The sequence below is a fragment of the Pipra filicauda genome, unplaced genomic scaffold (assembly GCF_003945595.2).
Source record: "Pipra filicauda isolate LSUMZ 115617 unplaced genomic scaffold, ASM394559v2 scaffold74_size2892960_pilon, whole genome shotgun sequence".
Lineage (NCBI taxonomy): Eukaryota > Metazoa > Chordata > Aves > Passeriformes > Pipridae > Pipra > Pipra filicauda.
Window position 1 is genome coordinate 1,063,667 of NW_024104920.1, and position 128,209 is coordinate 1,191,875.

Consider the following 128,209-nt stretch of genomic DNA (forward strand, 5'->3'; position numbering starts at 1 on the left):
ATACCTGGGCCACAAAGAAGTCTGAAAAGTAGAAGCATACAAATCTTTCCTTCATTCTGAGCTCTGAAATACTGGACTTCAGAATTTGTCCCGCTAATCTCAAAGAAACAGGTACTGCCTTTTATGATTCCTGGGTTTTACATGCTGCTTGCTGTTAGATAGTTTATGATTCATAAATGTTATTACAAAACAGTAAAATGCCATTATAAAGCTGGCTTATCTGGTAAATTTTTCTTTGAGAGTAATCCTGTGAAATCTCCAGGTCATCTGAAGGCTATCCACATACCACAGGGTGACAAGGTTAGATCATTGTCATATATCACACAATCAAAAAGAAAACATAGAAGGATTTACAAATATAAGGTGTATAGCAAACTTCACTGGCCGAAGGATTGTGTTAAGCATTGAAGGATGTGTGAACTGATCTAAAATGAGAGCAAGAAACAGGAAGGCAGAAAATGTGGGCTGCAAGGGTCAGGAAGGTTCTTGCATGAACAGAAAGTAAACTAGTACCATCTGAGCGAAATCAAAACAAAGTTTGTGAGTAATGCAGAATGAGAATGAGTGACTGGAAAAGTAAATTGTCTCCATAAGCAGCTGGATTTACAGACCCTGGTGATCTGCAGTTCTGTCTTGCTTGGAATTCCTTACATCTAAAACTATTTTTGAGCCCTAACTCCAGCCTTCTCAGGGTATGAAATATTCCAGCCTCTCATTCACAAAAATATCCAGGAACTCTCTTTAAAACTTTCACTTTGCTCTCAAAATGTTGAAAAGATATTCTCAAAGATATTCAAAAGTGACTGGGAAAGAGGGACTAAAAGTACATTGCAAGACTTTGGTTTTTGTTAAGACATAGAATCAAAATAAATTGGAGCTTGAATTAGAGAAAGTCTGTTTCTCAAGTATTGCAACTGTTTCTGTATAGAAGATGATAGGTTGATTAAAACTGATGCAAATATAACGCAACTCTGAAGTATGGTTAAAATCAGTCCTAGTTGTAAAAAGTTTTCCCCCTTTTTTCATTATTTTTGGACAACAGCAGTATAAAGTGAAAGTATGAATGTGGTGGTGACTGTAAATAGCCACCCAGGAACAAGAAGAAGGAGAATCTGTATTTGTGTCTGCAGCAAAAGTCCTTGTGTCCACAGATAATCAGTGATCCTTTTGTTTCACCCTGTTCCCTCCCTCCAAAAATGCTCCTATGCATACTCCAGTAACATTGTTGCCATGGCACCTATTAAAACCCAGATAAGCTCTTGCTTTATGAAGCAACATGCAATTTTTTACAAACAGGAGAATTTATTTCAAAATAATTACCTATTTTGCTATAGGTAAGGGAGTCTATTCATGCCTCCAGACAGGGGCAATATTTGTCAAACACTCTTCATTCCTGAGTATGTGCCATAGTTTGTTCTTATTAGTTCAATCCACAAAGGGCACTTGCTAAATTTTCTGTATTTGTCCATTTGATTTTCATGGTACAGATTCTGCTGCACATAAGATGTCACTTGTACTTGACCACCCTTTAGAAAGGTGGGGAACTCCGTGGTAACTGTGGGGAAAGGGCACTACAGCAAACATACACTAACTGAGGCAGTGGCTCTACAACTTCAAAGGAGAAAACTTGAACTATTATGTAAGTCCAGCATTCTCCTTCTGCAGTGGGGAACAGCTGGTGAATTGGCCTCTGCACAGAGGCTGGTGGCAATGGTGAGGATTGTCACTGAAGTCTTGATTTGTGCTGACACAGATGGGGTGTGATTCACACAGTGATGTGCTGTGGAGGAGATTATATATTTGTATGTTTAGATGTTATTGCACACAATAGCTAGGGAGGGAGGAGAAACCAAGCATGGAGTTCACATCTGAAATATCATTCACATAATAAAAGACTTACTTAATCTTTTAAAATATACATATTGAAGACCAATAGTGGGTTATCACTTGCCCTTTGTAATGGCTCAGCAGTTAGATATCAGCTTTATCAGAGCAACAGACAGTTCCTTGACACACAGAATTCTCTGGAAAATACAAAAGCAACCTACACCCCTTGCACACCACAGTGTACAGGGCAAGAGGAATCCAGTAACTCTATATTTGAAGGGGAAAAAAGAGAACACCACTGAGGGTATCAAAGCCACGCGCTCTGAACAGAGATAAATTACGTGACACTAAGGTAGTAGTCAGAAACATGGGGGATCTTGAGTTTGGCTTCCTGCTTGCCATTGATTATCTGTCTGCCCACAGGAAAGTCACTCAGAAGGTCCCTGGGGCACACCCAGATTCCTGGTTCCACACCCATTTTGGTAGTGCATGACTCAAAGGAATGCCTTGTTTGGCAGTAGGGGCAGAGTTCCAGCACAGCCAGGTGTCTGTGTTCCCTGTCTATAAATGGGGACGCCCCCATGTTGAGTTGCTTGGATTTGCAAGCTCTCCCGGGCAGAACTGGCTGATTTTTCAGATCTGCTTCTCATACAAAGAGTAGGAACTGTTCAGACATTAGAGTGGAGGAAGCCTTGGCTGCCTTTGCTGAAGAACCCCACCTTGTGACCAATGCAAGCCATGTCAACAGCCTTACTGCAAACCTACCCAGCCCTATCTCAACAAGCACTTCAAAGTGCCGCTACCCAGTCCCTCCCTCAGATACTATTAGCAGCAATTATTTTTAATAAAATTAGGCACCAAAATACAAGCTGTTTCCACTGCATGTCACACCCATAGATATATATCACACTTCAAACCTGGCTTACAAGTTACATAGAATGGACTTGTTTGGCGCAGACAAGAACTGCTTTGAGATCTTTTGTCAGGTACTACTGGTTTCATTAATAATCTCTGAGATTCCTCAGGGCCATCATAAGCATTTTTAACAGATTCTCAGGGTGGTTGAGGGTTTTGTAGCATTACTCACCTTGCATGGACACACATAACTGCATGCATGCAAATAATGCTTGGTGCTTCACTAAACAGAAAGCTCAGTGTGTGTGTCATGTTTGATAGAACAGAGGACAAAGGTAAATATGAACATATTTTATAGTTGTAAAAGCTAATTACTTTATATACAGTGTATATTGTTTGAGTTTAAGGAATTGCACGCAAGCATATTCGTACCTAATCACAAAGTATTCTGGTGCTTGTAATAGAACTCATTAAAAATAATGTTGGTTATTCTAGGATACAGTGCAGTAAGCTTGTTTCTTAACCATTAACAACAATAAAGATTTATGTGCTGTCCTTTACAGTTCTGCTAGTAGTAATAAAATAATACTAATTTATTTACATACAAAGGTATTTATTTTATTTAAAAATACAAGCCAGGCTTTTAATGTTACATGACATCCTCTTTAAAAAGGCCTAATTAAAACAAACACTGCATTACTTTGACAGCTAAAGCTTTACAAGAAATTTTGTTTCTTCACAAAATCAAGGATTCTTGCCTAACTCTTGTCCACTCAGAACTTCAGTACAGGATCAAACACTTCTGAAAATCCTCTTCCCCCAGAGCAATACCTCTGAAATCTCAAGTTTCAATCATGTCATCAGAAGGTATTCTTATAAAGGGAAGTTTCCAAGACCGGAGAAGGTGAGTGAGAAAAAAATAACTGATTTTTCTGATAGTGGATTCAGGCACATTAAAATCTATGAGCAAATGGAGTCTTTCTGTTGATCAGATTACAAGGGCAATATTTTGCAGCTTGTATGTGTGGACTTTGGGTTCAGCAATTTACCGTTGCACCTGAAATATACTACTAATAGTTTTTAAAGTTAAATTGCACAATCCTTATGCAGACAAATTTCCCATAGGAACTGTGTTTACATAAGGAGCGTAGGATTTTGTGCATAACTCCTTGTAAATGTGATTACCATTAACTCCTAGAAAGGAACCAACAGTGTTTGTTACCTTTAATTACACGTGGTCAATATAATTTTGAATTCAGACTTTATGTTAAAGCTCAAGGTCCTTAGCAGTGATATTTTGCCATCTAAAGGATGAAGTAAAAGTAACTACTCAGGCCACCTGTTGTTTAGGAAAGACGATACAATAATAACGTTTTTCTTTCCTGGTTAAAGAAAATGATGACTGAGGAAGCTGCTCTGCCAGCCTAATTAAACCAATACAGATTTTGTCAGCTTGCTTCCGCCTGCTTCCATAAGGAACTGCTTGCTGGGTGGGTACTTGAAGCTCCTCTCTGATAACAAAGCTGTCTAAAAACTGCATCACAGGACTAGTGGAGAAAAGGCAGGCGTTATATCCTACACTGACACAACACACTTGTATTTACAGTTGTGCTCAAATATGTGAGAATGCATGTGTATAAATGCTGTAAAATCTATGGAAAAATCTTTGAAAGTATCTGTAAATGAAAATATCTTGAAATTACTAGATCATGTGCCAGTAGTTGAATTAGCTCCACTAAGCTGAAACTTATGTATCCTGTGTCACTTGATGATCTGCAGGACATTCAAGTTTGGCTTAATGAAACTAATTTTAGGGTTTGCTAGTAATGTCATTCTAATCTAGAGTATGTTAGCTGGAATTCTTTCTGGTTCATGATTATTTTTAAGTCCCAAATGTAAGGTTAATGGGGTGTTCGCAGAGTAGTCTCAGAAAGAGAGAGAAGAAAATCTCAGCAAGATGACTCTAGAACAAAATTGTTGTAACTCATAGTTTCCAGTATATTCTCATTTATGCTAGGATTGTTCCTGAAGCTAATGAGGCTTGAGAACAGTTAGCACTGTCAAATCACAATGGAGTCCAGAGACTTTCAGTAAAACCTTTCTCTAACAAAGCTGTGAAAGCTGAAGACTTGGCATACTAAGAGGAACAATGATTCCACACAACATATTGCTATATATATGTATGCTATAGCATTACAACCACATATTTAATCTTCTAGAATGAATTGGAATATTTTGAACATTGCTCAGAAAAAAAAAAATTTTTTTAGTACTCATAGAAAAGATAATACCTACAGAATATACTATCTATTCTGACAAGACAATGGGAAACAGAACTGTCAATTCATTGTGTGCTTCCTCCAAGTAAAGCTACAGTGATAACCAGAGGATATTTTAGTAAAATAGCTGAATCACCTATTGCTCTCTTCAGTGGAGCAGAAGACTAGGATTTAAGGCACACTAGTCTGCATGCTACTGTTTTGACCCTACTGAGTGATGATTCTGTTTCGGACACATACTGTGAGTTTTCTGCAGCAATGAGAGGAGATTTATCAGAAGATGATTTTCTCAGAATCAAAGTGATGGTTTAAAAAAATGTTAATCATGTTGAATTCCATTTAGTTCATTTAGGTTTTTAGTTCAGATGGAGTGAGTGTGGAATTTAGTTGTTAACTCAGAAAGCTTAACACAATGAATGGATGTTTGTGGAGAAATACGAGTGTGTACATTTTTTTTGGTCTTTGTCCTTGAAAGTTACATGCAGCTCAGTAGGAAATCTGGGTGTAGCAGCTACCAGGATCAAACTCACTGCTGTATGATAGTTGTTTAAAACACGTGGTATGCTTCAGTATGGAATATTTAAACAAACCAGTTCTAGCTTGTGGCTGTTGCTACACAAACTGTATGCAGATAAGTCACAAATAGCTGAGCATATGTGTGGTACAAGGTTAAAACAATAACAAGCAGGTCGAATCATTCAAACGCTGGAAATCACTTGACTCCAGGCCAAAAGCTTAGCTTGAGATTATATCAGTATGGGATAGAAAGAGGATAAACTAACAGGCTTAGCAGCCAGCTTGTTGGAGTCAGCATATAGTATCTATACTTCCAGCAGGAGAGCAGATGGTCATATATTTAAGGAAGCACCAGACAGGGAGTCAGGAGATCTGAATTCTATTCCTGGCTCTGCAGCAGTGTTCCTATGTCACCTTGGGAAGCCACTTTTCCCCTGTTTTTCTTAATCTTTTAAGTAGTGGAAATAATATTTGCTTCTCTAAGAGGGCAGTTAAGAGGCTAAACTGATGCTGAATAAAACGCTCTGAAGTTCTGAGAAGAATATTGGAAACAGTGCAAAGTAAACTTTTTTGGAAGAAAGGACACCACACAATTTCGTATGGCATGTTTGTGCCACATGTTTATGACCTTTCCTCCCCCCAGAAAGTCGCATGCCTTTTTGCACACAGTTTCCAAGGAGGGAATAAATGGATTAAGCTGCCTTCCACATTTGCTAGAAAGATAAGCAGCTGCCAGTAAGAACCTGACCAAAGAACAGACTTTACTACTGAGAGAGACATTATTTATGCTCAAGAGGGCAATAGGCTTGTTGAAGCTAACTGTTCACCCCAAAATACTATTTTGCATTGGTGGCAGAATAATGTCTCTAATGGCCTTTATTCTGAATCAGCAGTGCTGCTTGCAAGCTGAACATAAGTACAAAATTAAGTATTGTCTTTTATGAACAAATCTTCTGCTGAAATCCCAAAACAAGTCCATTTCTTAAATCAGAGAAATGTCCATGATTATTTGCACTGTACTTTAAATTCATTTAAAGGCTATTAAACTCAACTAGATTTTAAAGGAATCTGGATCAAAGACTTAGAGCAACTCTCATTTCTCCCGAGTTCTATTCCCATTAAGCGAAATGACCTTATCTATCTTCATAACTATTTGGCATCATAGGAGTAATGTTTTCACTACAGAATAAACAGCTTCTGCTTTTGATGTTGAAGGTGTAAGCTTTGGTCTGGAGTTCAATTTTAGTTCTTATCATGATTTGCTCCATTTCTCTTTATGCCTCCATTTCTCTTGTTACTGGGTTCTGAGCACCTGTCAAGGGACTGAACCCCATTTCAAAGCCAGGTCTGTTAAAAGGGCACAGACAACACTGTGAAGTCTTAAAAACATTAGTCCACCTCACAGCAGTGGACAAAGGAAACAAAACCAAAGATTATCTGAGCAGGTGTCCTGAGTGTCAATATGATCTTCCAACATGAGTTTGTTTTTCTGATTCCTCACAAATGAAGCTGTCTCTAATCCCATAAACTGGACTTCTTTCAGCTTTTCTATTAGTCATTGTGGGTTGGAAATCTACATGGAGGGAAATATTCAGCATTTTCAGGTTCAGGCTTTTGAGCAGGTTATAGTGTGTTGCAATAAAATGGGAAGGGTCTGGTGTGGTTTATGAAGAATATATTCTCTTGCCTGCAGCCTGGTTTTGTGAGAACACACTTTTGAGTGTGCCCCTCTTTTATACTGGGGCAGTTCTGCTGCCTGTTTCCTTGATAACAGCCTTATTAGAAATGTAAGAGGACTTCATTCTTTGATGAATCATATCCATTGCATGTGTACACAAACAAACAGACTTACTGGACTCTGTTCACCCAAAATCCATGTGGTTTTCTTCATTAAATCACCATGAGATAGCTTTAATCTAAGAGAGATGAGTGAAACAATTCCTTTCTGAAGAACTGGGCTGTATGTTTAACTGTAGTCTATAAATGTTTACTCTTGATATATGAACTTAACAAGAAATTAAATATTTCAGACAGTAACCAGCTCACTGTTTTAAGTATATAACACAGAGACACTCTTTACGACAGTGTAGAGTTGTTAGTCTCTGGCCAGAGACTGATCTGGTCCAAATGAAAGTGGTTTAGATGAGACTCTGATGTTCCCATCTTTCCCTTTTACAGGAGTGTTGGCTATTCTTTTATGTCCTCTTTTTAGTTAGGCAAGTGACAGAATTGCAGTTAAAAGGTCAAAGAATTGTTCCATAAAGACATAAACACAAGAAGAAAGAGAGTAAGGATGGAGCTTTTTTTACCACTGTTCTTTTGTTCTTGCCCATCCTCATGATTTTTATAAACTGATCTTCACTAGTTGACATGGACCTTGCACTACCAATTTTGTCACATAACATTTTCAAAGATGGAAAGCTGACACAAAGAAAAATCTTACTTCTTAGAAAAAGTGATTCAGTGAGAATGTTGCTAATTATGTTATGTGGTGTTATGTTATGGTATGGAAGAGAGCTTTAAGAATTGAGAAAAAGTAGAACTATTTACAAGTGAAGTTAATGATTCAACAAGGGCAGATTTCTTCCTGGATAAGTCTAGTTATATATTATAATTGTACAAATCAAGTGTTCAGTTCAGATCTATCCTCCTCCTCCTCTCTAGTCCTGCACTGTCGGTGCTTTGCACAAAGATGTGGCTTTCTCTTGGGATCGTCTTTTCTCTGGGGATGCTAATTCCTGGAAAACTCAGCTTGAAATTGCAGTATGACAGGTGAGTGTGAATGTGGTATCGTGAAGAATTGTGCATGCAGTGAAATTCCCAGGAACTGTGAAAGAATAATAACAATTATGAACTGAAAACCTGGAGACAGGGTTACTAAGCTGTAAGCTTTGTAAGATTTGCGAACAAAACATAAAGATGAGAAATGAAGAATGAGTGAATCAAATCCAAGCCAACGAAGATACAGCTGCAGCAGTAGGAGCCACAGAATGGCCCTCAAATGCACCTCGGGATGCTCTGCTTCCATTAGCTGAAATTCATTTGGCTTAGCCTCTTTCATAATGAACTCAGAAATAAGATGTTCTAGGACTAAAATGTCTTTTCTGAGTATAAAGCAAGGGAGATGACTGAGCAAAATTATATCTATTAATAAAAGACAGCTTAGGTTACCTGAAAAAGATAGTGAAGCCCTGTTGGAAACCTGTAACAATTGCCAAAAAATGCTAAGGAAGTTGTTCCAGACAATCTTTCGTCACTCAAAGAATGAGATTATCACATTTTTTATTACTGATTAATGTTTCTGAAAAGTATGAAATCTCTAGTTTTGCTGTATTTTCCATTCTTAGTTCCACTTCTTCGGAAAATGAGTGATGTAAAATCATGCTGTTTGCCTAAACTATTTTTGTTTCATTCATCTTCAGCTTCCAAGGAATGATAGGTCACTGCCATTGCGGCAGCTGGGATTTTCAGGAGGGACACGAGCACGGTGTGGAGACCACCATCCATGTATAAGTTTACACAGAGAATTTTCTAAAGTAAACAGAGAAAGTAGTCCAGTGCTGAATGGTTCTAGACTAATTATATCCCCAGAATATAGTCATAAAAAGGACAGAAAACCAAGCAATACCTCTGGCAAGTAAGTTAGTTCAACGTATAACCATTCAACAGCTCTCCTGGAAAATCTTCTAGCAGAACATAAAGAGTCACTATTTAAAATGTGTTATTTCCCCTGGATAATATTTAGCTTTAGATTTGTATTAGGGATGCAGTCAGAGCCTGTTGATTTCAGTGAATAGAATTCAGCAGATCCTTGGTAATGCAGTGTTCATTTTTGTTCCTAATTACTGTCCAGGACTGAACCTGTTGAGTACTTGCATGGAATTTAAAAATAACTATCGTGTGGTCATTGTGACTTTGGATGGGCAGCACTTGCATAAAGATGAAATTATTAGTAAAGCCCATTTTCATTGTTATTTGCTCTGTTCAACACCTTAAATGAAATATCTAATCTATGAGAATCCAAGGAAACACAGGTAGTCCTGAGAACAGCCCTTTAATTTGGTAAGAAAGCTTAAATAGCATTTTAAAAACTGTAGTTCCCATGTGGTCACATGGGCTGACTTTGCACTTCTCCACTGAGAAACTTAGTCCATAATCATAAACGAATGTGTGCTTTCTAATCTTAGTTTACTATTAAAAATGATTTGTCTCCACACTGGCTATTGTGAAAGGTTTATCAGTAAATAAGAGCTGGCCATCTGGCAGCAATCTGACTGTCTGGAATTTCTCTGATTTGGTGTAATTAAGACATAATGTCAATGAGGATAGAAAGATATTACAGGATATTGTTTCCCTTCCTGATAGACAAAGAGCAAAGCAAGCCCAGGCATTTAGAGAGAATAAACTCTGAACTGCAGCTGAGATGTTTATTCTGCTAGCAAAGATGTTTATCCTACATCTACAAGGTTTATTACAAAGATATCATGGCTGTTGTACCAATCACTAGCAATGGACATGTAATCATTTTGCCCCACAAACAAGGGATTAACAGCATCTCCCAAACCAGTAGTAAATGGCCCATTTTAACTACCAAGTTCTCTATGAACAAAGGTTATATTTTCAGGAAAAATGTAAAAAATCAAAAATCCCCCTATTTCTCTGGGGATGAAGTGAATGAATAGTGAATTCTATTTGCATATCTATTAAGCTGATAACTGTACATTTCTGTATGGAAGCACAAATGATGGCAGTTGCAGTTCAGGTGATGAGAGCATATTGAAGACTGTAATGACCATGGCTTTAATAAAAAGCCATGCAAGGCTTTTGCAACATGAACTTCTCTTACAAAGTCTTTATAATGTTCTTTTTTTTGGTACTTGTCCTGTAAAGGCCCCAAGGTCCATTAAAGCCATTACATGAGACTGTGAAGCAGTAGTTGTTGGTTGCTAACAAATAGGAAAATTTCTAGGATTCCCCATTCTATCACAACAGTAGTGAATAAGTGCTATCTCACCTTTGAGTAATGCAATGTAGTAATCAACATCCACTCCTCACTCTGAAACCCTTTCATTAGAAATGTCACACTTGCTATCAACCAGGAAAGCCAATCTGAACAAACACTGAGAAAAAAAGAATAGAAAAATAATTACAAGGACTTTTTAAATACAGCATACAGATTTATTATTTTCTGCATTTCCAACCATTTTGATTTGTTCCTCATAAACTTCCAATATTTTTGTCAGATTAAGCCTGTAGTAAATGAAAGGGTCATGGGGCTTCATGAAAATAGATACTAAGACACTGGATCTGTGTGTCTTTTCTAGAAATATAAAATTATGGATCCTGTACCAGAAATTTTTATTTCCTGTGAATTGAGTAAGAATATGCAGTTCTGGAGACTACAGTATTCACTATTTGTGGAATAAATTGGCTATTTTCATGACAAGCAGTTTGTGGACATGTCAGGTTCTAAGCAATGTTCATTTGTCTTGCCTATCTTTTGTTTTTGCATGCTGAAAGAGATCAGCCAAGCATCAAGTCAATCTGGCATAACTGAACAAATCCCAATGAGAGGAAATAGAGAAGTGACATCTAATCAAATAAATTATCATATATTACCAATGCTCTCATTTTGGCCCTGGTCCTGCAAAGGCAGAAACACACACCAGGGCTCATGTGAGCAGCTGGCTTCAGTGAAACTGGTACGGTGAATAAAGGATTGCCACCAGCAAGGAAGCAGAGTGGCTAATGCTCTAGCAACAGAAAACTCACATCACTTAGTCCTATTTGCAGCTAAAACACTCCAGGAATTCATCACTCAGACACATTTTTGTTGAAACAACACTCAGTTACATGCTCTATATTCCCTCTGAGTAACAAAATATCTCCTTTTGACTTATGAAAACATGGATGCTTCAACAGACATTAAAATTGATCTTGTTTCTTTGTTGAATTTCCAGGGATCAGGTTTTGCATATTGTGCCAGAAACATTTCAGCAAGTCCAGCATCTTCAGCTTCTTCACAGTACTTTACTGGTGAGTAAGAATAACCACATGTGCCTGAAAAGCAGAGTAGGGTCTTGGGCTGTAAAACAGGTGTGCATGTAGCTTTGGACATGAGTGAAGGTTACAGTAAACTTGAAAAAGCTTTACGTAACTTTGTTTTGGTCTTAGTGTAGGATAAAATTGGTCTTCTACTACACGAAGGAATTTATGTGAAGAAGTTAGTTTCCTTGTATGGCTCTGTGAAGGTGCTGCTCTCTATCAGTGGTGCCTGAGTCAACAGAAACACTAAGCCTGTGCTGCGTGCTCTATGAACGGATGACGGGAGAGTTACGGGGAGAAGGAAAACCTCTTTCATTTATTGATATGCAGCTACTCTATCTTAAATACATTTTCTTACTCTGAAAACAGAGCTTCACTTCTGCATTTCTTTCTTCTCTCTGCACAGCTGGATTTGTGGAAGCCCTTGATGCCTGAAGACATCACAGCTGGAGAAGACCTGCACATAAGGGTCCCAGCCCCTCTGGTGCAGGAGGTGAAAGACAGCTTAGATCAGCATATGATCTCTTACAGGTACAGCCTCTAATATCCTGATGGGAAAGGTGGGCTCTAACAATCTTCCTTGCCATCAAAAAAAGACCCAGCCTTTTCCAATAAACAGTCAGCAAGTACTGGCAATAGAACCCAAACTTTGTTCCAAATACCTGCAACTTACCTTGACCAGCCAAATGCACCAATGCTATATAAACCTTCGAGTTTTAAAAGCACATTTCCCTATGCCCTATTTATTCACCTTCCAACTAATCTGGACTGTGAATTTGGAGCTGGGACCTGAGATGGCCCAATTTGTCTTGTTTCCTGCTGTTGCCTTCTCAGTGGCAGAGATGGCACTTAGATGTATGACTCAGTTTTTTAGTCTAAAGTCAGGAAATCAAACTTGGTACAACCACTATTTATAGGAGCATGCTTTGCTCTTGAAAACATAGATATTTGAATGCTCTCCTATTTTGGAGACCCCAAAGATTTAATCAGTGTCACTGCAGAGAAGTTTCTAGCTCTCTTTTTCCCCTCCCTCTCTTTTGTTGCTCCTCTGGTTTGGAGAAGAGCCCTTTCAAAGTGAATAGTCATCCAGTTTCTTCAAGGCTGCAGTTTCCTACCCCTGTCTCCACCACTAGGCTGGTAAGAATTTCCTGGCACCATCCAGCCAAACAGAGACATCCCATTTTGGGACAAAGATCCCAGTGGCAGATGCCCACTGTGCACACAACTGGGAGCCATGACCTGCAAATGGCCCGTGATGCTTTATCACACCTACCCAGCCATGTGTTGCCCTGCTTCTACTTCCAACCAGAAGATCTAATCCAGATACAAAGAGTGTTTATAAAGCCAAATGGGATTAATTAAGATCTATTCCTCACACAGTCCTGTTCCCATTTAGAACTGACTCTTTCAGGTAACCAGTAGCTAATTTAATTTAGCTATATTTAATATAAACAATCCTGAAGTCATTCAGGGCTGATGACAAATGGCCTATAGACATACACTGGCATTTACCAATCAAAGATAAGTTTGAGGATTGGTGTCACTTCAAAGCTGTTTTGAGTTAAAGCTGATCTTGACATCTTGCATCTTGCCTGATGAGTTCTTTTAGTAAGTGTGATGTCCTGACGACCAGAGATGAAGATATATGAGGTTGGAGCCAGTGCAAATGATCTAGCATCAGGTTTAGGTATTCAGGACAATATTCCAGAAGATATTTAACATGTTATTTTGTGTCAAGACTCTTCATTTTCTAATGTTTTCAACTGATTCTAGTCAAAAATTAAAGAGTAAACTGGTTAGCAGCTTAACTTTTTTTTCCCTTGGATTGGGGCCAGAACTTTATCCACCTTACACAGGGCTCTAGAGAAAGAGATGAGATTAATAGTCAAGCTGAAATTGCAAAGGGGTTGAGATGAGTATGACAATGTTAAAGTTCCTATAATACATTCAAAGCAGCTGACATGCCTTTTAGAAGGCAGCTGACATGCAAAGAAGGTAACATGACAGTCAGGTATATAATGATAGAGACATAAATGGCAAATTATAATCAGGACATCAATATTCTGACTGTGTCAGACTCTGGGATTTCAATTCTCCAGAGCACTGATAAGGTATTTTGTGTGTGTGGGTTCAGTTCACGGGAATTTGCCCTCCCTGAATTTTAGTTTGAAGTTTAGATGTGAATAAACATCAAAGCTCAGAGTGAAAGTCAGCTGTAACTACTCTTAAAAATTTCTTACGTGCAGTTTACAGAAATGCCGATCACAGCTACTGTCAGCAGAAAAGCCCATTAGCACTTGCAGCATTTGAGATCAACAGTGTTTGAGCTACCCTTGCAATTGTCTTATCACAAGTATTTACAATGAGCACAGATTTACAGCAAGGGGCTGATTGCAGTGAGAAAGAACAGCCTGTGATCCAAAGTCCTCTGAAGCCAAGGAAACGATTTTATTGACTCCCTTGATCATGGAATCACACCTGTGTTATACTAATTACTGAGCAAATTTTGTAGTTAAAAAGCAAAAAGAGCTACTTGAAGGAAATAAGGGTTTTGTTCTGATTTTTGCCAATTGCAATGAACACATCTTGAAGTCTTTGCAAATTGAAAATGTCTTAATAAAATGCAACGAAACACTAATCTTAAATTTATCTTTCCCTTCTTTTTCCCAAAAGGTGGTATTTTCAGAGTTTTGCTCAGAAATAGAAGTGGTGAAGAAAACTATTGAACTTTTTACTTTTGGGGGGAGAAAATCAGCAAATTTTTAAAAAATCTTGTAAAAATTATTACATTATTGTTAAAACCCTGTGAAAAATCTCAATATTTTGAACTTTATCTTACGTGAAAGTTACCATAATGCTGATGGTGATGATTTTGCCAGGCAATCCACAACAGAACAGGCTAAATCCTTTCGTTTGCTGATGTAATGTACAGTGTAGCCACCATGATAGTTCTGCAGTAACTGTTAGGGATTGTTTTCTATCTTCCCCTTCCCCTCCCCTCAGGGTCCTAATACCTGATGTACAGGAACTTGCGGATCTGAGCATGCCAAGGGAGAGGAGCAGCCATAAACAGGTCCGAGAAGGTTACGTCTACACCCAGTATCATCCAATGGAAGAGGTAAAGAAGAACCCAAGTCTGCTTGTGTTCTTTGTTAAGTTTTGTAAATGCTACAGCAGACAACTCTGTGCTTGCAGAAAGCTCAGCTGAAGTCAGTGGACCTCTTTCTGGCTTTCTTCTTTGCAGAATCAGTCCTTACTCTTTGACTAGCATCTTGGTGTGGTTGAATTGAACATTATTTGCCATTGATTGTGATTAAATCCTCAGTTCCCCACTGACCAAAACCCAAATGCTCTGCATGAAGCAGCCACACTGTTTTGCAGATGCTATTCTGGGGTTCAGTTGATTGGTTTGCTGCCTTTCTACCCTGTTATGCTTTATCATTATCTCTAGCCTTTATTCATTTAAATCCCTGTTTGCTTGATGCTGAGACAAATGTGAAGTGCAACAACTATTGTGGTGTCTGGAATCCCAGAGAGGAAGAAGATGTGAACAATGGGAGACCTGTAGAAAGAAATAATTTAAAGGCAGGTTTTTGATAATTTGGGAGAGAATAATGTCATAAGAGCATGTGGTGAAGATTTTTTGGTATTATGTTTCACTGGCAAGTCGGTAAACCTGGACAAAAGCAGAGCATGGTGGTATTCTTCCTCCTAGCTGCATAATAAAAGTGAGAGAACAGAGTCAACCCTCTGGTATATTTTGTTTGAGCTACCTGTTTGGGGTGCGTGCTGCTGAACTTAGATGTGGAAAATCAGTACTGATAGGGAAGAGACTGTAATACTGTTTTGAAGATTTGATGGTGTGGCTTCACATTTGGTGAACTCAACAGGAAGATATCCAATAGGATGGGCATGTCAAATGACATCCAGAGTGGAGTATCCATGTTGTATTGCAGTGAGGTTATCTTTTAACACCCCGTGAGATATGACCACGCATGTGAAAGACCTTCCATGAGTATGAGTGACATCATGGATTGAAATAAGCTCTGAGGAAAACGTTGCCTGTCTAAACAAAAGCAAATGTTTTAATCTGGAAATGGAGGTGGGAAAGAGAAGGAAACTCCCACTTTGGACAAAGAATTCTCTGTGACTATTTCAGATTTATGAATGGATGACTCAGATCCAGGAGAACTACAGTGAGCTGGTCACTCAGAACTTCCTGGGGATGACATTTGAGAATCGACCAATGTATTATCTACAGGTAAAGGAGGAACTTTCTCTTAATTATAAAAGGAACCTTAACAAGAAAAAAAATACACAGAAGACAGGATTTGGATATTTCCCAAGATAGCACTAGATGGTTTTACTCCTTCACAGTACAATAAGATTTGCCAACTTCGATATACCCTATCACCATAAGCTTGCTATTGCTATTTTGTAGTGAAAACAACAAATATAACTAAAATCTTGTTTAGAAATAAAAATCAAGCTGAAACTAGCTTGGCAACAGCTGTGTGAGGATAAAGACTTTTGGTTTGTTATTTTTGTTACTTTTTACAGTATATAGCTTTTCTGCTAGGAGTATTCATTGACATTTTTTATTGGGCCCACTAGCAAAAACCATAGTCTTAATATTTGGGTTAGCTATTGTCTAATCTGTCCTTATCACTGCGTAAAATTAGATTCCCTGCCTTTTTTTGCTTTCCCTTCTAAAAAAAATATAATAAAAAAAAGGATCTCCAACTAAGAACAACCACTCCTGTGAATGACTAATACAAACGAAAAAGGGGAAAAAAGGAGAAACTATTCCATTAACTGTTCTATTGACGCTTCTGCTCAACAGACACTTTAAAGCTCATGCCTTGAGATACTACAGAGATGGGGTTATTAGGAAGGAAAGCTTGTCATAATGATGTCTGTAATAATAATAATCTCAGATGGCTCAATGGCATTTCAAGGCACATCCTTTACTTTCTCTATTACATTAGGCTATTTTATTGTAATGTAACAGTTTTTAAATTATTATTTTTACAATCTCTCAGATCAGTCAACCATCAAATAAACCCAAAAAGATAATTTGGATGGACTGTGGGATTCATGCCAGAGAATGGATCTCTCCAGCCTTCTGTCAGTGGTTTGTGAAAGAAGTGAGTTCTCACTTTTCCATTTAGATAATTAAAAAAAATATAACTTTGGATACTTCAGTTCTCTTCTCTATCATGGTACCAAGAATTATGTTTTTCTGTTCAAATATCATTTTCAAAATTAGTACATAGTACAGATATCTGTGGAGACCTAAGTCCAAATCACAGTTTGAGATATGGGGCAAAATTAATTAGCGCATCAATTCCTCCACCTGCACTGTTTCCAAATCCTTCCAAAAATCCTTCCCTCTTTTTTTCCCACAGTGGCTTTTGGATCAAGCCTTTCTGTACCACAAAGTGATAGCCCTCCTGAAATAAACCCTAAGCTATGGTCTAGCAGTGTTCCATGTGTACAGAAAGTATCTGGCACACAGGTACGCTATTATGCAGTTTTCATACCCACAAGATTGTACCTATATGAAGTACACTCTCACTGGATATCCTGTTACTTTGTTAGTGACAAAAGGTGTTTATCTCAACATATCAGGAGATCAAGTAGATGTTGGATACCATAATGATATCCAGGAGTGAGTGATTCCCTAATAATAGTTCTAAACTAGCTCTTTCCAGTGATCACCACCGCTCAGTGCTCTGTACTTTTTCTTTTCAGATTCTTCAAAATTACAAATCTGACCCAAAGATTAGAAGATTTCTGCAGCATTTGGATCTCTATGTCTTGCCAGTCCTCAATATTGACGGCTACATCTATTCCTGGAAAACAGTAAGTAGTGAAAATCCAGGAACTAGAATGATAGTGCACAACATGTTTTGTTACTTCTAGATGCTTCAATACTTTAAGTAATAGCAATTATATTTAAACAGAAAACAGTGACATTACCCACACAAATCCTTTCATGGCAGAGAGGTTTTGTTTCTTCTGGCAAATCAACAGCCACTTGAGATTGCAGAGCTAAAAATTCCTAGCAAATGTCATGAGCATTGGGAAGACAAAACCACAGGATCAATTGCTTTTGAATTTCTGGGTATCACAGAATCACAGAATGTGTCGAGATGGAAGGGAGTCACAAGGATCATTGAATCCAGGTCCTGGACCTGCACAGGGCCATCCCCAACAGTCACACCATGTGCCTGACAGTATCATCCAAACATTTCTGGAACTCTGCCAGGTTTGGTGCTGTGACCACTTCCTGGGGAGCCTGTTCCAGTGTCCAACTACCCTCTGGGGGAAGAACCTTTTTCTAATATACAACCTAAACCTTCCCTGACACAATTTCAGGCCATTCCCTTGGGTCCTGTCGCTGGTCATCACAGAGAAGAGATCAGTGCCTGCCCCTCCTCTTTCCCTCACAAGGAAGTTGTAACTGCAATGAGGTCTCCCCTCAATCTCCTCTTCTCCGGGCTGAACAGACCCAGTGACCTCAGCTGCTCCTCATATGGCTTCCCCTCAAGGCCCTTCCCCATCTTCACTGCCCCCCTTTGGACACTCTCTAACAACTTAATATCTTTCCTATATTGTGGTGCCCAAAACTGCCACAATATTCCAGGTGAGGCCGTCCCACTGCAGAGCAGAGTGGGATAATCCACTCCCTTGACCAGCTGGTGATGCTTTGCCTGATGCACCCCAGAACATGGTTGGCCCTCCTGGCTGCCAGGGCACTGCTGGCTTATATTAATACATGGATTTAACTTCCTTGATAACAGCTCAAGGCCTGGTTGATGAAGTTAAACATGCCTGGAAGAGTCATTCATTCTTCGCAAAAGATCTCAACTAGCAGATGGGTCTTAGCACCTTTGCATGGGACAGGAGGAAAATTGGTCAAATATTGAGCTATTTGGCTTTAAAATAGGTGTGCCCTGTGTCCTTTTCTGATATAGAGGATAATGCAAAATGTTGGTCTTCAGCCACTCACATCATGCTTCCAAGCTCTTGAGCCCAGTTGAAGCACCTTTTAATGCAGGACCTCAGCATGGCCCAATGTGGATCCTCAGCCTACCACCATGTGGATCCTGCTGTCTCCCAAGGTCTCCAGTAGGTTTGGGGCATACCACACACTGCACTTGGATGCACAGGTAATTCAGTTGGGAAGCTCACAAAGGCAGCGCAGTGAGGTCTGCACAGAACCAAGTATAGCAGTGAGTATAGTAGGGAAGCAAGGAGCAGCAGCAAGGTTAGCTGACAAAAAAGAATTAATCTTCATGAATCTGAAACAAACAGAAGTTCAGCTATTGTCTCTTATCCCTCACAATGTCAAGTCTTGCTTAGGACTGCAACACGGCATGGAAGCAGTTGAGTATTACAGAAAGAATAATTAAAAAAAAAAAAAAGCTCAGGAAGCTCATTTCAGGGTGCATGCAGGCTTGGGGCAGATGACAGCCTGGCTGTAGTATCACTAAGCCTTATCACCTTTGCACACAGAGTTGTACTTTTACAGTGCAAGAGTTACTTAGAATGCAGAGGTCTAAAATAAAGGAGTCTTTACACCCCATTATTACTGGGCCATGTGGATCATTAAGTTGTTATGATGTAACAGAAGTTACTTTTCTTTAGGATCGTTTGTGGAGGAAAAACCGTTCTCCATATATGAATGGCACCTGCTATGGGACAGATCTGAACCGAAACTTCAATTCATCCTGGGGCAGTAAGTTCGAAGTATTTCAGATCATGAACACAAATGTAAAGCAAGGGTAATAACTAGTTTTGGAAAAAAAAAATGAAGTCCTATAAGAAAGTTGTTATCAAGACATAGGTAAAAAAATTTCTGTTTTGTAACAGTGTTAACTCATTGACTTTCAACTGCCATTTACTTTTGTAAGTAGAAAATTGCTGCTTAAATAGCTATACCTCTAATTCACTGCAAGAGCAAGCATCAGCTCTAGATAGCAATGTTAGGAGTTAGTCACTTAACAGCCACTATTTATGTTTGTCATGAATTTCAAGGAGGCCCCAAAGCTTCCCTGGCAAGTGGTACACTGTGGTGGGTGTCACAGTGTTTTCGTTGCAGCCATCCTGTAAATGTGCATTAAATATTTCAGTCTTGTAGGAAATTTTAGTTGGTACCAACAGAGTATAATGCTAAAGTCCCACTGAGCTGTCTAGTCTCCCTGCCCACATAAACACATGCTTTAACACCCCAAGGTAAATTTCCCAGTTCCCTCTGAACTGGTGTTTTATGTCTCTCCTTTGATTCACTTTTTGTATTCCTCTCCAGGTATTGGTGTTTCTTTTGACTGCAGCAGTAATGTCTTCTGTGGCTCTGAACCAGAATCGGAACCTGAGACAAGAGCTGTGGCTGAGTTTATCAGAAGGAAGAAGAGTGACATTGCGTGCTTTTTAACGATCCACTCCTATGGACAGCTCATCCTCAGTCCATATGGGTCCACAACTAAACCTCCAAGTAACAATGAAGAACTGGTAGGGCAAAACATTCATCTTCTACACTAAGAGAGAACAAGTAGAGGCAGTAGCATGTGGCAAAACCCTACTTGCCCTCTTGCCTTTCCTTCAGAAGAATGGGGCTTATACAGGGCCTTGGCTCCCAGAGTTACTGATGCTCTGTGCAGTATCAGTAAGGTTTATTTGCCTCAGAAATTCCAATTTTTCAACTTAAATCAGGAAAATAGAATTATTACAGATAGGGCTAATGCAATGCAAGGTAAATGGAGAAGAGCAACAGTTTTTGCTGCATAAAAGAATGAGTTTGCACTTTAGGATGCCAGCACATTATACACATATGGCTGTCATGATTGTGTTCAGGAAGGGTATTCCAAATGTGCTCTCAGGAGAATGGAAGTAAAGTAAGCACCTACTTCTTGGTTACTTCTCCCCTCGGTTTCTGAGTGTTCTGATTTGAGTTCATTCACATGTGTATTTGTGAAGATTCCAGTAGCTGAAGCTCTAGTCAAGACCATGAGGGATTTGGCTTTGGACTTCATATGAGTCATTAGAGAAGTCATTTAGTTTGTCTATGGCTCAGTTTCTAAAGATGGTGGGATACAGAGCCTATGGCAATAAAACAAGAGTAAGAGGTCAGTCACTGCTGTAGTCAGTGCCAGTGTGCTATACAGCATGGACTCTTAATTCTCCAAAGTACAGCCCTCTAGCCTCACAACAAAGCAAATAGAATCCCTATCTTGCAGCAGAGTAATTTAAAAAATTTTAACATAATTTGCATTACAAAAATCAAGGAGAATTTGTCCAGATGTTTAGAACGGGTTCCTTTAAAGACCTGAAATAATAATATTAAAACTTAAAGCTGATCATATGTAAATGTAAAGCTGAAAGAGACAAAAATTTTGGTCCACTCAAAATAATTGCCAAAGATACTGCCACCAATGACAATGCTGTCCCTGTTTTGAATTTTCAGATGCAAGTTGGAAAGAAAGCAGCTGCTGCACTGACAGGAAAGTATGGCACCAGCTATAAAGTAGGACCACCCTCTTTAATTTTATGTAAGTTTCTTTACCTTTCCCTTTGATTGCTCTATTTTTCAAAGAACAGAGTCATTCTTGTGTCACAGGCATCAGCAAGTACTGTTTTGCTGAGTTTCCTCTTGAGTAATACTTAAAGGGCTGGTTTGGTGGAACATCTAAGCAGCAGTCATTTCAATACAAGGTAACTCTCTAAGTTATAAAGCTATCTGCAGGAAGGAAGGAAGCATTGATCAGAGAAGCAAGTTCCTGCATGGATTCCTTACAGATACATCACAGGGGACAGAAGGAGATTGGTTATAGATCATCCTGACCCTGCTGAAGTCAGCAGCAAAACTCCTATTTGTCTTCACTGAAATCAAGCAAAAATTAAAAGCCCAGTCAGGGCTGTAGTTACTCCACCAGACATTATCACATGGCAGCTGCTTGCAATTCTGTGTGAAATATATCAGTTTCAGCCTTGTTCCTAATAGACTGGATAGCCACATCACAAACACAACATCACAGCTGATACTAGTTGACAGCCTTTACAAAGAGGACTAGAGAACCCTAGAGGCTGCCTGGTAAATTCAATATTTTCCCAGCAAGCAAGAACAGTAAGTAGTTGGCTCCAGAATCCATATGGTTTGCATATTCCGGTGTCTGTCCCTCCCAGTCTTGGAGTGCCAGTCTCTGAGTCACCTACTGCATGAGCAATGCAATGTAAAGTAACTTGCCCCTGCCTAGGGCTGTATTTTGTCAGGGTTTTTACTTATACTGAATAGGTAAGAAAAAAGATCCGTGAGTAAGATGAACAGTGATACAGGAAGCAGCCAGAAATTTTTCAGATTTGACCAATATCATCCTTAAAAACAACTATAAATAGAAAATCCAATCAGTATCAATGTAAGAAATGAAGTACCAGAACAGACAAATGGCCAATCCACCTTGTACCCCATACACAGCAAAATGCTAAAAACACAGAGTCCCTGAAACTCATCTCCTGTTACTGAACAATACCATCTTATGAAGAACTGTGACTTAGGAAACTCCATGGAAGATTTTTAGTATAATTAAGAATTGCAGCACCTAGAAACTCTGTTTTCCATGCCACAGTGATATATGCTTACTGCTTAGTCCAGGAGTCCTGATATAAACTTACATTAACTGTAGCAAGAAGTATTTTTTAAAGAACCGTGCTTAATACAAATATCTCCCCTCTTTTTTTTTTTTTAAATTCACAGACAATAACTCAGGCTCCTCACGGGACTGGGCCCACATGATTGGCATTCCTCTCTCCTACACATTTGAACTGCGAGACAACGGTACTTATGGATTTCTTCTCCCCGCTGACCAGATCCAGCCCACATGTGAGGAGACTATGTTGGCTGTGACAACTATCATGGACTATGTATATCAGGAGTACTTGCCAGGTGGGGCTGTGGTTCTGACCTGCAGCAGCCTGGCCCTGAGCCTTTGCCTGAGTATTGTACTTACATGGACTGTTTATTAAAAATGGCTTAGAGAGCCCAGCAAGACACTCACATATACCCCAAAGTACAGTGTCCCTTTGAAAATACAAAATTACATGAGTGGAGGAACTACATGTCAAGTATTTCAATAAAGGCTCGTCCCACATAATAAAAGCATCCACTTGTGGTTTTGATAGCTATGTTTTAAGGAAGGAGGAAAGGATGAAGAGCTGTGGCAATTTCCAAATCTCCACTTGCTGGCTCTGCTTATTCTTTAAGGGACTTTAAATCAGACATTCATGGTAAGTACCCATGGGGACAGAGCATTTTACTCCCTGGTTCTGAGGGATGTTTTCAGGGGCTTACCTGGACCTATGTAGCCCTTCTGTCAGCCATAGTCCTGCTCTGTCCCAATTTTCCCACTGCCTGAACCCACTATCTTCTGGGTCTTGCTGACCTTAGCAGGATGCCTGTGAGAATTTAATAGAAGCTGCCCAAATCCTTCAAAAATTCAAAAGGGAAAGGGAAAAGAAAGATAAGAATAGGGTTCTATTTCTATAGAGCAGATCAGAGAGTGGTTTGTTTGCATCAACTTCCAAAACTGTGACTGGTGGTGTCAATTATCCTCCTTAAGTGAGACTCCTAAGGGTTTTCATTACAGACTGTACATAAAGAAAGTCTATTTACAGAAGGGTTTCTTTCTTGTAAACCATTTTTGGGGCTGACTCTGCAGAAGGACTGGGGCCCACTTTTGTGGCTCTCCATCACTTGAGAGAGCCTGCCATCTGCAGGGCTCTGCCTGGGTTCCTCATATGAAGCTGAAAGCTCAATGGAGTGCCAGAGGAAAGGAAACGTTTCAGCCCATCAGGCAAGGACTCTCCATCTGAGCCTCTCCAAAGGGAATGCCAAGGAAAGAGCTTCTGTGTTGTTACAGCTAACACCAGAGGGTGCAGGGCATTCACCGAAATAGAGAAGGCCTATTTTAACCTTTACTCTGCTTTTGAATCCAGGAGTCCCACATCCCAGAAATATGTCCACCAGGCTTAGCTATTACAGATAATAGATTACTTTTTTGTCCTGATAGAAAATGAAGAATCCAGGGGGAAAAAAAAGTATGAAATGTCTGGTTTTCTTAGCAAATGTCAAGATTGTGCTTGAAAGTAGAAAGTGTTCTAACCAGAGATTTTTTAACAAAATATTTCCAACTTTGTGGAAAGAATGCTTCCCTCCCCACCCCCGACTGCATGAAGGCTAGTGATGGAAAATGTAGACCATGAGCTTCTGCCAGAAAACTCACAGATAACAGACACTGATAGAACTGAAACATTACAGTCCTCAAGTCATAAAGTACAGCAAGACTCAGTAACTTAACTAAGATCTCATAGAGGGTCTGTGGCAGACTCTGGAAAATTCTTGTGCCCAATTCTCTTCCAATGCTGCCAAGAGAAGGATGTGTATCACTTCACCATGGTATTGCTAAAAAAAAAAAAAAAAAAAAAAGATACAACCTTGCAGTCATTTTTCCAAAGCACATCCTATTTTTTCTCTGTACTATTAGTTGACAAGTCTTAGCTCATGTGTTCATTGTCCACAGATTATTTCCAATTGGTGCAGCTAAATCTGCCTAACTCCTGCAGGTTCCCCAGAGCATTGTCTTTCCAGACCAACCACTCATTTACAATAAGACCCGTCTGTTGCTGGGCTCTGGAGCAGGTGTCACTAATTAGCACCTCCCCCCACAGGAGCATCAGTCCCCAAACTTACGTTTAGTTTAGGATGTGACTTGTAAGTCTTTATATTTGTATTTGTGTATTCTGTCTTTGGAACTGTAAGAAACAAGACAAATCCATCTGGCCCATGACTGTGAGATATCTTGACGCAAGTGGGGTTTGACCACAAGTGTTTTGTAGCCATTTGCTGGCAAACAGCAGTGAAGCTCCCCGGTGCCACCAGCAGCAGATGGCAGAGCCCTCTGGGAACCAATGCCCACACGCTCATCTTGCCAAAGCCAATCCAAGCTTGGGCTGCCATGAAGTGCTTTCCAAAACTAACCCATGACTACACTGGTTCAAAAATACTGCCAGTCAGGACTTCTTCTTTGGATTCAGAGGTACTGCACAGCCTCTATGCCTAGAGCCAGAGAGGAAGGGAGCTGGTTTTGCTGATTGTGGGTATCTTTTGATAAAAATATTTACCGCTACAAGATATGACCAGGTGTGCCCTTAAGTTAATTGCAGGCTTCTGTGGAATGGCTCAGTCTCTCACTAGCTCTTCTTATTGTAATAACATCCATCAGGCATGGGAAGATACCCCTGTCCATGGCACAGAAGCAAGAGAATGAGGGGGGAATTTGCCTCCAGTGTTCCCAGTATTCAGGAGTCATAGAAGTGGAGAGGAAGCCTTTTACAGAAAAAAAGTAGATATTTGGCAATAATAATTATCTAGAAGAATGTCTGCTGCTGTCAGCACACTGATTATGCCTGGGCTCACAGCTCCTTGGACCTGTTAGCAATGGCTCACCCACTTTGCACAGTGAAGCCATAAATGAAGGTGTGCGAAAGCAGCACCTTGCCCCATTGCCACTGCAGAATAGACATCCTGCAATTAGTGCTTACAACCCGTTTCAGGAACTAACATTGCACAAGCAAGCCACAACCACTAAAAGGCCAAGGCTGCAACAAAGTAATCTTTACAAACTTTACATGGGCTCTCTATTTCATACACCCTCCCAGTTTGCTGACTTCTCTCTGTATCTTTTGTGCTTGTAAAAGAGTGATATGTATGGCTGACAAAAATCACTGCAGAGAGGGTGTATATTACCAACCATGTTTTGCAAGGGAAAATTTCAAAGAAAAACACCGTAGGGATGTCTCTACTGAAACTCCCCCTACTTCATGAATCCTGGCTTTCCCTCTCCTGCATTTCTTTATTGCTTTCTCTGACCCTTGACAGGTTTTGCTTTATGATGAAGTATGGAAAGAGCCACATTCCGGTTTCTTGCATGTTAGCAGGAGCACAGCATTATCCTACTGAGATTCCTATAGTGTGACTTACAATTCACTCATGCAAACACAAGCAAAACTAAAAGTTATGAAAAACTAGTAGTCTGCTATTCATTGTTATTTCTTCCCAATAATTTTACCAAGACCTATGATCCTTTCCTCTCTTTCTCACAGTTAAACACCCACATTGTGGCTGCTGTATTATATAATCAGTACTAAGAAGGTTTAATTACTTTTAGTCATTCAGGTTACTGAAAAAAAAAAAGGACATCCCACTTCTGAGTAAGTGTTCTATATTATAATTGTTAACATTTTGTCTGTAATACAAAAATAAAGATCGACAAAAGGGCTGTCAGTGATTTCATTCCATGTCACACAAGAAGCTCCTCTGTTAATTTCTCCTCCACGCCATGTAATTTGATACAGTCCTCAGGCTCCTAACAAGTTAGCAACACTGCCCTCATTAAGGAAAGTGAAGATATCACAAGGGAACTACAGTATTAAATGAACGTGTGTAGCCTCATTTCTTAGAGTATCATATGACAGAAGAGCAGAAACCTACAGTTTTGAGGGGACTGTGGAAAACACCTCTGTCAGATGACATTTTGGGGAAGTACTTGCAATGCAAGTTGTTACTTCTTGATAATCTGCTTATGCTCCAAACATTATTCTTTTGTGCAGATTCTATTCCAAGTGGAAAACTCTCAGACTTGAACATCTTACACTGTGTATGAAAATTTTAAGGAGTCTGAATAAGAACAAACCCATTCAGAAACACAGAAGGATGTTCTCAGTGTGTTCCAGACAATTTTTCAGTTGTAGTCTGGGAACCTACTTCAGACAGAAGGGTCAGGCTCTGAATTAAATCAAAGTATCTTGATCTCATTTTGGGTTCCCTTTAGCCAACAAGCTGTAGGTATACATGGTCCTGATAAGCTGTATCTCATTCCTTGTGTCTTCTTCTGGCTTTATCTAGAGCTGGGTTTTCTTGACTAGATGGGATGTCCAGTTATATCATATACGAAACCCACAGTGGAACCCACGCTGTGCTAACAATTTCCTTCCACATGAATGGCTGGCCATGGCTACTTTGTTTTCATTATCACTCAGCTGAGGGGGGACAAATAATAAGAAAAAATTACCAGGGGTTATGACCAGGCATTAGGATTAGCAAGCTTGGGTATTCTTAATGAAGATCTTGTCTAAAATGTATTTTATATTTCATGTACCTCTCTTCCAAAAAATCTGGATGATCCTTATTGGTATAAAATATAAAGGAATCATTTGATGACAGCACGTCATCACTTGCTCCTGTCTGCCAAATCTCATGGAGTCTGTTTATGTGCATGTTAGGCATTCATAAAACCTGCTCCTTTTCTGCAAGCTGGCAAAAGATATGAGTGCACTACTCAGAAGGCAGCCAGTGGCGAGCAGAAAGAGCAAATGTAATGTCATCCTCACATCTTTTAATTCATCTCAGTACACTGACCCAAGGCGCATCCCATCACAGCTGCACTCTGTTGTGTGGGAGTGCCTCAAATGAAGGCAGTGTAATTTAGAGAGCAAATTAGGATTGCATAGTACCAACTGCAATAGAAAATCCCTAGAGGAGGGAGAGAATTTGCAAAGATGTTGGAAATTTGTTGTGCTGACAAAGATGGCTTTAGCAGTGGGAAAGAGGAAATGGATAGGTCATAGATGGACTAATAATGCCATTTTCCTAGCTTTAGCTTCTTCTGCATGAGTGTCTAAAGGAGACAGTCCTTGCTTTTATAATACAAACTTCCTGTTCTCAAACACCCATACAGCTTTACCTGGGAGAGTCCTGGGAAGAAAAAGGATTACTGATGAATGTTACTTAGCTCTGATTAGTGAGGCACAGGGCGGAAGAAGGATAATGAGGGAGATACTGAGCACAAGCCATAAGCAGGCATCAAGGAACACAGAGTAGGCAACACACTCTGTAATAATTAGGTGTAAAGGTCTATTTCCCAGAGGCACATAAGAGAAGTTCCCATCCTGAGATTGCAGTCCAGGCCTTTATGTCATTCACTACTAGTGCCAGGGTAGGTCAATCAAACTGTTGTAGCAAGTATCCCCCATCCACTGCCATCATCTAACACACAAATAGTACATTTGTGTTTCATGTCTGTGTTCCTAGTTCCTAAACACAAAACATGAATCTATGAAAAAGGTCACTTTATCCCAAATTCTCTCTTCTCACTTCAGTCACTCTTTCTGCAAAGTGTTTAGGTTTGCCTGTCGATAGTTCTTTCCCCCCCAAATTTCCTAGTTAGAAACAAATGAAGATCTTTTTTAAGGGGTCTTGGGGGGGCTTATGCTTTAGCTTCTACTTGGAAAATGAGTTTTTCTTGGGATTAACAATGTCCCTTGTGATCAACACTTGCAATACTGGAACTGTCTATGAATTTGTTGGAGTTTGCTTCACCAGTTACTAGTGACATTGGTCTGAACCAATTATGGTATAATTGTGAAAACACTTAAAGCAATCACTATCTAGATGTAGAAATCTGGGAAAGCTAGCCCAGTGTCAAACTGTTGACGAGAAAATACTATAAATACTCAGGGATAACAAACCATCCCACACCAGGAGAATGTATTTTTATTGGGGAAATGATTGCACAAGTCTGCACAGTCAAAATGCATTACTTGGTATTGCTCCCATCTCGGGGGCAGATATTGAGCTACTTGTACATGGAGAAATCTATCCAGCTGTATTTCATCTGCTACCCAGAAAGTCCCATTCATTTCAGAAACTTGTTAGTGCCTTAAATCCCTAAAAGACTATTCAAGGATATTCTTATCATCCAAGCAACTGGGAATCAATAACAGTCTTGGGAAGAGGCAAGAAGGGGAATAAGGGTTAATAGCAATTATTCATGGAAATGCAATCTAAACCATGGAAAGCAATCTAAACCATTTTTTCATATAATTTGGAGTGCCAGATTTAAAGGACTCCTGAATGCTAAGGCTATTTTCATCATTATGAGCCTATGTTTTATTGGGTAGGACCAGAGTATTACTCATTTTTTGTGACCCTGAGTTATCAAGGACATGCTGGGCAAACAGCCAAGGTAATACAAGCTCCTTAATAGTAATCTGTACTTAAAGCTAACATGATGGCTACTACATGATGGCTGTGCCAGTTGGAGGAAGATCTTCCAGCTCTGGTAACTGCTTGACTTAGCAGTTTTTTTAGTGCATGAGAAACATTATAAAATAAAGCATATATCTTACAAGTGGGAGAAAAGTCATGCAATGTAATCAGCAAAGAAATGGGAAGAAGTAGGAGAACAATGGGGTGGAGAAGCAGTGAATCCAAAAGAAGTTTTGACATGTTTTTTAGGGAAAAAAGTCAGTAAAACCCCTGTGGTGCCATCTGCACATAGGACTGCCATTATGTGTGCCAGAAGAACAGATCAAGAGGTTGATAGGAGCCCTGTTCTATTTAAAGGACATGGAAATGCGTGGAATCCAAGAAGTTAGAAATGGACAATGTAAGACTATCTATCTCCTTGGATTGATCTCTGGGGTACATTTCTGGGTATGGGTGCCTAGTTGAGTCATTGAAGTCTCAAGCTCTTCTCTTTTGTGTCCCCCTTCAAACTGTGGAGTTGCATGTTCATCTTCAGTTTTCAACCTTTTCCAATATTTATGACTCTGTTCAGCAGATGTATTTTTCATATATATACTTGTTTTGTCTTAATTACTTCTGTGGATCCCATGGACTTTCAAGGATCCAAAGACAGCCACTGGCTTCACCCATTGATTATCTTATGACACACAGTATGCCAGGGATTAAAAAAGAGTAAATTCCAGAAATTGTCACTTCCTTAGCGAGTGTATGGATAAGATGGTCATGAAGCTTTTTTCATCTGTAATGTATGGGCTTCGTCCAGGTTATTAGGAATCTGATATTGTATCTACTGTATGCTTTCTTTATATTATCAGCAGAAGACTGAGTTCTTCGACTATCTACCAAGGAAAATCAGGAACTCTAGCTGAGTTCTTTAGCCCAAGACAGCTGCTGAGACAACACTTGTTCTAACCCTACACCTGCTGTGTAGAATCACTCAAATTAGGCAGTGTGGTCAGTCCCACTGATCAAGCTATGCTATTCTTTAGTCCAGATGAAGGTCCTCTTGGAGGTTCTATGTTGATGCAAAAGTGACCAGAAAAGAACTTTCCCATATTGTAACCTTTCAGGGATAGACACCATTTATTTCACCTTCCTGTACATCAAATACAACAACACCTACTGCAGAACAAGTTTTGAACTCGAACAGTAAAAATATTTTTTTATGTGACTACAGTACCTCCAGTGAGGCCAACACAGTGAAGCCCACATGGCTACTGAAAGTCTTACTCTTAGTAGGAAGTGAAACTACCCAACAAAGCACGTGAACTGAAGAGAAAGAGAACCAGCTTGCATAAGGGTACCTAGCAAGGTGGACTACAGAGCACAGAATGGGCCCTACTCACAATCCTGTAGCATTCAAACTGAGACACAGAGCTTTAAAATGAGAAATGGTTTCAAAGGAAAACAAACTTTCTAACCACAGGGCTACTCTAAAAACACATAGCATCCTAGATCTAATCAATATTTTTTGCTTTTCACGTTTTTCACACATAGTATTTTAGCAATGTAGTGCAAATTTCCCATTCTGCTTTTCCAAAGAAAAACCATGAAAAGCATTTGATAGTATGTTTAACAGGTATTCTAGTGAAAAACATCCTGCTTAAAGGTCACATTTTTTTGAGAGAGTCCTTAGATTTCTATATGAAGTGCAGCAGGTTTTACTTAGAGGACTAAACCCAAATGTTGACATGGTGCCATAGTACTTGGTGAAATTACTGGCTCCACCTCTTTCTCAGCTTCAAAACACACAGATGCTTTTGAGAAACCCACCAGGAACATTAATATGATGCTGTGTCAGGAGGAGGTTAAAGTGAGCGGGTGGCAAGTTCTGACCTCACAGAAATCCAGCATTTCAGAGGGCTCTTCACTAAAGAACAACAGCATTTTCCAAACCCAAGAGTAGAAACAGAAGCTGCTTAAAGAGAAATCATCCTCTTTGTTGAGCAGCCCTTTTTTCTAGATGAAAGGAAAGAGAATTGGTAAAACCACAATGTACCTCCAAGATGTAAATATTGTAAATAAGTATTATCTAATATGTTTAAGGAGAAAAGATAGGTGGCTATAATTTAAATGGCAGTGTTAAACTGCCTGTACAGACTATTCTAAATTTAAGCTTGAAATTAGTCCAGCACACCAGCAGTGTCTCAGAAATTTCTAAAGTTTCTGTCACCATGGTAGCTAAGTGGCAATGGGCTTAATCCTGCACCCACTGAGTCCATTATCAGACTTCTCCTGGCCTTAGCAATGCTGGATGTGACCCTGTAAATCCTAACATGCTTGAGACCACAGCTTGATTTCTAAAACCTTTTTACCCACTTTCCCACGGCAACTTGGGTTGGGAATTTTGTGGAAACCATTCACTTGAAAGATGTCTGGGGGAGATTTCTTTCATTCGGCAACAAATCCCTGACTGATTAAAAGAACTATGTTGACAGCCTGACAGGAAGCCATGCCATCCACTCCTTGGGCAGCAGGCACTTTTGGCAACATGTGCCAATTTACAAGACAGGGAACACTAAGGGAGGGGAATCAGGAGTCAGACAAAGTCCCTGGAAACTTCTAAGCTTTTTAAAAAAGAAGGGAATTGTTGCCTTGGTTAAATACAATTCCCAGTCTCTCACAGCCAACTAGACAAATCAACTATTATACTAAAACATTTATATTGTCCTCAGTGGATGATGATAAAATGTAATGATTAGATAATATGCAGGAGTATACATAATAACTCCTCAACAAAATCACCAGCTCTCTGGGATAAAGACGGCTGAAAAACCCAGGTCCATAGACATAAACGTTTGGGCTCTAATCACCTTCTGGTTTTATCCTCTTTTCCTGAAGAAATAAGGTCTGAGAGATCACACTGTCCATCTCTCAGCCTCTCCTTAATAACTCATGAACCAGCTGGCTGTTTCGGCCAAACTGGCAATGTGAAAGAGGTCACAAAAGTGAGAAGTTCTGCAAGCTCCATAAGAAAAGGTGACTGTGTGGAGTACAGACCCCACGTTAGTGCCTTTAAGAGGGAAAGGGGTGTATGTTGAGGTCAGCAATTAGGACTTGTTTGAAAAGAGCAAGGGGGGGCCTCTCCAAGAGAAGAGCAGAGGAAATTGCGGGTGGTTTTTGGCACACTTATGATGGAAATTGTGCAGAAGTGGGTTACAGACTGTGTGTGGGCAGGGACACAATTTCAGAGGAAACTAGACTTCATTAATTCTGTTGCTTGGTTGTATTATTGTTTTCTATAAAAATGATGAGGATTATTAGAAATAGCTGCTAATTGCATTACCAACATAAAAAGGCCTGAACAAAACCACAAGGGGATGATGAAAAAAGAAACTCTAATACTGAGAAGCCATGTAATAAGTAATACACAAGAAGAGCTAAGATCAACATACAACTTACACTGCATGTTGATTAAAGTAATGTATGTGCTGAAAGGCCGCAAAAATAGGAAAGAACCTGCAGGACATTTAGAGTAAGGGTGGCTCATTCAAAAATTGGTATGTGTTTTTGAACATACCTGAGTTCAGCCAAAGGTTGTTCTGAGAGTTCCTTGATCCTTTGGAAAGTTGGACAAACTGAAACACCTTATTACTGCACTGTGGCTTCCTGTGGAAGTGTTGACTCAGAGCTGACCACTGCATGCTCTAGAAACACAGTTGAACAATCTTCTGTTTTGTAGGAATATGCTTAAGGCATCAGCATAAATGCTTAGAGATAAAGCAAGCATCAGCCCTAAGAAACCACATCCTTCAGAGAGAAGAGATCTGAGATGAGGCCTGTGTAGAGAAATGAGGAAACTACACGCTATGCAAGAGCTGCCCTTATGGAGTTGACTGAAGAGTCAGATTCTGCTCCCATTTGTAGCTTGAAAAGCAAGAGCAAGCCTGTAGAAATGCCAGATTTTTTTCCCATTTAGAGCCAATCTGGGAACAAAATCTGGTCTCTACGAATTTAGCTCCTGCTGAAAAGAGGGCTGTCTCGCTCTTCAATTGTTAAAATGCTGCTTTTTAAAAGCAAGCAGGAGGCAAGGCAAGGAGAGATTTTTGCTCTAAAATTAGGAAGACCTGTTAAGCACATATCCCACATCTTCATCAGGTGACAGGATGATAAACTTGAACAATTTTTCTATTGAATAAGTGTCTCAAGGCTCAAGGGGACTGCTAATTCCCTTTTCTACAATGACTCAGGCAGGGATTTCCCTTAGCTTTGTTATTAGCCTAGTTGCTATTTTTCTTTCTACCATTTTGTTGCTTAGGAGACTGCTAGTCATGATAAGAACTCCACAAATAAACCAAACCAAAAAACAGAAAAAACCCCCCAAAACCAAAACAAAACAACAACCAAAAAACCTCAAGGCCAGTCTTGCCACTGTGATCCCAAGTTATGGAATGCTAAATGCTTTTGCCTCCTGGGATCTGCTCGCACAGAAGGAACATGCTTTGTTAGTATAAATAGTTGCCAAGGAAGTAATTTTCCAGGCACAGCCACAATTTGCTCTCCGAAAGCCAGGTAGAATATACATATTTTTCATATTTTTGGAGCAGTAACAGAAATTTCTCCAGCAGAACAATGTAACTGGGCAATGATTTCTGGGGCAGAGGGCTGGTTATAAGACAGAGTCACAGAGCAGAGCAGCAATTTCCCTGTCATTACATCAGGACTGTGCAGTCCTATAACAATTATACCTACATCTCTGTATAAATATAAGAGCAAGTTCTCCTTTTCCTGGGGAGGCTATCTGCACACATTCTAGTCCAGTATGATTGTGGTGCCCCACAATAACTGCTGACTCTTCTGTCTCGTTTTCTTCAGGAGATCTCAATCTGCTTCCTAAATCTAGTCATCATAATTTCCTCTCTTCCCCTTAGATTTTTACCCTCCCTCCCCACCTTTGATTTTATAGAAGGTGAAAGTGCAGCCAAGAGATCTGATCAAATGTAAGAGGTGCTGAAAATTCCTGGACCCTGGTCCAGTTCTCTAATGGATGGCTATAACTCTAAAAAGAAACCAGCGTAAAATGCAGTACACTTTACACATGGTAGAAAATGAGTCCTGCATTACAAACCCCATCTATTTTATCTTCTGGCTTTTCAAAAGGACCAAATACATAATTTCTTGAGAATGGGTTGAAGCTCTTTAGATTTCATCCCTCTTGAAAAATCTGGTGCTTATTTTAGGATCCCAGCTACAGGTTTAAGAAATTAACGTCAAGCTCCCATTCTTGACATGCTGAAAGTGTGGGTTTCTGGCACATGCATTTAAAAAGGGATGTGTTATAAATTGGCTTCCTAGGGCCTGAGGACTTTGGAAAAAGACTTATTAAAAGATATGCAGCATTAAAAAGAAGAACACCTTCAAAAACTGCTGCTGTACAGGATGACTCATAGGGTTATGCCACTGATTTTGCTAGTAACACCAGAAGAAAATTACGTCCTAGATCAAAAACACTCAGATGATGTGAACTTGTTCCTGGGGAAGACATATGGCACATTTTACCAGGCTTATTTCCTTTGCTGAATAAAGTAACTGAGAAGGTAGATAATATCAGCATATTCAATGCAAGCAATAGGCAGTGAGGGGATAAGTTTTTATGTCTCGATCTTGCTCTTATTTGTAGATGCTGATACATCTCCCTTGGATTTTAGGAAAGTAGGACTGACACCAATATAGCTGTCCTTAATTTCCTGCTTTCTCTTCGAATGCATTCTTCCTATCTGTAGCTCCCTGTTGCTGGTCTTTTTAGATTCCCTCTCCAGGAAGCTTGTCCATGTCTTCTTATCTGTTTGCCTAAGCCATTGAAGCATAATATGTAGCTCTTTGCCTTTATGTAACATTTGCTTACTACCCAGTGGTATCTTTGGAAGAGTTGGCACTTTCGATGATCTATCTAAAGCATGTACAAAATGATAAGACCGTTAATGCCCTTTCAGAATTACTGTCCTCCCACCGGCAGGGGCAAGGACACAGATGGGTTGTATGTGAACCAAAATATATGATCAAGAAAGAACAAAAAGACAGAAGCACTTGCCCACAAGGAGAAAGCAGGTGAGGTTACATTCAAAATATGTGTTCCATCATGGAGTGACAACTTATGGTTGAAGACCCCTAGGGAGTCTTCACATGCATTATGGGGTCACAACCAGCCCACCCTTCCTTTATTGCTAGGTTGGGAGAATTTATGTATTAATTTCTATTTCTGTAGCTCTTAAAATCAATACCAAGAGGTCAGGGCCATGCTGGGCAAAGTATAGTGACATTTAAAACAAAGCCAGTGCTCTTCCCCATAGATAGCACACACCTTGCAACCTGGACAGTATGGAGCACAAGGAGAGTGACACATTACAAATGGGAGACAAATGGGGGACAAAGCAAGAGCCAAGCCAGGAACACTAAAGAAGGCTTGCTGCTCAGTCACAGGCAAGGCAAACATCCTGATAGATGTCTGCTGCAAGATAACTGGGTCATGCTGGCTGAGGGTGTGAAGTAGATTTCATTTTCATTGCCATCCTGCTTTGCTACAGACAGCAGGAATAGCACAATTCAGTTTATGTGAGTTCAGAAGCCCACAGATAACTGCCTGGAGCCCCCAGTAAAATCCCCTTGCCTCCATCAAGGGGAAAGCATTTTTCATCAAGTACGGGTGCTTTAATTCCCTCCCTCATTTTCACATGAGCAAAAACAGCCGAGTCAGGTTGGAAAGTCAGGTCTTCTGGCTCCAACTGCTAGACTTTGAGCTCTCCTTTGTCTGACACCTCCCTCAGCTGGGAACTGCTTGACTCAGCTGGGAACACTTTGCATTCATTTTCTCCACTGATTTCCTTTGTAAACCTGTTGTGCATCATCTCTTTAGATAATAAGTTCTTCAGTATCCTCACTGTAGTCTGTATGTACAGTGCCAAGCATGATGTGGCATCAGATCCCTGCTCAGAGTGTCCATAATTTACTAAAATCCAAACAGAGCCATAGGAATGGCAGAACAAAGAGAAACAACTCCAAGAGGTTATGGGCAGCATAAGAAGGAACAAATTTATCAGTGTCCCTTTAGCTTCTGCCATAAGGAAAGAGGCAACAGCATCTGTAGTAGCAGCTACCAGAAATGTCCTCAGTGACAGAGGGGGAGATGGTAGTTGTGGTTAGTGGTAAACAACAGGGACCCATGTATCTCACAGAAACACTCTTGTCCTATTCACTTTACCATCTCTTTTGACATCTTCTAGCTTTTTTCCTTTTATTTTAGTCAAATAGAAGCAGCTGGAAGCGGGGCCACTTCTGACTGCCCAGTGCTTTGTTTTGGGAAGCTAGGAAAATAGTGTCACCTCCATCTTGTCTGAAAGGGATGAAAGACATCACAGACCTTTCATAGGCTACTTCTTTCTTGTGGGTTGTTATCACAGGGTTAAGCCCTGTTTTAAAAATGGAGGAAAACTTGTATGAAAAGTGCCTGGGGGCATTTGAACTGCTTTATAAAAATAGCTGCCTGAAGAAGGAAAAGAAGAGAAAAAGTGAAAAACCAACTCAACATCAAATAGTTTCTAGTTTATCCGTCTATTGCAACCAGTGTGATATTAATAGAACACACAACAGCAGGGAGTGGGAAAATAAACATATTTTCACTCATATAAAGGGACTGCCTAAATGACTCATATATGCAAAAATAAATAAATGTCCCCCATGATAATCTGAAACTATATTTTATCCACATAAACAATTCAGCTTCTTAACTGTAACCTAACATGTTAAATTCACTCAGTTTTATTTGAGGGCATGGACAGATTGAGTGATCAATCTCTATTACCCTGAGCTTTTTTTTTTATCCCATCCTTACAGTGCCATTTTTCTTCTCACTAGACATTTTAGTTCATTTCCTTGAGCCTTCTTCAGCTTAATAGCTGCATTTCAGACTTACATTAAAAAAAAAAAAGCTATCAAACTTCCAGAGGGAACTGAGTAAGTAAGTGAGTGTTGTGCATGGGAGGGAGAAATACAGAAAAAAAATGGATAAAGAGGGCAACTGTTAGCATTGCATGTGCTGCACCTAGTGGATAACAGTTATGTATTCTAGTTTCATAACGGAGATGTTTAGGGTCAAACAGGTGCTGGCTTCATATGCTGTAAAATCAAGAGGCAGGGTTTTTTGTCTCGTAGAATTGGCAAACAGGTATTCCCCTAGAGAAATGGAATGAGGACATAGCAATTAACTCTCCCGTTCCTGCAATTCGAGTGCTAATCACATCCTTAGCAACTGCGTGGTCACTATGGTACCGACAACATCTTTTGCTAAAATCCTTTCTGATTCATTCTCCTGGTAACTTTGGTGATGGTCAGAGCAGAGGTGATGTGCACTTGCTGACACTGTGCTGAATGGTTCCATCAATCTCCATTCTGCAATATTGGACTCTATTGCAAATGAAAATCAGCTCCCAGGATAGAAAGGAAGCCAGGAAGTGTCCAGAGTAACTGTGCTGTTTGCTTTTCAGAAACACTGTGCAAATGACAAACACAATGCTTCACTACAGCCTCTCTGCTCTAATAGTCTTAAATGTGAGGCTAATGAACTTTAGCTTTCAACAACACTGAACTCATTATACTGTAAATACCCTTTGTGTAACACCTTCTTGTGACTCAGATGCCAAAAACAATAATGAAGCTATCAGAAAAGAAGGAAAGGAAAAGGCTACAGTCTTAAATACAAGATAATCAGACTCATCTTTCCACAGCAAATATTTGTCCTGGGAGAAGCACTGGCAAATTACAGAGGGTGTAATGGAAAAATGCTGGATATTGAGACATTTGTGAATGCTAATGGAATAATAAAATAGCATACGTGAATCAGACTAACAATTTGTCCTTGATGGAGTTGCTTAGAGTGGTTGCTGAATCTCTCCTGTAAGAAGTTCTGTGCCATGCGCTGCAGACACAGAGAACTGGAACCAGCTTTCATTCACTGACTGTGTGGGGTTCACATCACTAATCTGTAGCTGCTTGGAGTGCTCCAGGGACATAGAAGAGCTGGAACTCCCGTCCTCACTGTGTGAAGAGGACTGCTGCCTCCCTTGCCTCACCAGCAGTATAAAGTGGTGAAGGAGAACTTAAGCAAGACTCCAGCCTTTTATTTTCAAATCTCAGTGATTTGGTACACAGGAAGGCAAATCTTAGCATCAGTCAAGCAAAGAGAAGGAAACAAGAGTTTGCAGGAAGAAGACAGATGTCATGTAATCAAAGTATATGAAGTCTGTATCAGGACACTATGCAGTTCATAGGAATAGGAGAAAACATTCCCTGGCAGCATATTTTCAATATCTCCCAAGCTGCAGGATTATATCCTCTGATAAAGCTGGTACTGATTGTTTTTGGAGGCAGAACTGGTGAATGCTGTGTGGACCTAGGGTGACAAGCATCTGTTTTCACATGTGGAATATAATGTTAAAATAGAAGGTATGGATACTGAGAGGTGGTCAGCTGAAGCAGGAGTTTCAAGTGGTACTGACTAAGAATCAAATAAATGCATAACTTAAGAAAGATTCACAGGGTGGACATCTTCAGTGTCAGCATTTATTATATACTTCTAATTGGAAGACCTCAGTTCTCCATTTTCTTAGTTGATTATTGCAGCAAAGACATACTGAGCACTGTATACCACTCACTGATTGCTGGGCGAACATTACTGGAGTGGCAATATTTGCTTTTTCCTAGAGCTATCATTGCTGGAGAGGGTATAAGTCATTTTGGATAATGCTCTACTAGTGCTGTATTAAACACACATGAAAATTATCTTGTATGCCTACTCTGTGTTTTTTTCAGTTTATGTTTTACTTTGCAGTGAAAACAAATGCTAATCCAGAACTTGAGCAATAATCCGTGACAGTAATGGTGGAGATAAAAACCATAATAGCAATTTTGGTCAGCTTTCCCAAAGCCTTCACCACAAACTTTACGAAAAACGCTGCTCACTGTGCAAAAGTTTCAGCACCCAGAGTATGATAATTTGACAAGGTGGCTGAGCTGTACAGCTGTGCAGTAATATTTCAGATTATCCTATTGCTCCATTGGTCATTCAATATACAGGTACGTACTTCACGTAACAGTCTTCAAAGGTAGACAGAAGATCCCTGCAATTTCTGGTAATAATAAGCCTGGGGAGTCTCCTTCTATGCTGGAAAGAAGACAGAAGAAAAGTGGATTGCAAAATCCAAATGCTATGGTCTTGGCTCCCTGACATAGGTCAAGAATATGTTGTTCAGAAGTTGAACACGTATTTCAGATCTAGAGATCCACATCACAGAACCAGAAGTTTTGAAAGGACAGCTTTGTTACCCATTATTGTTTTGCTCACTTCAATGGTTTTCCTCCACCCTGCTCTCTATAAACCTATATAGACCTCCTATATAAAAAAGTGTGCCTTTCAGTGGGTGTTTAAAGTAACGATTATTCTTACGCGAGTCAGTTGGGAAGGTGTCTAAATCCACTACACGTCCTTTTTTATGTGTGCAGAAATTTGGGTTCATGAACAGGAACTCCAGACATCTGAGGTAGACAAAAAATCTATGGTAAGGATCTGAGAAGAAACTTTTGTTCTGTGCTAGAACTTAGGTTTATGTGAAACATTACCAAGATTCTGCTGAATAGGAGTTTGTCTTATCATTAAACTTACTATTTGGTAACTGCTGGTCAGTGTAAGTTATGTCTTTCTTCATGCATAGTCTGAAGAGAGCAAGAGCCTCTCACAGCTCCAGTTGCAGAGGGTAACTTCAAATATAAAAGCTCCTGCTTTTAGCTCTCCATACATTCTTGGGACACTCCCCAAAGGATCAGCTATTTCAGTAACACCACAAAGCTCCTTGCTTCCTCATTTTTCACTTTTGATGAAATTTCCTGTTTCAGTTCAAAGAGCTGAGCTAATAGTCCAGATTTAATCAACAAAAGTATTTACATTTCAAAATAATGAGACCCACTCAGCTGGTAACTTGTTAATTAGTTCTCAAGCATTCTCCTTTTATCCTCTAGTGCTGCAGCAGCTGCAGCCGACAATCGCTCCAATAATAAGGCAGGTAACTTGAGCAAATGTTATCTCAGTCTTATCTTGTTCCAGGATCAACTTACACCAATCCGTTGATTGCAGGAGGACTACTCATGATTTACCTAAGGGTAAATGTCTTTATGTATCACAGTGTCTTACTCTTCCTAGCAAGCCTTTGCCTGCTATTTTTGCGTGCTGAATGTCTGCAAAGCAATTAGGTACCCGAATTTAAGCCTCTCTGCCCCTTATTTTTTAACAATGTTATTCTTTCGTTCTGGAGCTCCTAAAACTTGAGGTCAGATTCACATTTACAGAAAAGTTATTTATACTACTGTATAACTCAGTGTCATTTTTTTGTTTATTCTCACATGAAGGCCTTTTTACTATACAGCTATACAAAGGTACCAGAATGTAAATAAAAATCTATTCATTAATTATTATTTTTTTCACTCAGATACTTGCAAGTAAGGATGGATGTAACAAATGAGGATCTGTTCCCAATTTCTGTCCCAGTACTAATAAAATCAGAAATACAAGTGCTGGGTTCATAGTCTTCTCCAGCAGGCCCCTTAACAACTGGAAAACTCCACTAATTAGCCCCAAGCTCAGGATATGCTCCAGCTGACCTGCCAGTAATCAGTTGCTCCAGAGCCTAGATCGATTTTGTCCTGTGATTATCAATTCTCCAGTCAGACAGAACGGACAAGATTTTAAAGACAAGATGTTGTTTTAAGAAACAAAGTCAGGATGTGCTACTCAGCACACAGTTTCCTCCTATACCCAATTTTGCAAGGCACATAAGTGTGTGCTTAACTTCAAGTACATGATTAATGACCTATTTAGGAACAGGAAGTTTTTCCAGAACTAGAGGCTATCTCTTCTCTTCTGTAGTCCTATGGTTGTGTGCCTTATTTTCTTCTTTTTTCTTTTCCTTTTTTTTTTTTTTTAATTTCCCCTTTTCTTTTTTCCTCGTCATATATAATGCAACTGTGCAAAGTTCTTTTCTTTCCTAAACATGGTGGATGGGTGAGGACACAATTACTTAAATAATGAGATGTGAGAATAGGTTATAAAAATAGCATCATATTCCCAACTTTTTAACAGGAATTTGTACTTCTGAACCATTTAAATTTCTCTGAAAGCCTGAGGGCTAAGTACACATAGGACTGAATCTGTCTTTTTAATCGATTGTTTATCTTCTATAAAGTAACTACATAAATATGCTTTTGAAAACCACAAATTAGCACCAAGAAGCTGCACAAATAGCAAGTAAAACAAAACAAAATGAAAGAAAAAATAAAACTGACATGCAAAACTTAATCCTTCCCACGTCTCCAGGACATGTTTTGAATACCTGTCTAATTCTAAGGGTTTGTGACCATGACAAAAGAACTTTCCTACATGTTGCAAATGTGGAAAAATGTTGCCAATCCTTTGAAAACGTTTTAATAGAAAAGTTTCATCTTTAAATCATCATTATGAGCCTGCATGTGTTGCCTGTAAAGCCAATGCAATTATTCTGATTTTCACAGAAATGTGATCCAGCCCTAGGGCTGGTAGAAGTTGTAATTTTGGATCTGAGTTCCAGGGGAACAAAATTCTAGAAATGTAATTCATTAACTGGAGGACCTCAGGTTGAGTGTATTTCACTTGCAGTACTTGAAAGGAATCTAATCACTTCCTTAAAGATAATCTCATGTTTTTATAAGGGTTGCTCATGAAGATTCATTTTATCACAAGGTTTCCAGCTTGTTAGTCCATAGGAGGAATAAATCTTGAAGAGTATCACTTGATAGCCAAACTTGTGACAAGCAGTGAACTAATTGCCTGTATATGCAAAAACCACTCTGACGAAAACTCCCTGAGTAAATAGATGGTTTGCTAGAACAAAAAGAAGTAAGAACTTGGGAAGGGGGGTTAATTAATTAAATATTTTTAAAGCTACTACTATTTTTTTTCTTCCTGACTCCTTTTCCTGTACTTTTAAAAAATGTTCATCCTCCTAGGATACTCTATCAATACCATAAGCATTCACAGATTAGCCCAGAGTGGAACCTGATCCACTTTCACTGTTAAGACAAAGCTTCCACTGATACCAATGAGTTTGACTCTGAAATGTGGATTTGTAGTTACTTGCTGGAGCTTGGCTTTGCTGTCCAGTTCATATGATGCACACCATGCACCTACTTACTTAGGACCCAGAACAAGAAGTTAGAGTTACAGAAAATCTGTTCTGAATTCTTTTAATTTAATTTTGATATTTGTGGGATTCAGTAGAGAGCCAGTAAGACTAACCTAATTATGAAATATTAGCCATTGTGCATCAGGCTCTGGCCACATCATTTTTCAAATATTTTACAAATAATCTTTGTTGTGACTGTGAATATAGAGGGGTTTTGGGTTTGGGTTTTTGGGGTTTTTTCAAACTTTCGCATGGCATCCTTCCCTACAAAGAACTCTGTGCATATGTTTGACCTTAACCTCTGTGGAGTATCCTCCTAGCCCTCATAACTTTAACTCCTTGATTTCAGCGTGTGCAAGATATGAGTTTAAGCAGCTCAAGGACGCTTTGAGACATTCTGGTCTATCATCTGTACAGTGGTGTGGGGGTCTTCTGCACATATCAACAGCAGCAAGAAAACAGCTGGACTGTTGTTATAATTGTTTTGTGGAAGATATGAAGGGGAAGAGCAGAAAGAAGAATATCTTAGAAAATACTTCAGCATAAAGTAAGGGTGTGAAGTGGGAAGCTAGAGAAGCAGTCATTAGACAACCTAGACTTTAAAATCTACTGTATGTTGTTTGTGACCACTATAAGTTACTCAGAAAAAAACTCCTTGCTCAGCCTAACACTCTGAATACCTTTACTCGCAGTTCTACAGCTTGTTCACTAGCTTCTCTGTTTCAGCTTGTATTTTTTATTTTTTATTAGAAAATTCTTCCTCTATAAATTGAATATTAGCAAGCTACTCTTAGGCATGCTTCTTACCCGGAGGAGGTTTCTCAGAGTTACACTGTGGTCCCTTTTATTTACTCCTAACTTACAATTGCTTTTATCAGCCATTAATAGATAAATATTTTACTATCTGGTTTTCTTCACCTACTGAATTCTTGTCTATATAGAATGGTCTTGCAGCTGCAGAGTCCCCTTCCTCCCCTTCACTCTGTAACCTAACCCACCCTTGCTCTAGAGATTATAGTACGTATTACAATATCCCATTGAATTTGACGCTCCCTCACTCTTCAGGAATATCTATTGTGTCAGATTCTCTTTCCACAGTCATACACTCTGCTTTCACCTGTAATTATTTTTAAGCTTGTGGTATGCAGACATGGATATTTTTTATTTTTAATTTTAATATTTTTATTTGTTATATTTATTTTAGTAGGCCATCTACCTATTTTTAAACAACTCCTCTGCCTAGCTCCCTACTTCAGAATAGACCACTGTGATTTCAGTTTAATTATCCTCAAGGTCATCCATTATCTTTGTTCCCATGTTTTATAACTGGATACACAGTTAACATACTGATGGGAGAAAAAGCAGGTATGTGGAAATGCAGACACACTCTTTTACCCAAAGACTTGACTACCCCCATCCTACCCAGTGCAGACCCTGCCTGATCCTGCATGGTGTGATGAGGTCAGAGCTGTGTGGCTGCGAACTCCTTTCCATAATTAGATCAGGGCTGCATTTTCCCTTGAAAATGCTCCCTTTTTATCATCAAGACATTTCAAAGCCCAATTCTATTTTTTTTCTTTTTTTTTTTGTTTTCTTTTTTTAAAGCAGTGGGACAGCTGATTTTTTTCTAGCAGTTTTTTTCCTGTCAGGAGAATGATAATGAAAAACAATTTCTACTTAGAATTTTTTTCAGCTATTCCATTACTGAACCTTCCATTGGTTCACTGGAAACTGTGAGAGGGGGTTTGATTCTTCTCTGTGGAAAGAACATGGAAAACCTTATTAGGCTTTTTGTAGCAAAAGAACAATTTTTCTTTTATTGAGGATTTTGCTTCTATTTTGTATAACATTTCTTTGAAAATACGTGTCCCAGTCTCCTTTTAAATTTCTTTATTCTGCTCTGCTACTGAAAAGGCTGCAGATGGAAGGGGAGAACAAGGAACTCCCCATGTCAATCAGCTCTATTCATTCAATGGCTGTATTTCTTAGTTTGATTAAAAACATATTGAGCAGCCCTGGTTCCTCAGTTCTGCACGCCTACACAATCCCGACTGCCTTGCCATCCCCCTGTCAGTAAATGCTTTATCCTGAGGCCTTACTCAGATTGAGATTCCACATTAAACATGAATCCAAGAGGATATCACATGTTTTTAGGTCTTGGAATCTCTTAGATTCCACACAGCTTACGAGTGCTGAGGGGGTTGGTGATGGTTAGATGAGGAGAAAAAAGTGCTTGAAGTGGACTGATAATTACACTTTTTTTTTAAAAGAGAAATGGAAAGAAAAAGTTTGTGTAAAGCTTGGAAAATATCTCCATTGTTACTGCCATCACTGGCATGAATGTACATGTAACATCTGACCAGCATATTAGTCATAAACTCTGGTTTTGTAGGAAATACAGCACACTGAGCTGCCATCATACAAAGGAGCAGTTCTTGGAGAGGACTGTTAATTTACTACATTTTTAATACTGAGGCATGTACTGGTCCCCTTCAGAAAATGTTCTGTTCTCTATATACCTCCTGTTCTTATTAAAATCAGAACTATGTGGAAGAGCAGAACCATGGAGTCTGCTCCTTATGGGGCCAAAAGAATGGCTGCTAACAGAAGTGTTGCAACTAGATTGGCTGTCTTTTAGCACTTTTGTTGGTGTCTTTTTAAAAAAAATCTATTTTATTTTATGACAAAATTTAAAAAGTTTGGTATTAATAAAAAAACTCCATACTCCATACAGAATTAAAGTTGCAGTTTAAACTGTACTCAAGTTGAAAAGCTGCCTAGCAGTTTTAATGGTCTTTAGCTCAGACACCAGACTAGGGTCAACTTCTCAGAAAAATAATTTCTTCCTGTATTCAGCCCTGAAGAGTGGTCCATAAAAATCTATCTGCTCAGACACGTTGGAACTTAACATCTTCCCCTCTTTGGAAATGATCGCTCTTTCCAAAAACATCAGATTGAATAACTGCTACCTAAATACCCTAATTTCTCTTTGCCTTTCCCATATATTATACAGATCATGAACTTTAAGAACTGCGCCCTACAATTCTTCAAGAAAGGAAGAGACTGGATTATCCCCTTAAGCACTTCCAAGGATATATCGTGTACAACCTATTCCATACATATCTTCCTTTTTTTCTTAAGTAGCTTGTGGTGTACTAGCACATACTGTATTACAGAACCATGCTACTTTTTTGTCTTTTATGGCAATAGACTTTGAGGGATACAGCAAAAAAAAAAGTCTGCTTTCTATCAAACAAAAAATGTTCTTAATATTACTCTTCCCTGCCTTCAAAATGTTTGATCTTTGCAGTCACCCTTGACAGAGAATTCTTAGCACTGCTTCCTTTCCAGATGAGAGAGCAGAGGTGCACTGGCATCACAAAATACATACCGGAATCACACTGCATACATCAGCATGGCCTCAACCAAGACTGAAATACATATGCACCTTAAATTTACATGTCTTTGTGTGAAAAGAAATAAGTCCTACTGAGACAGAGAGTTCATCCAGTTCACAAGCACATGCTTGGTCCTTTCCAGATTACACACAGCCACTGTGTGATGCATCACACAAATCCAACAAAGAATACAATGGAGAGGACAATGCCGTAGTTTCAGCTACCGTATTTGTAACTCACCTACATGGTGCTGCCACTGAAGCTATCACTTTGGCAGGCTGGCAGCCAACTAAGGAGAAGCTGGTGTTCAACAGGATATAACTTGATTGAAGATTATATAAATCAAGAATGACATGGTGTTATAAACAGATTAGCAGACAGGTGAGACCAAGGAAATCAGTCTGGGGCCTCTGTGTCTTTGGAATCTGATAATTTCATTAATGCAGGTACCCCTGTCTGGTAGTAGAATGCTATCATCCTTGATTTAGGAAGTTGTAGGGAGGCTAAAGACTCCCAGTATCAATAAAGATATTTAGGTATTGAATTCTACTGTGAGTTTGGGCCAAAGTGACAGGTTTACAGTGTCGCAGGAGTATCTGGCTTGGCAGACAAGATTTATTAACACCATACTAGTATTACACTCAGAAGAGCTTTGTTCCTCTCCTCTCTCACATTGCTTAAGTATAGGGGTGGAGGTAGGAGAACATTCTTAAGGATTGTGTTATGGTACCACCAGAAATGTAGGGAGGGAACATAAGAACTTGCATCTCTAAATACATGTGTGTATACACACATATAAATATACATGCATGAGTGTGTGTCCACACATAAAGCAGTAATGATGGTGATGGGGATTACCTGTTCACTCTGACAGTTGCCAACACACAAAATAGATATTTGTCTGATTCTTAATAGGTGTGTAATCACCCCCACAGCTGGAGATGCTCAACACAGCTAAGAGCAGCTAGAATGCCTTAAAGTGGTGTAGAAACTGTTTTAGTTCTCTGTTTCAAACAGTTCTTCTTGGTCAGTTGTGAGGCACATGGCATGTGAAGGAAGAATCATAAACATCCTTGATTTATCTAGTATTTTCACCAGCCATAATTTTTCACCAAACAAAGCAAAACAAAAAATATCATGAGCATAAAGTGATTTTGGCATCAGACTCTTCTTGTTTTCAGTCCCATCACACTGTAAGACAACTGGCACCATAATCAAACAAATAAAAACCATAGCACTGTTGGAGGGTCACATTCTTCTGCTGGAACTGTGGATTTTTCTGAAACTATTTACAAATTCTTTTAAGAAAAATCAACACATGGAGTAATGAAATTACTCTCTACCTTACTGAGAAAAATTAGCTGATGCACTTATAACAAAGGGTACTGTAACCAGTGGCTACAGTTACATGGATTTGGTTTTGATCAAGGAGAGATGTTGTTCCTGATTTGGTGTCAAAGTCAACTCAAGTCCCCTGCAGACTAGCTTGTAAATTCCTGGATTTAGCACAGAATCCAGTTATAACAAATGATAGTTCAAACCGTCCTCCTTGAGCCTGGCTATTGTCCGTAAAACCTCTCTCCCCACTGCTTATTCCTAATGTTTGAACTTCTGTTAAGTGGACCATCTCTACTCCCCCCATGGAAAGAGGAAACCAGCACTAGCCTTTCACAGCAGAATCGCCCAGACAAAATGTCTACACAGATATTAACACCTTGCTGTGTTTCTGCTAGAGCCACGGAGCAAGTGAATTCCATGGGCATGCTACACTTGTGCTATTTATATTTACCTAAAATGTGTGCGGTGGTATAGGAACAATCTGGCATTTCTACTTACTGGTACAGTTCCTCACCATACAGCTTCTCATAACATCTTGCTCTATTTAAAATCAAACTTGACTTGAGATTTTCTTTGCATGTTTTGTCTTCAATGTCCTCTTCCTCCCTTTCTCTTCTGCAAATAAATTGAGAAGGCATTTAAATCTGAGCATGCATTTCTCTATTAAATTGAGACAAACATACATGCAATATCCTCAGTGATGTTGACTATGTTCAAGTAGCTTTCAAGTAAATCCTTCCTGATGTTGAAATGGGGTGTTTCTGAAAAGTGAAGGATAAGTGGCCAAAATCCTTTTAACACTGTGACTCACTGACAGTGATTTCTGATTAATTAGAGGCACATTCTCCCCTTGATATGTATACAATGTAATTTCCACTAACATCAAAGAGAAAACTGCCCTCCTTAAGTTTGCCAGGCAGCAGATACCCAGGGGCTGGTCTTTTCGGCTGAACAAAACTACTCAGCCTGTGGATGTTTTTTTCACCTGTCCACTGTAGCTGGTCAGATTCCTTCTGGAGCGTGCACTTACCTCTCACTGCCAGTAACACTGAGTGCAGGCAGCAGCAGGAGAAGGAGGAGGCCTGCCCAGCCTGGCAGCCATCCTAGCTCCTACTGGCAGAGCCGACATCTGGAAGCTTCTGCACCATGTGGACAACTGTGGCACCAAGCCAAAGTGGCCCAGCTGTCAGGGGCCGTGTTCAGAAAGTAGCACAGCTACCTTCTCACAGCACAGATATTTTTGGTCAACACCTGATCACAGTGACACAGCTCCCGTGAGCCTGTGGTGCTCCCCTCGCAGACAGCTGTGGTCATCGGGAGAGGCCAAGAGCAGCTGCTGGAGGGAATGGCACTGTGTGGGAGTGCTGGTGGTGCTTGTACAGACATGGAAACACACCTGGGGCCTCCTGAGGCTGCCTGGCTCAGCTCAATTTATGTCTCACACCAGTGAAACCTCTTACCCTTCCCCACACAATCTCCCAAAACATGTCTGTGCCTTTGGGCACCTGCCAACTGTGAGCCCTACACAGGCAGCACTGCAGGGGGTGTCCGATGGGGCCAATTTAGCAATATGGACAACTGGACCATGGACCTTGGTTGAGTTTACTAATGAAAATATGATCTGTGGATGCCTAGGTGGCTGGTTTAGTCCACACTGTGGCTTGGGGGAGCAGGCACCCAGCACCAGGAATGCTGAGAGAAAAGAAGACAAGGGGTTAATAGCAATGCCCACCATGAAGAACCGTGGCAATTTATAATTCTTTGTTTATCAGCACTGTGAAAACAAAAACCCTCATGGCTCTGCAGAAAGCCAGGACAGCTTTGCCATGGGGGGACCCCAAAACAATGAGGTATGGGGTGGGGGAAGAAGGGTGACAGAATCACTGTACAGGGAGAGGGTAACATGACTTCCACGTACCAGGAAAAGGACCCATCCGATGGGAAGAGAACATGCCATCCTCAGCTTCCCTTCAACCTTAATTCTCCTGCTGCTGCTGGCACCATTTCCAAGCACGCAAGCACTGCTCAAGCACTGAATAGGGCTGGTGCTTGCAGTCGATGCCAAAAGGTGCCTGAAGGGACAGGCCGGCTCCTGCTGGGAGACATGAGGGGAGACAGGCGCCATTTTGAGGGGCCCCGTGCCTCTCCCCAGGGCCTCGGCCGTGTGGCGCCAGAGGGGCCCCTGCCGTGGTCCCTGCTCTTCACAGGGCAGGGAGCACATCCTGCTCCCTCTCATCCCAGCCCTGTCACCTTACTGGGCCTGTGCTGTGCACCAGCACAGCACTTAAGGTGTGACTTAGAAAGCAGGTCTCTGTGTAGGGGAGCAGCAGGTGTCCCTTGAGTGTCACACCACTGCCTCATCAGCATGTGGTCGAACTGCCTGACGCACTTTATCTCCCTCTAACTCATCCTACGCAATGAAGAAAATTTATCAATTAATGGATAATAATTATAGATTTGAATAGCCATAGAATCATTAAATACCAACGAATCAGTTAAATGTAAAGGGGTGATCATGTTCTTGGGATAAGAAGGGAAACTGCCATCTGGCAGGATAAAAATATGGAAAAGGGGGAGATGAGGAGTGGGCTGAGAGAATTTGGGGAAATGCTTGCAAGCATCAGAAGACAAAAGTGGAATGGAAACAGTTAAGGTTTATTAATCATTACTTGGGATTTCAGGGTAGTTTGAGGTGATGCCTTGGTGCTCCTCATGTGACTTTACATGGAGACAAAGATCTGTAGCTCAGTCCCTCATTCTGTGCCAAAATTCATGAACCTCATGAACTGGCAACTCTCACTGTTCCCCAGAGCATTAGGTGTTACTCTTTGATTATGAGGGCTGTGCCCTCTTTCTTATTCCAAATTATCATCTTTGTAGCAGTTCTTTCTGCACCATCAGCTAGCTGCAGTATTTCAGGGTCACAGGAAAGAGATGGAAAGAAACTTCTATTTCAGGGACCAAAATATTTATGTCAGAAGGCCAAGGCCAATAGCTGAATTTTAGGTACTTATGTTTATTTTGCAGCTTTCTGTCAAAAGGGTAAGAAGCTTTTGTTGAAGGGCAGTAAAGTTCCCATTTCTCAAAAGATCCTTCCTGAATATTCCAAAATGGTTTTAAATGGTATCATTTGACCATACTTTTCTTTACTCATGGGATTAGTACTGGTCCTAATCTTGATGACACCAGCTAGACTGAATCCTGGAGGGGACACTGCCTTCTGACTAACTCAGTAAATTAGAAACACTAGATAGGAGCCTCAAACTAGGAGGCAAATATTTGCCTGGAATGGGATTCTGCTTTCTAGATCCCACACTCCGTATTATTTGGGGATTTCAAGTTGAATTTGAAGTACACCTATCCTTTTCCACTTGTTTGCACTCCCAAAAAATTCAGCAGAAATTCAGCAAATAGAGGTAAATTTGACTGAGTTTGGAAGAGTCTCCAAAATCCTGAAGAATTTTAAACTCCTGACTAACTAGCTACAGCACATCTTTGTTTTGTTCAGTTTTATTGCCTCTCCATCAGCGAACATTAAACTGGCAAAACAGAAGCAGACAATGAATCTGGAACTGCGTAGGGGTACATAACGACAGGTCTCTGTAAATAGGCTATTATGGTTTCAGACAAAAGATCTCCAGAAAGCTGCAGTCCATGGACAAGCCACAGACACAGAAGGCCCCTAAATGCAATCATTTCAATAACCCTCATTATCTCTCAGCACCACAGAGGTACACGATGAGGTACACGAGCTTTCAGGCAAGAGATATGGCTTGTTACTGGCCCTTTGGAAAGACTTCCAGCCAGATGACCAGAAATTGTTCATGAAAAACTGTTTATTTCATATCAAAACTGACTGACTTCTTAAAAAAATAATTAAACCTGGAAGTATTACAAATATTTGTAAAAAAAAGTAGTAAAATAACATAATTCTGGTGGCCAACCTTTGCTTTCATTCACTTTTAATGCTGTTCTCATTATTTACCCTTTTATTAGAAATAGGTGAGTAAAGCCAGGAAGAGAATCCTATCCTTTGTCTGTCTGACAAAAACAGTCCTAGCAGGTTTCCCAACAGGGCAAGTGAGACATGTTGTCCCAGAAATAAAACCTAGCCAGCTGGCATCAGATAGAATAGTTCTGCTGCAATGCCCACTGAAGTTGCTGCAGTGAGCACAAGGCAGCAAAAACCTAAAGGGATACTGGCCTGACTTGAAAAAGTAATTTCATTTTATGCCATGACACTGCAAAGTAATTGTGCTCAAAATAACTGTTTTTACTGCCTAAATACATTTTTAGTACTTGAGTATCCAGGTGGATTCAATTGTGTTGCAATTTTGCAGACATTAAAGAGGGAGACTAAATGACTGAGGCAGGGGAAAGAGAACAACGCTGCACTCTGGTGAGACCCAGACTAGAGCATAGCACTAGCCTTCAGGAGCCTTAAAGTCTAGTCCTGTTTTGACCACTGACTGACCAATGTTTAAAGCTGAGCATGGAAAATGAAATGCAAGTGTTCTCTGTATCTGTTACAAAAATAATACTGGCTGAAAGCTTCAACGAGTGTAAATTGTCAAATAAGAGAAATCACTGACTCCAAAAGAAGCAGGATTACAACCAAATCCGGTCAGCTTTAAGAATAAGAACTTCCTTCTTGGGCATCTTTTGCAAAAGCAACATGTGACACGGCACGAAAACAAGCAACACTTGAACTGTTATAAAACACAGTAAAATAAATTTTTTAAATCCAAAAATGTGATTCTGATAAGCGAAAGCATGCTAAGAAGTTACACTTTTTATGTCAGTAACAGTTTATAGAACCATAACCTTAACTGATACTCAAAAGTCATTTCACTCTTCACAGAAGTTTTCACAAAGAAATAATATACAAGGCACACTAAACACTGTCAGGCCAAACACATTCTACTGTTTATTACACATATTACATTCTTAAATAAAAATGCGTCACATAACATTTTTGCATAGATATCTTACAATATACCAATTTAAAAAAGAATTATGAAACAGACCAGTAACAAAAATAAATTTTTTCTTCATTAATAATTTTGTAACATTAACATACCACCATCATATAATACAAATAATATTTTTAAATCTTAAGACTTTTTGTACAGCAAAAAAACTGACAAAGTAATATATATATATATATATATATATAAAAAGCTTAAAAAAAATAAAATGTCAAAAAAAGGCAGAACTGAGGGCTACAAGATTGGGTACTTCTGTGATATATTAGAAATACCAGAGTAGGCCTGAGAGAACGTGACCGAGGGCATCTCCAAAATGCACTTGTCAGACACATCTGGTAAAAGAAAAATTATAGTGCAAAATGAAAGTCCTTCAAGCAATATTGTTTGTTTTTTTGTTTTTGTTTTTTTTTCTTTTTTTTTAATAGGGAGCATTCATACTTTTTTTTTTGTTGTTGTTGCTAAAAAAAATCCCCCAAACAAAAATCTAATGTGTAGTAGAGAGCAAGAAAAGTTTCAAAGAACAAGAAGGAAAACAGGCCACTTTGCAAAGCAAGAAAAAAAATCTCAGCCTGCATTATTATTTTTTTCAACTAGATGTGCAGACATGCCAAACTGAGGCCTTGTTTCTAAGAGAAAAGCTGTCATAGTCTATATGCAGTGATTTCAAAATCAGGTACTTAAATTGGTGCAAGAACCTTCCTGTAGAGGTATGTTAATTAGTTGAAGCATTTCTTACACTTCAGCTTAACTGCATAGGATGCCAATGCAAATTCAATCCAGGCAATCAAGTAATAGGTGCAGCTACAAAGTGATTTTAACTAGACTGATATTTTAACATAGGGCAGCTTCCCTGGTAGAGACACGGCCTTGGTAACAAAGTAGTGTTTAAACCAGTGTTTTGATCTACTTCTGGAATCTGACAGGTCTGGGGTTTAAAATAGAGTGATGGGTAAAATGTATGTTGCAAAATATAAAGACCAGCCCTTTAGCCAACAGGCCTTCCAGGGACTGCAGGTTAGTTTTTCCTTTCCCCGAGAGCCCAACAATAAAGGCTAAAATTGCCATGTTTCTTTCCATTCTAGTTCCCTTTTAGTGTGTACATGCTAAGCCCTCATCCCCCTCCCTTCCCACCTCCCCTCCCAGTCCCCAAATTTGCAGCCTACTCATTCACAGTACACAGCAACATGTATTTCCCAGCACTGCTGAAAACTTTCCTACAGAAGCTGACATGATTCCTAAAATGCAGTGGCAACAGCAAGTGCCCTCCCTAAATCAAAGCAATAGGCACGGTTGGCTACTACAAACTGTAAGTCAGTAGCTCAGTTTCCTCTTCCATGTAGGTATATACAGTATAATGTTGTACATCCACACCCACACAGAGACAGGGTGGAGAACCTGTTTTCTGGCAGTATACAGAAGTTAGGACCAAAGCACTTAAAAAAATCATCAAAGCTTCCATTTTTAAAATCGCAGAATTCCAACTTCAATTATTACACCAAAAAATGCCATCAACAAGCATTAAGGAAAACTATAAAACCCTGTTTGAAAAATGACGCCTGCATTTGAAAGTTATCAGGTAGGGAAACTCATTTTTGAGGTGATAAAGGCAGTCTACTCCTGATCTCCACATTTTTATGTATATAATTTATATATACAACCATATCATTATATACGTAACTTATATAGCACAAGTAGCCTTAGATTTCTTCCTCTAAGGGAGGACGAAATTCTCAGCTTTATGAAACAGATCTTAGTACCTGGTAGGTCAGATCCAACAATCCTTACAATGCTAAATCTTGCCATTGAAGCCCATGCACGCTGTGGAGGAGAAACACTGCAGTAGTCATCCCTAAACTATTAATAAAAAGAGACACAGATGTGACAAAAGGAAGAACATCCAAGTTTGATCTGGAAATGATCATTCACGAAGGTGTAGTTTTAATGCTCATGAAAGACTTTTCACTGAATAGTTGTAGTATCTTGAGAGAAAATTATTTCCATTTTTCATGACAGAGTTAAATAGAGTTATAGTCAAGCATTGTTTTTGTTCTTGGTATGTAGGGATCTTTACAAGTGCAATTCTATCTGAAATCAGCAAAATGTAATTTAAGAGTTTTAGGTTAGAGCATCACCCAAGATATGAAAGCTTAAAAACAGTCTTACTGGATGGAATGACAGAATGTGCCAAGTTCTGAATGAAATCAAGAATAAAAGCCCTTGATCCACCGGGTGCTGGCCTAGTAACATTGAATTATTTACAAAATTTTCCTCTTTTTTATTTTTTAAATTTAAAGATTTTGACATACATTAAGGGAAGAGGCAGAGAAAGGGAAACACTTGAAAAAGTTGGATTTCACCAGTTTTGTCAAAAGTACCAATCATGACCTTTTCGTACACAGAAAAATAAAGTATGTTAAATGTTTATGTTAGAGACAGTTAAAAAAACCCAGTTGTCTAGGGTCAGATAAAAATGAGGGAGAAAGCCTGGTTCTGTAGATATCAGAAAGGTCACAGCTAAGATATACTCAATCACTGCAACAATCATATTGATCAACTCCATTTTAGTTACACACCCTAGTGATTAGTTATATTTTTATGCCTGAAGTTAAAACAGTTCAAAAGCAAGGACCTGGGAGCTCCTCTTGCATTCAGGTCCTCCTTCCGCATTGGTGTTTGGTCAGTTCTCGCCATGTATTAAGTGAAAATGTGCTAGCCTAAAAAACAAGTAAACCCAATTCCAAAATGTCTGAGGAAAATAAGAATAAATAAAAAACCAAACCCAATGTTCACCTTTGTAGAAATATGTTGGCTTAAATTTCAGGTCCTGGAAACCATTTTTGAGATATCACATGGGTCCTCCAGGCTAGCAAACTTGTTTCTGTATTATCTGGCTGGTCCCTGCAGCTGTGATGCATCTCAAAGTATGATATTCCTTCAAACTGGTTTGCTAAAGGTTTGAGTTTTTTGAAGATTCCCTCCTCTCTAAGTCTCCCTCATGAAGAAACCTTACAAAGTTTAATAAGGGTGAAACTATCAGAATTCGAGAGAAAACCTACAGACCTGCACTACAGTCTGTTCCATCAGCACAAGACTGGGAACAACTAGAACCAGCACACATTTCATCAGAGAGAGCTCTGAAATGAATCACAGAAACACAGAAAAAGTAATATTATAAGGTACTTCTGGAGGTCACCTAATTTAACCCTCTGTTTAAAGAAAGATTAGTTAGATCAGACTGCTCAGGGCCTTGTGCAAGATATTGAAAGAATCTAGAATTTCAGTTTGTCCTTTCTCTTCTTTATTTGCCAGTTTGGCCAGGTAATATAATTGTCTAGCCTGAGTAGCTACTGAAAAAGAACAGCTCTGGGATAATGAAGAATACTCTGGACTCTGGAATCTCCTCGGCTGTCAGACCAGTCTTTATAAAATGCATGTGATATTTTATGTTGCTCTTTATCTCCTAAGGGGAAAACCAAACATAGCGAAGATGCACCAAAGTGTTGTTTCAATCTAAAAAACTACTAAAATACAGCATCATGTGGCTTCATATTTGATACAGTATGAACGAAACAATAAATTTTTCAGTTCAAGGTAAACCAGCAACGATCACGTTGAAAAAACAGAATTTTGCTTGCCAGGCCTCAAGCTGGAAGTATAGAAAGCATATTTCTATAAGCATATTTTTATGCAGAGATTCAGCAAATCTGATTATAAAACTATTTATACTGTGGCTTCCTAAATGATTTTTTCATTAGTCAGTTTTCAAAATAGAATCTTGTCTTAAAATATAGGTTGTCTCAGTTAGATAATGGAAAAATCCAGAATAAATAAATTATATCACCACTGAAACATATGAAGATCTGGAATATTCTGTCTGGTTTTAGTGTCCCAATTACAAGAAAATGACTGACATATTGGAGCAAGTCTAGCAGAGAGCCACCATGGAGATCAGGTTCTGGAACATTTCATGGATAAAGAGGGGCTGAGAGATATGGTTCAGCCTTAGGAAGAGAAGAGTAAGGGCAGATCTTATTGCTATCTCCAAATACCTAACCAAGATTGTAGAGAAGATGCCAGACTTTTCTTGGAGGTGCACAGTGGAAAGGGCAATGAAAACATGTTGGAATGTGGAAAATTCCTACTTGACACATGGATTTTTGAATTTATTTTTTTTTAACCATAAAAGTGGTTAAATATTGGACCAGCTTGCACAGAGCGGTCACAGAATTTCCATTCTTGGGGATTGTTAACACTCAGCTGGATATGGCCCTGAGCAACCAGCTTTAGTTGGAGGTTGGCCAAGATGGCCTCTGGAGGACCCTTCTCATCTGCATGATTCTATGATTGACTGCTCTGCTCCAAAATGTTATTTAGGTAATCACAAAAACTCACATTTGTTTTAGTTGCTTCTTCTGTGTCCACTATCTTGTGAGACTTTTTTCTCCATTTGTTCTCACCCTATAGTTCCATGGCCTTGGAAACCACAGTCTGACTTTCTTACAATGGCTTCTCTTTTGCAAGCAGACGTAAATCTAGCATTGAAGGAAACAAGGTTAAGCTTCTCCTTTCTAAAGCTGGATAACTCAGTCTTCAACTGTCACCAAATCATCTATTTATGGGTTTGCTTCCAAGAAGCCTTACACAGATCCTTTCCTCTACAGCCTGATTCTACTCACAGTTTACAAAGAGAGGACAATTGTACAACTTTAGCAAGAAGACACGGGCCCAAAAGGGAACCAGCTGTAACAGACTACACAAGTTTGATGTGCACAGCTTAAAATATCTGCAAAGAAACAAAACTTATCATTGTAAAAAAAAGAAACCTGGAATGTGTCACACTGATTATGCCTTTCCAAAATGGAGACTCCTTCTAAAAAATGCCAGTTATTGTTCAAAATTTTAGTAATGACTAAGACACTTGCATATGAGCACCCAAAACCCCAATCAACAGATTGACTGAGTACACCATATATACAGGTGAAAAATATCTTCCTTTACAAACATAAGAGATGGTTCCAAAGCTCAAATTTTGGCTTTAGAGCTCAAGACCTGCTACAGAGAGAGCCTGAGAAATTTGAAATCTGCTTAGGTCTCTTATCCCCCTTTTTCCATGTTTTTTAGGTTATTTGGATCTGTGATGTAGATATAGGCCTGCCTTTACAACAAATTTCAGCTTTTTTTTTACCATGGGGCTCTTGTTCTGCCATATCTAAATAAGATGCCAACAAGACCATAAATGACAACTGGAAGTAAATAAACAGTCTTGATTGGCTTTTCCCAATTTAAATAGTGTGGTGCTTCAACTGTCACTTAAAAATTAAGGTTTGTAGACTACCAATAGTGTGTCTAAAGCCAGGTGTGTCCACAGGCCAAAGGAGGACATTTATGCAGGTTCACAGCCAATGAATATCATAGTGGTGGGTTTGAGAGCATACACTTTGGGACACTACAGTAATGAAATTCTAGGATTCTCTTACCCTTTTTTCAATTTAACGCATTGACTGGATGCTCTAGTTTCACAGACCTGAGGTTTCAGTTCCCATCAGACATCCTCCTGAGGGACAGCAGGGGGGCAGCACCAATCTCTGCTCTCTGGTGACCTGTGACAGGATCCGAGGGAATGGCATGGAGCTGTGTCAGGGGAGGTTTACGCTAGATATTAGGAAAAGGTTCTTCCCCCAGAGGGTGGTTGGGCACTGGAACAGGCTCCCTAGGGAAGTGGTCACAGCCCCAAGCCTGCCAGAGTTCAAGGAGCATTTGGACAACACTCTCAGGCACATGGTGGGATTCTTGGGGTGTCCTGTGCAGGGCCAGGAGCTGGACTTGACGATCCCTGTGGGTCCCTTCCAACTCGGGATTTTTTGTGAGTCTGTGATCTGGCAGATCTGTATGTTCCATCACAAATTCGATCCTAGGGCCCTCAGTCCCAGTGGAACAGCTGAGTGAAACAGCCATAAAAAGTATGCAAATACAGAAGTAGAGAAATACGAGATTGTCAGCAAGCAGTGCTCTGCAATTTTTAAATGTATACATATATATATGTAAGCATATATATATACACATATAGAGTATAGTTAGTTTTAAATCTTTGGAATAAACTCAATTTTTGTTCTCTCTCTCTTTCTTTCTGACTTTCTTTTCTTTCACTCTCTCTCTCAAGCTCTTATCATGAATATTACATCATTGTCCCTAAAAGATGGTTACATTTTGGTCCATATTTCATGCCATATGGGCCAGACATCGTATTTCCCCCCTGTCCCCAAAGTGTTCAGTTGACAGTCACAGTGTTTTGTGAAAACTGTGAGGAAAACCAGCATCTTTCGAGTAAACTCAATCTCTCACTGGAACCAGAGGTTGCAAAATGCTGAGAATTCAAGTGCCAAGGATCCTGGTGACAGCTCTTAAACATCTATTCAGTTTCTTGTTTGCTCTTTTTTCCCTTTAGAGTATAGTTTTACCTCCCAAACATAAATTAAGGGAAATATATAACAGTCAATGAGTCAAAACAGTCAAAGGGCAGTTGGCTAATACAGTATAAAAGAGCAGCAACCATTTGTGGACCACGTGCTATTCTGATTCATTTCTAGACACCTTGTAGGGATGGTCCCAGAATATACAAAATATACAACTTAATGACCACCTGCCTGCTTGCATAGGCCGTTTTTATGGTCCTAAATGCAGTCTTTGGAGTCAGGGCCAGTGTCAAATAGTTTCAAATACAATTTATGGCAATACATTTTTTGTGGGTTTTTTTCCTTTTGTAATGAAGACTTTAATCCACTTTGAGCCAACGAAATCAAATTATCAATAGGACGGAAGGGTGAGCATGAGACCTCCACTTCTCCTTGATGGTTCACACAGTAGGCCAAAATGGACCTCTAGGTTAGTAATACTTTAGACCAATCATTTGGAAAAGGCTCACTGCTGTATGTAAAATCCCTTCCTTCCTTCACCGTTCACATGGTTACACTTTTTCATATAGGAGTGGCCTACAGTATCAACTTGATGAATGGAGAAGGAGGACTTTGATAATTTCTTTAAAAGGCTAATGATGAATGAAGCCATTGTACTTGGAAGAGGTTCTCGATTTCCCAGTCAAAGACTGGAGCAGGAGTTTTGGCTTGGGGTTTTTTTGTGTGTATAAGATGCTCAACAAACATTAGCTTTAAATTAAAACATTCTGCAGGTGCTCTTTACACAAACAAAAGTCTAATGTTTTAAATTGGTTAGTAGAACAGCAAGAAAAAGCAACATAATTCACCACTAAATCACCGTGGGCTGTGGCTAACATCCTCATATGATGTGGAAGGAATCCCGTAGTCATGCCTGTGTGGCCAGTCCCAGACTGATATCCAGGTGAAGACAAGGAGTTCTGAAGATCACTTGTTTGTGGAGAAAAGAGAAAAAATGTTTAAGCTTCCAAACAAGTTTTAAAGTTTTTTGTTCAAAAAATAAACAAGAAGTCCTAGCTATGGCAATAAGGTGAGGCTTACAGAGATATTAGGTGCTGTTTTTTTAGGGGTTTATCCCTTGGCTACTTAGCCATCATGGCAGCAGCTTCCAGAGTCCCTAGTGCATATGTTGTGCAATAGCCAAAACAAAAATTAAAATAAAAACAACCAACAAAAATATAATCCTCCATGAAGTCTACATAAACTCAGGCCAAGAAGAGGATATTTGTGTCACAAGTGTCACTCCACAGTCTACTGCCATTAAGGCCACTGGTATTGACTTAAAAGGATCTCAATAGCTCAGTTCTAGGAAGAAGAACCAAAACCAAGACAGATCAAAGTGTCTGTGAGAAGTCTGATGCACTGAACATTAGGAATTCTCAGACAAAGAACAAAAAAAACCAAGAGGTTCATTTTGGCTACCAAACTGGGATTTGGTTTTCTAGGTCATTGGTTTCCCCCCATCTATTTAAAAAGGAAGTTAGTGCTACAAATATGCAACTTCAAGACAACATATTCTTCTACTGAGTTGCACTGAGAAGCAAGTTAGATAAGCCCCTCCTCCTGCCGTCCACTGCAGGGAAGCCTCCTGTGTTTTCTTTGATTTCCGTTGGCAAAAACAGGAAACAAATCCAAGAGGGATGAAGTACTGTAAGCAATTGTTCTTTTCCACTGACTTCACCACTACACCATTTCCTCGCCTGCATCTTCTCCCATCCAGCTGGGGCAAGGCATAAAAGAACCGATGTACGTATTGAAGTATCACTGGGTGCAAGACAGTGTGAGCATGTGGCCCCTGTACAGAGGATTACACGGGATCAAGTTCTCTTCTCCTGTAAGGTAGCACGTTGTAACTTGAGTTCCACTTTCATCTCACAACACTTAGCCCAGATGACATCTATGCCAAGCTGACTGATATTTAGATGTGTCTCTTCATGTGGAGGGCAAGGTGATCCGACCTGGAAAAACACCTGCAACATAAAGCAATCGGGAAATGAAATAAATATAGGATTTCAGAAAACAGGGTTTCTGCTCCTTCCTTGTTAAGTACAAGAGAAAATATATATCCAAGTTTAGAGACATTCCTCGAGTTATCCATGGATCGCCACCAAACTGTGTGATTGACCTCTGTGACCACAGAGGGCCAACTATCTTGTCTCTTTGGCAGCTAAAGAGACTACTTTTCTCCATTCTCTGTTCCTATCCCTCCCTCTTCTTTCCTCGAGTCAAACATCAGGGAAGAGTGCTCATCTATGCACCTATATTATAAAATCAAGTATTTAGTGTGTGTGTTTGCATATAAAAAATTAAATAAACCAAATTAGTTTTATTCAAGTACTCAGCAACATCATTTTAAAAAACTCCAGCTTTCTCAAGTGCCCAGTACCTGCAACAAGCACCAAAGTATGATGCTAGTTTTGAAAGCTGAATTCTCGTTTCTAACTACAAATGGGAAGGAAAGCTGGTTCAGAGTTTGGAGGCTGACAATCCATCAGGCTACTTATCTCTCTCTTTCTCTCTACTGGGAATCTGGGTGCTAATATGTGGATGCTGATGAAAGCTATCTCCCTGAAGGATGTTGACAGAAGATAAAGTATTATGCTTATTTCGTAAGAGTGACAATTGAGAGACAGAGAAGGCAAGGAAATTGTAAATCACACAAGAAGAGTGGTAAACCCAGAAAAAGAAGAAGCCAGGACTTGAGCTTTCAACTTCTATTCTTTATCCACAAAGTCATTTTTTATAATCTCATAAGAAAACATAATGTTTTGACATTCTGAACATGTAGTTGGATCCTGATGAGATGGACTTAGAGCGGCAACTCTAGAGAGCTAGTTGAGTTTTGGGGCTGGTCTAAACATGCAGTTAATGGAGAATAAGGTAAAGCATGAATTTGAAATGAAGCATCTCTCCTTTATTAACTCCCTTGCTAAAGGCTTATGACTGCCTTCTTCTGAAGTTACTTAATCCACTTGTGAAGTGAGTTAAGAAACTCAGAATAAAACACACTTACTCCAGGAGAAGAGCAACCCCACAAAGAGTTAATCAGGAATTCGTATTCTAGAACAGCTACCTTTTTTTTAGTAGGCAAACTGCAGGGCACTCACAGCAGCAGGAACAGTAGCCCAATTTCAGGCACTTCACAGCACCAAGACGTCAGAGTGATCAGGGGAATAAGTTCTCAGGAGTTCAAAGGCTTTTCTTACTTGCCATTCAATATATGCCTTACTCTATCAAGACTGCCAGTAAGCAAAAGTTCTTTGTTGACTTTGTTCCCATTAGCTATGGGATTGAAAGCACCAACCCATTTCACACCCACCATCACAGTGTCATTTAAGATATGTATGGCATGAGAAAACAAACCGCGGGACAAGCAGGCAGTGGTTCTGGCTGTCTACCCCACAACCCAAAAATGGAGCCTGTCTGTCACAGTGGCAGGACTCAAGACACTTTCAGAAATTAAACTTCTTCTAGGTAATTCAAGTTGAGCACTAAAAACCAGGAGATTTCCAAGTTCCCTGCAAATCTTGGCTTGTCTCCTTTCCACCCTAAGCCACAAGACACTGCCTTATTTTTTTTAAAAAACATCTACTACAAATATCACATAAAACCCCACATGCCTATGGCTTTTGAATAAACTGGTTTTGTAGGCTCCAAGGGCACCATGAAAAGTTACTTCCAGAACAGACTTGCCTGACATGTCTTTTCACTGCTCCGCAGATTTAGAGTATAAAACACCCACCAATAATGGACAGAATAATATCCAAATGGCTTATTGTGAGCATCAGGATAGCTCATAGTCAGGCACTGAGTTATTTCAAAAAAAGCAGTAGTTGAGTATTTTGTATTTTTCAGGAAGAAGAAGGTAAAAAACAAACTGAACTACCCAGGAAAAAAAGCCAATACCAAAAGATAAAAAAAGAACACTCAGTCTAAAGGCAAATACCCAGAGGATAAACACCCTAAGAAAGCCTGAAAAAGAGGAGAACTATAAAAATGAAGATATTTCAAATAGTTAGGGGGTGTTTTCTGTTCTGCTGGAAGTATTCCCCTGCACATATTACCTATCTGCTTCTACAAGCAGAGATGAGTGATCAAGAAGTGCATTTCAAAGACAAAGAAACATTTCAATAAGGCAACTTTCACAAGAAAAGTCATATACTCATTTTCTATGAATGAGCATAGCTCTTCTCATGTCAGCTCTTCTCTACTTGCAGCTTACATTACCTTCAGAATGGCAAAAACTAAAGACTCCTAAAGAGGATGGAGGCTGCATTCCTCCAAGGTCCTACATGAACCTCAGCAAGACAGACGTGAATCTCACAATGGACTTTGGGCTTTCAACACAGCAGGCTCCATACAGCCAAAATGCACCCTTGGACCATCACCTCTCTCACCAGTCTAACTGAGAAAGCAGCGTGCTCTGGCTACAAGGGCTGCCAAAACAAAACAACAGCTTGAGCGGCTGCCAAAAAGGCATGCACCAGCTGGCACTTCAGTCTAGGACTAGTCATAAGACCACTACCCAAACAGCATGGCTTTTCCTCTCCAATTGCCTCTATTACAGATGCAACACCGGAAAGTGTACGCTGAGTCACACCCCAGCGAGAGCTGTTAAAAATACAGATTCAATACATTGTTTCACATCAGTAACCACCATATTAGCATCTAGTATATTTTTCAGTCCTATAATATTTTATAGCTAATAAAATGGTACCATAATTGCTAGTTTATAGCTAATAAAAGGTACAATTCTAACTTTTCACGTTCTTCCACTAATTTGGTTAGTTCTATCTCTTAGTAAGGCTGGTGGATGTGGACAATTATTTTCAACAGTAAAACAGTCCCTACAAAATTTTTGCAGCTAAATCATGCTGTCAAAAAGCCTATTGATTAGTGGGCACATTTTTTCTTTCCTTCTGGGACTAAAGGCAGCAGCAGAAGAGGTTCCACAGGATAAGCTGTCAAGGGAAACTCTTCTCTTCAAAAATTAAGAAACAGGAGCTTGCTGGTCTGTAGTCCTGCCCATGAGACAAGACCTTGCTCTGTACCTCTGGCTCTACAACATTTTCAGTTCCAGACCAGCTCTGCACATCGTATGTGGGGACATCACAGTCTTTTCCATCATCCATTCCTGAGTCCAGCTCCTCCTGGAAAGGACAGCTTACGCTAGAATTAGACATCCTAATTATAAAATTCATACAGTGATGTGTGACACATAAATTCCTTCCTTTCTCTTTCTGTTCTATCTCCTTAGCAACACAATACTGCTTGGCACTGAGGCCTCTGAAGGAGAAAGAGGAAAGGTAAGTACAATGAGAAGAGAATATATTGCTCAGCCATCTTTCTTACCAGCTGTGGATTTTCCACTGTGAGACGTGTTCATTCGAGTTAAGTGTGCTCTTAGCTTGCTGTCAACAAGGAAACCACATGCGCGTGTGCACGCACGAGCAGAGAGGAACATACACCCCAACAGTCTGGCACTAAGCTGCTATCTCCTAAACACATATTTATGCGGAAAAACTGAGTGTCACTACCCTGTCAAACTCTTCCCCTTGAAGTGCTGAGGGCTTGCACTGTGTGAGGAACAACCCTAGCTTGTGTTTCTGAAGAGCAAAATTCTTGGGGAATGCTAATGACCAGCATAACCCTGGTGTTTGGAAGGCACTAAGGACCTGTACACTGCTTTCCATATCACTTTAGTTGATTCTCCTTTATCCCCTGCTGCCACCAATCCACACAGCATTTGCAGCACATACGATATTAATCAAACCAGTGGTAGTTTGCCAGCTATAACTAACCATGTAATCTGTAGGTTGCATAGTGTTGTGTTAGGGCTGGAGCAGCAGGAGAAGAGAATCACGTCTTATCTCTTTTGTTATAAAATTGACCTGTACACAGAGGACATTCATCCCCCTTTGACATCAGCCAGAAGGTCAGACAGACAAGCACATCTGAAGACAGCCTTGGAAGGGAACTGCAGCCAGACTGTGTGAACAACATTCCCCTTTGCTATTTGAATCACCCCCTTCATGCTCTGATTGCCAAGATACAGCCTTCAAATCTGAACAACAACAGGCATAGGTTTTGTGCTACATCGTTGTTAAAAGAGCTCAAATAGGCTCCTTAAAATGTAACAAGCTGGCCACATCTACTGTCAATAATGGTGTGTGCAATAAAGGGTAGCAGTTCAAATACAGAGAAATTGTTCCCCAGCTGGAACCCTAGCTCAGGAAGAGGCACCTTTAACATTGAAAGTCTGCCTAAACAGCTAAGGACAGTTTTAGGCTCATGTTTCAGTGCTTGCTTGAGGTGACATCTGCAATAGGTGGTAGTAGAGAGATCTGGGAATGAGAAAAGAAGGAAAAATAGTAGTATGGCAGAGTGGAGCAAAAGAAGAACAGGCACTGCCACTCTACAAGCTTGCATCAACTAAGTGAGAGAGTAAGGACAAATCTGTCTCCTATCACCACACACGGATGGTATGGGCATGTAGTTTAACAGTGCACAATCCCCATGTAGTTTAACAGTGCACAATCCCCAGTACTCTTAACTTTATTAATAGTACTTTTCCTTCATCTACAGATTCAGCAGAAGAGCAGAAAATGCATTAGATGATTACAGGAATATATCTCTTGACTGCAGTGACTGAGTTTGCTGCCAAAGAGGAAAGCTAGATAGGAAGGGATAAATATGCGGAGGGAGAATAATGAACACTTAACAAAGGGCTGAAAGAGATCGAGGAGTTGAAAATACTGACTGTATTTCTTTAGCTTTCTGCTAAAACTATTGTTTGTCCTGACACAGAAACCCTGGGGCTTTGTGTGTACATGTGTGTGGGTATTTGTGGGGCCACGATGGTTTCTTCTTCAGAGGAATGAAAAGAGAAGGGTAATGCCTTACATCTAAAACAGAACATAACTGTTTTTCACAGAGGTGCTTAAACAAAAGCAGAACTGCAGAGGTCCCTACTTGGTTTATCCTGTCCCTCATTCTGAGCAAACAAAAGATAATCCAGGGATAAAACAAAAGATAATCCAAGAGGAAGCCCTCCGTGGGGGAAGGGGAACGGGAAGAGGGGAGACAAGGGCAGAAGAGCACTTAAGGAGATGAAGCTCTTGGAAAGGCAGGATGTGAAAATGATCAAATTTCCTTCCCATAAAAGGATGGGGTCTCTTGTTTATGTCCCACACATCCTCTCTCCACGCATATTCTCTGTTGGTCTGGTGTACCCAGAGGCTTCCTAGAGCCTTTATTGTATTACAAAACATTTCCTTATCACAGCCGAGAACCTTAGTGCTGCATTAAAAAGATGGGTAATTTTCTTAAGCCTCTTTTAAAAATATATATAAATAGGATTAGCTGGATAACATGTTCAGATGCAAGCACATTATTTGATTACTCAATAGTGGATCTAGGTTTCACCCAGGGCACTGCCAATCTTCAGCTGGGGGGTTGCGAGGGGGAGAAGTGCTCATTGTTCGATCCTGTCAGTGCTGTCAAAAGTCATTACAGGGCTAATTGCCTTTGCTCCACCCTGATTTCTTATCATTTGGGATTGGGGATGTGGAGGAGGGTGTCCTTTTGGTTTTGTTTCTAAATTCAAAGAACCCAGCTTTCAAAAGCACTCAGCACCAAGCAAGGATGACCAGATTTTTCAGACGAGCTCGGTGTTCATTGAAGTGGTAAAAAACTGTAAAAAGGAATTGGCAGTGAGTGGTCCTAACCGTGGCTCTCACTGGGAGCTGCTGGGTGCTCAGCTCACACCTCATTTCTGAGTGCCCAGAGGAGGACTGTTGCATGTCAGGCTCTTCAGGAACCTTGGCTCTGGGCACCTGTCAGGATTTTAAATCTGGGCCCACACAGAATGAAGGTGCAGAGTATTTCCCACTTCAAACAGATGTCAAGGGTGAGATTTAAAACTGTAAGAAAAGATTCACTAATTAGCAGGAATGCATAGAGATCACTGATATTACACAAAACAACCTTATGAACTTGAACTCTAAGATATGTCTAAATCACTCTTGTGCTTTTCAAAGTGGTGCCCTTTGTCATCTGTTATTGACTCTCCCCTGCTACATCCAGAGGGTTGAAACAGGTTGGACTCTGTGGTAAGAGAAGACAATGATCATACAATGAAATTAAGTGCTTTTTTCCTACAGGTTTCCTATAAATTTGGGGCACAAGAGCCACACACACTCTCCATCCCTCCTGCCATACACTCATGTTTTTGTGAGGCCCATCAGTTTTGCGAGGCTCACCCTGCCAAAATGTGGGCAGCCAGCAGTGGTGCTCAGGTTAGTTCTGGAAGCAGAGCAAATAGAGGGAGCTCTACCTTTGTGAGGGCACCAGGCTCACAGGACCAGGAGACAGAAAGCTTTGGAGATGCTTTGTAGAGAGGTCCATCACTGAAATAGTCTAAGGCCCTTTGGATGTCCTTTCTACTTTAAAGGTATTAATAAGAGCTGCTCTATGGACTGAATCCTGTGCCCACAACAGACACCAGCAGGGTTCAATCAGACCTACACCTAGTTCCACCCACATTTTTCTCTGTGCTGTGGGATGGAAACAGCTTAGACTGCTTAGGAAGTATTCCCCATCTGCCAGCCTGCCTGGCCACCGAGGCAGAGAAGACAGGGGAAAAGTGGAGGGCCTCTCCTTGGTTCAGGGATCGAGGCAGTGGGACAGGAGGACAGAAGGGGCCTCTCTCTGCTGGGAGACAGGTCTCTTGTCTTGGGGAGCTGGCAACTCCATACCAGTTACAAAACTCCCCGTTTCTTGAACACCGTATTAGGAAGCTGCATTACCTGTCACAATGGTTGCATTTAAAGGGCTTTGCACCCGTGTGCTTTCTGTAATGCCTTGTGAGCTCATCACTCCGTGCAAAACGCCACTCGCACCCTTCCCACGAGCACTTGTAAGGCTTCTCACCTGCAGAGGGGAGGAGAGAACAGTCAGTGTGGCAGCAGGATTACTGAATACTCAATTTGCAAGCCCTCTGTTATCCCACCTTGCCTCTGACCATCACACAATTCATGGCCAGTGTGGGATGGAAACAACTTAGGGCTGATGATGTATTGTACTGAGGATAGTTCCAGTCCAAATTTTATCACTGCTAAAATTCTCGCACAATCTTATTTCCCATTTCTAACAAAACCAGGCAATTACCCTTCAAAGAAACCCTGAGAATGTTCCCAAATGTCTACGCAGCTGTGTGGCTGAAGCTTGAGTCTCAAACAGCTTTTCAGTTTTCTCTATCCTTGCCAGATGAATTACTGTGGTACTTGAGTGACTGTATTAACATCTGAACATTCTGCAGATGTGCACCACTCCAGAGTGACAACCACTACTGCATCGCATGCTTTACCCTGAGTCTATTTACCCCTTGCATGTTCCCCCCAAGCATTCATGCCTGCTGCCCCCAAGGACTGCACCTTCTTTGGTCGCTTCTGACAACAAAAACTGTTCCTTGGTTCAAGAAATCATGTGTCAGGCAGCAACTGTGAGAGGATACATTTTTTCCTCTTTAAATCAGCTGGTCCTTCAGGCTTTTTGCACAACACCTTTATCAGATGTTTCTGCCTCAAAATATTAATGGTGCCACTGAAGGAAGTGGAACAGTGCAGTTGTAAGACAGGAGAGATTCTAGTCTGCTGGTAGGATTTGGACTCAATGATCCTTGTGGATCCCTACCAACTCAGGAACTCTATGATTCTGTGTTCACATCTACCTATCTTCTAATGCAAATCAGTCTCCACGAATCAAAGACTGCCATGGTGTAACATCTGTGGAGTCATAACACCTTCTGATGAAGAATTCCAAGGTCTCATGACTCCCTTTTTCTTATTCAGTGTACATGTATTGGTGTGCATTCAAATTTAATATATTCCCCCCCAGGACAAACGCTCCAGTCCATCTCCTCCTATATAAACTCCACGTCACTCTTCCCTATGCAATCAGGACCGTATGGATGCATTAGGAGAGAGCTGAGATAAAATGCAAACAAGAAATCACTTTCACTACCAAGCTTCTAAGATAGGAATTATAAACAGAGAAGGGATTATTACGTAATTTCTTAAAATTGCTAAGAAAGCGATCTTAAAAAACCCACCATGGACCACACTGAGGCTGCAGTCTGTATGACCCCCTAGGCCAGTCACACGAAACAATCACTTGACCACAGCAGACAGTGCAGAGACACAGATTTCTATATTTAGTGTGTCTATTCAGCAAGAAAAGGAGTGAGATTTGATTATGGGAGACCAATGTATTTCATGGTGACAAATTGGAGAGGCCAAAAGAGCAAGAAAAGTGACAAGGGCAAGAGAAGTGCATCAAAGTACATGAAAAAAAATGCCATTCTCACTCATGAGTGAGATTCTGTGGACTTCTTTTGCACAGGCAGCTCTGCTGCCCAGTGGTCATCCCCCCCCAGAGAGAACAGCAGAGTGGGCTGAGACCTTAATTGCAATTGAGCCATTTTACTGGCCTCTGACAAGCTTCTTTGGCTCAGTAGTTCAACTGGGGTGAAGCACTGAAGAGGGGGTAGCAGCTGGCAAGACTACACCAAAATATCCATTTGTCCCACAGTCCCTGAATGCAGAAAGGCCAGCCTGGATGTCTCTGTTGTGTGTCACAGTCCCCCATGGGAAAATGTCCAACAGGACAACGGACTGAGCCAACAATAACACTACCCCACTTAGAACGTGCCTGCCTGGTCATCTCTGCAGACTCGCTTCTTGTTCTTTTACTCTTTGAATAGGATTTCTTCAGGAAAATAAAAAGTGAGAAACTTCTTGTTAGTGAGCCAAGTGCTAGTGTCTTATTTCTGGGCTGGCTACTCAACTGTAACTGAAACACTGTCACCAGTGCTGGCCCCAAACACTAGAGCTGCAGTTGCAGTGCTGTCCTCATTAGCCCTTGACACACTACCTGGCATCCTGCATCTGCTCTCCTCAGAGAAGAGGGATTTCCCCAGCCCAGGTTCTTTGCCTGTGATGGTGCACCGGTTTTGTCTGAACAGTTCACGCATTATTTTTAAAAGCTGTCAGTAAATAAGCCTCAATGATAACTCAGCTTCCTTGGTTCTCTGACGCTCTCTAGTGCCTACATTAGAGTGGAGACAGCAAGGCAGACAAAGTGCCTTGCAGCACATTTGCTGCACATGCTGCAAAGCAAAAGCAGAAGATGACTGCTCAGCCAAATCTGGCAGGTACAGCGAGTCTGAAGGATACAGTCACCTACAGAGTAGAAAGGTGAAGGAAAAACATCCCGGGCTTTCTGTGAAATTATTACGCTATTGGGACCGAGGTGGAGTTTGGCTTGTTAACATTTGTCGGGAGCTTTGAAAATGTACAGTGCTATACATAGGTTACGAGAGACAGAAATGCCAGGCACGATTACTGGTAAACCCACAGGATGCCACACATCTCTGTTACTTGCTGCAGGGACTCCTCTCTCAAATGTTCTAGCTCTGGCCTTGCACAGCCCTGAGCTGAGTTTTGTTTTCAGATGCTTTTCCTCTGTAACCCAAGCCCTGTTCCGCAAAATGTCAGGCAGTACTTCTTTGTGCTCCCTACAGCCTGCTGGCATACTGTGCTCCAAGTGGCACAAGATAAATGCAAAGGAACACAGTGACCTTTAAAGACACGTCAGACAGCTCCTTGACCCAGAGACCTCAAAGAGGTTAGATTTCCTGCCCTCCTGCAGCTACTCAAAAGCACATAAGGGAAGGGAGAGACCTGCCTATCTCCGCATGTGAAGACTAAGAAAAAACCGCTCCTTTAATGGCTGCTTTCACCTTACGTGATGATGAAACAGAAGTGTATCTTGCCAAAGTGAACATATGTTGATGAGAATGAAGGAGGGTCCTCCTGCCTCACTATTGGCAATAGCAGGGAGAAAAAATGGGAAGGATCCTTTCCATGTGCTAGGCTGTTGTCGCAGAGCATTAGTGAGAATAAAAGAATAGATGATGAATTCCCTTCTGCTGAAGGCAATGGCAAAACTCCCACTCAATTCTACAGGACCAGCATCTCACCCTTTTTAAGAAATTAATTACGAACTTCAAAATCCACTGAAAAATAGCAATATCATAGAGCTGTGCCACACTGACTTTTTTCTAATTCCTCAAATTAATAACCACACTTAAAACTCATGCCTGCAAGCCACTCCCAGGAAGGAGGTTCTACTCCTTAGGTTACCTTTATTCAACACAAAGATCTGTGCAGTCCTTAAACAACTACATAAATCCGCATTTATATAAATGCATTCAATGGAGGAGGCAATGGTCATCCAAAAAGAAGCTGATACCCGGGTATGCAGCTGTTAAATACTCGGCTCTTTCAGTTCAGAACATGCTCCACACCATGGGGCCGGTTCAGATTTCACACATCCACAAATGCACCTGGGAAGGGCAGGCAGCCAGAATGCAGACATATGTTCAAGAAGTGAATTATGCAATTTTCCGAGATGAGCACTAGTGTTAAAACAATGAGCCATTTTCTTATGGAAAATCTAGGACTGACAGTGGCTATCAGCTTTCTCTAAGTTTTTCTCCTGGGAGGTGGAGATGCTACCTAGTGATTTCAAGCGTCCTGACCACATTCTAGTTTAATGTGCATCAGAGAGCAGCACAGCGCAGTGAAGGTGAGCTGCAGAGTGAAACAGTGGGTATGCAGGACCCAACACCCACATCATGTGCGTTTGAAAGGTGTTATTCCTGCCTAGCCACAGCCTGGTCCTGCGGTCTGTCCGTAGATGAAGCGTACCACGTGTGCATTTGCAGAGCACCTCCTGGGATACGCCATCCAAAACCACATCTATGCTTTGGCCACGTTGAACCAAAGCAATGAATGGGGGCAACCAAAGACTCATCTCAAAAGAGGTCACTTGATCATCAGGGAACACACACGTAAGACACATCCTGAGCTGCCTGATGAGGATCCCCGAGGAGCAGCCTGTGCACGCCTGCTAGAGCAGAGAGCAGTGTGCTGAAACCTACTGGTCTAGAAGGACCGTATCACCAAAAAAGCGAGTGGTACAGAAACACTATTAGCTCTTCAGATATACTGTAGGGTCTCAGTCCATCGTGACGGCATACTTCTGCAAAACAGACTCTCTTCATTGTGGCTGTGTCCTGTGGTCCATAGCATATTTAATCTTTTCATGTTCCTGGAGCACATTTTATGCCCTGAGACTGGGATGCTCCAGGAGTAGGCTCTCTATTCCATTTCTGTTTATGGCACCTCCCACAACCTAGTTCTTCTTCTAAAAGTACCCCTAAAGCACACTTCAGTACAGTCAGGCACTCCATCCAGGCAAAGACCTTTGAAAATTTATGGGAAACATGCAATAGTGAAGCTGGAATTATGAGTCATAACAAAAAATTCATCAGGCTTTGGCAGCCCTGAAATCAGGTCACTATTCCTTTTGTGACTAAGATAAATGCAAGACTAAATATTAGGCATCTAGTTACAAAAATATACAAATGATTGGTACAGCTTTCTCTTGAAAGCCAAAAATTTATCATTTTTAAGTATGAAAAAGCCAAGCACACAATCCCATTTACACTACTGTGGTAAACACATGCTAGGTTTTCAGCAAAATATGACTGATAGAGCTGGGCTGGTTCTGTGAACACCACACTTGTCCTTGGGACTTCTCCCTCCATTTTCCAGCCTCAGGCAGTCTTGGTAAGCTTCATCTCATACAACTTTATATATTGAAATTGCCATCTATGGTTCTTTTTCAAGTTAATGGAGAGGCAAAGGCATGTGTGGACTCTGACATATCAGTCAGACTGGGATGGGAGGTGAATTTCTCTCCTTTGATGGTGCAGAGGGCTAGGAAAGCAGCTCAGCTGCAGGCACCTGTTATCTTTGCTCTCCAGGCATAAACCAGCGAACATCAGGTTTTCTCTCCGACATATACTTAGCTTGTAAACCCTGTACGAGCCTTTGCAATAAATATTTCCTCACAAAACACAGCAATGGGGATGTTGTCTCTTCTCAACATCCAGAGACCCCCTGTCCTTGCCACCTACATCCCACAGGCACCCCCTAGGTCCCGGGGACATTTCTTTTGTATAAGGAGCACAGCAGCATTTGCTACAGACATCTCACAGAGGCTGTTTCAAAAGAGGCATCAGTTGAAACATTAGGTTACAGGATGAAGAGGCAGGTACATAATCAAGATCAGCTGAGGACATGATCACAAAACTACAGCATACAATGAGAATATTATAATTCTTATATCTGCATTATTTATTGCCAGCCCCAAGGGTTAAAAAGTCACGAGTCTACTCTTCCATAGAAATAATGAGATTTTAAAGAAGAAAACAATACTATTTAGAGATCATTTGCCTTCTGCTTTCTAGATAACCTAGGGTCATGATTTTAAACTTCTCTTTGCAGCCTTGCAGGTTAGAAGATTTATTATGAAATACAGAGGAAGAAGTTTGCTCTCTATTCCCTGAATTTCAACAGCAGGGACTTTAAGAGTTCCAATGCTGTGGGGTGAAATCCTGGCTCCATCCAAGTCATTGGAAAAACATCCATTAAGGCTCGAGTTTCACCCTATATCTTTACAGAATTAAAAGTAAACAAAGATATTATAATTATACATCCATATCTATTTCTTTATGCCTCCCCTGCACCCCACTTTAAATACCACACCACAAACATATGTTGATAACAGGCACTTAGTAAAACCATCAGGTAGCTTAAGCTTGGAGTCCTGCAGTGAACTTCAGAGGAGAATCACAGTCAAAATCCTTGCTGATACTTCTCCGTGCTAAAATTTGGTAGTGTCATGGGACTCCTTGTGTCAGTATGATGAATTTAGTAAAAGATGCTTAAAGAAACTGAGGGGAAAACTCCACATTCTGTCTGTATGCACATTTTGAAGGCCATTCAAATAAGACATTTGTTGCACTATGTTTGAAGAGCTCCTTAATATGATGTTACGTAGCTACACAAAGCTGGCATGCAAAAGTGTGTTTAAGAAAACAACAGAAAAAAATCAGCATATGTTCTAATTGACTGCGAATTGTTTACATATAGTTTCAGGATCCAAAAAAAAGTCATCTGAAAGAAACACAAATATTTCCTTCCTCTTTAAAATCTGTGATTTAAAGGCTATTTAAAATGAAATTCTAAAAGTCTCAGTGTCTAAAAATATATATCGAAAGACAGCTTCAGCTACACCTGTTTCAAGACTGGCGTTCCTGAAGAACCAGACAAACTGCAAAATTATAACTGAAAAAAGGAATTAAATGCAAGATTTCTTGCCTGGGTTTTTCATATAAGGAAGCTCTAGGGCCTGAGCTGTGCAAAGAAATGTGTGAAGAATCAAGTAGTGCCACGGACTTTGTTAATAGAGCGTTTTGATAACTTTCCTTGCTACCCTTCCTGAGAAATCCTTTTGGGACCTGCTGTTCCTGGGCTGGTGAGTGGGACCATGCCACTGCAGCAAGCATCGGTGTCACTGCAAGATGACCCAAGGCACCCTTCAAAGGCCCGTGCCCATGGCGATGTTGCCAGTGCAGACACAAGTCACTCAGAAATGCCAGAAGCTGGTGTGGTTTCAGGAGAAGCAGCCCCCCAGATTGCCTCACAGAGAAATGCCAGGCAGGCATTCCTATTTGCCTTGCAGTTTATTATGAAAGCCTGCCTCAGCACAACGGGACGCCTAATGTGGAACATCACATTAACAATATTTTATATTTATGTAGCACTCTTCATCTCCAAGGGTCCCTGAGAGCTTTACAAGCTACATACATGGCATACCAATGAAGCCAAGCCATAATTCTTCTAATTAGCTGAACATCAGCACACAGCACATGGCACAACAGAAAATGTTACCGGTCACTCCTCTCTTCCTGTGTAAAGAGCTACATGTCATTTAATAGAAACATGTTGCAGAAGGACTCCTGAAAAATGAAATATAACCAGATAGGTCTCCTTAACACCAGTACCTGTCCTCCCTCATTACAGACATACTCTTTGTCAAATATGAGACACAGAAGAGGAGTTGCCCCAGACCTGCTGCTTGTTAAATATCTCAACTTCCACACCAGGTTCAGCACGTTACCATCACACGGCTCAGGCAGCTGCTCTGAGAAAAGCCAGTGAGCAGCTGCAGTTCAGCGCACAACAACATCACTCTCTTTTTAAGATTAATAAGTTCATTTCTTTAGCAAAAAGGAAGAGCAGGCTATTTAATACATACATCCTCCGGAGATCAATGCTACATCTAAGCGTATGTGCGTGCAACCCATCAACCAGTAAAACTAATTACAAAAATCAATTTCAGATACTTTTCTGAGCCTTTCATTCCTCAATATACTCCTAATTGATTTTTGTTGGAGAATAGGAAGCCTAATTATTATTTTTATTATAAAAAGGAATGCCGGGGGGGGGTGGGGGTGCAATGGTCAGTGCTTAACTGGCTCACCAATGTTTTCTACTTGAAAAAAAGAGAAAAAATAAAAATAATTTTAAAAAGGCATTTTATTCACAGTTTTGCCACCTGCTGGAAAGATGGAAAAGCCTTTGAAAGGGTGACAAAGCACAAGAGAAAAGCTGGCAGAAGACAGTATGGGGCAGAAGAGGAATGTGACTGGATTGTGAAACACACAATGTGAGAAGGTTGTGCCTATTTTTAGATGGGCAGAGATGATCAAGTGTAAAAGCAGTACATTTCCATGAATGATGTACAGCTCCTTTGATCCTAAAAGGTCAGCAGTGCCCTTACAGAGAGATGGTTCTGATCATATCTATATTAGAGATGGGGGAAAAGAGGTTAAGAAGCAAATCCAATGTCCAATCAGTCTTCCTACAAACTTCAAAGCTTCGGATTAGTCCCTACGGGCCTTGCCAAAGCTTGTCTACTGAGCCAGCAGCAGTCTTTAGCATGTAACCATTCAGGACACAAAAAGAAACGAGTTTTTGCAGCATTATGTCTTACACACACATAAGCACCTAGCACACATCCACAAAGCCCACTTGTCTAGTTGAAAAGCAGAGAAAAGCAAAGCATGTAGTAACATCCAAAGAAATGGAAATATTCCATTTTCTTCTCAACTTAAGAGGATTCATTTAACAAGTGCCCACTGACATCCATGCTGAGCCCTAAAGGCGGGGAGGAATGTCACGCTTTATCTCCCTGGGTCTATGCAAGACTCCCATCGTCAGTGATAAAGCCTTCGAAATTTGATCTCCGCTCAAACCCCTTCTCTGCAGCTCTTCTCTGGAGGAAGCTCCTGGATGGTGGGGAGCAGGGCTGGGGGACAGATGCCGGCGCCAGCCCAAGCATACAACCCACACTTCTACCCCATTAATTGCCTGCACATCCTCCCCCAGTCGGGCCCTAGGGACAGCAGCAGAGCGACAGGCCCAGGCGGGCACCCGGCAGCAACACCAGCAGCAAAACTACCCAATTAAGGCTCCAGAATGAGTGGGGGGTCGGGGGAGGAAAATGAGAAAAGAAAAACCAAAAAAAATAAAAGGAAAAAGAAAATAAAAAAAGAAAAAGAAAAGTAAAAAAGAAAAAGAAAAAATAAGGATGGAGTTGCTTGGCAACAGGAGGGCAGAAGCAGCTGTGCAGCAGGTCGGGCTGGTACCCAGGCGGGCTGGCCCATTAGCACCCCGCATCTCATGCATTTTGTGCCGGGGTCTCCTAGTAACAGCCTGTGCACGCCAGGCTGTTGCGCCTCCCCTCCTCTCCTCCTGTTTCTCCCCATCATGCGAGGCATCACTGTTTGCCCTAATTACACGTTCTCTGCTGCTTCAAGCTGCCATTACTTCGGTCCCCAGAGAAGCAGCAAGAACTTTAAAAAAAATGTCCTCTAATAAGGGCTTCCAGTTTCAGATTCTGTGGAGCTCTGTGAGCTCAAAGATGCAAGGTAGCAGCAGCAGAAGGAACACATGAAAAAGGAAAAAGATTCAGCAGTTCAGTGGGTCAGATTTTTCCAGGACCCTGAGACATGTTTTTCCCCTTTGTTTTTTGTAAGGTATCTCAGAGGGTGGACAATGAGACAGCCCTTTAAGGAACATGGCACAAATTTACATCATCTGGAACAGTGTATCGAAGACATCTGCATTTTAGGTCAATAGCTTCTGAGAAATTCCAGACTATATATAAAGGCAAATAGGCCAGGAAAAATATGAGACATATAGGGCCTAGAACTGATGAAAAAAATAAAGAGGAACAGACTCCCCCTATACAGATACTAACAGTTTAAATGATTTTGCTCCATATTTTTGCTAAAGGATGTGGGGTTTGCTTATTCAAACTAACTATTGCAGTGTTGATGTTTTTAAGCATTTATCATCTTCTCCCTTTTGCCACTAAAAAATCAGAGAAAGATGACCAAAAAACAATGCAGACTGGCAGAGACAGCACAGGAATAAAACACAAGAGGAAAAGAACATAAATTCCTTTCTCTTTCCCCGTTTTGTCAACAACAAAAATGGAAAAAGAACCAAGATTTCAATCATTCAGATACTGGATTTGATTTGGGGGTGGATGCAAAAGGGAAATAATGTGCTTGGGCTTGAAGAATACACTAACAAGTTCTCCTTGTGAAGGCTGCCCTGGTGTCAAGGCAGAGCTACCTACATGGTGGTAGGCATGTGATGTCTGAAGGAAATCCCATCCTTCCTGGTGCTTTCTCCCTGTTCTTGGGCCGAGGTGGCAGGCTGTACTCGGCAGCGCAGGAGCTCCTTGCTGCTTTACACTGAGCAGGGCTCAGTAAAAAAGTCTTGGCAACACTGCTGGGCAACCCTTGGTGAATGAAGCACACTAGTCTCAAGAGCACAAGGCAGTCAGTAAAGATAATTAATTTTACCAGTTAGGAAGGCACAAATGATTATTTATCCTTAGCTCTAAGGTTGGAACCTGCCCAGGTCATTCATGCTGCCAGGTGAATGTAACTGAAGGAGAACACAAATGTATTATGACATTCTATTGCTGGGTGACTCTGCATCGTCAGGGAGAAAATTTAAAAAATAAATAGGTTTTCTGTATGAAACATATTTGCTAACGCACATTCATAGCCAAACAAAGCCCAGGAAAAGAATCACCTTTGGGATTCATGGGTTTTGCAAAGGATTAATGATAAAATTTTATCACATATCACTCATACGGGAGTTTACAAGAGATCATAGCTTAATCCACTCAAGTTAATTTTTACCCAGATATTCACAAATAGAAATCTTCTACTCAAAGACTGTTTTCCACTACATAGGCCAAGTTTTTAGCTAAACTTGTTACACTGCAGATAGCTCTTTTCTCCCTGCCTCTCCCCAACACACATACCACATTCTCCTACAAAACAAATATTTTTCCTCCAATATCTAAAATAACAAACAACCACCACACTGGAAAAACACCGAATGTGGAAAATTTCACTCTGAGGAAGGAAAGGTTTTGCAAAGATACAGGTGGCCAACAAGACTATGTACAAATTAAAGTTTATAATAACTAATCTATTAAGATCTCTCTGTGTGTGGTAAGAGTCCAGTGGTACAGAAGGAAGGAATAAATCCCCGCTAAGTCTCTGAACGTGCACTGCCATACAGTGAGTACACCTTTTATTTCAGAATTCAGCTGGCCATCAGCTTTTATCTTGAAGCTCACACTTGCCATGATTAGCTTAGCCAGTATACCTGCAAATGTTTTTTCAGCATTCAGTTTTTGTAGCCCCAGTTTTCAGTCCTGGGTTTTGAAGGCCAGACACCTTCAGGAACAAATCTGCCCAACGCAACATCTGGACACCTATCTGCAAATGGGGACTGCCAAGATTGCAAACTGGCTTGCAGTGTTTTAAAGGCTTTGATTCTTACCAAGCCTTCTTCTCATGTATAGAGCTAACCAGTGGGAAGATTTTGGTTCTGCAGTTGTTGTCCTGAAACAGGTTCTTTCACCCCGTGTGCAAGAAGTTGATCCACACACAGAGTTGAGGTGTTTATTTACAGTTCTATACAGAAAGGGGTGCTGGGTGACAAATTCACAAAGCTAGGTGTAGATTACCTACTGCTTTAGTGAGAATCTGAATCACCACACATATTAGGAAGGGAGTAAGCCCCTTTGAAATTTTATATGGCAGACAGTATCCAATTGATATAGTGTTGATGAAAGGTGATCAAATGTGAAAGGTAATGGCATGTTAAGAAATTATCTGTTATCTCTCTCAGGTCAGTTTGTCCAAGCCTCTGCTCAGGTACGGTTAAGATTTTTGTCAAAATGCTTGAATTTCTGGATTTCCTCTTAACATGTGTTGCCACTTTGCCCTCAAGAGAATTTTGCACAGAAATGTGTCATGGCTGCCCAGCTGGGACACAGCACTGAATGCAGTTGGGACGGAGTCCAGGCACAGTGGGACAGTCTCGCTTTGCTGCTGGGCTCGGTGTCTGCCTGCAGGCACAGCAGTGGGAGCAGCAGGCTTCAAAATCCACCTGCCCATGTCCTCCCAGCTCAGCTTCAGTTTTCATCGCCTGCCGGCCAGGCAGAAAACACCTTTGTGACACCACAGGGCCTTGTGTGACAGCGGCACATGAAGTCACAGTGCCAATAGTACAAACACATACAAGCAGGTCCTCCCAGCTCTGCCTCAGCCTTCACCACCTGCCAGATGAGCAGAAAATGCCTTTGTGACACCACAGAGCCTTGTGTGACAGCAGCCCACGATGTCACATCGCCAACATGTGCAAGCACCTATGGACTGGGAAACCACTCAGTTCAAGTGGTCAAGTGGTCACTGCCTGAACTCTGATCAAGGTGACAGGCCAAGGCAGCTGCATGTCAAGATTTTATCCTTGGGAGAGACCACGATGAGGCTCATCCTGGTGGTCTTCCTGACCATGGTGCTCTACAGGCTGTCTCTGTCACCCACTATCGTCAAGTGCATGGCTGAAGAATGGATCAGTAGCATCAACCCTTGCAATCCCCAGGACTGGGTTAGGGTCAGGATGGACACCGTTCCCAAGGGCCCAAAGAAACCACCTATTGTCACCAAGACCATGTCTGCTGAATGCTCCAGCACCATTGCCCTTTGTAATCCCCAGGACTGGGTCAGGGTCAGGACAGATATCGCTCCTGAGGGACTGAAGCAATCACCCGTTGTCCCAGAGAGTGCAGCCTCTGACCTGCTCTACCCTCTGTGCCAGATTTGGTACTACCTTGCCCGCTGACATGGCCAGGATGCTCTGTACAACCCAGCAATCTGTGGGGCTGCTCAGCATGGCTTGTATTGCCTTCTGCATCTGGAGAAATATGAAGAAACCTCAGGGACAGGGAAGGGGATGGATGTCCTCATCTTCAGTAGGGACTGAAGATGCTGGGAAAAGAGCACCTCCAGGTGATCCAAACTATTCTACAGGATGGAGGCCGAAACTGGCCTGCTCCTCAGGGCCATGAGGCTTTTCTACCACCTTCACCTCAAAGAGCTCTGCTGAACCTACAAACGAAGGATACTTGACAAAACAAACAAGATAAGGCCAGATTATGAGGAAAAAACAATCCCAACTCATCAAACTAGGGAAAGTGTAATTCCAGCAGAGAGAGATCACGACCATCAACTCACAGCGCATCGATTCAAGAAACCCATCAATTCAAAAAAGACTGAGCATGCAGACTAATTAGCAGAAGAAGCAAATAATTTAACCAATGGAATATTAATTAATGAACTATAACTTGTAGCCAAGGAATATTAATGCTTTTGTTTCTGTTGAATGTTGTGTGGGAGCGGCTAGACCGATGGAGAAAGACCAATTGGCAGTGCAGAGGTAACCCCATTTGGGCTGCTTAATTGTGGCAAGACATCGCTGCCTGGGCAGAGAAGTTGACTGTGAAAGTTCATCACGTACATGTACCCAAGAGTCGGGCTACTGAAAAACATTGCAACAACGGACAGGTGGATCGGGCTGCCAAGATTAAAGTGTCTCAACTGGATCTGGACTGGTAAAATAAGGGTGAATTATTTCTGGCTTAGTAGGCCCAAGACACCTAAGGTCATCAGGGAAGAAAAAAATACTGATGGGCTCATGATCAAGGGGTGGACTTATCCACGGACACTATCTCCCCGGTTATCTGTAACTGTGAAACATGTGCTGCGATCAAGCAGGCCAAGTGGATAAAGCCCCTGTGGTATGGGGGTTGGTGGTTGAAATATAAATATGGGGAGGCCTAGCAGACCGAATACATCTCTCTCCTGCAAACCTGCCAAGGCAAGCACTACATGCTGACAATGGTGGAAACAACCACTGGATGGCTGGAGACATATCCTGTGCCTCACGCCACTGCCCGGAACACCATCTCGGCCCTTGAAAAGCAGGTGCTGTGGCAACATGGCACCCCGGGAAGAAATGAAGTAGAACAATGGGACTCATTTCAAAAACAGCCTCATAGACACCTGGGCCAGAGAGCACAGTATCATATTCCCTATCATGCATCAGTAGCTGCTGAGAAAATTGAACAGTACAATGGACTGTTAAAAACCACATTGAAAGGCTTTATCAATCGAGCGGGCCCTGCCCAGTTAAAGCCTCCACGCACTACAGATGGGGATAAAGTCCCCATGGTGCATATGAGGAATAAATTATTAGGGAAGACAATTTGGCTTAGTCCTGTCTCAAGCAAACCTACCTGTGGGATTGTTTTTGCTCAAGGACCTGGGTGCACTTGGTGGGTAATGCAGAGGGATGGGGAAACGCAATGTGTACCTCGAGGGGATTTGATTTTTGGATGATAACAGTCTGTAATGTTGAACTGTATGATATTGGTTGCTGAATGCCACTGCCACTGTATGCCATAACTACCATGGACAGTGAGTATGGACTGATCCAGATACACCAGTCGTGAGCTCCCGATGCAGCTTGCAACCACCCAACTACACACCAGCCCTCTGTGCACAGAAGCGGAAATAAATCAAATACCTCAACTTTGTCTATGTACTGGCCTCTTGCACACCAGGTGAAAGAAACTGTTTCAAGACAACACAGGGACACAAAGATTTTGGTCACTCTCAGAGACCTGTGGATAAAGCAGGTCCCATGCAGTAGTTTGTCACCCGCTTTCTGAAATGGCTGCATTATTCTTTGAAACTGCCCTCATTTGACATCCTTGTCTCTCCTTCATTTTGATCTAGTGCTGCACATTACCATTCACTGCTTACCATGTGGTATTCAATTGACTTTTGAGAATGGTGTAGGACAGAAGTTTTCTGAAGACACAAATACACACACTTTCTCCAAAACTGCAGCAAAAGAGAGACAGAAATTTTTATTCACGAAATCCACTCTGCATTCTTTGCATCAGAAGTTTCCCTTTGGCTATCTTTAAGTACACTTTTTCAGCCATGCTAATGCAGGCCTGGCTGATCTCCCTACTTGCAGTTGATCTGTGCTATACACTGGGCACCACCTATGCCATGGTACCCATGGTTTTATTTGGGACCCCACCACCTCTGGCAAAAGTGTGGGCGCCTTAGCTATATTTAAGTTAGCTTCCATGAAGCCTTGTAGTTCATCTGCTCCCGCTTGCAAGTTGCTGCTGCTGGTATGTAGGTATGTGGACTGTGTCCACATGGGGTGTGAAAGACAGGCTCTGGATTAGGAGAGGTCCATCGAGGCTGGCTACTTGCCCAGATGTGACCCAGACTCAAAAGCCCACACTGTGCTTAGGCAAAACCTGATTTTGAGACAAGAGGTAATGTGCTTGGCTTTTCCTGCCTAGAGCACTTCAGCTCTCCCAGTCTGCTTAGGCCCTGCTCATCCAGCATGCCCACCTTAGCCTAAAACAGCATTTCTGAGCACACATCTCCAATTCATGCCTGGTGTGACCTCAAATACTTCAGAAGTGATGGTGCTTTGGACAAATGGACAAGAAAATCATAGCTTCTCATCGTTAATTTGCCAATCATATCATCCAGTGTGGGACAGCAGCAACACAAAGGGAAATTGGCAAAAGACAAATTGGTGGTTTTTTCTTTGAATATTTCTCTGTGATGTCTATCATTCATCCACTGGATGGGTGCTTCACGAGGGCTCAGGAGTGGATGGATGAGCATAGAGAAAACACTAAATTACAAGCTAGAGAAGGCTCCTCTCCACTTTACCAAGGCAGACTGCCATAACACTTGGTGCACCTGCACTTTCTCTCCTGTAGCTGCTGAACAGATAAGCAAACATCCCTTTCTAGGTCTATCTTGAGCCAGAAATCTTCTCACATGGTAAGCAAACAAACAAATAATACCTATTTACATTTTCAAACCAAAACAATAAGACTGTATTGTGCTGTTGGTTTGGCAAATGATGGAGTAGAAACACGAGACTGAGAACTCAGGTACTGACAATCCAGCAGTGGATGAACATCACTGGTGTCTTAAATGGCAAGGGCTGCTTTTGGCAGGGGCCATCCTCCTGCCGCCTGAGAGGTTCTCAGAGATCATTTCCTAAGCCTAAGCTCTTGCTGCATTGAAATGAGGCTCTGACCTTCCACAGTGAAATCACAACACTCCCTTCCAAACTTGCCAAACAGTTAAAAGGCTTCAAAACCAGAAAGTTTTAATGAGTTCATAATCAGGTTGACCTTATTTTAACCAGCTTTGATGAACACTTCTTATGTTTTTACACAAAAAACTTTAAAAAATCCAACACCGCAACAAAATACATCTTTCCATTTGGGAAAAGCAACTGTACCCCCCAAAAAAATCCAGCCCTGAAAGGTCTCCTCATACACTCTTCCCCCCTCAATTCCCTTGCTTTCATTTCCAGTGGCAAATTCACCTGTTGCTTCAGGTGCTGTCATGGGAGCTTGAGCATCCTCCACGTCCGTCCATGTCCCCTTGGCAGACTTTAGCCCTGCACACAGGTGTGGACTCGCCCCAAAGCTATAGGTCTCTGTACAACAAAAAATCTTGGGCTTTGAATTTAATTTCTCCTATGCTACCTATACTGTTCTCCCAAATGCTTTTCCTTAAGTCATTATTCAAAGTCTTGCATCCTGCAGAACTGATGCTGTACTTCACTATTTCCTTTTTCTTTCTCCTCACTGGCTCTCTGCTCATGGGTGCTACCACATAACACAGTGCAGCAATGCAGCTTCCCATTTATGTGGTATCACTGACACAGAGAGTCTTTATTTTTCCTATTATTCCTTTATTTTATATAAATCTTCTTTATCTATCATCCAGCCTAGTCTCCTCTATTTTGTCTCTTTCAATAAGTTCCAAATTCTGGATATTTCCTCTTCTATCTCCAACACTTGGAGAAAGTTCTTCCCTATTGTTTTAAACCCCATCTCAAAAACCTTCTTGTTGGTTAATGCTCTTTCTAATCTCTTGCTTCTCTCATCTTTTTCTTTGCAAAACAAATAGTAATTTGTTTTCCTGCAGGGTGGATTTGTTTGTTTCAGTTACTCTCACCCAGCACTTTGGATCAAAGAACTATATAATTTAAAATAAGATGTCCTGACAATGTGAAACAAACCCCCCTTGAATAAGTGCTATCTAAGATTGCATATAGGCTCGTAGCATCCATTTATGTGGGTATTTCCCACCAGTTTAGGTCTTAGAAACCTAAATATAGATGTGAGGTGCCCAACTGCTATTTCTCAGACTTGAGCTTAGGTTGTATCAAAGCCTGATTTTAGATGGATAAATAATAAAAAAAAAAAACCCTGAACCTTCTGATACTCATAAAATGCAAATCCTAGCAGAACCCCGTAAGGGTAATATTTTTATCCTTGTCCCAATCTTAAGGATTTCCTGGTCAGTTTATATGTGATGCTTTATCTCTGGTCAGAAAGCATCCGCGCCATCTTATACCTTCCCCTGGCCATTACTTCAAGGAAGGCCGATGGGAATGATTTTGTTAGGAGACAGAAATCTCCTCCAACAGTCTTTGATGTGGGAGACACAGCCACATCCCATGACTAATCTTTCCATAGGTCACAGGCCAGCTCACCCTGAGACTTATTTGCATTCAGACACTCTCCAGCAATATCCTGTTTTCTAATTTAGGAAGTACTGATGATTATACATGGGTTTTGGCTCATTCGAATTCCTTCCCTCTCCACTCTCCATTACATTGACAATTCATCTCCATGCATGTGTGAAGGCAGGATGAAAATTTCTGTCTCTCAAAAGAGACAAAATGCCATTGTTTGCTCTGATGTCTGCTCCCTGCAAGAGAATGTGCTAGGGTTGCATTACCATGCCAGTCCTTCTTTAGATGTTTTTACCTCATCCTCACACTGGCAGTGTGGTTTTTCCAAACCTACATCTCACCTTTTCCTCCTGTTTGCAGGCCCAGCTGCTATTTCTTCCCTGACGGGCTTCTTTGTTGCAATCTGACAGTCAGTCCCACTGCTGCTCTTAGCTCCTTTACACACCCTTAACTTTAGATGCCTCAGCTTGCTTTGAGTTCAGTCAAATATTTTCATTTCCCTTTCCATACAGACAATGTTTTTCCCTTTCCCTTCCAGATTAAATTCTCTCCCACACAGACGATTGTTTATCCCTCTCCAAAGGTCATCCAGAAGGTGGTTTCATAACCAGTTCGACCATTGATGGGTCTTACAGTGCTGTCCTGATTCTCTTGCAGGTGAGATGTGGGAGATGCACCATGTGTCACGTGTGGGTCTGATTGGGCTTGCCAGCAAAGTAAAACCCTAAGCAAAGATTGTTCCCAATCTAGCAAGCTGCTATCAGTCTATTGCCTCCAGCCCAGCCTGGCTCATCACACAGCAGTGAGGAACAGCAGCCAGCGCCTGTCTGGTCAGCCTTACATATGAACGAAAGGAATGCAACCTCCTTCCGCTGCCTTCCCACCCCCCGCTCCTCAGCCCATGGTTTTCTTATTTTCATGTACTGCAGTAAATCCCTTTGATCCAGCAAGTGGACTTTGCACGTGCAAGTTGGGTGATGAGCCCCAATCTGCCTCACTGCCTGTTGAACCCCACACTGAGAGCTCTTTGTCTGCCGGGGCACTCGCACCCTTTTGCACAGAGCCCACACTGGCAGATTGCTCTCGCATGACACACTAACAAACCAAAGGAAAATATCTCGCAATCATTTCAGACCCTCTGGCTCAGCCACTGACTAAGCCAAGTGGCTACTAGCAATTGGCACTGCTGGGTTGCATTCGCAACCCACACCACAAAACTCAGCTCAGGCATGAAAAAAACAAAGTACTGATGGAAAAAAGGGCTCCTTGTCCCTAGCCCTGAAGGCTGCAGGGGAAAGGAGGCAGCCTTGCCATTTATAATTCAGTCCCAAATTTCCACACCTATTCCTCTCTCTGACCCTTTCTTTGCAGGGGCAGGAGCTCCCTGTGGGGAGCCTAAAGAGGTTAGTGTGAACAAATTTAATGTCTGGATTGTACCAGGTCTGAATTAAGGCATCCAATGGTCAGTGTTTTTTAAGGGAACAGAGCACCTAAGCAGTATGAAGGGGTCTGAATGACTTTGTGCTTTGGACTCAAATAAGTGATAAGCCCATCACCTCCCTCCCCCCAGTTCACTCCAGTTATGCCCCAGATGTAAATGTTCAAAGATATTTAGACAACCTGTTTTCCACAGACAAAAATGAGAGACAGGTTCCTACCTGCTCCCAGGTTCTCCATCAAAGATGTGTTTTAACAACAAGGCTGCATTCAGCCCTCATCAAAAAGGGAAACCATGCTTTCTAGACAGCTGTGCACAGCTAGGATATGGGCAGGGGCAAGGTGGTTATACAGATCCTAAGACAGGAGAGCTCCTCATTCAGGTTTGTATTCCCTCTTGTCTTTTGCCTTCCTGCTTTCCACTTTCCTGACAACCTATGCCATCTGCTTAGGACACAGTAAATGGAAACAGAAACACTCCCATGAAGTACTAAATGGTTTAGGGGCTGGTTAAACCACTGATGGTTTAACTGGCAAAATGAGAAAGGTAGCTGAATCCTCTAGGTAAGGTGCTGGGAGTGGGAGCTGTGGGCACCACACCCGGACAGCTGCAGTCCCATCATCTGATAAACATCTTCCCCATCTGCCAGCAAAGGTGGACTTGCCTTTCTCACCATGTTGAGTGCTGCTGTGGATGGGCAGACTCAACACATCGTGGTCTAAGGCTACTCAACAGAAGCATCACAGGGCCAGTGAGAAATGTTTCTCATGGCCGAAATGTAAAACATGAGATTTCACATGCTGATGTTAGAGGGGAAAAGGTTTTGACCTCAGATACTAAATTCAAGCAGACCTAAAGCTGGGTTCAAAAGCATGCAAAATCTTACAAGGTTTTGACACCAAAGGGTAAAGGTGTTAAGAGATTAGTAGTTTTTGCAAGTGCCCTCCAGGAATCCATTACCCATATCCCCACCTACTGGGTGAAACTCCACAAGTTCACCCTTTCCGGGCTATTGTGTCACATCCCTGACTAACTTCAGGAAAAGCTAGGTAAGACTCATCACTTTCAGCTCAAGGGGGAACATGGGGGTCACATCTGAAGAAACAAGACCACTGGGTTAACTGCTCTCATACTCTTCATTTGTGCCTTCATGGAAGCTATGCTGTCTGCTGGGAGGCTTTGGCTGGGATGTCCCACCAGACAGCTCCGTAGGGGTCCAGCCTCACAGCAGCACTGGCGCTACAAGGAACCAACCTTCTGACCATGTTGATGCAGATTTTAAAATGATTGTATTACTTTCACTGGCTTTCAAATCACTGGATCAGAGGTGAGGTCACTCCTGGCAAGGTGGCTATCCCCAGTAAAAGCACTAGAAAGTCCATATAAAAGATCAAAACCAATGCCTTTTATGTCTTAGTATGATTTATACTTCAGACCATGTAACTTTTACAGGGCTGCCTAGTATTTGATGGATGCAGCTCTCTTAACAACTCACATATTTGTCTGATTTACTGCATTGGCCCAACGCGTTATTTTCTACCTTGCAAGAACAACCTTGCTTCTAGGAATCTGCCTGCATGATAAGATTGTGAATTAAATGTGCAGTTATCGTAAAAGACCACACATTTTACAGTAAAATTGAGAAAACTGATTACAGCAATCCCTCTGGAAACAAGAATAATCACATGATAAGACAGTGCTAATGGGAATTTATCATCTCTCATCACGTGTGAAGCTTAGAACAAAGCAGCAACCTGTGTGAACTGCATAGCTGTTAATGCCTATGAACACCAGCCGAAAAGCTACTGGAGAGTATGAAGAAACGAGAGGAGAGTGGGGAATTTGAACTATCAAACCTAACCAATTCAGTGTGCTTCAACCAGCTTACACAGTGAAGCTCATATACAACATTTGTAAATGCTATCCAAAATAACAGCCTCACATCTATCCATACATCCTATTCCCTCTCTACCTACACTATTTCATTCAAACTCCATGTCACTCTTTTACTTGTTCTCACTATATTTTAGCACCAGAGAAGTCCAAGATCACGAGTATCTGAAGGGTATGTGCATCTGCGTGCCTACATGTCTGCATCTACACACACGCTGTCTCATGCACATTATTCCTAAACCATGTATCTAAGATCCGAAACACATTTTCTCTTTCCCCCATACAAAAGGCAACCAGAACCTACCCACGCTATTTTCTATTTGAAGCAAGTAACACTTGACTAAAATTAACATTTTTAAAGTTGTCTTGGAGAAGTGAGTGCCAAAAACCCAAAGTGGAATGCACACAGTTTTAACGTGAATGATATATCTACATCCCTTAGGTAGCCTAAAATTACTCTGCATCAAGCCCCAAAAGACATATGAAACCCCAACAGGTTAATGGTAGGTGGTGAACTCCTCTGTTCTATTGAATAATGAGTACATTTGCTGGCCTCCCATATTTTTCCACTGCCCTGTTTCGTAGACAGAAGCCTGGACATTCATTAGATTTTTTTTCTTTTTTAAATGAGAATAAAAGGAGATGGTTATGGTTACGTGGCAGGAGGACAAGATGAGAGAAGCATCCTACATAAGTACCTGTATGAGTCCTCTGGTGAGCCTTTAAGTGGGAGCTCTTTGTATAAACTTTCCGGCACCCATTAAACTGACAGCGATGAACCCTCTTCTTGTTTTCTGGAGATGCTTCTGTCCCCATACCTCCTTGTTCACTGTCACTTTGCCCGCTTTTTATCGTCCCCGCAGTCGCTGTTGCTACACCCACTTTTACAGAGCTGAGTGAAGTTTTCTTGGCCACCAATTTCAATGTCACTGTGCCATCCACCGCTGAGAGAGTCTGTGAGGTTTTTACAAGGTGGCGGCTGAGCTCTGGCGAGGAAGGAGGAGTTAATGAGGTTACTGCATTGAGTTGGGCCTGGTTGACGGCTGTGTAGCCTTCTGTGGAAGAGCTGGTGGACTGCGAGCTGAGGCACGTCTCAGACAGCAGCTTGTCACGTGAGAGGATAATGTCCATGTTGGCGCTTTTGTCACATGTACTCGTCTCCACTGGTAAAAGGATGGGGTCCAGCTGTTGGATATTGTCCTCTGCATCTGGGGCTGAGGAGGCATGAAGGAAGCAGTCCAAATCCTCACCAAAGGTCTCAGAGATCTTGCGCGGTTCAGTCTGAAGGTATCGTTCTAACTCCAGGCATGTCTGCAGAAGGGAGAGAAACTACTGTTAGACAGAGATTACAGCATAGCTCTCACCTAGGGCAGGAGAACAATAAGGCCCAGTGCCATTCAAAGACATCTCTCATGCACACCAACTCCTTCTCGTGAGATGGTTACACATTGGGAGACATGAAGATTTGGCACTTGTTTGATGCTGCTGCAAGATGAGTCTGGCAATACCCATGTATGGTAGCAGGTATTATAACAAAAGTGAAGATATGACAACCAGAAAGCATCCACTTTTCATTAAAGTCTATACATTGTTCATGGGTACCAAGGTTTTCCCAATTTTAAGTGTAATCTGTTCAACAGTCACTTCCATACGAAACAATCCTAATGGACCCATTGCCTGGCCACATGCAAACAAAAAGTCACTTCTCCAAATAACTGCTTTCTCTTCCTTCACAAACATTAACTTTCACTCCAAATTTAACTCTGCGTAGCTGGCTGGGGCCCAATCTGTTCCTAAAACAGGACAATTCTGAAGTGTAGCATTTTAAGATAGAAGACAGAGAAAAACTTCCAGTGACACCACAGCTTGTTTAAAGGGCCGAGAGAAGGAAAGGAGACAGAAAAAAATGGTCTACTGTCAGTTTTAGAGGGATTTTTGGCACATCTGGTCAAATGGGGCTTCCTGTGTACAGGACACCGGACTTGCACACAAACACACACGCATACCTTATTAAAAAGTAAGTGAAGTTGCAATCAAAGAAGCTGCCACATAAAACGTGTTTCTGCATCTCCACAGCAGTGATCACCAGTACGAGCATGGGGGGAGCCTTCTACGTGAATGTGCCCTATTATGAGGTGCCCTGAGCTTGCCCAAATAAAGCCTCCAAGCACCATCACACTGTCCAATGTTCTTCATAGCCAACAGTATAAACTTTTATTGTTTATAGAAAACCGTCTGCTCTAGTTTCATGAGCTTTTAATGGAGTTTATTAGCACTGTTTCTCATTTCTCACTGCCTGAAAGAATAGCTGGTTAATACCACCACTGTGATTTCACAGGACTTGGATCTAACTAATACTTTTTAGAAACCTCTGAAAACTACTCCTCAGAGAACACTTCTAGAGATATTAAGAAAGGGATTTTGGCAAAAATTTTGAGTCTATGGGAGCTGGCGACCCAACTATATCTCAATCTGGAGAGTCCATCATCTGATCAAGAAATAAAAGCTTTGTATGACTAGAGGAGAGACAGAGACTTCTGCCTTCTGCGTACAAAGGTCCCATCAACAGGAGTGTAAAGAGGCCCCACTCAGCTCTCTAGGAGCTGCCAGGTAATTCAGGCTTATTACTTTCAAAGCTCCTATGAAGCAGCACTGCTGGTTGTAGATACAATGTGGTGGGATGACTTTCAGAGTTCTCAGTGAAATCTGCCACACTATTATCTGTTGTTTCCTCTTAAAACAATAGCTGATTATAGATCTGAGTTGTAGAGATGGACTTGGACAAAAAGCAACAGAACAGCAATATATGCAAGCGAGATGCCATACTTCATCACGTAGGTTATTTTCAGAGGTATGAGACTGCACAGTCCTGGGGGTGGGACATTTATCAATTGTACTTGCCTTTAGCAAACTTTCCATTTTCTTTATAAGGTGCATTTCTGGGACCATAAGAAACAACTTTAGCTAGAAATCTGGTCTCTCCCCAGGTAAGTCCTAATGGGTTTTGGGAGAAGCTTTCCAACGTGCCCCACAGTCTTTCAGGAATAAACCCCATCACCAGAAGAGGCAATGCTTTTCAGTTCACCACATCATGTAATTTGGGCTTTCTGGTCCACTTAGCCTTCATCTAGTGGGGCAGAAACAGGTTTAGGGGCCTAATAAATAAAAGGCTTCCAGAGGAAAGAGCAAGCATAATCACGAATTAGGGGTGGAAAGGGGGGCAGCAGGGGGGATGAGAGAGAAGGACTCAAGGCCATTAAATCTGATGACAGTGACATGAAATTTCAATTGCTGTGGGATCAGAAAGCTGCATGCCAGCTCTGGGCTGCCCGTGGAGGGGAGGCAAGCAGGAGGTGCTGCTCCTTTAAGGCATCACTACCCCATGACAACAATAGTGGGTCTGACAGTTTTTTCCAGCTTCACCATTAATTTTCCATAAAGAGCAGTTTCTCGATGAGCCCCTTTCAGGCAAAGCCTGATGCTTCAGAAACCTGTAATTATTCCTGGCTCCCCCCTCCCGCAGCCACTGCACCTGTGCCATTTCAAGACACCAGCTGGTCATGTCTTGCCTTCTGCCTCTGAAATCCAAAACCAGTGGATCAAGCCCATCTCCCCATAGAGGGGGGAGAAAAACAACTCCAAGAAACAATATAATGAGGTCCCTCCCTCCCAACCCCCTCAGCCTCTTCACCAAGTCAATAGCGGGGAAGAGCCTAGCAACACTGAGCCAGAAAAGCCCTGCACCTAATCTGCATGGCAGACAAAGCCTGGCGAGGGGCTACAGCCACAGCCCTTCCTTTACCTCCTGCCAGGGCCCTACCTGCTGCTGCATTTGCCAGAGCAGGCTATTGCCCACAGAAACAAAGCATCTTTCCCCATATGCACTTCCCAGCTTCTGCCAAGTACCTTATGCGACTTTCTCTCCTTGCGGTCCAAATCACCCAGGGAGTGGTGGGGAAGGGTTTAGAAACCAGCCTGCTTTCTTCATTCCTGCCCTGGCATGACAGTTTTTAGCTCAACTAAGCCCACCCTTTGCCTTGAGCTCTGAACTGGAGAAACCAGTCAGGCTGAGACCACCAAGGTTCCCCACTCCAGCCTGGTGGACCATCACGAGAGGCAGGAGAGCTCTCCATTTCCACAAAGCCATTTGCCAGCAAGCGCATCAGAAACTATCAATTTTTTTTTGTGGAGGCAGCAGGACATTGACCACTACCCACAGAGATATGTACCCAAACAGCTGAATTCAAATGATGGTGAACCCCTGTAGATTTCCTACTTCCACTACAAGTCTGGTAGGAAAACGGTTCAAGAATATCAAAGATAGCAGTGAGATGCTCTTGCCATAGTGCTGCTTGGATGTCCAGCTTCTCCTTAACCACTCATGCAAGAGAGAGGGAGCTTTGTGTAACACACATGACATTAAGTCTGATGATCCTTTGGTTGCTACGTTGCAGGCAACTTGGTGGGTATCAAAATTTCTTACCCAGTGCCTGTAGGATTTACAGCAGTAAAGACTTTAAGAATTGCAATGGGAAGAAGAAGATGGTTCCCTTCAGGAACACAAAAAGAAGATCAGTAAGACTGCTGTTTGCTGTCAAGCCAGTTTCACAGGCTAGGGATAAAAAGTGACCTACTACTTCAACCCATCTGCCCTGATTAATGAGGGTCATTCTCCTTGCACCTTGCTCCTCAATTTAACCAGTTAAAAAAAATGATGATTCATGGCTGACAAATAATAGGATGTGACTTTGCAAGACCCCACGCACTTGCAGAAAGCCAGACAGAAAAGGATGGTAGTCTGGCAGTGGACAATGCTGTCAAGGCCTCAGTCTGATTTTTCAATTTTGGATACAATTGAAAAAAGGCTCATTTCCCCAGCAAAGGAACATTTCCATCACCTCCAAGAAACACTGTGTTTTCTACCTGTAACTCTGAACAGCTCTTCTCTCCCCGTATCATAATATCATCCCAGTTCTCTGGGGTACATATAGCAGCAGAATACATGTAAACTGCACACCCTGACACTTCCATGTGCAGTACCAGATCCTTCAGACAGTACAAGACAGCTACAGTTACAGCTACAGTAGTGCTGTCCTATGCCTGGTAAGGACCTACTTCTTGTTAGTCCTTTCAGAGTTTGTAGTAGCACTGATAGAGGAAAACTCAGTGTTCAGTAATGTATGACCTCAATTCAGACTCAATTCAGAAAGGTATGACCTCTAATCTAGCTTTATTCTTACCCCTAGAGCCCATCTAAAGTTCATATACTGAAAGTAAAGATTATTTACCAAATACACCCACCACTAGGAAATACAATGCAAGAGAAACCCCGCCCGTGTGTACCTCTGATAGCAGAGATGTGATACGCATGTACCATTTTCAGCACAGCTTAGCAGCTACCTAATTCTGAAGCCAGCAGAAATCAAGTTTCGCTACTAACTGCAACAATAACATGACAAACCCCAGACTTAGCAATTCCTCCCAGACTTGCAAATACTCAGTTTGGCTCAGAGAGCCTAAGTTTTAGGGAGTCTGTCAGCTGCGCAGGTTAAAGCACAACCCAGAACATTCAAAACCGAGATACGAAGGAGCTGGAGTCACCACTCATGATGTTCATGTTTGACTTCATCCCTCTCCCCCAGAGCAGAGTCAGGAGGAAGGATCTAGCTGGGACAACCACCATCATCAGTGTGCCAAACCTCAAGGCATTATAAGGTTATTATTATTATAAGGCCTCTGTCTCCCCTTTGGAGACCGATGGGGTAAAGACATGGCTGTAGACCAGGAGCCTTCGCAGGGACACAAGTTTGGCATTTGGGTTCAGGTCCAGACAGCTCTGGAAAACCTAATTCCAACTGATGACCCAAGATAAACTCACAGTTCCCAGGGTATAAATCTAAACTTGCTCCAATGAACTCCAAAAAACCAGCCTTGGTTGACAGCCATGTTGTGCATTGGACTTTGACCCATACATATAGGCTTTTGAAAAATCACAGGTCACTTCAGAAGCATCTGCCTGTGCTGTGAAGTCTTTAACTCAAACTCCTGGGCATTTTGCACAGTTAAGACAGGACAATATGGCAACAGTAAGTTCTGCCAAGGGTAAAAGAAAGCCCAAACATTTATAATAATTTGAGGACAGAAAGTCAGGGAAGACACCTTATTAGCAGGTTCACTGAGTTCCTCTGTTTTATTGATGCTCAAGTATTTTATAACATCTTGATTCTGAATTTTTCTAGTAGATCATGAGAAGTTCTTATCTGGAAGTGCTAGTTCCTTCTAAGTGCCATTTTACTGCAGATATAATTGGACATCAAGCACTGGACTTGGAAGTTATCCAACACCTAATTAAGAGGTTGGATACTTAGATCAGGCTGTGACAGAGAATGAAAATGTCGAATGTGGTTGACAAGCAGGTCTGATCTACCAGCTCTGTTTACAGTACTTGGAAGGATTCTCTTTGTAATTTACACAAGCAAAGCAGAATTATACATGCAATAGTGAAGGTCAAATTTCAACCTCCATCATGACCCCATTGCTTTCCACTGGCAGGTAAAAAAGGGGCTTCATATCTAACTTTAAATAACTGTGAAAGTCTCAAGACTGAAAAGGAAGAGAAAGCATCCTCAACCTGAGGACAATTCAAAACAATAATACTAAGGGTAGTGCTGCCACAGTTCACTCAAGCTCAGAGCAAACAGTGGAACCAGGTCCAATGCTCGGTGTGTTTCTTTCTGCAGAAAAACAGTAAAAGCTTTGAGTTACAATGGCACTTGTGTTGCTGACACCAGAGGCAGAAATTGAACTGGATGTTGTGGGACAGCCCTGAACTTAAGAGGCATAACAGATTCGGAAATTACCTGCCTTCCCTGAAATGCCATACTATTTTTTTCCTTGACCCTAAAACAAGATTTGAAAGATGCATCTTCTTCCCACTGCCAAAAACCTTCATTACTTCCCGAACAACAACGACAAAACCCAATACTCTTGCCCATCTATTCCAAGACTGTCATCTGTTCCCACCCAGCTGCCAAAACCTCCAGCTTTTCCTCTTGGCAACCTCTATTGGGCAGTTGCTAGTCACGAAAAAGCTGCAGCACATCAGAAGCTTAACATTTGGGACAGCATAAAATAAACAAAATTTTAGTATTAAAATAAGTAGTTTTACAAAATACACTTGGGAAAAATGGAAAACCACAGCCTGAAATGAATAAATAGTAACAAAAAGCTTCAGTCAATAGCAAATAATCTCTATTGCAAAGGTTTTAAAACAAAACTAGTCATGTGCCAGCACATCTTGCCTACATGTTTTATAGTTCACTGGAAAAAAAAAAAAGAGAGAGCTAAAACCATTTTTCAGGTACAGTAATAAGACACTTACTGACAGCTACCTTGTTGTAAATATTTGCATGCGTGTTTCTAATTCCTTGTATATATGAAGCAAATCAAGTTAACTGGATGGTCAACTAACAGGCTTTGCCAAAAGTAAAAAGCAGGCACAGGCATCGTCAGCAAAGACCATACGATATGCAAAGATTTGTCTTCCTGTGGTAACTTCATCATATGCCTGAGCTATCAGGCCAGTCCTCTTTAACACCAGCTCAATGGTCACACCGGCCACCAGAGTCTGCAATGGACAAGACTATTAATTCTTGACTATGCTACCCAGGACTCAAGTCTCTGTTTGCTAATTTCTTCAATACAATAATGGCCTGTACCCATTTTCCCTCTTGGTCTCAGCCCAAAGAATGAACTGTTAAGGAAATGTATTTAGCCAAACCAGCCCATTCACTGTTATTCATGCACAACAGCACTCTTAATAAACTCTCCTACCATGACCCAGATGGTTTTCTCCCTGGATGTTTTCCACTTCTCTTATACTTCTCCAGAGCATAAGAAATGGTGAAATCAGAAGCCTCAACTGCATTCAGCAAAGACAGATTTTAAAGTAAAAAGTTCTGTGGATTTAAAGGACAGAATCACTACCTTCATATGAACACAATTCATTTTTCTGTTGCTCTGAGCATGATGTAAACAGAATTATCAAAGACTTTGATCACACTCTAAAGCTCAAAGCGTCAAAATCCATTTTACCATAAATTAGCAATTTTCATCAACAGAAATGGGTGGTAAAACAAATGTCTCAAACAGAAAAAAAGTCTGAACCCATAATTCTAACCAAGGAGTCAAACTCAAGATTTGTTACAAACTTAGTGATAATAAAATATATCTTTATCTAACCAATATTCTTCTAAATGAACAAGCTGAATTTGTTCACTAAAAATCTGTGGTATTTGGGCCCTAAGCATACAGAATTTCAGTGCACTGGTTATGAGATACTGAACAAAGGACTGCAGCTAAGCGTGGCTGAATTTGATAGGCATCTAGATAAAAAAAGAAAAAAAAGGATGAAAGAAATCTGCAAACACTGAACCAGGGCTTTGGAGGGCTTTTGTTATTTTTTTGACTGTTTAATAAAGATAGGAAAAATATCTGCAACCAGTCACAACAACAAAAAATAGCATCAATGTCAGCAAAGGATTAAGGATAGCCAAATCATGAATTCAAAAGTGCAGGCAGTTCATTGTGCTAGTATCAAAATATGATAAAAGCCATGTGTGTGAGTACACCATCACATGCCCTGCATGCTGCCATGCTACAACAAGTAGCCATACAATGATCACTTCAAAAATTATATATAAAGTAGGAGTGTTTCAAAATGTTTCTGAAGAGAGCATTTATTAATATAACTACCTTGGGTGGCTTTGAGTGAGCTGGTTAGTGGCCCTCACTACAAACTTTTCTCCAAACTTCATCAAGCATGTATTTAACCTGTTGTTGTCCAGTTCGGAGGCAGCTTTAATTTAGCATTATAAATAGTAAAAAGGCCCAATTAGCTCCTTGAATTGCCAGCCCTAGCTCCCACTGAAATCAAAGGATCAGGTTCAAAGCATGCCCCAGAGTGTGGTAAACTTCTCACAGGAAATGGATATGCAAGAGCAAATGCTGACGGCTGTGGAATGTACAAAGCAGAGCAATATTTTAGGTCTCAATCCTCAATTAAGATTCATCCTTAGAAAGTATTGCAGTGGGGTTACACAGCAGAATTGGATTCCTTGTAATTACTCTGGTTAGGTTCATGAATGAAAAAATGTACTCTTTAGAGATGTTTTAACAACCAGAGATAGCTTAACATTTCCTACTCAACAGCTGACACAAATGTATACACCAATTGTGTTTGCGCACTCTCGGGCAACAGCATATTCATAAGCACAATTCATCACAATTAGCTTATGAAATCAAACCTGGAGATGTGATCGATACACTCAATATACGGTATGTTTCGTAAGAGTCCTGGCTTGTGAGTCATCTCGTCTGCTCTGACCTAAAAATATATTAAACAAGAGGATGCATAACACTGAATTCCTAACCCAACAATGTGCAATTCCTCAAATTGACTTTGTGTGATCAACATTTTTGTGCTGGGACTACTGTATTTACCCTGTACATGACGCCCATTCATTATCACATGTCAGGGCTCAAAAAACCTTTTGTATGTTCCCTTTTGTATTATTTTTGGCTGTGGGGAGGAAGAGGTGGGGACCTGTCTGGGAAACAGGAAGCAGGAGGAAGGAGGGGAATGCGTTGTAGAAAAAGGGCAGAACAAAAAAGAAAAAAGAGCATTTATACAATTTCTAAATGATAATAAACATATAGGACCAAAGCCTGCCTCCAGCCATGTGGGGAGCAGCAGGCTGTTTGGATGAAGTTTAAACTTTAATGGGAGCACAGCAACTGTCCAAGCATGTTTACAAAAAGCCATTTGCTGCTTTTTTCTTTGATTTTTTTTTTTTTAATCATTTGGGCAATTTGTTATCTTGCAAGAGCAAGAAGATGCATGTGCTACTGTGATAAATACGCCAATCTGGGCAAGGAAAAGAGAAGACAACAGACTTCAGTTTCACCGTTGCACAGAGAAAAAAAACTCAGACTAGAAACAAAGCAATGGGAAGCACAACCGGATTCTCAGTTGGGGTAAATCAGCACAGAGCAGCCCTTATTTCATGGTTCCTGTTTATATCAGCTGAGGACCTTGCCAACACTCAAACTCCAAGAAATTCTGCTCTTGATTAGCCCCCTCTAACTCTGTGGCTTACACTAAGCAGAATTCTACATGTTTTTTGATGGCTGGAGATGGTTATTTTATATTACAAATATTGTCTGCTTTATTAGGAACAGTGTGACCCAAATGGAAAAATAGGAAGAATTTAAAAACAACACCAACTTCAGACATCCTGATACTTGGATTTGTTTCTTTTCTCTCCCTTTTTTTTTTTTTAAGTTTTGAGCAGTCTGTACGAGGTATTCACAAACTCATTTCTGCCACTTCTGGGCCAGAGTTTTCATCATCTGTGCACAGAAACAACAGCCTTCATGCTTGAATGTCCCACTGCAGGTAGATGTATGTCTCACTTTAAAGCCAGGTACCATCCAAAGGATGCTCTCTTACAGTCAAGGGTGTTTTTAACTGCTTTTCTTTTCTACACTGCTCTGTCAAGGCTCTTGTTCCAGAACTCTAGCCACCAGAGATTTTGATCAGCCTCAAAATCTCACAGGCAGTGCACTCAGGCTCTTACACACCCTGATAAAAGCAGCATGGTCCTCTTCAACAGCAATTTGCGAGAGCACGTTGGTAAAAAGCCTGCCCGTAGTGGCCCAACCATTTAGAAGCAACCCAGGCAGCTGCCCAGAGGCATCTGAGGAGACCTGTATCCCCCAAATGTGTTAGATTTAAAAAAAAAAAAAAAAAAGGAGATCTGGCACAGCCTTTTGTGGATATCATTAGCAACTTAAGGTGCACTCTCAGAAGTGGACGAGGCACTGCTCGCCCCTCATGAAAGGATCATGAGATCAGCCTCATGTCAGTGCAGCTTCCATGTACAGTGCAGTCTGTACAGCTACTGGTTGCCCTGCCACTCATTGACTTGAGAAAACTCAGCAGGTCAGATCCCAGCTGCTCAGAGTCAGCACACCTCTGTGAGCCAATTTACACAACCATGGCTCTCACACTGGCTCACTCTCTTCAGTCTGTTGGCTGTGGACACCCACCCAGTTGTTATGATTTTAATATGCTGCAATATGAAAGTGCTATTTCAGGACAAAGTTATTAATAGCAATGAAGCCAGAAAACAGCCTAGAAGGAATGCAGTGTCTTGGCATTCCTGGAAGATACAACGACTTCCCAGCATCCGAGAAACCACCATGGTTAATTCAAGATGTTTCTGTGCACAAGCCTGTCTTTTGTTAATATATGATAAGCCACCATGACATGCCTTCATACGAATGCCCGTATGGGTACCAGCAGACTCCCAAGTCCACAGAGACTACAATGAAGAAAGGCCCAAAGGGTGGTACTTTGTTACTCTAAGTAGGCAGGTGAAAAGCAGAGGTTGGGAGCTGTGATGAAGCATCACCAGAAAGAGGTCAGAAGAAGCTCTACACTTCCTGAAGGTGAAGGATGGAAAAGGACCTGTGTAAGCCTTTCTCAGAAACCTGTCTGACTCTAGGACCTCAGAGAGGCTCTAATTTTCAGCCTTCCTTCCCCTACAAGCACTCCTTCCTTCTCTTGTTTCTTCACACTGCATCTTCTCAGCAACACTCTTTACTCGGGCAGGAGCCTCACAGTCAAGGCAAGTCACTGTCCCTTTTCATGTTCTCTCTTAAACCTTCTGTTTCTCCTGGCAAAATATTCTTGGAAATGTATTGGAGAATACTGTGGAAAACACCAGACCCTGCCACAAGTTTATGTTGGCACTTTTCCCCTAAAACTAAGGGGGAGGTTCCCAAATTAATTCCAGGTACATCACTGAGCACAACACTCACCACCACCTTGCCGAGGTGATACCCTATGAAGGCATCTCTCCACTGGCAAGGCTCTTGGCATCCCTTCTGCCTGCACCCACACTGCTGACAGGTTTTCCATGCTTTCCAGCCCCATCCCTAAGTATCCTCCTTGAGCAAACCGAATTAAAGTCAACATTGTGTCTTTCCCTGAGAGGAAATGGCCCAAATGATGATGCCAGGAACTGGAAGATGTCACGTTCACAGCACTACAGCCTTATCCATTAAACGACCATAGAGAGATCCAGCTCACTACTGAACGTGCACTGCAGGGAACTTGGTCCCTCACCACTCTCCAGAAAGGAAACAAACAAAACCCACTTACCAACAAGCAAAAGAGGAAATATATTGTAGCCATTATAAGCCCAGCAGTGGACATGTTATCTGGCATATTGCCAACTCAGACATTTAAAAAATGTAGTTAGTTTACTTTAAGTATCCTATTTCCCCCGATTTCCCTTTTCCACTCTACTTAAGCCCATAGAGCATCTCCCAAGATAAGCCTGCCTTTGTGGTTTGGCTTTATACCACTCCTTCCCTCTATTGTCTTTCTGAGATGTGACTGAAGTCTCCAATGTCACAGCTTGAAAGACTGTGGCCAGGTTCTCTTGGTGTGGTTTGTGGGAAGGGGATGAGTGGAACTGAGGAAGGACAGCCTCTCCCATTGCAGGGGGGACGGGGGTCCTGTCTCTCATGGTGTAACCAATCATTCCCAGCATTTTGCTTATCATCAATACTGTTTAACTAAAGCCGTTTTTAGTAGCCCTCAAAAGTGGAGTCTGTAGCCAGCTACTGTCATTCCAAATGCTTCAGGCCTCTGTCACCATGCTCTGGTACAATCCCTGCAATAGCAAACACAAACACTGTGTTTCCCGAAGTACAAATTACAGCTTTGGGGAGCTGCAATTTTATTTTGGTTATAAACATACAAAGGTAGGCTTTCTATAAACATACAAAAGTAGAGAGGAGGAGCCGCACCAGAGACCACAGGCTGAGCCTCTGTTTCACAGGGAACATTCCTGGGAGCACTCTGCTGCTTCACCTCCAGTCAGCTCTGCTTCCCAAGTGGTTAGCTTCCCAAGGAGTTGTGCTTCCCAGTGGTTGCATGATATCAGAGCTCAAGTGAGAGCCAAAATGCTTTGTGGCCAGGGCTGCTGGAGAGATCTGCTTCAGATGGCTCAGTCCAGGAACTGAGACTCAGAAAAAGAAACACACACAAACTGTGCTTCTTTAGCTATAGGCAGAACTACTGGCACTCTATGCATTCAGGACAATTTTCCAGGCATAACTTGTGACTTGGTTGTCACTCTGAGTCCCCGCAGAATACATCACAGCACTTCTGAACACGTGAGCTCTGCTCAGAGCACCTTGGAGGTGCTCCTACCGTCACCAGAGCAAGCTTCCGGGGGTTTCCTCCACTTCAAGTGTCTCTAACCCTTCTCTGCTCTGCAGATGTCCCATCACTACCCAGCACCAAGCTTCTGACACCTGCCAAAGAAGCATGATACCAAATTGCCCCTTCAAGCCCCTGAGTGCCCCCAGGCACTTCAGTTCTCCTGTCAAGCCTGTTAATGTGTCCCTTCCCTGCCACAAGTAATGACGCATTCCTGGAAGCAAAAACTGCAATGAAAGTCTTCTCTACATGTGAGCCAAGAGCCTTCTTTGCCTCATACCATTTTTACTCATAAATATAATATCAAGGTGATCGTGTTCTCCTCAGACTACTCAGAGTGTTCTGTAAGTAAAACCTGCAAGTGGCAATTTATCAGATGAAAAAATAAAAACCACATTCAGTTTCTCCCTACACTTAAAAATGACCACGTGCAGTCTCTGAAGCAGACTGATCTTTGTAACAAGGTCATGAATATCAGCTGAGGGGGCGGGGGAAGAAATAAAACCACCCTGCACATGTTTTTCCTTCTGTGCTGCTTTCTAACTGATGTTTTGCTCACTTTCTAAGCAAAGAGGAAGCCTCTCCTGTTCCCGTTACCCTGTGTTTATCCACATTCCAGCAGCCAGTGGCTGCTCCTCCAGGCGCTCTCCAAGGGCAAACAACTGGATCTCACCACAATGCAATTTTGAACTTGAGCCACATCCAGCTCTGAGTGGGAGTGAGGTGGGAGCCCTGTGAGAAGAAGCGATAGGGGGAGCGGATGGTGAGGCACCATGAAATCTTTTGAAAGCGTCACTCCTGCAGGCTTAGACAAAAAGCATAGCACACCCTTCGCCTAGTGAAAGGCCCGGAAAATGCACTTTAGGAGGCACAGCCTTAGGAGTCAGAATAAATCCTCCCAGATGTCCCTAGTGACAAAGCAGCCCAATTTGATCAATACAGCAGCATTATTAACACTGTGCTGCCTGACATGAGGATAGTCATATGTTCTTGCCTCTGCTAAGCGTGGGGGAAGGGATGCTAACTCCTACAGCAATTCACAGGGGAAAAGTCTCTCTCAGAATCATTAAGACTGCACAAAGAATCTCTTACCCATTTTCATGGAAGCTGCTTTTTTTGGGAGAGCTCTGCTTCATTAGTATTGATCAAGCTCAGGTGGAATCCCAGAAATAGTATGTGCTTAATGGTTTTCTCAAAAAGAAATTTTGTTTTTAACTACTTTAGAATCTCTATCTTCAGGCTTTTTTTCTCTGCAGGCCCAAGTAACCTTCCTTTTGGGGGCTGGGTACAGACACATAAATCTAAGTGGTTAAAAACAAAAGGCAGGACTTCATGATTAGCAAATTTTGAACAACGATTACGAGAATTAGGGATTGAGTTAAATGCATTTGGATTCAAGCAGAAATAATGGTAGCAAAAAGGGGTGTGTGATATATATATATCACTGCCCCTCCTGAGCCCCATCCAGAGCCATGGCCTTTCTGTGTTTTTACAGACAATCCTGGTGAGTAACTCAGAAATTGGCAAAAGAACAGAAGGGGAAGAAAAACAGTCCTAGCTAATCACCTGCTTTAACCACAGCCAGCAAATCCGAGGGTTTTGTAAAAACTAGATCCTGTGTGTGTCTCATGACAAGTTTGCAGAAGGCTACAGAAGTACCACCCCTATGCCAGGTGACTTGGCGCGGGAGAAAACATAGAAAGACTTTCTTACCCACAAAGAGAGGCGTCATCCATTGTTGGAAAACAAAAACCCACCACAGAAATGCTGCATCAGCACCACCATCTTTCTCCAGCACTCATCTGGGACAACACATTGTCAAAAACAGGGAAAACAACAGACTCGCTCTCCCCACCAGGAAGAAATCCTACCATTCATTCCCTCTGCCACTTCTTCACCAAAACCCACCAAGACTATCAAATCCAAATCTGTGCAGGGAGGTGAAAAATGCTGAGTTTGAGCACATCCAGGCCACTTCCACGCTGTGTCTGTTAAGTGTTTCTCACCAGAGAAGAGTGGTGCTTCAGAGCTGCTGGCACAAAATCCTCCCAGAAAGGGATGCTGCAGAAGTGTCTAGACAAACTAAAATTAAAAAGAACAAATTATATGACACTGCCCACTGTCTGCACACCAGGGCCAGATTCTCAGAGGGAGGTGTAAGTAGCTAGTGCCATAGCTAGTGGAGTCATCTTAATTTACACTGAGCAAGGATCTGGCCCAGAAAAATATTCCTGTCAAGTCTGCAGCCAAAAATTCCTCTGCTAGACCACATTCCACCAGTTAAACTGCCAGAGAAGACAATTGCAGAAATAATTTAATTAAAATGGAGATCAGGAAGCTGCTATCCTTTTCAAGCTCTGCTCGACTTCCTTTCTCCAACAACTGAGCACTTGGGTGTCCCAGTTTCCCAGCCTGCAAAATGGGCACACTACAGCTTCCCCGCTTTCTGAGAGCAATGGCTGTGAAGCATCTCATCTGTTCAAAGCCCAACCATCAAATCAAACAGATATGTGAATGCTCTAAACCTCTGGGTCTTGGATGAAAGGGTATGTATTTTTCTCTGCTGAAACAGCTCTGTCATTGCTTCTGGAAAATTTGAGCTTCAAAAAGGCAACTTGCAAGTTTTGCTTCCAAGACTAGGTGTCAGGTTCTGTGACTTATCGGGGTACCGCTGAGCATTTTTGCTGCTCCAGACTGCTCAAATTTGCCAGCACAGACCCTTGTACACAAGTGAGAGTTAGGCAGAGAGGGTACTGCTTTCCCACAGTTTTCTCGATTCATATTTTATTTCTGAACTTAAACTTTTGTTCTGATTAGCATCTGGATGGACAGTGAATTTTCTGCATATTCAACTCTTCCAGGAAGTCATTAGGTGGAAAAATACTCCCAGGATGTAGACCAGTGCAATCACACGATCGAGTTATAAGAATGGTGCCACGTGGTGCCTCATTGTAGCAGGTTCTTTCTTTGTTTTCACTCCTTAATTTCTATTAAAACATTTGGCTTTTTACATGCTGGTCTGTAGATTCATTAGCAACAACACATGGTTTAGGACCTGTTTCTTTACAGTCCTCATGTTCCATACGAAATCCCTCACAGATAACCACAGCTTAAGAGCTTGCTGAATAAAGGGGAGAAAGATGACAGCTTCTGTGAGAAGTCTTCACAGAGGCAGAACCAAGCAAGAACCAGCAGAGCCCTGCTGCCTGCAGCCAGCTCTGTGCCTCATTGCTATCTGATGAGGCCCCACTGTTTTGTTATAACTCCAGCAGACCTGTACGGGGCAAGCAGCTTTCCTCCTGCACCCATCTTCTGAAACAACAGGAAAATACTTCTTTGCCATGCAAGCAGCCCAAGCTTACTCAAAGGAGCAGAGATGGTAAAAGCAGCACAGTGGACAAACACAGAAGAAGATCCAGAGCCTGGGGTGTCCCCACAAGTGAACTGGAGAGCACCTCGCAGTCCAGGGCAGCTAACGTGTCCAGTGTCCCCCTTCCATCCATTCCCTGGCTCAGGCAGGCTCCTCTGCCTTACACTGGTGGATTTGGCAAATCCTTCTTTAATGCAGCAGTGCCAGGGTGCAGGGAGCCACACTGCTCAAGGTCATCACAGCCACCCACCCCAGTGGGTGGTGGCAAAGGGGGGGACCCTCTAGAGGGACAGCGGTGGGACCCCACCACAGACCATGCAGCGTTTTGGGCAGATCTGCTCCCTGCCCACACTGGAGCAGCTCCCTTTGCTGAAGAGGTGTGCAGCCCTTCAGCAGGACCTCAACAGGGTGGAGAGATGGGCAGAGAAGAACTGTCTGAAGTTCAACAAAGGCAAATGCAGGGTCCTGCACCTGGGGAGGAATAACCCCAGGCACCAGCACAGGCTGAGCTGCTGGAAAGCAGCTCTCCAGAGAAGGACCTGGGGGTCCTGGTGGACAAGCTGTCCATGACCCAGCAGTGTGTCCTTGTGGCCAAGAAGGACAATGGTATCCTGGGATGCATTAGGAAGAGCATTGCCAGCAGGTCAAGCAAGGTGATCCTGCCCCTCTACTCAGCCCTAGTGAGGCCACATCTGGGGTGCTGTGTCCAGTTCTGGCTCCTCAGTGCAAAAGGGACATGGAGTTTCTGGAGCGGGTCCAGCAGAGGGCAACTAAGATGACTGAGGGACTGGAGCATTTCTCTTACAAGGAAAGGCTGAAGGAGCTCAAGGTTGTGGAGTCTCTCTCACTGGAGATACGCAAGAACCATCTGGACACAATCCTGTGCCATGTGCTCTGGGATGACCCTGCTTGAGCAGGGGGGTTGGACCATATGACCCACTATGGTCCCATCCAACTTCACCCATTCTGTGATTCTATGAAGAGAAGGGCAGAGGTGGGCTGGGTGGGCACTGAAATTCAAGGGGTTTTTACCCTCTAACTGTGATCCAGTGTAAACACCCACCTCACATCCATTAACCACAAAACCAGTGGTCTTTAACTAACCTGCATATAGATACTTTCTCACAAACAAAGGTCAACAACGCACAGCAACCCTAACAGCTTTTCCCAATACTAATACCACCCCACGGTTATATTTGTGCTTTTAGGCTCTTTAAAATGCTGAGATCTTTCATGACTCACTGTCAAAAGCCAGCACTTAGAACCAGCTACCATCAAGTCAAGTCATCAGCACCAATTTGACTTCATCCCATTTTAAGTCTGTTTCATTAAACAAACAAACACAAATTTGGCATCAATTTTTTTGTTTCCCTTTACTGTGATGGATCACAGCCCTTGCTATAAAAACATGCTTAATAAAAACAAATTGGAAAACTAAGGAAACTGATAAAAAGCTTTGATTGTGAAGAAAAGCAGGGAAAAAGGCTTAAGGAGGAAATGCTACACTTTTCTGTGATGCCAGCAGAAAGAGGCAGTTTTTAAAGAAAACCACACAGCAGCAAGAAATAAATCCTTGAGACTGCATTTGGAAAAACACAAATTAAAGCATTCATGGAAGAAACAGCAACACAACATGCACACCTAACACAAAGCAGAGATCCAGTAAGGCTGAAAAAAGACCTAGAACAGATAAGACACAGAAACCAATATAGCTTCGAGGACACATTCTTAGCATCTGATATACAGGAAAACTGGAAGGAACACAGAGATGGAAAGTATGACAAAACTGAAAGGGACATGCACCTTTATTATTATTTATCACATCTGTTCTGCAGTCAGTTGTAATCTCTAGTCAATGAGCAGGGGTCTCATTTCACATTTAGATAAAAAATTCTTGAAAGAGTTAATACAGATGAAGATGGGAGAAAGCTTTGTGCAGCTATGAGCAGGGTGAATCCAAACAAAGCAACAGACTCATAGAGAAGAGAGAGAATATGGGAGGGGGAGGAATCAGACTCAGGTAGCAAAGAGAACACCCTGCTAGATATCTCTCCCCTAAATTGGGTTTTAGCGCAGGCTTCCAAGGAAAGCAGGGCCTCATGCTAGGAGGATTTCAAATGAGACTGGAAAGCACCACTGAGGCATACATTAAGAAATGGCATCTGGGCAGAAGTACTTTATGATCTAACAGTGCCAATCTCCAGGCTGTTTTTTTTCTAGACCAGATCTGCTTATATGCTGTTTATTGCTGCTGGATGAAGGTAGTGATCAAAAATGCTTTTTATCATGTGCACCCTGCTCTTGAACCTAATTTGCCTTCAGAATTAGCTGGCAAACCCCCTGCTGAACACAAGGTCTTCCCTGACCCTTCTCTAACCTCAGAGGACAATCTGCAGTCAGAATGTGCCCCCCATGACATGACATGACATGACATGGACTTGCTTTTGGTTCCAGTCAGAGCAGGAGGAAGCCTCACGTCCATGAACCTGGTCTCTCCTCTGACACACATTTCCAACCTGACACACAGTACACATGTGAGGGACTCTTGAAACGAAACATGCCTGGCCATCCGTATGTGCACACGCAGGAACCCTTCTTGACTCACATTTACACTACAGCTTTTTGACATCATTAAAACAGAGCAAAAAGGTATCAAAGAGGATTTACACAAGTGGATTTTAATGTCAAAAAAGGCTATTCTGATAATTTAAGTCTCACCTCTGGATGACACAGCCCACTGAAGTGCACAAAGGACTCCTTTAGACACTCATTTATAACCACTTTCAGGTTGGTTTTCACTCTTGGATATGAAAGTTGGAGGGTAAATAACAATGGGATTCTTCCTTCTATCCATGCACTGAGACTTTTAAGAGACCTCTCTCATCTGTCTTCATTTCCCAGATGGGTATGACCATCCTGGGGGAAGCAAAGCCCACACCAGACAGCATTTGGGAGGCTACATTTAGCTCTTAGAAACATCTTCTCATCCTCTCCCACAGCCACATTTTCTTCATTTGGAAAACCAATGAAAACAAATCATGCTACATCCTCTGCTTTATAAAGGACAGCTCAGGACCTCCCACTCCTTCTTGGAAAGAAAATTTCTTTCCGGTACAGTTTCCATTGTTTATTAGCTGAAGGTGGGGGGACAAATGGTATTTATAGGATGCCTAAGGCTATGCTCACTATAAAACAGGAATAAGTCAATACAGCTAGAGCACAACTTAGTGGCCTATGGTGCAACATTTTAAAAACTGTACTTTCTCATTATGGCACTTGAGAGTATCTCCTCCCGCCAACACGAGTGGAAATACATTTGTAAGAGCCATAGAGCAGCAATATTGTTTTAATCAAATCATTAACATGGGTGTGCTGTTTTCTGCCCACATCCTGATATTTATTCCACATCCTGACAAGACCTGAGATTTGTACAGACTATTCTCCTGCAAGGTGTCAAGTAACTTCGTGGAAACTGGGCCAGTGCAAATTCATGTATCAACAGTGGCAGATCTGCACTCACTGACTGATCTGAAATCCCCAATGTGATGGGGGTACTATTCTTCCCATTTACAAAGAGAAACAGCATTCAGAACTGAATGCCAAAGGTCTCCTTGACCTTTTCCGTTTAAAGAAATGGACTCAGGGCAGAAATTCCCATCTTGTACCACAGAGCAACACCACCTGCCCAGAGATGCAGTTTGCTCAAACAAAACACTGACCAAATGGTATATGGTATAGCTCTCACTGCATGAAGATAATTCATACAAGACAGTCCCAGTGAGGAGGAGCCTTTAACCTAGAGCATTCACTCCGTGTCCAGTTCAAAAGGCACTCAAGACTTGGAGTCGTATGCACTGGAGCTATTTGGGAGTAAGAACCCACCCACCCCCTTGCTTCCCTTGCTCTCCCTCACATATGTTCTTCAAAGAAATTAATTTCTCATGTTAGAAAAAGAAATCCCAGTGCAGCCTTTGTAGGGCTCTGTGCACCTACTGTCATTCTTCTTGGCACTCAGAAACAACGCTGGGAAGTCACCTGTTTACCAAGTCCTTTACACCACAAAGTAACTCTGCATTGGCATTCTTCTGTTCTTCCTCAAACAACTGGGGTTTATTCATGTTTTAAACAAACCACCAGAGTTCAAAAAGCCCAACACAAGCTAGGCACACTCAGTAAAGAATATTTAAACTGTGTACCCTGAAACTTATTTGCCAGCATCCAAGAAAGATTAATAAAGGAGTCACTTCGGAAAACACAAAACTATCTTAACAGAAAATCAGGGCTGCCTGAAGAGCATGAGATTTGCAGCCAGCTCTGAAGTACAGCATGGTGCAATGGGACCAGGCTGTCCTGGAGGAATGCAAACCAAGCAGAGCAAGGCCCTCATGATACCTTCTTAAACCCCAAAATCTGCTCAGATCCTGAAGCACTGATCCAAGCAAACATCTTCATCCAGGAGGCACTGGAGACAGGTATTTCAGCCTGTGTCTGGAAGGTTTCTGTAATCAGTGCAAGAAACAGGAAAGCTCCCCCTGATCCTAACTGTACAATTAAACACCAAAGACTCATTCCCTCTAAAAAAAACCCCTCGGGTTAAACCAGGATCTTCCATTTTCAAACACTGCATACAACAATCTTTCTTTGCACTTCAAAAAACACAGGATAGCTAATGGATGTGCCAATAGAGAAGTCTACAGTTTTCCTGCAGTAGAAAACTACTCCAGGTGACGTCATTTACCCTAAAATTCTCAAACCTGCAAGAGAAGCACCTGACAAGCTCTCTCACTGGGTCATGTCAGCACTTACAGCAGTCTGCCTCTTCTTCCAAGATACTTCCAAATGCTTCCTTCCTCTAGTCTGATCAGACAGAAACTTGCCTTACTCTCCCTACTTCACTGCAACACCCACTGCTCTTTCATAGGTTTCTTAAAACCCCAACTCTCAGAGGGTTCTGTTTACATCAGAACCAGCTTTCTCAGCACCAAAACCAAGCTCCTGGTTTCCTCAATTGTGCAGGAAAGCCTACTAATGTGATTTTACACTATCCTGAAAGATCAAAACCCAAAAACAGATAGAAAAAAACATATATCTTGGTAAGAACCTTCAGATGTTCACAACCACTCTGAGGTGCTGGCACAGCTTATGAACAGCTGGGGGAGGATTGTGACACCACCAGAATGAACTGGGACAACAGCATCAGGTGGAGACAGAAAAGAGCTATTTTAGCCAAACTCGCTGTATTCCCAAATCAGTCAGTTCAGTGTTCTTTGCTTCTCCCTTATTATCTTAAAATGCAGACACATTTAAAAACAAAATCAAGAGACACTGAACTTCATCCCCATCTGATCTAGACACTAATGAGGGAGGGGTTTTTTTCACTGGCACCGATTTTCCATTGTGCAGCAAATGCAGCCTCTCCACTGTCCACGTGTCAGAAACAAAGCCACTTCTGGCCTGATGCTTTCCATATGAAACACTAGATCCCATCTTTCTTTTCCCCTCTCCCTTCCTCCTTTCCATACTTAATTACTCACACAGCAGCTGTAGTAGGTTGCAGATGAGTGGAATGTTTTCTTCAGAGCAGAATAAATTTTCCAGGCTGACAGGAGAGGCCAAAAGAAAGAAAAGAAAAAAACAAACCCCAAACGAGAATTATTTAGTACTTTTCACCAGCTTGAAGCAGACAGCAAGCTCTGCAGGGTTGGCATCCTTCAAACCACCGTGTAGACACAGGAAAAGAACAAAGCCCCTGAGCCACTCAGCCCACCCTGTGCCCCGGGATATGGGGCACCTCAGATCCAGCAATAAACCAGATGTGCCAAGGGAGGGCGGGCACAGCACCTCACTGGTGACCAGTAGTTGCAAGGAGACGAGGAAAACGTGTGACTGCACTGCTCTTATGCATCTTGTGTATCAACATGCCTTGCTAGGCTCTTTCCAGAGCAAGGGAGAGCAGGCACCCAGGTTAGAGATCAGAAGTACCCAGACACTGCTCACAGCATCACGTAGTGTTGTGTCTGCAGTTCTCAAAAGATGCAACAGAGTCACAGGATGCAGAGAGTCTGGATGCCTTTTACTAGCCAGATTGCTAATAGTTGGGAAATATGAATCAATGTTAAGGGCACAAGACTTAAAACGAAAAGCTAAAATTGACAACAGAGAGGAAGATGTCAGCCAAACCAAGTCTCTCACACCAAAAACAGTGCCAGGCCCTTGGGAAATTCTAGAAAGTACAACTGGTTGAAAGACTTCTACCAAACGTTCTCAGAAAAGAATACCTCTTTGTCCAATCTGAAGTGTTTTATTGGAATATATATTCATTTTGGAGTAAAAACGTTATCCACTGAAATTTCACACACCCAATATGTAATCTGAAAGGGTAGACATGAATCAAGCAAAGCAGTCACTCAAATCTGGGTCTCACACCTAAGTGCTCTGATGTGGTCGGTGTCCCTTTTGGGTGTAAAAAGCAAGCAGACAGGAGCATCTCTCACCCCTCCTACTCTTCCACCCACCGAACATTTTTCACTATGGCCTTTGATCACTGGAACCTTTGTTTTCCATGCAGCCCTGGTGGAAAAATAAAGGCAGGCAATTAAAGGCAGTCCCCTACTTCACCCCCACCAGCACAAAGCCGATTCCCCTCCTGGGCTATAGCGAAGACAGTCAGCAGAATTTGCAAATGTTTACAAACTCAAGAACTTTCCTTATGTTTGCAAGTGAACTTTGCCCACTCGAGAGTCAGGATTAAAACCAAATACCTAACACCATAGTAGCCCACTAGCAGTTAAAGCATTTTTAAAATTTAATTTACTTGTCCTGCCATATGCATTTTTCCTCACCGCACAATCTAAACAAACACTTGTTTTCACTGTGATTTTCAATCACTTCAGTTGCACCATAAGAATGCTGCAGTGCCAGAGTTGCAAAGGCAGCAGGTGGGCAAGATGATCCTGTCCAAAAGACAGAAACCCTGCTTCCAGGGCTTTTTGAATTATAAAGATGGAGATACTTCCACTGATTGCACTTTCTGTCAGAACATGTTGGTTTACAAAGGTCCATCATGGTCAAACATCAACCCTATGTCAGCATTGCTTTAAAACTGACCTTGTGAGGCTACAGGTTTAAGGGCAGGATTTGTAAATCAAGACACTAATTGGAATGTCTCAGAAGAGCCTCTCACAAACCAGTGTCCTTCTCCTTCGCATCCTTCCCCATCAATCACACTGTCTCCCAAGCTTGCCCATGTCACTGTCTACTTCTCTAGCCCTTGCAGAGAGGAGCCGCTGACCCCCACATATGATTTAAACTCCAACTTTGCACTCAGGCCCACAATGCTGGGAAATAACATAAGGATTAGGACACACGAGACATGGCCTGTAAGCATCATGTTGAAAGCTACTATGACACTTAAATGTATGGCTGCTGGACCTTCAGCAGGCACTAACAGGCAGTCTGTGCATAAATGACTCAGACTCACTAGTGTATGTTGTACAGTACACCACATGCATCTTAGCAGTTCTCCAAAAGTAACACATATAATGAACAAACAGTTGCACTGAGTGGAAATTCTCTGAATTGGAAAGGATCCTTCACATGCAAGAACAGGGAGTGGATGAGTACCTGCTTTAAAAGGATTAAGAGCATCAGAGCAGCTTAATATGAGAGTTCATATATTGAACCTTTTAAAGAAAAAAAATTCCACGCCCTTCTGCCTGACGTTCCTACACTCAACTCCAACACCTTCTAAAAAACTCAAGAAGAGGTCAAATCAGTGCTATGCACAGGTTGTCTCAAAGACACCACAGACCTCTGGAAAGGGGGATTTAGCTTACCTTTCAGAACCTCATTTTGATTTTTTCAGAGGCAATGCCGCACCCCACCGAGGGCTGCCTGCAGAGGAGCTGTCCTGCACTTTCAGCATGTGCCAGCTCGTGTGGCAGGATCTGGGCCCGCAGCTCCAGAGGGGCTGGCTCTCATCTCCCCATGGCCCAGCACAGCCGTCTCCTGCCCCAGCCGCTGTGCCCGAGCACCACAAACCCGTAACACGAACCCCCACAGCAACCCTACGAGAACAGAGGAGCTGCCAACTCATCTTGTAACTGAAGAACTGAGAAGCAAAGGTTTGGAGTCCTGATTAAACCCAAGATGTCTAACAATCTTTGAGCATAAAGACTGAAGCACTTTCTTCTAAGGAGGGAAATGGGATGCCTGCTCTCACAGGCAGCCTAACAGCCAAGCAGTCTTCCTCACCAGCTGCTGCCAGAGCAGGGGTGACAAATACAGTCTGGTGAACACAGCAATATGCAAGCTTTTTCTGATGTACACACCTATCCCTATAAATGCCCCAATAATGGCATTTTCTTAATGCTGCTGGAATCAAGTAAGAGTTGGAAATCCCATTCCTTTTATTTCTGAGAATAAGAGACAACTAAACAAATCTTCAGTGGCTCAGATATAAGGAAAGTATAAAGAACATCAAATTAAAAAATAGGTCTGTGACTTTAAAGACAAGTGTCTTGGGGACCAGGAACATGATTTTTTTAACTCAAAGTGGCAATGCTGGGGGTAGCTCTTTCCCTAGCAGATTTGTTTTAATTTTTTGCTACAGAATCAGCTGAACTCTGCAGTTCAACTAAATCCAGACTAATTTTGACCAAGACAGAAGCACCCATACTACAGAAAGGACCTTCGGGGAGAAGAAATTCAGCAGTGCAGGTGGGTGATTCCTGCCACTTGAGTCTGAAAGATATCACAAAAATGGCGCTCCCAGCTCCTGAGTGCTGCTGGGAGTTTGGAAGTGGTGGACACATTGTAGATGGATAGATACAAAAGGGAATGGGCAGGAGGCACTTGAGAGTCCAAGGAAACAGAAAGTAAGAGGGACTCAACACCATTCTCGAAAACACCTTTATTAACTATCAAAATTCAGGTTTAGCATCAAAAAAGAAAACTGCCACCAATTACAATACCTGCAGGTAACTTTTAATGAGGTTTTGAGCATGGTGATCAAAAGCCTACAGTTTTTCTTCCCCTCTGCAAAATGAGAGGAACTTGACAGGGGATGAGGTGTACTACTACCCCATTGCTTAATGCCCTGAACACCAATGTTGCTCAGCCAGTGAGCAAAACCCCTTTGTTTCGTAAGGACAATTGCAATCAAGGTGTTGTTCATATGCATCTACACTCAAACAGAAGCAGCTTCCTTATCACTTCCCACGTTTCCCACAGCAGAATGGAGAAACAACACACTGGATGTTTCTCAGTGGAGTCATTTGACAAAGCCTCAAAAAAACCCCAACAATATCCAAAACATACCATTTTTGCCTCAACCCTCAAGAGCTTAAGTATGAAATTACTGCCTGGAACTGAAAACCTTCTGCCATTTCCACAAGGAAGTATTGCATTGCAGACTAGCTATATACCATGATTTTTATGTAGCCTACTCTAATCTATGCATTGCCTATTCAATAGGACATACAGAAATGTGTGGGCTTGAAGGAGCGTAGATTTCAGCATCCCAAACAAGTAAGGGAAAATATTTTCCAGTTGAGTACCCACATTATGACTGTGCATTGCTTAAAGGTATATACCCCATTTCAAAATCACTTGACGTAGGTCATACATATAATCAGCTATTTTAAGACCTGTAACCTGGATTGCAGAGTTCTATGTTTTCATAATGCCAAGAGATAATCACTTATAATAGATTCTATAATTAAGAAATCATGCAACAATAGACACTGCAGTTTCAAGTTTGCCTTTCCTCTCTCTGTCCATCTCTTTCTCTAAGGTGACAGGAGCATGCTTTCAACACATGGAGCAAGCAGAGAGCCTGCAGGTATAAATGGACCAGCGTTTGGAGTCTGAAATACACTGCATTACACAGGTGGCTGTTCTTGGAAGTCAACCATTTCTGAAAGTTATTCTCAAGAGGTATGATGTACTATAAGCACTTAAGAAATGTGTTACACTGTGACTGGAACCAAGATGAAATAGCAATATTAAAAGAGATGGTTTAGTTTATGTAGTGGCCAACTATGCCATTAAACTAGAACAATGGAGACGATGTGGAGGCAGGAATGTTTTCCAGTGTGATTTATTCCTTTCCAGTAGGAGCGGAAATTTTTGCTATAGGCCTGAAAATGACCCTGTCCACCAAGCAAAAGTCAGCATTAAGATGTAAGAGTTCTGCTAGATTAGTCACCTCAAGATACTCTGCTCTCACACAGCACAGGAATCTCAAAGCCCTTTGCCAGAATGGGTCAAAACTCAGCCTCGTAAGCTCCACAAAGACCATTAGACCTTAGCATTGCTGTTGTCAGTCACTTCAGAGAGAAACTGAGGCTTGAAGAATCGATTAAAAATAGGTAAAGACGACTCTATGAGAGGGTCAAAAGCAAAACAAAGGCTTACTCGATCCTATGCTTTACAGGAAATGTGCATCTTTCTTGAAAGGATCATTGTTTGCTGCAGCTGAGAGCAGCTGGGTCAGCCAAGGCGAGAGGAAATGTTATCGGGCAATGGTTATCAGGCAAACAATATAATGCCATTTCCACCTCTGCCAGCCAATTAGTCCCGTGCTGCCTGCTGACCCATATGGGAAGGGCTGCCTCCTTTAGAATAAGGATTTGGCACCTAAGCCCTGCCAGTTTTTTACAGCTGCATCAGCTACACACACAGTGACTCTGTGCATCTACCTGCTCTTTGTGCTCCTGTATTCTGACATTATGGTAACTGCCATGCTAGAGGCCCTGCTATGGCCCCCACAGAATATGAAGAGAGCCCCAGAATGTCTCCTGATCAGAACCCTTCTCCACAGTAGGTTGGTGGGTCCAGAGAAGGATAATAGGAATTCTCTTCTCTAGGAAGAGGCATATCTGATTAAAAAAAGATGCTTTCTGCACCCTGATCTTTCAATGACCCCCCAAATGACATTGTGAAGGCCCAGCAGGAAGAACAGACTGAAGCCCCATGTCCACCCTTTCTGAATTCTCAGCCCTGCTCTCCCTCTCTTTGAAGCCTGGCACACAGTGGGACCACGTGCAGCTGCACAGGCTACGCTCCTCAGAGTCGTCTCTCTCAAAAACAGCCTCCTACCCACTTCCTTCCTCTGCAGAGTAACGAGGCGCTCTTCGGCCTCATGCTGTCTCTCCCAGCAGTCTGGTTCCAATCTCGGGGATGCCACATCAGACAGCTACCCCTAAAAAACAGCCAGAGGCCCTCCCGCTGCACCACAGCAGCCATACAGGTGCTGAAATCTCCCCCCGCCCTGGTCCTGAACTGCAGAGTCAGCTCACAGGGACAGGGAGCAACTAGGACAGTTCAATTAGAGCCAGGATGAAGCACCAGGTAGAAGCACACAGATGCTGAGATATCAGCCAGCTGACATACAGCGAATGCCTGATTTTCCAATGCACAGAGGCCACCTCTTCCTTTAATCCCTCCTCAGTGCCAGAGAGGCTCAACACCTCTGGAAAAGCTAAACTTATTTCTCCTGACAAAGTTGTGCTATGAATTACTCGTTAGATCCTGACCTCCCCACTACAAGAAAAAATCCTCCTACCTCAAGAGTGTTTTGCCTGAAGGAGTATACTCAAAGCCAGTATAGCAAAGCTAAGCTTTTGCTGCCTAAAAACCAAGCCCTCCTTTCCCAATACGTGTCTTAAAATAACGTCAAAGGCATCATGGTGTCAGTTCCAGCTTCCACTTCAGGTATTTCCACTTGCACAATCCAGGGTGGATTATGGGGTTTTTGATTTGTATTTTTTCCTTCCAAAAAAGAAACCTACACAAAAGGGAACAATCTTTCCATACACAAAATCTTTTTTGTTTTGTACATATTGCTGAATTGCTTTCATTCAACTCCAACGCTAATTGTAAAAAGCACAGATACCAAACTTGCTCACATTCCTCTTGCAGTGGGAAGGAAAAATGGGAGAGATCAGCTGACTTTGTGCATTTAGCAACCTGCCTGTGCTGTCAGTGCCCAGTGAGTGATGGGTGTTTCACAATCGGAAATATGAGCAACTGGCCCAGCTGTATAGTCCTCAGCCAGCAGCTACAAGACTGTGGTCCAGGGTCAGGAAAAAAGGAAGACAAGACTGTGTCAACACTTTCACCCTAAGGCATGCTCTGATTTTCATTGGGGCAAGTGCATCTTTTATAGTATCACAGTAAGCATCATTTCTCAAAGCAGGACCTGGCACAGAGTAACCTCTGCACATCAAGCACTAGTAGCTGCTAATCACAAAACTGGAGCTCACGACGACGGCTGATAAGGAAGCTTCCTCTTAACCCACACAACTACTTCCTCCTCCCTTTTACCCCCTCACCTTTCTAAGACACTGAAGTAATCTCCTGGGGCACTTCTTTGCTGCTGGGAGAAGCTCTGCTCTGGAGCCTCTGTGAAGCTCAGGTATGGCTCCAGAGCACTTCATAGGGGCAGAGGCAGGACCTGTTCGAGTGTCTTCTCTCAAAATTAAAGCTGCTGTTTCGCAATTCTGACACTTCCCACATGGATCAGTCACTGCCCTGTCAGCTCTCTTCCCTAAGGTCTCAATGGTAGCCTGACAGGATACCTTTAATAAAACACACATGCCTTGTCCCAAAGTTTATGGTTTGCCTTAAATAAATAAATCCCCAAGACCTGATTACATTTGTAAGTGATTCAGAAGAATTAAATTGGGGTCTCTGTGTCAGTGGGTCTGCCAAGCTTGCATGCCAGCATGGTCTCTGCACAGCCAGCTTCAGCTGCTCCCACCACTGACACATCAGTTTTGCTGCCCGTTGTTTGCAAGGAGAGTACACGCAGCAACAGGGGAACAAACCATAAATACAGGATACATTATGAAACATCGGGCGCTGGTTGCAGGATTTGAGAGGAAAGAAGGGAAAATGTAGCAAATTATTTTCAGCTTGTCTTTTTAAGCATACATGGAGAATCAGTGGGGTTTAACCAGGAGTGTAACTTTAAATTCTGCAATAGTAACAGAGGGATTGGTATATTGTACTATATAAAACAAACTGCTGCTCTTCCACGCATAAAAGAAGGCAGAAGGAGACAGAGTATCACTCACAGTACTGCCTAAAGCATGCTGGCTATGTCAACAGACTGTCTTGCTTTGGACTGTTTGGACTGTTATTAATATGCAACTGAATATGCAACCGATCCAACACCAACAATGACATTAATTTTTTTTTAAATTAAATTATATTAACCTCTTCAGTTTAACTAGCATGTTAAAAATATAAAAGGAAAGCAGATGTGACCGTCATGGATGTGCACGCTGAATATTAATAACAGAAAGCATCCCCTCCCCCTTGGAGGATAAGGCGAAGTTGGATCGGTCATTTTGCAAATTAAATCCTGAATGTGTTCACGCTGTAGCTGTCAATAAACCTCTGGTTTGTGTGCATATACCCACAAAGATGAAGCCAAAACAATTTTACTAGGGTAAACCTTTAAAGATCCAGCCACGATCCAGCTGGATGACAATGCTACAGCCCGAGTACTCCCCTGAAGCTCTGCCGTCCACATTTTTCCCCACACACATTTCTAAGGAAAAATTAAGTGAATATCCCACACTGTCAGTTACTGGACCCCTAACACAGGCTACCCTTATGCTAGCCAGATGAATGCTGGCAAGATGAAATCCAGTAGCTTGTTGTTCTCACACTGACAGTGCCACTGGTCCGTGCGCTGCAATCGCACCACATGTCATCCCAACCACACTCCACTATTTCTACCCACCAGCAGATGTGGGTTTTTTTCTTTTAAAGAGACACTAGTTTCCAGAATTTCACCTGGCATATTACCTCTGCCAGAAAATCGCATCAAGAAGCAGGACTATCTTACAATGTTCTGACATAAATAAGAATCCTGTCTTTCCTTTTCCCTCAATATCCCAGCTGATAACTATATTTATCAAGTGGGCTCATAGAGCATTTTACACAGTTCTTCTCTATAACCTACTCTTCTCCTTGGTCTTACTTATTCACGCTACCAGTCATCATTTTAATGCATTTGTAATACTTGATTTCAATTTTTATCCTAATTCTGCCTGCACATTAACCCTACAGTGCCTCAGAACACATTGGTTTACTGGAACCAGCCTAAGGCATCATTGTTCTAAGATAGCAAGAAGTGTGTATTTCTCCCTGTCTTCTAAGGAAAAAACAAAAGAACAAAAAATAAGTCGCATTCCTAGTTACAGAATTCAGCCTAAAAGCTTTTGCTAGTGCTTCCACACACCTGCCCACTCCCACCTCTGACTCAAGCTACAATTTTTATTGACATATACTAATTACCTGAAAATAAGAATGATCTATTCCATTGCCACCAGCTGCCAGTTGCCAGCACTGGCTGGAAGTGATCAGGCTTGTTTAAGAGAATAGAACAAAAAATCTAAGCTCAAAAATAAAATTAAAAAATAATAGTCATGATAAAAAGAAAACCCTAAAGAATGCCACCGGTTCTCAGGTACTGCCGGGTGTGCTCGGAAAGGGCTGAAGGCAGACAGATTTGAATGGATGCTCAGTTTGTCACGGTAAAAAATACAGAGATTTAAAGGTCTACCCACGCAGAAAAAAAAAGACAAAAAAAACCAATAAAAAGAACCACCAAAAAAACCCAACCCTGAATTAAAGAACAAAAATAAAATAAAGTCAGAAAAGCAGCCTCAGTGCATCGACTGTCTGCGCTTAAGAGATTTACAGGAGTAATTTAAATGATTCACCTGCTGCCAGTTTTCCTCCAAGGATGGCAAAGCTGAGAAGTAGCCGGTGTCGTGGACAAGCTGGAGTTCCTGGAATATACTATAACTAGCCAAGACATCCATGCTGCTGCTGAGCAAGACCCTTTCTTTCTGCTTTTGTGTATGTTTGTTTGCTCGGGTGGGGGGTTGTTTTTTGATCATAAAAAAAAAAGGAGGAGGAAAATCAACCAATGATAAATCCAGCGTCCCTTTGGCTTTGTTTTGTTTCAGTCACACTTTAAAAAAAAGAGAGAGAGAGAGAGAGAGAAAGCGGATGAGCGTGGACGGACGGCACGGTCCGGGGGCCGGGCCGAGCAGGACGAGCGGCGCCGGCGCGCACCGAGCACCCCGCGGCCGCCGCACCGGGGCACGTCCCCGCCGCGCTCCGCGCAGCCCCGCGCCGCGGCCATGCGCGCTCGCGACCGCCCTCCCTCTTCGCCGCCCCCTCCCCTCTTTATTTTCGGGACACCACATCCCACATCCCTCCCTCCCCCCCCCCCCCCCAGTCCCGCTTCCCTCTCACCCTCCCCCGGCAAGCCCGGCGCGGCCCCCCCTCGCGCGCAGCCGCGCGGCCCCGCTCCGGCAGCGCGTGGCCATGTAGGGTAAACGGCGGGGCGGGAGGGGCGGGCCCGCCGCGTGCCCGGAGCCACCGCCGCCCAATGGTGGCGCCGCTCGGGGCGCGGGGGGCGGGGTCCGGACGCCGGCGCTGGCGGCGATTGGCCGGCAGGGCGGTGCCCGCCCCCTCCCCGCGTCCCGCGAGGCGGCGCGCGGCGAGCTATTTTTAGGGCGCTATATAACGGGGCGGCGGCGCGCGCGGCGGTGGCAGAGCGCGGAGCGGTGAGGGGCGGGTGGGGGCTGTGCGCGCCGGCCGCGGCACCCGGGGCGGCAGCGGGAGAACCGCGGCCCTGAGGGAAGCGGGGAACAGGCCGCGGCCGCGCAGGGGACGCCTGCGAAGCCGGCTGCCCTGCCCGCACTGTGTGTGCAGCCTCTCCCCACCTCTAGTTCCCAGGGCTAAGGGTGGCCAGACCGAGAAAAGCACTTTTCGTCCCTTAGTCGCAGATGTCCGGGGAAAGATGCACAGCTGATTGGGGTGTTGGAAGGATTAAGCGTGGGAATACACCCCGAGCAGGAGCCGCCGGCGTGAGGAGCACGTGCTCTGTGCCCGTGTGGGGAGACCCACAGCAGCACAGCTTCCGAGCGCTGTTCAGGCTATCCCCAGAAATGCTCCTGCGCTTATTAAGGCATCTATCATGACATTTAATCAGGCTTAGCTGTGAGCCGAGCCCTCTCCGAATGCTAGTTTGGGTTGGCTAATGAGCTGTTTGACCTTAAATGGTTAGTGTGGTGCAGAGCTTCCCCAAAATCGCTCTGGCGCTGAGCACGGTTGCATTTCTGCTTTTGAAAGGATTGCAGAACTGCTCTTTTGAAGATGGTGGGGGTGGGGAGGGGTTTCCAGTAATAGAAGAAACATGTTCTCTTTGTTGCTCTCAAATGCAGAGGGCCGTGTGGTCCCATGGGTTGTATTGCCAGGGCTGTATCCAGCCACCAGACTGCTGGACGAACGTCCCCCTGGTGCCCTTTAGTGGTGGGTTGTCGGCAGTGTAGGTTGGACTGGGTATCAGGGCAAGCAGACGCTGCCAGGGGTTGCTAAAGTATCTACTTGTAGAGCAGTTGCATCATACTTTTCCTTGCTGTAAGTGACTAAGATGTCTCTGTTCGCTGTTGTCTTCCTTCTGCACCCAGGTGAGCATACCTGGGCCAGGCCTCGGCTGGTGTAAATCGGTGCAATGCCACTTGTACACACACACACGTCTTCCCAGGTGTCCCTCTCAGAATGCCATGGAGGTATGAGGCAGCAGAACTCCTCAGTGCTGATTAGTTCGTGGTATGTTTTCTTTCTTGGCAATGAAGACAGATTTACCTTTTCCAAGACTGGGTCCATGTTAACAACTTTGAAAGCCGTGTTTGAAGAAGGCTTGGATAATGGCTGCGTTCAATCCCAAATTCTCGTAGGTGCTGTCAAGAAGAATAAAGCAGAGTAGGCACCCCACTTTAGTTTAAGGAGTCAAAATATAGAGGAAAAGGGGGAAATGAAGATGTTGCTGAAGAACTGCAGTAACAGGGAGAGAGCTGGACATAGGCAGTTTTCTCAAATAAACAGTCTTAGCACTACAAAAACATTCTCTGCGTGATTGCACTGCAGAAGCAGCGGGATGGCTCGTGGGAGCTCTTGCTCAGGCATTGACCCTGAGGCTGCAGGTCTGCACAGTCCGGGGGCATCTCCCTTGAAGATGGCTGTCTCCTGGGAACTGCTTATGAAAACGATGCCATTCCCAGCCTTCATCTGGGGAGCCATAGATTGCCTCAAACAGGACTATCCTCAGGACCTTTAGCTTAGCAGAGAAGCTGCGAGGTTGGATGTGAATAATAAACTACTCTTTCTCATAAATATACCCATAAATGTGTAAATGTATGTGTTAGCGGGAAGATGAGAGGGAAGGTTAGTGCAGCAAGCACTGCTGAAGAGGTCTTGCAGACTGTCGTTACCAATTCCAAGCATGCCTCAATCTGGCAAAGCGACACCTTTCCTGGGCACCTTGGGAAGGGAAAACTTTTAAAGACAGGAAAGGAGAGAGCTTGATAAAGGTGGTCAGATGTGGAAAGAAGCAGCACTTGAGTATCATAACACAGCTCCCGTACCGAGAGGGTTACACAAGAAATACCTGTTTCAGAAAAAGCCTTTGATAAGCATTTATCCTTAACAGCTTGTCAGAACAAGGCCAAATGCATATGCAGAGACTTTTCTGACCTAGGCAAGGAAATAGAGGACAAAAGCAATGAAGGTTTCTGCTGCGAGCTACTTAAACATCCATTTTTGTCTTCAAAGGCTATAATTCCTGTGGCTGAAAAATATTTTGGTGCTTTACTTCTGGCCTTGTTCAGCATAACTACCATTTTAATATGTAGAAAGTTTAGTGGTGTGATGTCCAAGCTCTCCTCTAATAGTGGCATGAGAGGAGGCCTGGCCTGTGCTAGCAATGGGTTGCTCATGCTTTGGTATATTGTAAAGCATATTTGCTTTACATATTTGGTATATTGACATAAACAGGCAGCCCAGGATTCCCTCTGCTGTGATAGTCACCTCTTTGCTACTGAGTAGTTCTCCTTTGAAACAATTAAAATCTTTCTTTCTACTTGTCCATCTTATCCTGAACTTTCTGCTGAAGGCATGTCCTGTAGGAACTGCCAGTTTTCCACCCTCGGGGTGAAGGTTGTCCTCAGTTTTGGATCTCAGCTGCGTTACACCAGTAAAGAGCCCAGACTGTGCCCAGGTTGCACTGTAACTGGTGGCCACATCTGATGAGCAGATGCTGGTCTGCTTCCCTGGTTGGCTTCAGGAGGAATTGTGTCTGAGGACAGGATTTTGGCTGCAAGCCTTGAGGTGAAGAGCTGGGCTCCAGATTTGGCTGCTTGCCTGGGTGGTTTCCAGGCAGACATTGCATTTTTATTGTCTTGGATATTCTTCTCTGGAGGTCAGTCGAGAAAGCAGAATGGGATTGTCACTTGGCAGAAGTAGAAAAGCCTAGACAAAAACTGAATGTAGTGGTACGCTGGGTATAATGCTGTTAGTCCAGCACCTGAGGCAGCATCTATCTGTACTACCCCAAAGGTAGTGAAAGGCGATTTCTGCCAAGCTCCCTTGTTTCCCAGGCTGTACTGACCTTACTCTTGGCAAATAGCCACATTCCCTGCTCCAGCCCGACCACACCACCCATCACGGAGAGCAATGCAATCAGATGTGGAGGAGGAGCAATACCTCCCTACTGCTACACAGCTGGGCTCAAGGGCACAGAGGACTACACAAAAATTCAGGCAAAGAGTGCAGGCTGGACCTGCAGGGAGTAAGGAGGGGCATTTCAGACATAGCTGATTTGTCCCATAATGGGTAAACTGAATGGCCTGGATGGGGAGAAGACTTTTAGGCCAGCCCCAAACTTCACCATTTCTATAACTTGCTGAAATGTCCGGAAGATGCAAGGAAGCGGTATGGCTGGTTGTGCAATAATGCCGATGGGCTTTGGCACATGGGAAAAGGCAAGTGGTTATATTTTTGGTGTTAAGGAGTAATGAGAGTGGTTAGTTCTAGTGAGAGGAAAGAAAGAAAATATTTCCTTGCTCATTCTGCTCTTCAAGAGAAAGAGGAAAGATGACTTCACTGTTTTCTGAGAGAAGCTTGAATTTAAAGCCTTCCACGGGGCCTCTGGCAACAACTTCTTCTACCTTCTTCAAGTCAGGAGCTCAGAATCACCCCCTGCCCTTGACTGGGTCCCTACAAGCCACTGGTGTGCATAGAATCACAATTTTGGTTGCTCTGATTGCTTTTTCTTGTGATATTTGCATCCCCACTGCCCTCAGAAGTAATTAGTGAGGACCCAACAGGGAAGGCTGATTTGTGGGGGACTTTGAGATGTTTGTTTTGTTTGGTTTGGCCAGTGACAAGATGCCATAAAGCCATTGGAGAGTATATCAATTCACAATTTAAACACTTCACTGAATACACCTGCTTTGGTACCAATGATGTTTCAACAGATACACTGAGGTCCCTCGTTCGTGATGCAGTTTTAAACCCCATGGTCTTCTGCATAGTCAACAAAAGTGCTAAAGCACCTTCTCCCTCAGGGACACATTGGTCCAGGTGTCCAGGCTACCAGTTTCTTCTATCATCACATTTGCATGTTAGGCTGCCAGCTGCATCTCTTCCTCTCCTCCAGCTCCGGATTGAGAGCTAATGTAGCTTTTCTGTGCTTAGAGCCTGTGACAGTGTTGTTTACAGATGCTGGGTTTTCAGTCTTGTAGTGGGTTGACTCTGGCTGGGTACCGGGTACCCACTAAAGCCTCTCTCTCACTCCCCTCTGCAACAGGACAGAGGAGAGAAAATATAACAAGGGGTTCATGAGTTGAGACAAGGACTGGAAGAGATCACTTACCGATCACCATCATGGGGAAAACAGACTCAAAGTGGGGATATTAATTAAATTTATTACTAACAGAATCAGAGCAGGAGAATGAGAAATAAAATAAATCTTAAAAATACCTTCCCCCACCCTTCCTTCCTTCCCAAGTTCTACCTCTTCTCCCTCAGTGGTGCAAGGAAACTCACAGAAGCCACCCCTTTAGCCCCCCAACTATGAAAACCTGGCCACAGAAACCAAATAGAAATCTGTGCTTCTCCTGGAGAGGAAGAGGCTGTACCTGCAGCTTGGTAGGGTTGAAGCTGTCACTGGTTGTAAAGCCTTGCAAAGAGGGGAGAAGTACTGAGAAACCTACTGGAGTATGCTTGGATTTGCAGTTGCAGCCTTTCCAGGAGTGGATGCAGAAGGCATCTACTGGGGGAGTGGAGGATTTGGGGTGGTGGTTTATGGCCAGGTGGCTGCAGAGGTGCAGCAGAAGACCTCAAAGGCAACCCTGCTGTTCAGAGTTGCCAGTTCCTGATACCTCAATGTGTCTGTGCTTCTATATCCACGTCCACATCTGATAAGAAACAGAATCCTAACAAACATCAAGTAGCAAAAAGGGACACAACTTCTTTTCCTAGAGTGAAGCATTTTTCTGTAGGCCCCAGACATCCCCTGTTCCCCCTCCAGCTGGATACCTCACACCTTCCCAACCTCCCAAGTCTCCTCCTCAGACTTCATTTTCCTAGAGAAAGGTCAGGCATTGGAATGGGCTGCCCAGGCAAGTGGTGGATTCTCCATCCCCGGAGGTTTTTAAGATGAGACTGGATGTGGCACTTAGTGCCATGGTCTAGTAACCACGGTGGTGTTGGATCAAGGGTTGGACTTGATGATCTCAGAGGTCCCTTCCAACTCAGCTGATTCTATGATTCTATACTGTGGCCCCATGTCTTCTTTCCATGCCTGCACAACAGCATTTCAGTCACCTGGAGAGCAGGTCAGTATTTCATGCTTCCTTGTGGCAGGTGCAGCCCAAAAGCAGCATCCCAAGGGCACAGAGAGTGGAGGTGGTTTCCTTTCCCATCCCCATCCTGGGGAGCAGAACAGCTGTAGCTTGCAGCCATCACCCTCAGCAGCGCTTGGCTCTGTCTGGATGGGACACACTGTGAAGCAGGGTAGTGTCATCTCTGTGCTGGGCCTGAGTGGGTGGAGGTGCTTCCTGGCTTCCAGTGAGTCACAAGCTGTTGCCTAGATCTTCAGCAACAAAAGGGGACATCAGAGCGTGGCACAGCAGGTTCCTGTGCCTCGCCTCCAGCCTGAAAACAGGCCCTGTTTGGCTCCCCTTCTCTTTCAAATCAGTGCTCTGTGGACATTGCAATTGGTTTAATTGCAGGGCAGCTAACGAGCACTCTCCAGGATTAGAGATGGAATGGGTTTAACTCATAATCATAGCTTAGGGCATCCAAAAGTCTCAGTGGACTTTGCAAAGTTGATCACTGTCCAGATGCAGAAGATGTTTGATGGGAAAACATGACATGCCATCCTGAAGCAGAAATATTATCCAGCTGAGTTCTCTGAGCTGAGACAAAAAAACCAAAGCCTGATGCTTCAAAGGATGGTTAGAAGTCATAACTGTATGGGCCTGATCCAGATCTGGCCTGGAGGCTTTTGACCCCCTGTCCTGAAAAGGCAGCAAGCATGCTCAGCATGTAATGCTCATGAGTTTCCACTGTGGGAAAGGAGGCTTCATCTGCTGTGGTTTGTTCATGTGTTCTACAGTTTTTGTATTTCTTGTAATAATTTCTACCGAATGGCTGTGGCTGTTCACATTAGAATTGGTCTCTGTCTCCCAGTTTTCAAAGCCAGAATGCAAAACTCTGCTACCCAGGAGAGCACTGCGGTTGCGCTCAGAGCAGAACAGTGATGCGTCAAAGCTTCCAGAGGCAGAGAGATACAACCCCTGTGGTACCAGGGGGAAATGCAATTTCCTTTGGGTCCCACCAAGAGCTTGGAACCCATCTGGATCTAACCACTCCCCCTGCTGTCTTTGAAGTTCTCCCTTCTGCCCAAAGTGATCTGTATGTTTCTGAATCTCTTGGCAAGGGCAGTTATCACTGCTATTCTGTTGGTGTTCAGCATCATATTAGTAGGCTCTCAGGTACTCCTACAGTACAAATAATAAATAATAATGAGCTGCAAGGAAGCCCTCTGAGTCTCAAGCTCAGGCTGGACTCTTATGGCTTCTACACAAGGTGTCCACTCTGTAGACCTTTCTGTGCTGCTGTTGCTAGCAGTGCAGCAATGCTGCTGGAGAGTGGCCTGGGAAGGGGGTCCCCGCAGCCTGGGGAGAGGCTGTGCAGCTGTCGACAGACATGAGAAATGCACACTTGTGTGCTGCATCTCTGGGTTGGTGGCCTTTTAATGACTGAATCGGATTGCACTCAGGTAATTTTTAGGAAACTTTACAATAAAATAGGAGAACATTGGCATGGTTCAGCAGATGGTAACCAGGAACTGGCTTGTGTTATTACACACATTACTCTGGACAAAATGTTGGTTCGTCTTGGCTTTAGCCATCTAGAACCCTGTTAAGAAGAGCTGACATCGCAGCACAGGTAGCACATGCAGCAAGAGGGACCTGCTGTGTACAGCTCTTCTGCAGCACTGCAGCAAACACCACAGCACATGGTGCCTGTGGGGAGAAGAGGGCTCTCGGGAAAGCAGGGGTTAGAGCCGCATCACTGGGGTTTTCTCCCTGGGTTTTTTGCAGAGGAAGGAAATGCAATGCATTGAGAGCAAAGCCTGTCTTTGGCAAGATTCTTACTGTTCTGTTTTCACATCCTCTTGGGGTTTCCCTTTAGTCCTGTTCCTTACGAGAAGCTGCTGAAGATGTGGCTCTCATAGTCAAGTGCGGATGTATGAATTAATAAGGAAATGCTGGCATGCAGGGAAGCAAGCCTGTGCTGCTCACCTACTGGCCAGTTTTTCATGTTCCCCAACAGAGGTGCATGAAGAGTAAAATACCTTGTTTGACACAGGCACACACATACATACCCACAGCAGTGGCCAGGCTTCATACAAAGAGACTGCAGTCAAATGCAACCCCAGGCCAGAGTCCTCTTCTGAATTGGGCTTTGCTGGCTCTGCTGGCATGACATTGGAGCATCTCCTGGGTATCGCAGCATTTCCCCCTCTAAAGAGCATCTTGTTGAAGACTCCTGTTATGAAAAAAGATGGAAATGTCTTTTCACTTGAGCAGCCTCTTCCCAACGGCATCCCAATGGCAGCTTGAAGCTCCAGGGCTTCTCCCTCTCTGCACTCTTACCCTGCTTGAAGAGGGGCCTTAGAACAAGACCTTGCAACAGGTAGTCTGTAAAAAAAAATTCCTCACAAGTGAACTCTCTGAGGGGCTCAGCCCTTGTCTGCCGGGCAACTGTGGACTGCTGAAAGGAAAATGGATGTTGCTCAAGTGTCAGTCTTTGGGCCTCTCTTGCACCACAATCTTTGTTCCTTGGCTTTGATTTCCCTTGAGGATCTACATGGCTCTGACTGTGGCATGATCACCACTTGGCAGAGCATCTCATACTCATTCGGCCTATGTGGCATACTGCATCACTCAGTCCGACGGATACCTGTCTGCTGGAAGAGAGGCAGTAGCTTCAAGAGCACTCAATTAACCCTGAGGTGTTGGTTGCACAGTGCAAGAGCTCGTGGGTTAAAAGTGAGAGAGACAAACCTTAGCCCAAAGTAACAAAACAAATCAGAACCCAGAATAAAACCCATATCCTCTCAAATTGAAGATTAATGCACAGGGATTGGCCTGTGGCTCTTGTACCTGCTCCCCCTGAGCTCTCTGTGGCTGGAGAAGACTCCTGGCTGCCTAGTTTGATTTGAGGGTTGAGCGAGCTCTGGTGACCTTCTTTTCTTCTGGGACAGTGCTCAGCAGGGGAGCCAGTAGTTTGGCACCCCTGTCCTTTGTACTCTTAGCAATTCCTGCCGACAGTGAGTAACTATTATTATTAAAGCCAGGGGGAATGTTATGAGATTATTTTATAAGGAACGGGGGAAATAATTTTATAAAGTGGAGGTTGCCTGGAGAAGATGAGCTGGAAAGCTGTTCTTTCTGAGGAAAGAAATTAAGAGGTCATATGGGTGATAAGTGGTAGCCAAGAAGATCTGAGTCTTGTTCTGCGACACCCTGCCTTGAGAGCTGTTTTGTGGATGGCCGAGCATAGGGGTGCTGGGTCTCATCATGCTTGCCAGAGCTTTGCTAAGCAGAAAGCAGGTGCCCGTCATGCCAGTTGGATCCCTGCTGACTTCCGAAACCAGGAGTTGAGAGACAGAGACACAGAGCCTTGGAGGAGCAAAGGATGAGGGAAACATGTCTCTCCAGAAACTCTTACAGACTCTTGGAAGCAGGCAAGCAGGCTCAGCAGCTGCCTCAGCCTCTGACATCACCTTTTTCCGTCGTAACGCACAAAGACATCACTGGGGTTTTGACAGGGAGTCTC

General features: G+C 42.3%; 2 protein-coding genes and 2 long non-coding RNA genes across 4 annotated transcripts; 2 read left to right on the forward strand and 2 right to left on the reverse strand.

Moving 5' to 3' along the window:
• The first annotated feature begins 8,095 nt into the window (after positions 1 to 8,095).
• On the forward strand, positions 8,096 to 22,663 carry CPO (carboxypeptidase O). Its single transcript, XM_027731459.2, has 11 exons — positions 8,096 to 8,249; positions 11,438 to 11,513; positions 11,929 to 12,053; positions 14,526 to 14,640; positions 15,682 to 15,783; positions 16,565 to 16,669; positions 17,277 to 17,387; positions 19,176 to 19,266; positions 19,837 to 20,039; positions 20,992 to 21,076; positions 22,279 to 22,663. The coding sequence occupies exons 1-11, from the start codon at positions 8,170 to 8,172 to the stop codon at positions 22,545 to 22,547; spliced, it is 1,362 nt and encodes a 453-aa protein (XP_027587260.1). The 5' UTR covers positions 8,096 to 8,169; the 3' UTR covers positions 22,548 to 22,663.
• On the reverse strand, positions 10,356 to 48,679 carry LOC113993393. The gene is made up of 3 exons (XR_003542617.2): positions 48,522 to 48,679; positions 47,102 to 47,218; positions 10,356 to 10,597 (listed from the first exon to the last, which is right to left on the reverse strand). It is a non-coding gene; the product is annotated as an uncharacterized LOC113993393 (long non-coding RNA).
• An 8,691-nt stretch (positions 48,680 to 57,370) lies between these two features.
• On the reverse strand, positions 57,371 to 119,092 carry KLF7 (Kruppel like factor 7). Its single transcript, XM_027731505.2, has 4 exons — positions 118,726 to 119,092; positions 88,022 to 88,634; positions 66,851 to 66,974; positions 57,371 to 60,013 (listed from the first exon to the last, which is right to left on the reverse strand). The coding sequence occupies exons 1-4, from the start codon at positions 118,903 to 118,905 to the stop codon at positions 59,962 to 59,964; spliced, it is 969 nt and encodes a 322-aa protein (XP_027587306.1). The 5' UTR covers positions 118,906 to 119,092; the 3' UTR covers positions 57,371 to 59,961.
• A 585-nt stretch (positions 119,093 to 119,677) lies between these two features.
• On the forward strand, positions 119,678 to 121,196 carry LOC120324894. The gene is made up of 2 exons (XR_005566576.1): positions 119,678 to 120,628; positions 120,757 to 121,196. It is a non-coding gene; the product is annotated as an uncharacterized LOC120324894 (long non-coding RNA).
• The last annotated feature ends 7,013 nt before the right edge of the window (positions 121,197 to 128,209 follow it).

Bases quoted from the DNA above. Each gene is read 5' to 3' on its own strand.
- CPO (XM_027731459.2), top strand. From the start codon at position 8,170: ATGTGGCTTTCTCTTGGGATCGTCTTTTCTCTGGGGATGCTAATTCCT. The intron at 17,388-19,175 runs GTAAGTAGTGAA...ACTTTTCTTTAG, and splicing joins ACATCTATTCCTGGAAAACA to GATCGTTTGTGGAGGAAAAA. The intron at 20,040-20,991 runs GTAGGGCAAAAC...TTGAATTTTCAG, and splicing joins CAAGTAACAATGAAGAACTG to ATGCAAGTTGGAAAGAAAGC.
- KLF7 (XM_027731505.2), bottom strand. From the start codon at position 118,905: ATGATCAAAAAACAACCCCCCACCCGAGCAAACAAACATACACAAAAG. The intron at 88,635-118,725 runs GTGAATCATTTA...TCCCTTCTGCAG, and splicing joins TGGAGGAAAACTGGCAGCAG to ACATGCCTGGAGTTAGAACG. The intron at 66,975-88,021 runs GTACTTATGTAG...TCCCCTCTGCAG, and splicing joins TCACCAGAGGACTCATACAG to GTGAGAAGCCTTACAAGTGC.